At 43.7% G+C, this 143888-nt stretch overlaps 6 protein-coding genes, 1 long non-coding RNA gene and 1 pseudogene across 29 annotated transcripts; 3 read left to right on the top strand and 5 right to left on the bottom strand.

Annotated features, from left to right (window-relative positions):
* The first annotated feature begins 5263 nt into the window (after nucleotides 1-5263).
* LOC139558711 (mitoguardin 1-like) lies at nucleotides 5264-9104 on the top strand. Its single transcript, XM_071374063.1, has 14 exons — nucleotides 5264-6049; nucleotides 6235-6341; nucleotides 6425-6496; nucleotides 6587-6670; nucleotides 6795-6941; nucleotides 7031-7111; nucleotides 7238-7387; nucleotides 7515-7564; nucleotides 7685-7754; nucleotides 7859-7945; nucleotides 8044-8142; nucleotides 8252-8332; nucleotides 8423-8527; nucleotides 8687-9104. Exons 1-14 carry the CDS (start codon nucleotides 5884-5886, stop codon nucleotides 8816-8818), a joined length of 1431 nt encoding a protein of 476 aa, XP_071230164.1. The 5' UTR covers nucleotides 5264-5883; the 3' UTR covers nucleotides 8819-9104.
* Nucleotides 9105-20523: 11419 nt separating this feature from the next.
* LOC139558710 (chromodomain-helicase-DNA-binding protein 4-like) lies at nucleotides 20524-46178 on the bottom strand. Of its 21 annotated transcripts, none has more exons than XM_071374044.1 (42): nucleotides 45984-46178; nucleotides 45347-45494; nucleotides 42784-42890; nucleotides 42241-42495; nucleotides 41767-41885; nucleotides 41235-41625; nucleotides 40447-40594; nucleotides 38343-38512; nucleotides 37790-38020; nucleotides 35156-35359; nucleotides 34702-34910; nucleotides 34228-34359; nucleotides 34016-34115; nucleotides 33578-33769; nucleotides 32824-33024; nucleotides 32486-32623; nucleotides 32066-32187; nucleotides 31732-31905; nucleotides 31353-31494; nucleotides 31042-31173; nucleotides 30682-30799; nucleotides 29342-29466; nucleotides 28970-29062; nucleotides 28601-28754; nucleotides 28463-28486; nucleotides 27059-27234; nucleotides 26206-26395; nucleotides 25151-25240; nucleotides 24934-25025; nucleotides 24587-24720; nucleotides 24345-24489; nucleotides 24026-24194; nucleotides 23773-23832; nucleotides 23485-23588; nucleotides 23036-23267; nucleotides 22851-22916; nucleotides 22536-22691; nucleotides 22256-22364; nucleotides 21819-21951; nucleotides 21369-21564; nucleotides 20888-21057; nucleotides 20524-20792 (listed from the first exon to the last, which is right to left on the bottom strand). In XM_071374044.1, exons 2-42 carry the CDS (start codon nucleotides 45408-45410, stop codon nucleotides 20778-20780), a joined length of 5982 nt encoding a protein of 1993 aa, XP_071230145.1. In that variant the 5' UTR covers nucleotides 45411-45494; nucleotides 45984-46178; the 3' UTR covers nucleotides 20524-20777. The 21 variants fall into 21 exon arrangements, with proteins under 21 accessions (XP_071230145.1, XP_071230147.1, XP_071230141.1 ...); XM_071374046.1 differs by having other exon boundaries at nucleotides 23485-23585; XM_071374040.1 differs by having other exon boundaries at nucleotides 24934-25035; nucleotides 25152-25240.
* A 10657-nt stretch (nucleotides 46179-56835) lies between these two features.
* Nucleotides 56836-72911, bottom strand: LOC139558708 (cell division control protein 42 homolog). The gene is made up of 6 exons (XM_071374038.1): nucleotides 72778-72911; nucleotides 67218-67322; nucleotides 59348-59420; nucleotides 58823-58932; nucleotides 58292-58489; nucleotides 56836-57961 (listed from the first exon to the last, which is right to left on the bottom strand). Exons 1-6 carry the CDS (start codon nucleotides 72850-72852, stop codon nucleotides 57872-57874), a joined length of 651 nt encoding a protein of 216 aa, XP_071230139.1. The 5' UTR covers nucleotides 72853-72911; the 3' UTR covers nucleotides 56836-57871.
* Nucleotides 71156-80706, top strand: LOC139558709 (uncharacterized). Its single transcript, XR_011671630.1, has 2 exons — nucleotides 71156-71570; nucleotides 80255-80706. It is a non-coding gene; the product is annotated as an uncharacterized lncRNA (long non-coding RNA).
* A 1946-nt stretch (nucleotides 80707-82652) lies between these two features.
* On the top strand, nucleotides 82653-99920 carry LOC139558707 (gamma-enolase-like). Of its 2 annotated transcripts, XR_011671629.1 has the most exons (13): nucleotides 82653-82765; nucleotides 84821-84906; nucleotides 85037-85132; nucleotides 85250-85308; nucleotides 86072-86141; nucleotides 86301-86434; nucleotides 86648-86870; nucleotides 89308-89505; nucleotides 89668-89869; nucleotides 91779-91887; nucleotides 92019-92077; nucleotides 99157-99311; nucleotides 99695-99920. XR_011671629.1 is itself a non-coding variant. In XM_071374037.1 (12 exons), exons 2-12 carry the CDS (start codon nucleotides 84822-84824, stop codon nucleotides 99224-99226), a joined length of 1305 nt encoding a protein of 434 aa, XP_071230138.1. In that variant the 5' UTR covers nucleotides 82653-82765; nucleotide 84821; the 3' UTR covers nucleotides 99227-99920. The 2 variants fall into 2 exon arrangements, 1 of the variants encoding a protein (XP_071230138.1); XM_071374037.1 differs by having other exon boundaries at nucleotides 99157-99920.
* Nucleotides 99921-102652: 2732 nt separating this feature from the next.
* LOC139558706 (triosephosphate isomerase A-like) lies at nucleotides 102653-112315 on the bottom strand. Its single transcript, XM_071374036.1, has 6 exons — nucleotides 112061-112315; nucleotides 109982-110105; nucleotides 106323-106540; nucleotides 105639-105724; nucleotides 103598-103685; nucleotides 102653-103315 (listed from the first exon to the last, which is right to left on the bottom strand). Exons 1-6 carry the CDS (start codon nucleotides 112170-112172, stop codon nucleotides 103197-103199), a joined length of 747 nt encoding a protein of 248 aa, XP_071230137.1. The 5' UTR covers nucleotides 112173-112315; the 3' UTR covers nucleotides 102653-103196.
* A 3722-nt stretch (nucleotides 112316-116037) lies between these two features.
* On the bottom strand, nucleotides 116038-119152 carry LOC139558705 (guanine nucleotide-binding protein G(I)/G(S)/G(T) subunit beta-3-like). 2 transcript variants are annotated; one of them, XM_071374034.1, is made up of 7 exons: nucleotides 119096-119152; nucleotides 118555-118703; nucleotides 118077-118146; nucleotides 117610-117766; nucleotides 117131-117399; nucleotides 116599-116815; nucleotides 116038-116153 (listed from the first exon to the last, which is right to left on the bottom strand). In XM_071374034.1, exons 1-7 carry the CDS (start codon nucleotides 119150-119152, stop codon nucleotides 116047-116049), a joined length of 1026 nt encoding a protein of 341 aa, XP_071230135.1. In that variant the 3' UTR covers nucleotides 116038-116046. The 2 variants fall into 2 exon arrangements, with proteins under 2 accessions (XP_071230135.1, XP_071230136.1); XM_071374035.1 differs by having other exon boundaries at nucleotides 118077-118140; nucleotides 118558-118703.
* A 15678-nt stretch (nucleotides 119153-134830) lies between these two features.
* Nucleotides 134831-140901, bottom strand: LOC139558906 (hepatic lectin-like; annotated as a pseudogene).
* Nucleotides 140902-143888: the final 2987 nt, after the last annotated feature.

The raw sequence follows: 143888 nt of genomic DNA, 5'->3' as shown, positions 1-143888 counted from the left end.
TTCCTTAAGTCCACGATCATCTCCTTTGTTTTGTTGACGTTGAGTGTGAGGTTATTTTCCTGACACCACACTCCGAGGGCCCACTCCTCCTCCCTGTAGGCCGTCTCGTCGTTGTTGGTTATCAAGCCCACTACTGTTGTGTCATCTGCAAACTTGATGATTGAGTTGGAGGCGTGCGTAGCCACGCAGTCGTGGGTGAACAGGGAGTACAGGAGAGGGCTGAGAACGCACCCTTGTGGGGCCCCAGTGTTGAAGGTCAGCAAAGTGGAGATGTTGTTTCCTACCTTCTTATCGGCCCGTCAGAAAGTCCAGGACCCAGTTGCACAGGGAGGGGTTGAGACCAGGGCCTCCAGCTTGATGATGAGCTTGGAGGGTACTATGGTGTTGAATGCTGAGCTGTAGTCAATGAACAGCATTCTTACATAGGTATTATTTTTGTCCAGATGGGATAGGGCATTATGCAGTGTGATGGCGATTGCGTCATCTGTGGACCTGTTGGGGCGGTATGCAAACTGAAGTGGGTCTAGGGTGGGCGTTAAGGTGGCGGTGATATGATCCTTGACTAGCCTCTCAAAGCACTTCATGATGACAGAAGTGAGTGCTATGGGGCGGTAGTCATTTAGTTCAGTTATCTTTGCCTTCTTGGGTACAGGAACAATGGCAGCCATCTTGAAGCAACAGACTGGGATAGGGAGCAATTAAATATGTCTGTAAACACACCAGCCAGCTGGTCTGCGCATGCTCTGAAGACACGGCTAGGGATACCGTCTGGGCCAGCAGCCTTGCGATGGTTAACACATTTCAATGTTTTACTCACTTCAGCCACTAAGAAGGAAAGGGAGGGGCCGCAGACTTTGTTAGCGAGCCGAGACGGTGGCACTGTATTATCCTCAAAGTGGGCAAAAAGGTGTTTCGTTTGTCTGGAACCGTGACATCGGTATCCGTGACGTGGCTGTTTTTGTTTTTGTAGTCCGTGATTTCCTGTAGACCCTGCCACATATGTCTCCTGTCTGAGACATTGAATTGTGACTCAACCTTGTCCCTGTACCGGCATTTCGCTTGTTTGATTGCCTTGCGGAGGGAATAACTATACTGTTTATATTCAGCCATATCTCCAGACCTCTTTACATGGTTAAATGCGGTGGTTCGCACTTTCAGTTTTACACGAATACTGCCATCCATCCATGGTTTCTGGATAGGGTAGGTTTTAATGGTCACAGTCGGTACGACGTCTCCAATGCACTTATTTATAAACGCACTCACCGAGTCAGAGTATAGGTCAATATTGTTCTCTGAGGCTGATCGGAACATATTCCAGTCCGCGTGATCAAAACAATCTTTGAGCGTGGCTTCCGATTCGTCAGACCAGCGTTGAATGGTTCTCGTCACTGGTACATCCTGTTTGAGTTTCTGCCTATAAGCCAGGACGAGCAAGATGGCGTCGTGGTCGGATTTGCCGAAGGGAGTGCGGGGGAGGGCTTTGTATGCATCACGGAAGTTAGAGTAGCAGTGGTCGAGAGTATTAGCCCTATGTGTCGTGCAATCAATATGCTGATCAAATTTAGATAGCATTGTTCTCAAATTTGCTTTGTTAAAATCCCCAGCTACAATAAATGCAGCCTCCGGATATATAGTTTCCAGTTTACATAGAGTCCAGTGAAGTTCCTTGAGGGCCGTCTTGGTGTTCCCTTGAGGGGGGGGGAGGGGTGTACACAGCTGTGCCGAGAATTCTCTTGGTAGGTAGAATGGCCAACATTTGATTGTAAGGAATTCTAGGTCGGGTGAACAGAAGGACTTGAGTACATGTATGTTGTTATGATTACACCAAGAGTTGTTAATCATAAAGCATACACCCCAGCCCTTCCTCTTCCCAGAGAGGTGTTTATCTCTGTCGGCGCGATGCATGGAGAAGCCAGGTGGCTGAACCGATTCTGACAACATAGATTCTGACAGCCATGTTTCCGTGAAACAGAAAATGTTACAATCTCTGATTACCTTGTTGTCAAGAGACTGGACATTGGCGAGTAGTATACTCGGGAGCTGGGAGGGATACGTTTACGAAGCCTGACCAGAAGACCGCTCCGTCTGCCCCTTCTCCGACTCCGTTGTTTTCGGTCAGCTGCTGGGATTAGGTCCATTGTCCTGGGTGGTGGTCCGAAGAGAGGATCTGCTTCGGGAAAGTCGTATTCCTGATTGTAATGTTGGTAAGTTGACGTTGCTCTTATATCCAATAGTTCTTTCTGGCTGTATGTAATAAGACTTAAGATTTCCTGGGGTAGTAGTAACATTAACGCTATGCCATCTAATTGCAGTCCCTGTACTCATAATACAACCTTACAGGATTACTATCGCCTTATGGTGAGGATAGCCGTGTTGCAAGCACAGCTTCAGATGCAATCGTTAGGGAAGTGCAATTTAAGTGTAGGAAAGGATGAAACAGCGTCTGTACCACCAGTAAGTACAGATAGTAGTATAAATCCCCCATGTGGGTATATGATCCTAAAAACAGTCCACGTAGCCGGACAATTTTCTCAAGGCTTCTGGAATGAAATGCTGTCGACATGCTCAACTGGTGTCGCTCATTCAGCCGACAGAAACTTTCAACCGGTTCTCCCCATTAAGCAACGAGTCGGATTCAGAGGCCGAGCCTTCTCACGTTTCTCCTCCAACCAACTTGGGTCAAACATTTTGGGTAGCCTTCCACAAGCTTCCCACAATAAGTTGGGTGAATTTTTTTGTGTGAGGAAAGCACTTCTAAAGAATAACCAGGCATCCGCTACTGACGGAATGAGGTCAATATCCTTCCAGGATACCCGGGCCAGGTCGATTAGAAAGGCCTGCTTGCTGAAGTGTTTTAGGGAGCGTTTGACAGTGATGAGGGGTGGTCATTTGACCGCAGACCCATTACGGATGCAGGCAATGAGGCAGTGATCGCTGAGATCCTGGTTGAAGACAGCAGAGGTGTATTTAGAGGGCAAGTTGGTCAGGATGACATCTATGAGGGTGCCTGTGTTTACAGATTTGGGGTTGTACCTGATAGGTTCATTGATCATTTGTGTGAGATTGAGGGCACCTAGCTTAGATTGTAGGATGGCCGGGGTGTTAAGCATGTCCCAGTTTAGGTCACCTAACAGTACGAGCTCTGAAGATAGATGGGGTCAATCAATTCACATATGGTGTCCAGGGCACAGCTGGGGGCAGAAGGTGGTCTATAACAAGCGGCAACGGTGAGAGACTTGTTTCTGGAAAGGTGAATTTTTAGAAGTACTGTAGAAGCTCGAATTGTTTGGGCACAGACCTGGATAGTATGACAGAACTCTGCAGGCTGTATCTGCAGTAGATCGCAACTCCGCCCCCTTTGGCAGTTTTATCTTGTCGGAAAATGTTATAGTTAGGGATGGAAATTTCTGGATTTTTGGTGGCCTTCCTAAGCCAGGATTCAGACACGGCTAGGACATCCGGGTGGGCAGAGTGTGCTAAAGCAGTGAGTAAAACAAACTTAGGGAGGAGGCATCTAATGTTAACATGCATGAAACCAAGGGTTTTACGGTTACAGAAGTCAACAAATGAGAGCCCCTGGGGAATGGGAGCTAGGCGCTGCAGGGCCTGGATTAACCTCTACATCACCAGAGGAACAGAGGAGAAGTAGGATAAGGGTACAGCTAAAGGCTATAAGAACTGGTCGTCTACTGCGTTTGGAAAAGAGAGTAAAAGGAACAGGTTTCTGGGTGTGGAAGAATAGATGCTTCAAACTACAGATTTAATGGTGGTAAACACAATGGCATAAAAAGGCCAAAAGCTTTAAAGATAAAAAAAAAAAAAAAAACGTTTTACAATTGTTCTCTGTATTAGTATTACCCACATCAGCCCATTAAAACACATTGGTAGAGCAGAGATGACTTAGAGCCTTCAAAATGAACTCTGGACCTCGAAGCCAGTTCGACTGCATTTTTTCCATTGTTCCCCTCTAATCAGGGACTGATTTAGACCTGGGACACCAAGTGTGTGCAATTCATTATCAGGTAGAACAGAAAACCAGCAGTCTCCGGACCTCGTAGGGTAAGAGTTGAATACCCCTGACTTAGAGCATGTGACTTTGCAACACACAGGTGTTTCATCTCCCCACTGGGATGATTTTAACAGTGAAACGCCACACATGCCTCATTCCGCTCAGGTAGGAGGGTACCAGAAATACATTAAAAACAAAACGAATGAAAGAGAACACAGGGCCACGGTACTTCAGGAGCACACAGACCAAAAATATCCCTGGCATCAATATTTTCAACTAGCTCGGCTCGGTATTATAGCACCACCAAAAAGCTCCAGTACTGTTTGGTAAAGTAAAAATCAGGATACACCGTATTTGTTTGAGCTCCTCTGAAAAAACCTGTTACAGTCTAGCCTTGCGTAGTATGCCACTGTCGTTGCGTAGTGTGCCACTGTCGTTGAGGAAGAATATGAACACCATGATCATGGTCAAGTAGAGGATGGTAGTGGTGGTGATCTGTAGCTTGGAGAAGAAGTAGTGCCCATCGAAGACTCACAAGACATCTCACCCATTGAGCATGATTGGGATGCTCGGGACCGACGTGCACGACAGTGGGTTCGAGTTCCCGCCAATATCCAACAACTTCGCAAAACCATCGAAGAGGAGCAGGACAACATTCCACAGGCCTCAATCAACAACCTGATCAACTCTATGCTAAGAAGATGTGTCCCTCTGTATGAGGCAAATGGTGGTCACACCAGATACTGACTGGTTTTCTTATCCACACCCCTATCTTTATTTAAAAAGGTATCTGTGATCAACAGATGCATATCTGTATTCCCAGTCATGTGAAATCCATAGATTAGGGTCTAAAGAACATATTTTAATTGACTGATTTCCTTATATGAACTATTAACTCGTTGAAATTGTTGCATGTTGCATTTATATTTTTGTTCAGTGTAAATACATACTATTTCTCAGCATATTGCCAGATTATTGCTATCAACTGCTGGTTGCAAGGTATATCACCCTGTTTGTATCTTTTGGAACAATGGTAGTGAAGTTTATTAAAATGATGTAGAATAGATGGGCCACCACAGATGTCACAGGCATCCACAGGTCTTGACCACCATGTTGCGATGCTTCTTTAGGATCACATTGTTGTTGTCGTCGTAGAAGAGTACAGAGATGGGACTGAGCTTGGTGCGCAGCACGCTTTTGGAACCTCATCTGGCTTCAAAAGGTGAACCTGCCATGAAAAAGGTCAGACTGACTTATTCATACATACACTTTGATATAATCAATGATAATATCCTGTTTATAAAAGAGATATGGATTATTATTATGCAGATGCTTCAGTGCTCTCCTATCTCAGTGGGCTGTGGCTTCGCCCCCCTTGTCTGAATGTGGTCAATATGTTTTAACCCAGGTTGTCTGTGCTTCACAAGACTTTATAGCCCACTGAGGCATAGCCTAGACTTTCAGAGGTTCAACAACTTCCATGAAACAAGCTAAAACATTTAAAAATGGGCCATTGACCTAGCTAGTGACTTAAAAAAACAAAATTTGGTCTTTTTATTTTATATTATACACACACATAGGAAAGCCTCTGCTGACAAAATAGGGTCAATAGAATTAGAATGATGACCAGGAATTGTATAGGATTCTAATGGTAACCATATAGTTCCAAACTCATTTCTATGGCAACACAGCTGTCAATTTTGTAAACAACAATTTTCAAATATATGTGTTGCCATGAGACATCTAACCGTTAGAACATATCGGCGTTCTATTGAACGTTTTCTGTTCGAAAACAAGAACAACTTCAATTTGCTGTTCAACAACAACAAATTTGACTGATTTGTGAGATCTGGGATTGAAACATCGACTGGAAAATGCCTCGGTGCTTTTCAAGATTGACGGAGAGAATGCGAGGACGTCGGCAGCCTTCTGCGTCGACAGGTTGTTCAAATTCATTTGTGGGTTGTTTTTGTTGTCTTTTTCCGTTTTGCAGGGTTCGCGATCGTCGGGAGGTGGACAGCGACAGCGACTTCGAAGAGGGTATGTGGAGTTTTAAACTTCTTATTTTACCACATTCAACATTGACAATGTAATTTGTGAAATGTTGTGTATTTCTGTAATCCTGACGTAATTGTTGCTAAGCGATGCACTTTTGCTAGTAGTACTAGCTAGCGTGCTACGTTTTACGTCCTAATAATTGGTTGTTTTCCTTTTCCTAATTTTAGAATCAACTGTACTGGATGAGGTCCAGTTGGATGTGCCACTGCTGCCAGTTATCCTTCATGTCCAGGATGCTGCTATCATCCTTGAGGATGTGCCGACTATCCTTGAGGTACACTTTTCAGAAAGTTTTTGGTTTTATGTTTGAAAAGTATCCCACATATTCATTCTGAAAATCTTTGTTGTCTGCTTTAGGAGGCCACTGGTAATTGGCAGCTGATACCGATTAGGTTCAGCCCCCTGTACTGTGGGCCTGTTGTGATCAGGGTAAGAGAACCACACAGAGTCACATCACCGTTACGATGTTTGCTGTTTCTAACCTGAATGTATTGTAATGTCCCCCCACCTCTTGTGCAGAACAATGCCGGTCCGGTGGCTAAAGCTTGGAGAACTTTCCAGTTCATCAGCCCCATTATCACCTACATGCGTGGGGGATCCCAGGTATGTGTCTTTGTAACTACCTAGTCCTAATCTACATTGTCAGAGTCATGTGATCTTGATGGAAATGTGTTACAGCGATGGCTGATGTTGTTTTGTTGATGTTACTTGTTGTTTCTCTCCACAGCAGGTGGTGGTGAGGATGCACCATGTGAGTAGGGTTCGAGGCCTGGAGACTCAACTGGTGTGGGCCATCTCCAAGGAGACCGCCAGGCTTAGTCCAGAGGGCATCCCCTACTGTGTCACCAAGGTGCAGTCCGTCACTTGGATCCAGGTAAGATGTAAATACTACTGAAATAGTATTAGATTAGGCTTTTCTTCACTTATTCCATTTGGCCTTAACATGTCGTCTCTCTCTGTCAGTATGTGGCTGGCAGGGTGACCCAGTATGCATCTCACCTCCGCCACGAGACGTCTGTGGACGTGACGCTTGGCTGCTACCAGGTAAATAAAAGGTTTTTCTATGAATATAGAATACCAATTACTATGCATTTTTCCATTAGATATGCTCTGTTTTCTAATAACGTGTGTGTGTGGTAAACAGGTGTGTTGTGTGTGTTTTTGGAGCAGCAGACTGATGTCTCGGTTGTGTACGCCACTCTCCACATGGGGCTGGACGGGCTGCTCTCCTCCTCGGCGTGGTCGGAGGCTGCCTCCGTCTCTACGCCCACCAATCAGCAGTTCACTGAGCCAGAGCGTGAGGGCCACAACTGCTATGAGGTCAGATGTTAGACACACAGCTACACATTCTATTGACTTAAGTAGCATTAAGATCCTTCCATTGACCCATTGTTTGTCATGTCATTGCATTGGTCACTGATGTTGAATGTTTGTTCTGTTGTTGTAGGGCTGGGAGGAGGACCTGCTGCCTGAGGAGAGGGAGGTTCCTCTGCTAAAGTGAGTTCCTCTAAATGTCTGTGTAGTCTGGGCTTGTCAGATGCTGAAGGATAGTGGTCACCATGCTGTTATCTCCATTGACTCTAATGGTTGACATGCTCCATTCCCTCCCTCCCACAGCCTCTACCTTACCACCAAGAGAGTGGAGGACATCGCCCTGAGGCTCGTCTCCCTGCGCCAGGCTTTCACTGTGAGTGGACCCACTTTTTAATTTTTTACTCTCTGTATCTTCTTGTTCTGTCTGTCTCTTAGAGGAAGATGGGTGTCTCACCCTAACTCTTCCCTCTTCTCTAGACACTGCTTGGTTCCACCCTGAGCAGGAACCATCTGTTTGTGGCGGGAAAGGTCATAATGGGCGCACTGGTTCAGGCCCACCACATGGTAGCTCACTAACTCATTATTCATTCAAGGGAAAGAGAGCGTCCTCAGTGGGAAATGTGTTCTGTTCACTAACATCAATGCTCTTTGCTTTGTGATAGGACGACGCCGAATTCATCCGTGCCTATAACGACTTTGTGGACTACCTGAGTGACCCCTCCAAGAAGATTGACATTGAGAGGGAGCTGGCTGAGGCAAAGGTGAGTTCATTAACTCTTTCATGTCTCACTTTGAGTTCTTCCACATGTATGTATTTTATACATCACAGTATCTGATCTTTTTGAAATCATTCCTGTTTTCTTGTCCTAGATCCATCATGTTAACCTGATAGATGTCCTCTTTGAACTGGTGATGTTTGGGATGATGACAGCTCAGAAGTCCCTGATGGTGGTAAGTAGCATCTCACTGGTACATGTTTCGATGTCTCTCTCTTGGCAATTTCACTTCAATTTCTCTTCTCTCCTCCTCTGTTTCCTTTAGCACCCTGGTGGGTTCATGGAGCGTCTGTACGCTCTCCTGTACTCCTTCCTGCCCGCTGCTGCCAGCATTGAGCCAAAGGCTGAGAGATACCTGCTGCTGCTCAATGTAAGAGTCAAGAGTTTACTTCCTTATTCCTAGTTTACTTTTTCCTGATTAACAGGGTTTCAATGACGTTTTACAGGGAGTAACTCTCATTGTGTCTTTCCTCTTGATAAGCTAGTAACTCAGAGCCATTATCTATGTGTTGTGTGGTGTTCTCTTCAGGGTGGGCTGATGGCTCTGCTAGATGACATGTTTGGGCAGCAGCTGGCCTGGTACTTTAACCCAGTGTCTCTGGTCACTGAGCTCTCCAGACTCCTGGAGTACCACCTGGAGAACCTCATGGCCAGCATGTAGTCCTACTGCAGAGATCTGAAAGGCCACTCTCTCTATCTCTCTCTCTCCATCCATCTCTCTCTCTGTCTATCTCTCTTTCTCTTTCTCTCTCTCGCTCTCAGGATTTGAGGACTTGAAGTGCTTCGTTGAACCTTGATTAGTTAACACCCATTAAATTAATGTTTTCTCTTGTTTTCTCTCCCCACGGGATACTTGTGACGCTTTGCCACCTAACAGGGATCTAGACACTAATGCACTACATTACTTTGCACTGAATTTTACATTTTTAAATAAAATAACTAGTAGTTCAAAAGCATTTGTCTCTGTCTTTTCATTTACTTGATTATTTCATCACTATTTCCTCTTCCTGGAGTTACGAGGCTAATATTACATGAACAATTATGCTTTATTCTTTGCATATGGAAATAAACAACAAAGTTTAGTTGATTTACAGGTACTACAGGCCCACACTTTATGCCATTGTGATGTGTGATACTTCTCACTATCTGTACTCTACTTTAAGAGTCTGCCATTGTAGACTCAGTTAAGATGGGTATTTTACTTTAAATCTGCCATGTTTCCCATTAATGTCTGAGCCAATTACTGTCTTTCCCACTGAAACCAATGTTATCGTTCATGTGAGAGAGGGTGTAGTAGTGCATACTGACCACTAGTTGGATCATAGCGTGGTTGGTGGCGTTCATACAGGAACCCAGAGGGTATAATAATGTTTACATCACTGTTTAGAGGACAATTTGTAAGAGACAGCTCGCTAGTCCTACGTTTTGAATTGTTGCATTATGTTTTAAGTGGGTCGCCACGCGGTAAGTGTAATGCAATACTTTTTTGTTAAAAACTTCAATCAATCAAATGTATTTATAAAGACCTCCTTTTACATCAGCCGACTTCATCAATAGAAATCAATAGAATGGGGGTTAAATGTTTGTGGTGTAGCGCTGTTTGACGTAACACTATTCACACTTGGAATAAACTATACACGGTTGGTTAGATGAACTTGTAGCGGAATTACATTTTTATCTTGGAATGTCAGGTGTTGATTTCGGTAGGAAACACCACTTTTTTGTTAGTTAACTTTAAACGAAATACTTAGGATATCAACAGTGATAACGGTTGGCTGCTATTTAAGTGACAGTTTGACTGTCAAAACCATGTATGGTGTGTGGCCATCGACTTTTATAGAGAGACAGCGTTTAATTTTCTGTGCCATTTCATTAATTTATGTGGCATTTCTAAATCCTGCATAACCCAGCGCGTGTGACAAAATCATCGGTACAAAACCAAAGATATTGATCTGTTTTAAGCAATCAATCATATGTCATCTTGAAAATTATACACTTTTATACTAGCATCAACAATCTGAGGTAAAATGGATGTGTAATTCCACAAGATTTTATGGGGTGAAAATGCAGGCTTGTGGGAAATTAGTGTAATATATAATTTACTATGGCAAAATAATTTAACATGTAAATTTAAGATGATAGTATGTTGCCCACTCACAAACTATTGCAACAATGACATCTCTTTCTCACTCATTTAACCATTTAGAGAGTAAAATGCTCTCAAACCCAATTTAACTGGGCGCTCTAGACTAGAGCCTCCATAGTCTGTACAGCAGCCTGAACGTTTGACATCCCTACCTTTTAGATTTCTCTTCGTGTCTAGACCATTGTACTGGCCTGTTATGTGGAGTAGTTTGATACATCTTATTGCTTTGTTATCGTTTGTCACCAGTCAGTCTCAGTCAACAATTGTTGATATCCTCCATTCCTTAGTCATTCATGCAGCACTTTGAGAGCACGGAAACTGTACTGTTACACTGGCAATACTAAAGTGCCTATAAGAACGTCCAATAGTCAAAGGTATATGAAATACAAATGGTATAGAGAGAAATAGTCCTATAATAACTACAACCAAAAACTTCTTACCTGGGAATATTGAAGACTCATGTTAAAAGTAACCACCAGCTTTCATATGGTCTCATGTTCTAAGCAAGGAACTTAAACGTTAGCTTTTTTACATGGCACATATTGCACTTTTACTTTCTTCTCCAACACTTTGTTTTTGCATTATTTAAACCAAATTGAACATGTTTCATTATTTATTTGAGGCTAAATTGATTTTATTGATGTATTATATTAACTTAAAATTAAAGTGTTCATTCAGTATTGTTTGTAATTGTCATTATTACAAATAAAAATAAAAATCGGCCGATTTAATCGGTATTGGGGTTTTTTGTCCTCCAATAATTGGTATCGGTATCGGCGTTGAAAAATCATAATCGGTTGACATCTAATCTGGACAAGAGGAATACCTATGTAAGAATGCTGTTCATCGACTACAGCTCAGCATTTAACACCATAGTACCCTCCAAACTCGTTATTAAGCTCGAGACCCTGGGTCTCAACCCCGCCCTGTGCAACTGGGTCCTGGACTTCCTGACAGGCCGCCTCCAGGTGGTGAGGGTAGGTAACATCTCCATCCCGCGGATCCTCAACACTGGGGCCCCACAAGGGTGCGTTCTCAGCCCTCTCCTGTACTCCCTGTTCACCCATGACTGCGTGGCCATGCACGCCTCCAACTCAATCATCAAGTTTGCAGACAGTGGTAGGCTTGATAACCAACAACGACGAGACGGCCTACAGGGAGGAGGTGAGGGCCCTCAGGGTGTGTCAGGAAAATAACCTCACACTCAATGTCAACAAAACAAAGGAGATGATCGTGGACTTAAGGAAACAGCAGAGGGAGCAACCCCCTATCCACATCGACGGGACAGTAGTGGAGAAGGTGGAACGTTTTAAGTTCCTCGGCGTACACATCATGGACAAGCCACACAGACAGCGTGGTGAAGAAGGCGCAGCAGCGCCTCTTCGACCGAAATTCGGCTTGTAACCAAAAACACTCACAAACTTTTACAGATGCACAATTGAGAGCATCCTATCGGGCTGTATCACAACCTGGTACGGCAACTGCTCCGCCCATAACCGTAAGGCTCTCCAGAGGGTAGTGAGGTCTGCACAACACATCACCGGGGGCAAACTACCTGCCCTTCAGGACACCTACACCACCCGATGTCACAGGAAGGCCAAAAAGATCATCAAGGAAAACAACCACCTGAGCCACTGCCTGTTTACCCCGCTATCATCCAGAATGGCGAGGTCAGTACAGGTGCATCAAGCGGGTACCGAGAGACTGAAAAACAGCTTCTATCGCAAGGCCGTCAGACTGTTAAACAGCCATCACTAACATTGAGTGGCTGCTGCCAACATACTGACTCATCTCTAGCCACTTTAATAATGAAAACAATTATGTAATAAATGTATCACTAGCCACTTTAAACAATGCCACTTTATATGATGTTTACATACCCTACATTACTCATCTCATATGTATATACTGTACTCTATACCATCTACTGCATCTTGCCTATGCCGTTCGGCCATCGCTCATTCATATATTTTTATGTACATATTGTTATTCATTCCTTTACACTTATGTGTATAAGGTAGTTGTTGTGAAATTGTTATATTACTTGTTAGATATTACTGCATGGTCGGAACTAGAAGCACAAGCATTTCGCTACACTCGCATTAACATCTGCTAACCATGTGTATGTGACAAATAAAGTTTGATTTGATTTGATCATGTTGTGGGGGGCTTTGCTGCAGGAGGGACTGGTGCACTTCACAAAATAGATGGCATCATGAGGAACGAAAAGGATGTGGATATTTTGAAGCAACATCTCAAGACATCAGTCAGGAAGTTAAAGCTTGGTCGCAAATGACCCCAAGCATACTTCCAAAGTTGTGGCAAAATGGCTTTAGGACAACAAAGTTAAGGTATTGGAGTGGCCTTCACAAAGCACTGACCTCAATCTTATAGAACATTTGTGGGCAGAACTGAAAAAGCGTGTGTGAGCAAGGAGGCCTACAAACCTGACTCAGTTACACCAGCTCTGTCAGTAGGAATGGGCCAAGATTCACCCAACTTATTGTGGAAAGCTTGTGGAAGGCTACCCGAAACGTTTGACCCAAGTTAAACAATTTAAAGGCAATGCTACCAAATACTAATTGAGTGTATGTAAACTTCTGACCCACTGGGAATGTGATGAAAGAAATAAAAGCTGAAATAAATCATTCTCTCTACTATTATTCTGACATTTCACATTCTTAAAATAAAGTGGTGATCCTAACTGACCTAAGACAGGGAGTTTTTACTAGGATTAAATGTCAGGAATTGTGAAAAACTGAGTTTAAATGTAGTTGGCTACGGTGTATGTAAACTTCCAACTTCAACTGTATGTATGTTAGTTTGTATGTATGTATGGCTCCACCCACCTCTGCACATAAGTAGAAGTAGTACAGCAGGATGGTGGTCTTGGAGCAGGTGATGAGGAAAATTATGAACACCAGGAACAGGAACCCAAACATGTAGTAACATGTTTTAAAATAACAAAATGTTGAGAAAATACTCAACAATCAATCAAAATCAATCAAAATCAGTCTCCTTACTTAGAGGCTGAGTTTATATTAGTTCAAAGCAATGATTAGGTATTTACTTATTAGTTAGATTGTAAATGTTAGTTACACATTAATAATCAATTAATTACTTGTTTGTTTCTTTAGGAAACATTATGCAAGCACCACTAGGCAAATTCAGGCTCATGTTTGAGTGGCAGACATGACCCTTGTTCTTACCAGATGCTGTTGAGGATGAAGAAGAGCTGGATGAAGATGGACCAAGGGGCAGGATACCCCCCCCCCCCCCCCCCATGACGATTCCGGGCATGGGCTTGGTGAAGAAGGAATGTTTATGGATCCGCTGAGTGATATGGTGGGTTCGCACTGACTGATCAATTGCCTGGAGCACAGAGAGTAGCATAGAAACTCATCAATACATTGTTAGACCCTTGTTAGTGTGCTATTTGCTCTGATAGTTTTGCCAGTGTGAAATAAATTGCAAACACGAGGGAAATGCACATGATGTAAGATCCCCTGAAAGAGTTATTCATTCAGACAGTGTTATTAGTAGGTGAGACTCACTCCTCTTGAAGCCGAAGTAGGCTAGCCGCCCATGAAGGTAAAGGGCTCGGAGATGCCAAACCACAAAGCCAAGATGGCCACCACCGTGCAGAAGGGGATGGCTGCCAAGAAACCATCCACCCACAGGATCAGGTTAACCAGGAAGAAGTCTGCAAACAAGATCCTAAGAGGGAGGGAGAAAAAATGGGTAGGGGAGGCGTGGGACAGTGAATATCTCTGGAAAAATTGGCAACAGCATCACCCTAATAAAATCTAGACATGTTTAAATATTTTTCAGTCAAGTATGTTGCCATGATGTGTAGAATCTGTTATTGACAAAAGGGAATATTGATCATAAATACATAGTGGTGATTAGCATGACAGTTGTAAGTAACAGAAAACTTTCCAGGACATAGACATGTCTTATATGGGCAGAAAGCTTAGATTAACACGAATTTAACTGCACTGTCCAAGCTATTACAGTGAAAAAATGCCATGCTATTGTTTGAGGAGAGTGCACAACAAAAAATTTAAATAATGTACTTACATTCAATAATCTTGCTCTGATTTGTCATCCTGAGGGTCCCAGATAAAATGTAGCATAGTTTTGTTTGATAAAATCAATTTTTATATTCAAATGTAGGAACTGGATTCTACAGTTTGAACCCCTGCTGTCTTTGGTTCCACACCCACCCTGTCCAGCCATCTAGATGTGTGAAAGTTAGTGTATAAGCTAATGATCCATCATTTATGACATTCCTGGGAGTGTGTAAACTTAAATTTTGTATTACCATACAATTGTTGTATGATCTCTATAGTTATGTACTTGATAATTTGTCATTTGACCAATTCGGCACATTTGGGCAAACTTGATACAAAATATTGTCCAGTATTGCCATGCTTCACTGGCTCAATCTGAAACTTTATACACACACTGCTGCCATCTAGTGGCCAAAATCTAAATTGCACCTAAACTGAAATAATACATTTAATTAATTAATTTTTTATTTCACCTTTATTTAACCAGGTAGGCTAGTTGAGAACAAGTTCTCATTTACAACTGCGACCTGGCCAAGATAAAGCAAAGCAGTGCGACACAAACAACACAGAGTTACACATGGAATAAACAAGCGTACAGTCAATAACACAATAGAAAAAAAAGAAAGTATATATACAGTGTGTGCAAATGGCGTGAGGAGGTAAGGCAATAAATAGGCCATAGTAGCAGAGTAATTACAATTTAGCAAATTAACACTGGAGTGATAGATGAGCAGACGAAGATGTGCAAGTAGAAATACTGGTGTGCAAAAGAGCAGAAAAGTAAATAAAAACAATATGGGGATGAGGTAGGTAGATTGGGTGGGCTGTTTACAGATGGGCTATGTACAGCTGCAGCAATTGGTTAGCTGCTCAGATAGCTGATGTTTAAAGTTAGTGAGGGAAATATAAGTCTCCAGCTTCAACGATTTTTGCAATTCGTTCCAGTCAGTGGCAGCAGAGAACTGGAAGGAAAGGCGGCCAAAGGAGGTGTTGGCTTTGGGGATGACCAGTCAGATATACCTGCTGGAGCTCGTGCTACGGGTGGGTGTTGTTATCGTGACCAGTAAGCTGAGATAAGACGGAGCTTTACCTAGCCTAGACTTATAGATGACCTGGAGCCAGTGGGTCTGGCGACAAACATGTAGCGAGGTCCAGCCGACACAGGTCGCAGTGGTGGGTGGTATAAGGGGCTTTGGTGACAAAACGTTTGGCACTGTGATAGACTGCATTCTGTTTGCTGAGTAGAGTATTGGAAGCTATTTTGTAAATGACATCGCCGAAGTCGAGGATCGGTAGGATAGTCAGTTTTACGAGGGTATGTTTGGCGGCATGAGTAAAGGAGGCTTTGTTGTGAAATAGGAAGCCGATTCTAGATTTAATTTTGGATTGGAGATGTTTAATATGAGTCTGGAAGGAGAGTTTACAGTCTAGCCAGACACCTAGGTATTTGTAGTTGTCCACATATTCTAAGTCAGAACCGTCCAGAGTAGTGATGCTAGTCGGGCGGGCGGGTGTGGGCAGCGAACGGTTGAAAAGCATGCATTTGGTTTTACTAGCGTTTAAGAGCAGTTGGAGGCCACAGAAGGATTATTGTATGGCATTGAAGCTCGTTTGGAGGTTAGTTAACACAGTGTCCAAAGAACGGCCAGATGTATACAGAATGGTGTCGTCTGCGTAGAGGTGGATCAGGGAATCACCCGCAGCAACATTATGGCCTTTCTCTTGCATTTCAAAGATGATGGAACAAAAACAAACCAAAAAATGTGGTTTGTATTACATTTCACCAGATCTAATGTGTTATATTCTCCTACATTAATTTCACATTTCCACAAACGTCAAAGTGTTTCCTTTCAAATGTTATCAAGAATATGTATATCCTTGCTTCAGGTCCTGAGCTACAGGAAGTTAGATTTGGTGTCATTTTAGGCGAAAATTGAATAAAAGGGTACGATCCTTAAGAGTTAAGAGGTCCGTGTCCCAAACCCAGTGGCGGATTTAGGTATAGGCGACATGGGCAGCCGCCCAAGGCAACAACTTGCCGGTTGACATTTGCGCAATCAGTTTTCTGTATTGAAAATATGTTACAAACAGAGTAGACTAAGTTTTTTAGACTTTACCCTTTCTCAAAGTAAAAAAAAAGAAGCATTCTTTAGAAAGAGTGCAAGGGCGCATTGAGTTACTGCACAAGCGCACTTCACAGAGTAGGGTTTCCCTATGCAAATATATGATAGAACGCGCCAATATGATCTCGCTTACTCGTGCTTGGCTCTGCCCACCTCCTTGCTTGTTCTGGCCACTATTACTAATTTGCGCCCATTGGGAACGACAGGCTGTGGTCTATCTTGGGTTAGTTATAAAAATCTTTGCTGTTGCCAGTGTAACAGTATAACTTTACGTCCGTCCCCCCGACCCGGGCGCGAACCAGCGACCCTCTGCACACATCAACAACTGACACCCACAAAGCATCGTTACCCCTCGCTCCACAAAAGCCGCGGCCCTTGCAGAGCAAGGGGAACCACTACTTCAAGGTCTCAAAGCGAGTGACGTAACCGATTGAAACGCTATTAGCGCGCACCACCGCTAACTAGCTAGCCATTTCACATCCGTTACACCAGTGACAACAGTTTCAAAAGTAAAATTAATCGCCTGCAACTTCCTTATGTTCGCGATCCAAATCGTCTTCTTTGCAGTCGTGCCGCGTATCTGAATATTACTATCGAAAGATTTTTTAAATAGAGTGTGTACGAAGTACGTCTGTGCAACACATGGGAATTTGGAATATATTCAGTGTGCCTCCGCCTGGTTCATGCGAATTTGAATTGGATCTTGCCTGGTAATTATGTATACTATTTGAGACTTAATAATCCAAAGTGATATACAAGGAGAATGAGAACGTCTAGCAAAGATGGATTCGGGTGGATGTATAACTCTGCCAGTTCAAATCTCATCATGGACAACCTTTGCTTTTTTTAGCAACTTTTCAAATATTTACTACTTTTCAGATACTTTGCACGTTAGCTAACCCTTCCCCTAACGCTTTAACCTAACCGTAGCCTAGCTACAATTGGTAACATATTGTAATGAAAAAGCAGGGAGCAGGTCTCGAACCCTCGACCTTCTAGCCCGAAGTCCAGCGCGCTATCGACTGTGCCGCAAAAGCATGCTCAAGCGGCAGAGTCGATTTCCGCGCTTATAAACCCAGGGCCGTTACACTATAATATGAATTTTAATTTGTAACATAACATACGAAATGGGTGATGGACATCCACAAATTAATACATAACATACGAAACGGATGGAGCGTCTCGGATGGATTCACGTAAATAATTATACGAAAGGCCCTGACACCAGGTTGGCGCAAAGTGTGTCATGGCCTTTAATGTGATTCTTGAGTCGTTGAACACTTATGGTAAAAAAAAAACTGTTTTATACTACATTGTGTAATCACCAACAAACTATCATGGTCCAAACACACCAAGAAAGCCCCTCAATAGACTGAAAACCTTTTGCATGGGTCCCCAGATCCTCAAAAAGTTCTACAGCTGCACCATCGAGAGAATCCTGACCGGTTGCATCACCGCCTGGTATGGCAACTGCTCGGCATCCGACCGTAAGGCGCTACAGAGTAGTGCTTACGGCCCAGTACATCACTCCGGCCAAGCTTCCTGCCATCCAGGACCTACAGTACCAGTCAAAAGTTCCTTCCAAGGTTTTTCTTTATTTGTACTATTTTATACATTGTAGAATAATAGTGGAAACATCAAAACTATGAAATAACACATGTAGTAACCAAAAAAGTGTTAAACAAATCAAAATGTATTTTATATTTGAGATTCTTCAAAGTAACCACCCTTTGCCTTGATGACAGCTTTGCACACTCTTGAAATTCTCTCAACCAGCTTCATGAGGTAGTCACCTGGAATGCATTTCAATTAACAGATTAACAGTCAATCCGTACATTTTCAAGAACTTTGAAAGTTTCTTTAAATGCAGCCACAAAAACCATCAAGCGCTATGATGAAACTGGGTCTCATGAGGACTGCCACAGGAGAGGAAGACCCAGAGTTACCTCTGCTGCAGAGGATAAATTCATTAGAGTTAACTGCACCTCAGATTGCAGCCCAAATAAATGCTTTGGAGTTCAAGTAACAGACACATCTCAACATCAACTGTTCAGAGTAGACTGTGAATCAGGCCTTCATGGTCAATTTCTGGAAAGAAACCACTACTAAAGGACACCAATTGGCTCCTGAGTGGCACAGCGGTCTAAGGCACTGCATCTCAGTGCAAGAGGCGTCACTACAGTCCCCAGTTCGATTCCAGGCTGTATCACATTCGGCCGTGATTGGGAGTCCCATAGGGCGGCTCACAATTGGCCCAGCGTCGTACGGGTTAGGCCGCGGTATGCCGTCATTGTCAATAAGAATTTGTTCTTAACTGAATTGCCTAGTCAAAGGTTACATTTGTATTTATTTTTTGTCAAAAAGAAGAGACGTGCTTGGGCCAAGAAACACGAGCAATGGACATCAGACCGGTGGAAATTTGTCCTTTGGTCTGACGAGTCGAAATTTGAGATTTTTGGTTCCAACCACTGTGTCTTTGTGAGACGCAGAGTAGGTGAACGGATGATCTCCGCATGTGTTGTTCCAACCGTGAAGCACAGAGGTGTGATGGTGCTTTGCTGGTGACACTGTGATTTATTTAGAATTCAATACACACTTAACCAGCATGGCTACCACAGAATTCTGCAGCGATACGCCATCCCATCTGGTTTGCGCTTAGTGGGCCCATTATTTTCAAAAGGACAATGATCCAACACACCTCCAGGCTGTTGTAAGGGCTATTTGACCAAGGAGAGTGATGGAGTGCTGCATCAGATGACCTCACCCCATTTGAGATGGTTTGGGATGAGTTGGCCCACAGAGTGAAGGAAAAGCAGCCAACAAGTCCTCAGCATATGTGGGAACTCCTTTAAGACTGTTGGAAAAGTATTCCAAGTAATGCCGAGAGTGTGCAAAGCTGTCATCAAGGCAAAGGGTGGCTACTTTGAAGAATCTAAAATATTTTTCAATTTGTTTAAACCTCTTAAGGATTGTACCCTTTTTTCCATTTTCACCTAAAATGACATACCCAAATCTAACTGCCTGTAGCTCAGGACCTAAAGCAAGGATATGCATATTCTTGATACCATTTGAAAGGAAACACTTTGAATTTTGTGGAAATGTGAAATGAATGTAGGAGAATTTTAACACAGATCTGGTAAAAGATAATACAAAGGGGAAAAAAGTGTTTCCTTTTTTTGTACCATCATCTTTGAAATGCAAGAGAAATATTTCCAGCCCAGGCGCAATAAAGATTGGCCACTAGATGGCAGCAGTATGTGCAAAGTTTTAGACTGATTCAATGAACCATTGCATTTCTGTTCAAAATGTTGTAACACTACCTAAATGTGCCCAAATTGGTTTATTAAAAACTTAAATGTTCATAACTGTGCACTCTCAAACAATAGCATGTTATTTTTTTACATTTTAATAGCTACTTTAATTTGGACAATTAAGTTAGATTAACAAGAATTTAAGCTTTCTGCCAATATCAGATATGTCTATGTCCTGGGAAATGTTCTTGTTACTTACAACCTCTTGCTAATCACGTTAGCTCAACCGTCCCGAGCCCAATACTATAGAGGTTAACACTTTTATTGGTTACTACATGATTCCATGTGTTATTTCATAGTTGTGAAGTATTCACTATTATTCTACAATGTAGAAAATAGTAAAAAATAAAAACCATGCAATGAGTAGTTATGTCCAAACTTGACTGGTACTGTATGTATGTATGTATATATATATATATAATATACACACACACACACTGTTCACTATCTATGCTGTCACTTTACCCCTACCTACATGTACAAATTACCTTGACTGTACCCCTGCACATTGACGTGGTACTGGTACCCCCTGTATATAGCCTCGTTATTGTGTTACATTAGTTTATTTCGTAAATATGTTCTTAAAACTGCATTTTTAGTTAAGGGCTTTTAAGTAAGCATTTCACAGTAAGGTCTACTACACCTGTTGTATTTGGGGCACATGTGACAAATACAATTGACCCCCCCCAATCTCACAATAAAAATAAACAATACTTTATTACATTTTTATTTAGGTCCCAAAAAAACATATCAATAATATTAAGTCAAAAAACAAAAAAAATAAAATAGCTATCATTTCCACAGTGTCCAGGGGTCAGCCTGTAGAAACGCTGCAAGTCCATATATATATATATATGTATGTATGTATATATATGTAAAGAGCCGTGGTTTCAAGCTTGGGCCTGCTGTGCCGATCAGGAATGTAGAGGTGGTGGGGTTCAGGGGGGGGGGGCAAGCCTAAGCCAGGCTACTGCTGCGACATCTGTAGAAAGAGAAATGAACAATCCACATTACAAAGCGTGACAAGATTCGTGAACAAAACACACACACACACACCTCTTTGGGCTGAGCGCTTACCTGCTGTTGTTGAGGCTGTGGTTCGGGGCCTCTGCTGGCCAGGCGGCTCAGGATGTTCCTCTCGGACATCTGGAGTCTCACTGCGACGGGGGGTATCCGGGCGATGGTTGCCGGGAGACGGGTGACATCTGCCTTCATGTCACTGAGAAGCTCCTCCAGCTGTTTTAGCACTGAGAGTGAAAAGAGTGAGAACCTGGAAGTGCTTGCCAACTTAAATCTTCAACTAAGCCTCAAGGTACTTTAGGTTAGGTTGATAACGTATTATGGTCTGTTGTCAGCAAAGAGATTATCCTTCACATTCCTTTGCACAGGGTCACGTTCAGTAGGCACAAAATGGCCGGGAAAAAACTCAGAAACAAAATGTAAAAAATGGGAAGGTATCACCCAGAACAACTTAATTTAAATTTTCCTTTGCCCCAAACATTTCTAGTGTGCCCTAACGAACTCAGACGTACTAGGCGAATGCAAGCTGGCTAGCTACCTTTGTGCAGGACGGCGTTGGCGGGCTTGTTCCCCGACATGGACTCCTTGCTGAGGTGTTGGTGGGACTCGGCCAGACACTCCACCTCGCTGAAGCGCGTGTTGAGGGCCATGGAGGGGTGGGAAGGGTCCTCCGACATGTTGAGGTAGGCCGCCCGGCGCAGCTGCTCCTCGATCACCAAGGCCTGCTCCAGCAGCTAGTGGGAGGGAAGGAGGAGATGGGGAAGGAGGAGAGGGGGAAGGAAAGGAGGAGAGGAAAGGGGGAGAGGAGATGGGGAAGGAAAGGGGTGGTTGAAAATACATGAATACAAAACGCGCGGCGTGTACACGGAGCAGAACAAACCTGTATATTATAAGAGTGAAAATGAGAACTGCTGACAAACTGTTCTAGAAGAGTTGGCTTAGAAATGACACTCATAAAAGGATAAATGGCTAATAAAGGACTTTGTACCTTAAACCTCCTGGCCAGGAACTTGTTTTTGATCTCCAGGAAATTGCCTCGGTTCATCTCAGCCTTGAAGGGCTCGTTGAGGATGGCGTACTTCACATCGTTCTGGATGTCCTGCCAACGCGCGTAGCCGTGTCTAGGGGGCGCCAGAGTCAAGGGGAAAAACAAAACAAGCCCCACTGTTTGTGTTATGACCAATACTGGCCTAATGTATGTGACCTTTATACTTGAAGCTGTTCATAGAAATGTTCAGATCATGCTACAGGCAGTCCACCCTGGAGGCAACAATCCAATGATGGTGTTGTACCGGTCAAACGTTTAAGAGAAAGACTTGACAGTAAATCATTGAGTTCTGTCAGTTGGAATGCGCCGCCCTAATGTTTGTTTGCAAAGAGCCACAGTGGGCAGCCTAGTAAGTCAACACTGGTATAAAAGGATACTGTATTATGCCAGCAAGCAGCCAGTAGTCGTGGCGACGGTGCCAGATCTCGTTGGTCTTCTTGGTGACGGTGGCGGCCCTCTCCTCGTTCTGCCACAAGGAGTGCAGCTCTGTATCAGAGAGAAGAGATTGTTAGTGATTCCCTGTAACAATTGAGACTATTGAAAATGCAGTTTAGTCCAAGAGTAGCGCTTAACCATGTTTGAAACCAACCAAAACTCAGTTGAGACGGAGTTGAGATCTGGGCATGAGTGTCCCTCGACACTCTCCAGTCCTCTTACCTGTGAATCCTCCGTCGGCGATGTTAAACATGAATCTTGTCTTAGCTTTCTTCTTCTCCTCACTGACTCCGGCCGCCGCTCCCTCCTTCACACTGTCCCCGTTCTGCAGCTTGGCCGGCTCCTCCACCTTCACTCCATCCTTCTCCTCCTTTTGCTCTGCAGACAGAACAAATAAAAAAATGGGGCCAAAGAGAGAATGGCGTGAAGCAGAAACGTTGACCAAATATCGACCAAGGCACCGAACCTACAGTATGTTCTTACTGCAGTTTGTTGATCGACAAGGGACAAAACGAGAGCGAATGATGGACGAGCTACCTTTCTTTTCCTCTGAGGCAGGAGTGGTGTCCATCTTTTCGATCTTCTCTTCTTTCTTATCTTCTGCTGCAAATCCATGAAGAGAAAGAGGGGGAGACATTAGCAAACAAGTGTAATAGAAATGGTACTATGGGGAAAAATAGTACTGAGCCATATTCTATTATGACATTGACAGAAAAGTTCACCTTTGGCCTCAGAGTCTTCAGATTTGACCTCCGACACGTCCGTCTTTTCCTCCGCTGCTGGAGACTTGGTCCCCTCTCCTACCTCAGCACTCTTCTCCGCAGTCTCTCCATCCTTCTTTTCCGCCTCTCCGTTGGTAGGCTCGTCTGTTTCCATGGGCTCCTCTTCCTCTTTTTCCTTTGCTTTCTCTTCAGGGGAAGGGGTCTTCTCATCCTCATCAGGGATCGCAATTATCTGAAAGAGAGGGGAAAGAGCTAGATTCATTAGAGCCTGAAGCACAGAGAACTAACTAAGTATAACCATTCTGGAAAAGGAGTTCCATCTCCGACTTCACAACAATGATATACTGTAGTATCAATACCCAATGTACAGGTATGATACATTGGGTGGCTTTGGTTGTTATCCATTGCCCTATTCTAGTCTATTGACCAATGTAGATCAAATTCTTTACCTCTGGGTCTTCCGTCTTTCCGGACTCCTTCTCCCCCTCACTGTCTTTCTTCGCTTCTTTCTCACCATCCTTCACGGCGTCCTCAGTCCTTGAAGGGTCGTCTGCTAAACCGACAGATCATCCTCTTTAATCCACCTTCCACATCTCTAAGCGTTGATTGACAGTTACACATTTTACACACCAAGCACTCTTAATCTAGGGTGGTTTCACTAAAACCAGCATAGCAGCAGCGCATGGGTCAGAGTCCTGGAACAGTGAGAGGGTGTGGAGGTGGGGCAGTTGGTTTACCTGGGGCGGGCGTGTTGGGTTGCGTGTCTGCGGGTGTGCCTGTGGAGGGAGTTTTGGGGGCTGGGGAGGGTCGAGCACACAGAGGAGAACAGGGGTTAAAAGCATTATCGCAGGAGAGGGTCTACTTGCAGAAATGGGGGGGGGGGGGGGTTGCAGCTGCAGCGGCAGCAGAGAAAGACAGATTGACCATAAGGAATGCAGAAAGAGCAGGGATCAGGGAGAGGGTTGTGGAAGAGGGCGTAGCGGTCTGTACCTGTGGCGGGTGTGTTGGGCTGTGTGTCTGCAGGCGTGCCCGTGGATGGGGTCTTCCCTGGGGAGTCGGGGTGGGCTCCAGCTGCAGCGGCCGCAGCCTTTTTACTCTCCTCCAGCTCCATCATCCAGGGCATGGACCACTGGCCGTTGACGTGCTCAAACTCCTGGACCTGGTCCAAAACATGGTCAGAACGCAGCCAGGACAGATAATGAAACACAGGGTCGTACATGATCATGAGCCCAGTATACCGTTAAGACTTTGACTTAAAAAGTATGACAGTTGAATTGATCGACTATCCCAAACAGGAACTGGGCTTCACCTTCTTACGGATCAGTGACATCACGCCGATGCGGGTGAGGACGTGTTGCCGCGACAACCCTTCGCGTGGGACGCCGTCGGCGAAGGTCTCGGCTCCATCTGCGCCGGGTTCGCACAGGTGCCTCATGAAGAGCGAGACATACGCCCTGAGAGAGACCAAGAAGGAAGAGAGATGAGTGGATCTGACAACTTCAACAAATATCAGGGCATTACCATTTATACTATAACATGTTAGTTACTCACTTGAACTCTTTCTCAGCTTTCCCGCGCAGGTCTCTGACCAGCCACTGGGTGGTGAATGCATCCTGGGGAGGCATCCCGTAACGCATCACTGCATTCAGGAAGGCCTTCCTCTGGCGAACGTTGAAGCCCAACACCTGAACACCAGAGAGGCAGTGTTAGTGTCGAGTTAGGTACAGGTAGTCTTACAGATCGACCCCCAACCTCTAACTATTTCTATACAAGCCAATTGAATGTCAGAGACAAGTGGTGGGTAGGCCCATCTGTAGATAACCTAAATTGAAAACACATTCAGAATCATGCAGAGCATTGGTTCAGAGTGCAGTGATTGATGGACATTGACAGCTGACCTCAATGTTGCCTCCCACTCTGGCCAGCAAGGGGGGCAGTGGCTTGTCCCTGTCGCCCCGCATGCCTTTCCTGTTGGGTCTGCGAGAGTTGGCTGCACCGCCAGAAAAAAGGAAAACATGAAAAGTTATTCTCTTAAGCTTCACAAACCACACACGCGCGCGCTCTTGTAAACCCCACTGACAGGGACACAATCTCTGTCCACACACTCTCGCTTACCTTCTGCCCGCTCATCAAAGTCCTCGTCACCCTCCTCGGAGGCCACAGAGTAGTCAGAGTTGTTGTCCGATTGGTCATCCTGCCAATCTGCTTCGAGACAGAAAAAGACACGGGGAGCAATTTCAGTACACAGTCCAGAAAAGTCTTTGAACTTCTTAAAAAATATATTAACATTCAAAGAGGGGGGGAGATTCTACAAGGAAATAGACTGAGTGAAAGGTTGACAAACAGACCAAGTACAGAGATCTAGCAGGAAACCACCGTCACAGATATGGGGTGATGTCTCAACTTGCCTACACACAATACACGCAGTGCCCGAGTGGGAGTAGCTGACAAACCACACGTGGGACTTTGGTTAATCTAGTATGTCTACAGTTAGCAGGCAGGGAAAAAGGCACCGGTTCCCAACTCAAAAGAGGGAAGGGGTACAATAAACACAAACCAAGTAAGCACAACACACACACTCCAACTATCTCTTAGGAGAATAAAAGAGTACAGTTTGTGGGGCGGGTGCCGGCATTTGCTTCCTCTTGGCGAGGAGCCTGAGATCATGGTGCCTTTACAATGCATTGTGGGTAGAGTAGTCCACACCATTGCAATGCATTGTATTCAGGTGTCAAAAGTTAATTAAGGAAAGCGGTCATTCCAACATAAAAGGACTTGAACATATCTGCTCATCATATGTAATCCTGAATAGTTTGGATTGTTGTTGGGGATAGAATATCACATATGTGAAGATTTACCAGGCTTTCTGAGGTTTGACACAGAGCCTTGCTGAAATGGTGAGGTAATGCAAATTGGATTAAAATTCAACATTTCCAACACAACTGTGACAGAGAGGCATGCCTCATGCAGGAGGTAAAGAATATTCAAACCAGCCCCGGACACCACTTTGTTACTAAGGTTTCACCGGTGACGCTCACACAGGTACATACCTCCATGCTCCTACACACTGCATACCTCCATGCCTTCCCTTGCACACATCCACAAAGGGACACACACACACAAAAACATGTAAGTAAGTAAATAATGGCGTTGGCGCTTGTTGTCGTTACCCCGTCTACTACCTCGGTCCTCCTGGGAGCCGTCGTTGTAGTTGACCTGCTTGCGGATGCGCTTGCCCTTGCCCAGGTTGCGGGCCAGGTCCTCCTGCTGCTGCTCATAGTGGTGCCTGAGAAGCTTCTCCCAGTAGTCTGGGTCGACACTCTCCTCCTGCTTGATGATCTCCCTCTGTACTTCCTCCTCCTGAGGGGAGCCAATAGCGAAGGAATATGAGTGAGTGAGTGAGACAAAAGGTGATTCATCGATCAAATCTAAAATTATATTTGTCACATGCGCCGAATACGATAGGTGTAGACCCTACTGTGAAATGCTTACCTACAAGCCCTTAACTTAAAATGGAGTTCAAGAAGAGTTCAGAAAATATTTACCAAATAAACTAAAGTAAAACATTTCATAAAAGTAACAATAAGAATAAATAACGAGGCTATTACAGGGGGGTACCGGTACTGGGTCAGTGTGCGGGGGGGGGGGGGGGGGGTACAGGTTGGTCAAGGTCATTTGTAAATGTAGGTAGTGGTAAAGTGACTATGCATAGATAATAAACAGAAATTAGCAGCAGTATAAAAACAAAGGGGGGGGGAGGTCAATGTAAATAGTCCGGGTGGCCATTTGATGAATTGTTCAGCAGTCTTATGGCTCGGTGGTAGAAGCTGTTAAGGAGCCTTTTTTTAAAACCTTGACTTGGTGCTCCGGTACTGCTTGGGTGACTGTGTCAAATTAGACACACACACACACACACACACGTCTGGGCTACAACAAAGCCACATAGGAGTCGACTTCCTAAAAATTTAAAATTGGATCTAAATCGCCTGCTAAGTGGCATATATGTCCAACAAACACGCTTACCGCCTCCTCCTCGTCCTTGACCACGTACTGGGCCACCTTGAAGGAGCCGAGGTACTCATTCATGCTCCCGATCTCCGTTTCCTCCGGGGTTTCGGACTCCTGGTTCCTGTCCAGCAGTCTGTCCACCGCCATGTCATCGTAGTGGATCACCTGGCTGTCCTCCTCCTTGTTCTCACCTGGGGGACATCACATTTACATTATGGACATGCTCCATCTAAAAACATCAGCACACGTTCTAAACATCATCATGTACGGCAGGGTTTCGCCAACCCCTGTCCTGCCCCCCCCTCCTCGGTGCACGTTTTGGTTTTAGCCCTAGCAAATACACAGCTGATTCAAATAAACAACTCATTAAGCTTTGATCATTTGAAGCAGCTGTGTAGTACTAGCACAAAAACCAAAAACGTGCACCCAGTAGGGGCCCCCGGGACAGAGTTTGGGAAAACCCAGATGTAAGGGATAATCAACGTTCTAGGGAAAATAATGAACGACGCATAGAGCCCCGGGTTGAAGATCCCTTTTATACCATGGCTATAATTGAACACATTTGCAGGTAGAAATGTGTTCAACATCTACTGAAGTAGCTAGCAAGTTTACTAGATAGCTACTGTAGTTGCCGTGGTTATCAAACAGACTTGCTAGTTTAGCTAACCAAACCATCAGTCCTAGCTTGTCATTATGAAAATCGAATTCAACAATGCCAATGTTTTCAATTCAACTTTTACTTTCAAAAGCAGCTCAAACATAGTTCATTCTTACATGTTCTATTGCCATTGAATTCAACCATGCGTTATTGGTCAAATATGCATGCTCAAGAATGCCCTTCAAGCCAATCAGAAACAATTATTTAACAATGCCATGATATAATTAAGCAAAAGCCAGAGGAGGTGTGATATATGGCCAATATACCATGGCTAAGGGCTGTTCTTACGCAAGACGCAACGCAGAGTGCCTGGACACAGCCCTTAGCCGTGGTATATTGGCCATATATCACAAACCTCCGAGGTGCCTTATTGCTATTATAAAACTTCTTACCAACGCAATTAGAGCAGTAAAAATAAATGTTTTGTCATAACCATGGTATGCGGTCTGATATACCACGGCTGTCAGCCAATCCGCATTCAGGGTTCGAACCACCCAGTTAATAAAATGTCATAAACTTAATCTTGAACCAAATCTGTTATATACATCATTATGATGTTTTTAATCTCGGTTTACCCAGAACTAAAACCATGTGTAATTTGGTTAGATGCTCCATTCATTTCTAGGGGGGGTGGGGGGGAGTGGGAGACATGATAGAAATGTTGAACATTTCACCTAATAAGCACTAATAAGTAATAAACAACAAACTATCAGCTTATTTGACTGTTCGTATCTGCTGGCCTTTGCTCGTTTTCTGTTCACCTGCAACACGCTTCCAGTAACCTGCTGTGGGCAGGTAAAAAAGAAGAAGACATTTTGTTTGCTCACTTGCAAGCCAAATGACTGGTGATCTGACAGATGAACAACTATCCACTCCATCCATCATCCCTCCATGTTTACCTTCTTTGTCCCCCTTTCCAAGCTCGTCCTTGAACAGCTCCTCCGTGCCGAACTTGAGGATGTCGTCCAGCTCCTGTTTGGACATGGAGCCCGTCTTGGAGCCCAGACCAGGACGCACCACCAGGTGGGTCAACATCATCTTCTTCTTGGCAACCTGGTGAGGGAGGGAACATTTCAATGCCTGCACTTTCTTTCAGCCCATTTAGGCCATAGAAATTAAATGAGTAGAGCTGACAGACACGGCTCTGTTTCACACACACAACATTCATTGGATCCATCAAGAAAATATGATTTCTATGATACAGATTTGTTGTGTTACGTTGTGAAGAGGTCATTGTGATGTTGCGGGAGAGGGGACAGGCTCTTTACCTGAGTGATCCTCTCCTCCACAGAGGCCTTCGTGACGAAGCGGTAGATCATCACCTTCTTGTTCTGGCCGATACGGTGAGCTCTGCTGAACGCCTGAGATGAGGCAGAGGCAGAGAAACTGTATGAACCTTTCATCCTTGCAACCACCTTAATAAAGTTGATATGGAGGACAAGGAAACGGTAATGGCCCAATCCCAAATCGACCGCTAAACACGTGTGGAGATCTGATTGGATAGGCGTAAGCAATATGGTAATAGCTCCACTTGCCCTGATAGGCTAGGTGGAAGTTCCACCATATTGCTTAAACAAATCAAATTCTCTAAGTCCTTAGGACTTGATTTGGCCTATGTGTGATGGTTCCAAGTGTGATACCTGGATGTCGTTGTGAGGGTTCCAGTCTGAGTCGTAGATGATGACTGTGTCGGCGGTGGCCAGGTTGATACCCAGACCTCCAGCTCTTGTCGACAGCAGGAAGGCAAACTGGAGCGCCCCCGGGGCTAAGGAACAAGACAGATCAACCACTCAGACGAAAATCACTAAACATATACACAAACATGGATACAAAAGTATGTGGACACCCCTTCAAATTAGAGAATTCGGCTATTTGCTGACAGGTGTATAAAAACGTGCACACAGCCATGCAATCTCCATAGACAAACATTTGCAGCAGAATGGCCTTACTGAAGAGCTCAGTGACTTTCAACATGGCACCGTCATAGGATGTCACCTTTCCAACAAGTCAGTTCGTCAAATTTCTGCTCTGCTAGAACTGCCCCGGTCAACTGTAAGTGCTTTTATTCACAGGCCTGGGCAACTCCAGTCCTCGGGGCCCTGATTGGTGTCACACTTTTACCCCAACCCCAGCTAACACACCTAACCCCAACTAATCATGATCTTCAGTTAAAAATGCTATTAGTTTAAAATCAGGTGTGTTTGCTTGGGATGGGGGGAAAGTGTGACACCAATCAGGCCCCCGAGGACTGGAATTGCACAGGCCTGTGTTACTGTGAAGTGGAAACGTCTAGGAGAAACAACGGCTCAGCCGTGAAATGGTAGCCCACACAAGCTCACAGAACAAAAGCGTGTAAAAGTTGTCTGTTCTAGGTTGCCACACTCACTACCGAGTTCCAAACTACCTCTGGAAGAAATGTCAGCACAAGAACTGTTTGTCGGGCCATGGCGATAATCTAGTGGCCGTCCATGGTTGCAATAGGCCCAATGAATTCAGGAGTATTGATTTTGGAATTATGTTTGAGCATAAAAACACAGCATTAGCCATGGCAAAATGCATTGAATTGCAGGAAATGTGCTTTAAAAAACCAACGTTTTCTCTCAGCACATTGGAAAAATATATAGAATTGCAGCAAATTAGCTTCAAAACAGCAACAACAAAAAATGTCAGCTTCATGGAGAAACATGTAGAATTGCAGTAATGGAAACATTTTTTTTATCTGCACCACCAAGATGGGGCTGTTTCTTGCCCGGGGACCGGAACAAATTCAGCTGCACCGACCACCACCACAGCCCCCGTTTGATCCAGAAAAAACCCAGCTTTCTACATCAGCTATTATCTATATCAATCACTTTCAATATCAAACAACGATAGGACATATACCTCTAAAGACTCAACTATATAATACTCACTCTGAAACTGCAGTATACACAGTGATATAGTCGAGTGTGAATGACGAAGTCTGTGGGGTGAGCCTCACCGTTGAATCTGTCGATGGCCTCCTGTCTCATGCCCCCGGTGATGCTTCCGTCGATACGCTCGTACTTGTAGCCCTCGTTCTCCAGGAAGTCCTCCAGCAGGTCAAGCATCTTGGTCATCTAATACAGAGGGAGTGAATGGGCGGTGAGTAAACAAATGAAATTGATGCACGAGAGGCAAAATAAACGACAATCTATAAAATAATCTACAAGGGTAAGCAGTGTCCATGTGTATGTCTGTGTGCTTTTTGTGTCTTTAAGTGTCTGTCTCCAAGATCTTTGAAATGGTTGAATTCTTCAAGATGTAATGCGATTTGTGAATTCAAATAAAGTATTTAAAATGTGAGTGTTGGGTAACTAACTTGAGAGAAGATGAGTACTCTGTGCCCTCCGTCTTTCAGCTTCCTCATCATCTTCTGCAATAGAGTCAGTTTCCCGGCAGACTTAGTGAGGGCGCTGCCGTCGTACATTCCATTGGGCATCTTTGGGGCTTCCTGTTTGGGGGAACCAATCAAGAGTCAGAGCCTCAGTTATATAGAGCTTCACAGCAAAAGACTAAAGTTATAATGCATATTATATCTAAAACTGCAAATACAACCCCCCCTCACACACACTTATCCATCACAATAGCATGGTCCATTCTCAGTCAACAACATTGGTATGTGGGTCGTACCATGGCTGCCACAGGGAAGAGGTAGGGGTGATTGCAGCACTTCTTGAGGTCCATCACCACATTGAGAAGGGATACTTGGTTCCCACCACTTCGTGTGTTCAGGGCCTCAAAGTTACGGGTGAGGATGAATTTGTAGTACTTCCTAAAAAGATGAGGAAATAAGAAACACTTAATACCACTTCCCCAGTCCAATTTTATTGTAAAGTTCTCATGAGTATCCCAAGGGAAGACTGTGTTTAATTAAGTAGTCTTGGGAAGATAACTAATCATTCTAACTATATATTTGATCACATCACCTTTTAGCCAATAAATGTGGGTTACCACTATTCAATTTACCCTCTTCACTACATCCTATCCCTCCTTTCCCACGTTCACTCACTTCTGCATGGGGCTGAGCTCCACCCTGACGATGAGCTCCGTCTTGGAAGGCATGTGTTTGAAGACGTCAGCCTTCAGTCTCCTGAGCATGTGGGGTCCCAGCATGTCATGCAGCTTCTTAATCTGGTCCTCTTTGGCGATGTCAGCAAACTCTTCCAGGAAACCCTCCAGGTTACTACACGGAGAGAGGAAGATGCAGGGAAGTAAGTAACGGTTAACTCTATAATAGCTGGTCTAAGATGCGCGTGGTGTGATACAGGTGACGTGAAGTGGTCGTTGGGATTGAGTGGGGAGTAATGTTTGGAGAGTAGTGGGGTCAGAATGTGTACACACACCTGAATCGCTCTGGCGTGAGGAAGTTGAGGAGGTGGAACAACTCTTCCAGGTTGTTCTGTAGAGGTGTACCGGTCAGTAGCAGCTTGTGCTGGAGAGGATAGTTGTTCAGCACCCTAAAGAACTGGACCGGAGAGAGAGAAACCTGTTACTAAACTAAAAAAGGCACACATGAATTTCTCAATGGTACCTTCAGCCATACCAGTTTAGGTGGAGTTTCATTGCACTTAATACAAATCAGGATATCCAAATAACAAGACATTTAAATTTGAGATGCCTCAATACCCTTATACTTCCAAATTGATATTTTTCCTGAATAAAGGGAATATGTTGCACATAACAGGTAAACTACCTCCCTAGCACAAGCTCTTTAAGCCCTCACCGTAGACAGGTTATAGGAGTCGTCAACTCTAATCTCTCACCTTGGACTGGTTGTTTTTGAGCCTGTGGGCCTCATCGACCACCAGACAGGCCCAATCTATGGAACCTAGGATGGCCATGTCGATGGTGATCAACTCATACGACGTCAGCAGCACATGGAACTTCACCGATGAGTCTTTCTACAAGGCCACGGGGACGGTTAAAAACGTGACACACACACACCAGCATATCATTGAAGGAGTGAGCTTATCGTGACATATTGACAAAGCAAGTACTTCCTTACTTCAACAGAACACTAACTTTAGAACTGTCGTTTAAAATCAACAAAGTACATTTGATCAGTTTTCATTTTAACACACTTTCCCACTTTCATTCTCACCTTCATCTTAGAAGCTCTCTTGCCTCCGCGGATGGCGTTGTTCTCGAAGGAGAACTCGTTCTCTCTGATGACGGCTCTGCTGTCCTTGTCTCCTACATAGGTCACCACGTACATGTCCGGGGCCCACATCTCAAACTCTCGCTCCCAGTTAATGATGGTGGACAGGGGGGCGCTCACCAGGAACGGGCCCTTGGAGTGACCCTGCGAGGGGGGAAAGAAAAAAAGTTCCATACAAATGATCTTCTTTTTAATGTGTGGCCCCAGCGGGAATCTAGCCCACTACCCTTGGTGTTGCAAATGCCATGCTTCACCAACTGAGCAACAGCTAATTTAATAAAGAAATATCATTTTTCATGTAACATTCAAACATCTATAATTCTAATGTAAATACATGGTGTTGTCAAAGGCGTTGCAATCTACACTCCGACCAATAGGTGGCAGTAGTCTCCATGTGATCACCCCCCAAGAGGGTTGACACAAAGCTCAAGCTTAATGTCGTCAGATTTCACCTGATTTATACAAAATGGCTGGGCTGGTATTGGTTTATACGGCTGCCAAGGGAACTATGCCAAGTTAGCATTTCGTTTCTCTCAAACTAATGGCTACCACTTCAAATTTTGGCCTTGATTTTATTTACTTTTTTTTTTTAAACAATGACATTAAATCAATAAATAAAAAGCTAGAAGCTATAGTTAACATTTGAAAATTCAAACTGAAAGTTATCATCTCTAATACATGCACATTCACCCCATACCTCTTTGTAGAGTGAGTAGAGGAATACGGCAGTCTGCACAGTCTTGCCCAGACCCATCTCGTCAGCCAGGATAGTGTCTGTGCCCTGTGCCCAGGAGAAACGCAGCCAGTTGAGACCCTCCAGCTGGTAGGGGTGCAGGTTGCCCCCCGTACTGTCTATGTAATCAGGCTGCCGCTCAAACTTGATGGTGGGCTGAAGAGGGGGGGGGGGGGGTGAGAAGTTAATTACCGTTGAAGCCAAGACACACTATACAGTAAATATGCACCATACGGGATTTATGTGATTGGCACAACTTAGAGCTGCAGAAGAAGCTAAACGACCATTTTAACAGTAATATACAGAAACAATTTATGATAATCAGGAATATCTTCTAAATCAAGAGAAACCATCTCTCATAAAAAGACATAAGACTCCAATAACAGTTACAACTCCACCTACGTCAACGACAGGGTTCTCAGGAGGCCGGTCCAACCTCTTCGTCTTGCCTTTCACCTTCATCTTCTTCCCTGGTTTACCCTCATCGCCCATCATTAGCTCCCTGAAACAAACCGATAGAGAATACTGTTACCCTCGTAAAACAGACAAAGTGAGAAAGAAGTTCCAGTTCATCTACGCAATATAGAGAAGGTGTGCAATCATGCATTAGTGACCTGTGGTTCCAGTACTGCTGTCTGAAGACGTCGAACTCGGGGATGTCCATGTCCTCGGCCTCCCAGGTGGCCTGGTCGTAGGGGAGGTCTTTCCACTTGATGAGGTAGTGGATGTTGTTCTTCTTGTCCTGACTGCAGCGCACAAACAGGCAAAACTTGGTTAGCAACATTGAAAATTACATCCGGTAGGTATTCGCAACAGATTGGTTTAAATTATCGCTTTGACCAATGTCAGAATTGCACCATGTTGGGAAACCCTTCACCTGACAAACACATGCAGAGGTAATCATGGGTGCGTGCGGGAGTTCTCCTTTCCATTGAAGGGAAACTCCCGACTAGACACTATTTACAAAGTGCACGACTATATTGGCCTGGCAGCTAAAAATCTGCTGCTATTTTGGAAATGTTAACTCTCAATGAGACTAAAACACATTTCAATCACATTTAGGAGCCAGTCCTTGAGTCTCGTCTGACCTGTGGTTAAGGATGCGGTGAATCATCATCCAGGCGATCTTGATGCCGAAGCGGTAGTACTTCTCCTCCATCTTGGCGTAGAGCGGGTCCTTGGCCTTCCTCTTTGTGCTCTTTTCCTCATCGCCCTCGCCAAAGTCTATTGAAGGAGGCTCGTCCATGTCGTTCTTCCTCTGGTAGTTCCTGAACATCACCTGACAGTGCAGCTCCAACTGGGGAGATGGGAAAGAGTGGGTGAAAGGGGGAAGTGTGTGTTCCCAAACGTGGTTGTGACATTAAAGCTCTTCTCTAATCAATTTGAGTGAGAAAGAAGAGAGTCTTTGTTTGAACGCTTTTGTTTCAGTGTGCGACAGAAACGAAAAAGCTGTGCAATAAACCAACTGAGGGTAGCTGTGTATGAGTGCGATTGCCTGTAAAGTATTTTTTCCCCCATGCCCGTGTGTATGTGCGTACATACCTGCAGCTCAGACACCCAGGAGCAGTGCCAGTAGGACATGTTGCTCCACTTGGCGAAAAACTCCCTGTCAGGGCGCCCGGCCAGAGGGGCGGGGTCGGGCTGATCAGCCGGGAGATCTGGGGGGCGGGGGATGGCCGTGGGCGGAGGGGGGTCGCCCCAGCGCCACGTCAGAATCTTCTGCACCTTGCCCTTCATTGGTGGACACTGAGGAGAAGAGGGGAGATCCAATGAATAGGTCAAAAGAATTTAAGAAAACATTCACTTTTCATGACCAACTGATCATAATGACATGGTGAAAACTCCTTGCCTACAGATAGGTATTGTTACATGGCATTCAACCATTTAGTCGTTTTGTTTTCCCATTCACTACCTAAGACCGTAGGGGCTAGGTATCAATTTGGGAAGTCAAATGTGACCCGTATGTCACACTTCACAGGGGTGGCATTTGAATGTAAAAAAACAACAACATTCTCATCAAAATGCGTATATCTTCTGCAGAAATGCCTTCTTGAACATCTGAACTTTCATGTGCCTTAATAACAAACCAGTACGTAATCTGTAAAAAAGAATCAATAAAATATGAAATCACAAAGCTGTTTAGACACACAAAAAATGCAGAATCTTGCCTAGCCATGATTGGTTGATATAACGAGGGGCTGGGACATTCACGAGAAAAGGTCAATTTTGTCACTCAAGTCTTCTCTGTCAAATGGCACATCCTGCTCTCTCTCTGCTACCGCGGATATTTGAAATATCCATTGGATTTACTTATGGACTACATGCAAAGTGTAGCTACAACTTTCAATACCAGTCTTGTCCTGAATAGAGCTGCTGGTATTCACACAGCTCTGTCTTCTGTGATTCAGTCTGCCGTGAATCAGTCGCCAGACACCAATAAAGAGTCTACAGTTAAAATGCCAAAATATAGCTACATGTACATGCGTTACTGTCTCAACTGTAGCAAAAAGTTGCTTATTGCTAGCTATTGTACTAGCTAGCTAAACAGTTGCATACATGTACCGGTATAGCTTACTTCGTTCCGCAACGAGCCATTGTTTACAGATGGCTCATTGCGGGACGAAGCAACATTAAGACAGTTAGCTCAGCAGTTGCATTCTGCTGTTACAGTAATATTGATTGCTGATGTGTTAAGGCATGTACGATTTCATCTTTTTCATGTATGCAAGTTTGATGTTTAACTAGCTAGCTACCAAAAATAGCCACTGTGGTACGAATGCTAAACGATTAGCAAGCTAATCAAACCCCCAAGGTACGTTATTGGGACAAATGTTAAGTTGGATGAAACGATAGCTAAATAACTAGCTAGCTATTGGATTATAGATTGAGGTAATTTTTTGCATGTTCAACTAACTGGCTTGCTTAACGAATACCATTTATATCTAGCCAACTGGTAATTATGCTAACTAATTAAGCTAATTACCATTGTTGGCTGGAAGCCGGTTAAGCGTGTACTGGGCATTGGTAGTACAGTTGTAGCAGTCAACAACAAGCTATAGGACATGAATTCCCATTTTAACTTATTTTTCTGGAATTTGACTTCCAGCATAAACCTGCTCTCCGCCACCAGTACAAGGAGATGATGACGGGTGACAAAGCAACACTTCAGCTATTTTGTCTTTGCACTTTGAGCTTATTGCTTGTCCTTGGGGGTCAATGAATGTTAGTATGCAAGCTTTTAATGTCTACTTTTGTCTGCTTTCCTCCTTTACAGCTTGAATTGTCTGGAGCCTGGTGTTGCAGCCAAGGAGCTTTCACTCAGATGGAACCAGGTTTCAGCTGCTGTGCAATGTTGACGTCCTTCCTCCCGGAAATGTGAAAGCGTCCCCCGGACTGGACACAAACCGGCAAACATATTTTTGAGAACGTCAGGACTTTTGCAATGAAAAGGCCATGGACATTACATATCCTGTTCCAAAAGGCAGGACAGAAATATGCTCTCAGGCTAGATTCCTTTGTTCACATCATAACATTACCCGAACCAAAGTTACTCAAAAGGATCTGATGATATAGGCCTAGGTCTAGATAGTTTTCACCTAAGCCTTATGCGTTACTTAAATGGTAGGCTACTACCTTTACCACTTGAAGTTAAAGTAGCACTAAGTCACTGATTTTGCACATGGCCACATTCGCGTGTTCTAATGTGAATTCGTCAAGAGACGGATAGGTCGATCTGAGGCTTTAGAGGGTGTGAACGATGCTACATGGGTGTAGACCATAACAGATAACCTTTTTTATTTATTTTACAACAATAGGCAATGTAATACTGTAAATGGTTTCCTAAGTTTGGTGAGATAATGTTCAGAGAATCCATTTTGGCAACCTGATTAAAGTATTCCTTTTCTAAATATGTTTGCAAAGGATTAATGTAGAGCAAGTGTGAAAATCACAATGGGACTATATGTTCATTAACTTTTAAAGCAGCTTTACTTCCCCATGTTTCCTCTAACTACAGTATATGATATGCCATTTCGAAGCTCAGTGTCTGTACTCCATTTCTAATTCTGCTACACAGGACTGAAAAGAGACGGTGGGTCAAAAATTCACTTCACCCTCTGTAACTGTCTGTGCCCCATGTCAATCACCCTCTGGGTCCCACTCTATTGGTTCACTCACAGTGCAGCGGGGGCAGATCCACTCTCCGTTGGGGATCTCAGGCAGGGGCGGATTGAGACAGTGGATGTGGTAGGAAGAGGGACAGGAGTCGCAGCAGAGCAGCTCGCCACCGTCCTTACACACCCTGCAGAACTCCATGTGGTGGTCGTCCTCCTCCGGCTCGGGCTCCACCTCCTCCTCTTCTTCTTCTGAGCCATCCTCCCGCGCCTCCCACTGTTTGCCCTCCTTCTCCTGTGGATGAGGGAGGAAAGGGGTTCACGTGAATGGTAGTAGTGCAAAGGGAAAGGGTTAACTGGTTGAATGGTAAGGGAGCAAAGACAATTATTCACTGGAGAAATTTGAGTTCAAATAGTACCAGCATATACCATAGTACTACTCGCTAGTAGATTATGATCATTGACCAATGCTGGTCAATATGAATAGTTCATTGTTACCCTCTGCAATTTCCTCCGATTTTTTTCAGCACTCCAATTGGCCAGACATTCTCGTTGACTAACCAGTACCATTTTTCCCTGGTCACGTACTCCACAGAGCTTAGGAAGGTGTCACTCACACAGTGTGGGCAGCTCCAGATGCCCTCTGGGGCGTTCTCCATGTCGGGGTCCAGACACACCATGTGGTAGGCCCTGGGACAGGTGTCGCACAGAATGATCTCCCCTCCTTGCTGGCACACCTCACAGTAGTCCTGGTGGTCCGTCTCATAGCCGTCACCGTCCTCCTCGACTGGAGAGAGGGAATAAGAGAAAAGTGCGTGAGAGCAATTCAAACTAAACCAAAATATAAAAACGCAACACTGTCAAAGATTTTACTGACTTACAGTTCATATAAGGAAATCAGTCAATTGAAATAAATTCATTAGGCCCTAATCTACGAAATTCCCATGACTGGGAATACAGATATGCATCTGTTGGTCACAGAAAACAAGTTAGTATCTGGTGTGACCACCATTTGCCTCATGCAGTGCGACATCTCATTCTCATAGAGTTGATCAGGCTGTTGACTGTGGCCTGTGCAATGCTATCCCACTCGTCAATGGCTGTGCGAAGTTGCTGGATATTGGCGGGAACTGGAACACGCTGTCGTACACGTCAATCCAGAGCATCCCAAACATGCTCAATGGGTGACATGTCTGGTGAGTAGGCAGGCCATGGAAGAATTGGGACATTTTCAGTTTCCAGTAATTGTGTACAGTTCCTTGCGACATGGGACCGTGCATTATCATACAACAATGGGCCTCAGGATCGTCACAGTAGCTCTGTGCATTCCGTAGCTTATGCCTGCCCATACGATTACCCCATTGTGCCGGTGGGGTTCTCTGTTCAGAAAGTTGACATCAGCAACCCACTCACACGCCATACACTCTGTATACCATCTGTCCGGTACAGTTGAAACCAGGATTCATTCGTGATGAGCATACTTTTGCAGCGTGCCAGCTGCCATCAAAGGTGAGCATTTACCCACTGAGTTGGTTACTACACCGAGCTGCAGTCAGGTCAAGATCCTGGTGAAGACAATGAGCACGCAGACGAGCTTCCCCGAGACTGTTTGACAGTTTGTGCATAAACTCTTAGGTTGTGCAAACCCAGTTTCATCAGCTGTCCGGGTGGCTGGTCTCAGACGATCCGAAGAAGCCGGATGTGGAGGTTCTGGGCTGACGAGGTTACGCGGTTGAATGTACTGCCAAATCTCTAAAACGACGTTGGAGGCGGCTTATGGTATAGAAATGAACATAAAATTCTCTGGCAACAGCTCTGATGGACATTCCTGCAGTCAACATGTCAATTGCGTGCTCCTTCAAAACTTGAGACATCTGTGGCATTGTGTTGTGTGACAAAACCGCACATTTTAGAGTGACCTGTAATTGTTCCCAGCACAAGGTGCACCTGCGTAATGATCATGCTGTTTAATCAGCTTCTTGATATGACACCTGTCAGGTGAATGGATTATCTTGGTAAAGGAGAAATGCTCACTAACAGGGATGTAAACAAATTTGTGCACAAAATTTGATATACAAGCTATTTGTACATATGGAACATTTCTGGGATCTTTTATTTCAGCTCATCAAACATGGGACCAACACTTTACATGTTGCGTTTATATTTTTGTTCAGTATAGATAGAAATTTCTCCAAAAGAGGAATGCCTCTTCAACATTTGTTGTTGTTTGACAAGCACCCTTAAAGAAATACCAGGAACACTAACACTTTAGCTGTTACATATTGTAAGGAATGCACAGCAGGAACGCATATTTTTATCAGAATGTATGACCAAAATGAATAATGTTTATTAAGTGCTGTAGAATGAAACATTATGGAATTGCGCATATTTTTTTGTCTCTCCCTTTTACTGTGTAGTTGGATAGTACTTCATATGCAATTGAAATTAGGAAGCATCTCAATCTCATAGCCGATATGTATCAATGCTCTGACGGAAGAGCTTGTCTACTGAATGTGTCAGCGGGTGTCAAACTATTTAAAGGAAGAAGATGCTGGATACTGCCCTACTGAAAATAATCTTCTAGTGACTCAGTGGTACTGACTAAGTCATGGCCAATTGGACATGCACAAACTACAGCTATGGAGTCTAGAAACTCAAGACCACTTTTTTATTGGGCTTGAGACATACTGTATCACAGCCATGGAAGAGAGACACACACACCTGCAGAGTACTGACCCTTCTTCTTCTTGGGCTTGCTCTTGGGCTTCTTGGAGCGGCTGCTGCGGCTGTTGGAGCCGTCCGACACGGACACGCTGTTCATGCTGGCGTCGTCAAAGTCACTCTCCACGTCGGGCTCATCTTCCTCACTCTAATAGGAACACAGAGGGAGTGAGAGAGAAGGGTTAGAAACATATTTTTCAGGAGAAATTATTCTCTAGGTTGAACGCCTCTGCCAAATGACAACCGAAGAAACTCAAAATGAGCGAGAAAGAGGTGATTAAACAGTAATGCTGGGAATTGCCAGGGACCTCACAATACAATATTATCACGATACATATCGTATCGGCACCGAAGTATTGCGATTCTCACGATTCTATGTATTGAGACTCGATACTGTGATTTTATTGCGATACGATGTTCCAAACATATTGCTCACCATATGTCTGCTGCAGAGGGACAAGAGAGCCATGTGAAGATGAGTTATGGTCAGTCATGGACATGAAAGTACTGAAAAATTGGCTCTCTATTTAAAGAGAAAATAGGGAACAAGCTATGAAGGGAAAACACTGGCGTTTTGGTGCAGGTAAAGCCAACAATTGCAAAAATAATACTGCAATATTGTCAAAAAATACATCGTCAAAAATAATGACCTTAACTACCGATTTCCCCCCCCCTCCATCACTACTAAGCAGGTGCAAGGAGAGAAAATGAGGAAGAAATGGTTGCAAATGTGGGACATGTAGAGAGAGCAAGAAAGGAGAAGAGAAAAAGAAAGTGAAAACACTTACTGAGGAGCGTTTCCTCTTGCTGTTGAAGCCTCCTAGCTTGATCTTGAGCGGGGCCACCTTCTTTGTAGCCACCTTCTTCTTCTCTACGGGCTTGGGGGTCGGCTTGGACTTCTTACGAGCATTTGGACCTTTGCCCTCTTTGGTCTTGGCCTTTTTCAGAGGCGGGGCGGGCGGTAGCTGGGGCTCGGCAACTGGGGTGGGTGCGGGAGGGGGCGCGACCTCCGCCACCATGCTGTCCACGGCGGCAGACACGTTGGCGGCGGCCAGTGCAGCGTTGGCGGCGGCGGAGCCTCTCAGGGGGTTGTTGGTGCTGAACTCACGCCACTTGGCGCCCAGCACCATCATCATCTTGGACACTGCAATCTTGGGGTTCTTGGCCGCGATGAGGGGTCTGGGGGAGATGGGGAAGATGGTGAGTAATGAGGACAAAAAAATTCAAATATTTGAGTGAGCAAAAGTTTAAAGGGGTAAAGAAAGAGAAAGCTTAACATACTATTTAAGCCGCAAGCATCGATAAGGACAATCTCGTTACCGGACATATTGGCTGAAGGCCTTGTAGTTGGTGAGGGAGCGGTAGTCCTCTTCGCTGAAGACGTGGTCAATGTCCTCCATTCCCCAGTCATCCAGGAGCTGGGACGATGTCTTAGGCTCCTAGATGGAAAAAAAATAAATATGAACGTTTCCGTAAAAGCTACTAGGTGTATATATATATATATATATATTTAAGTTTACTCTCGCACAGCTTTGGACAAAGCACTTTCCTGCCAGCATTGGCGACTAACGGTTATTTGATGCCGCATACAGTTATACCATGTGCCAAGTGTTTGTCTTGACAAAGGATCAATGGCAGGTAGTTTTATGCTGCCACAGTGATAGTATGTCATTACATAAGTGCAAATACCTCTACCAGGCACCCTAATGGTAGTCTACTCTCAACATAGTAGTATTGTCAACTTTAATACCGTACCCCCTCCAAAACGCTCTCCATCCTCAAACTAAATCTTACCGAGCTATCGTCATCATCGTCCTCATCCTCCTCTTCCTCGGGTTCAGGGTCCTTCCTCTTGTCCTTTCCTCCACCGTTTCTGTCAGTGCTGGTGCTGCTCCTCTTCTTCTCCTTGGAAGTGCCCCCCCTGTTTTTCTTCTTCTTCTTCCCCGGGTTGTAGTCGCTGCCCTCGCTGTCCGAGTGGGGCACCGCTCGCTCTTCGTCTCGGTCTACCTCGGGGGTCTCCATGGGCTCGGGGGAGCTCATAGGCACATCCTGGAGGGGACACAGGGGGGGTTAGGAGTAAGCCCACTGTCTTCTGACAGGTGGTGTGTCCCTTCAATGAAAGACTAACAATGCACTAACTGACCGGAGATAATGGGGGTCCCTGAACAATTCCTCTGGAAAGGATGTAAAAATATACAGTATAGTATTTTACCTGCCTTCTTGGTCTAGAAGCTAATGTTTGAAATTTTGGGCCAATTGACCGACAGCAAACAAGACATGGTGCATCCTAACAATGTACAAATATGACAGAGACATGGACATATCACAGTAGCCTACCTCTCTGCGAGAGGTTCGCCTCTTGCTGCTTTTGTTCTCCCGGCTCTTTTTGGCCTTCTTCTTTTTCTTCACCTTCGGGGCCTCATTCTCTGACATCTCTTCCTCATCTGCAATGGAGGTCAGAGACAAAGCTAACCACATGACCCTGGATATTGACGTGTGTATGTCTGTTTTTCTCTCTCAAATTCTAAGACAAACTTTGATTGCTTTTTTTCTTCCCATACTATTGCCTAAAACTCAAATGACAAAATAGCAATTTCTTTTGGATTGCATCTTTGCAAAGTGAAAACTTCACTGCAAATTAGCCCATAAACATGTGCATTAATGGGGGCAGCAGGTAGGAGCGTTGGGCCAGTAACCGAAAGGTTGCTGGATCGAATCCCCGAGCTTACAGGGTAAAAATATGTCATTCTCCCCCGGAGAGATACAGTTAACCCACTGTTCCCCAGAGGCTGAAGACATGGATGTCGATTAATGCAGTCCTCCGGACCTCTCTGATTCAGAGGGGTTGGGTTAAATGTGGAGGACACATTTCAGTTGTACAACTGAGTAGGTATCCCCCTTTCCCTCATACAATAGAGAGAAATCGCAAAGGCGTCTTTTGGAAGGCACCAATTTTGCCATGGTTTGTTGCACAAAGCCTGTGGGGGAATGATGTTTTTGTAGGGTTTTTGGATAAACACCAAAAACAAGGTCTGTGTTAAACACAGGCTTAGGAGATCTTATATGTTTTGTTCTATGAGAATCCTCATTAGCTTTTATGTCATTTTTTAAAAACACAAATGCTTCATAATTCATAAAGGTCATGTTATCTGACTGATATTATACCATTGAACAAAATGTACAAGACCCCGTAAGCATGTGCTAACTTCAGACATTTTCGGCATTTATCCCAAAATCCCATTCTTTCCCAATAGGAATGGCCGAACGAAGCAAAGGTAACTCATTTCCGGGTTAGAACTACAAGCTGGGGAGCTCTATTATGGTTTCGGAGAATAGAACCGAGCCGCCACCATGTCACTTAGCTGGCTAGATTTCAAATAGGCTGCAACTACTACCTACCCCCCATAACTGTAATGAAAATTCAATATCCTAGGTATCCTCCGTTCCTTGCAATCCGGGTAGCTGCAAAGTCATATGGAATGGAGTTCAAAGCCTATTATGTAATTACTCATGGTACATTTAAGCAAATAGACTTTGGCATTGAAATCAAGACAAAGTGGCAACGGTCTGACATGTGATAAGCTGTCTGTAGGTCAAAATGAGCTGGGCTGGATGACCAATTATATGCCATCTGATTGCCATGTCATCATTATCTCGATTAAGTTCAATTCCAGTTAGCTCAATTCCATAATGTGATTTCCCACAAACAAATTGGAAAAGATGCCCCTTCCAAGTAATTATTCTTATTTGAGTAAGGTTATGGTCAATGATTTCCACATGTGAGAGGTTTGAAAGCAAAGAAAATAAAAATCACTAGCTATGCTAATAGAATTTACCAAAATAAATCATCCATGCATTTTAATGTGATCATTTCTATAAATGAATGCAAGTGGTTTAATAATTATATTAGTTAGCTACTATCTAAAAGGAGGCCTGGCGACGCATATTGTTTAAAATCAGAAAATTCCATCGCCTTAACTTCCCCCCCTCAAAGATTCTAATGGAATATGCATTGCCTTCATATCCGAATCCGTTGTTGTTGTGTAAACAAAGTTATTGTACTTCCAACTATTGTACGATAGTTAGCTAGCTATATGTCAAATTCCGTTAACATTTTCCAGAACTGTATACACAGCATTTATTTCTACCACGCAAAGCGGCGCTACCAACCACTCGATAGAGGAGGAGAAAGCCACCGTCGTCATCTGCCATCTTTCAAGCTAACTGGCTGGCTCCATCTTGTCATCCGCACGTAAAAATACCGGTAATATTTGCTAGGCCGCAAGAATATGCCGGTGGGTCGGCATGATTTTAGTAGCTCAAAGTTTAAGTTGTGCCAGTTGCCTAGGTATGGAAAAACACTTGGCGAAATTAAATTTAAGCAATCCAACAACTGAAACCAAAACGTTAACTAACGTTAGCATTGTTAGCACACGCAAGCTAGGCTAAGTTAGCTTCGGCCAGCTAGCTTGCCAGGCTAGCCTCTGGCCAACTAGTTAGTTAACCAGCTAGTCACTCCGTTAACCAGCTAACATCTAGCTTAGACTGATGTCCATTGTTTCAGAAACTTACTTTAATTGGCTAAAACACTTTTCCACAACTAGTTGGCCAGCTACATAAGAAATTGTGATAATGCTGCTAGCTAACTAGAGCCAAGTTTGCTAACCATAATAACCAGCCAAGTTAGCTAACCATAACCAGCATCAACTAGCTTAACGTTACCAGTTAGATACAATAGCTATTCATAAAATGTTAGTTGTTGACAGTACACAGCCATAAATTGTATATTTGGCCTAGTTATACGATTTACCCCGTATTATTTACATAAAGTACAGCAAATGTTGATAAATCAATTTCGTTGCAATGAATATGTAACGTTAATTTGTAGAAGTGGTCCTACCTTGCATTAAAGACCGATCCTCCGGGGCTCCAAAATCATCCCTATCTTCTTCGCTTCCAGACATACTGTTAGCTAACTTTAAATGTAGTTAGCTAACTAGCTAAATAAAGTTTTTAAATCCGTTTTGCCTCCCGAGTCCTGTCCGAGTCTTCAGTCCGTCCAGGTCGAGCATGAAGTCAAGGAGGACAGGTCGGCAAGGAGGTGGAAATAAGAGACAAAAAGAAAACAGAAGTGAATATTCTTGACTGGTTTCGTTTATTGAACAATGTAAATACATGGAATGCCTCAGTAGGTAAAATACAATTTCTGGTGCCAATTGTTTCAACCAGCACTAGGCTACTCAAGATTATCAGCATTTCAATCTATGCGTAGTCTCGCTAGCTACATATAGCTAGCTAGCCATTTGACATGCCATCATCGTGCGGCTAGCTTGCTACTAGTTTTCCGTCCCACACTTGGTTAGTTAGCCCGCTAACGTTAGCGCACACAGGCTAGGTTCAGAAGCACGATTCACCTAATCATCCCAAAATATAACTCTCAATAAATGACTAACTTAAATTTGTTTAATTTCGATAATAAAAGGTCTGACACAAATACATTTAGAAACAATGCAACAAACTACAGTAACGTTACTCACAAGTTGAATGATTCCACTGTTTGAAACCAGAAACAACGAAACGGTATGTTTTTCTTTTTAGGTTACAATAACTAGCTAGTTACAATAATTAAAATGCAGTCTTTTTTCTTATGTTGCACACGACGTCTCCCTCTCGCACTAAACACCCGCGCACGCACACACACAAAGAGATCAGGGGGCAGACATCCCATAATAACCCCACACACGTTCACCCCTCCCCCACTCTGCATAGTTACCTTGCAATGTACAGACCATAATAATCCACCCCCCCCCTCCTCCTCACATGCAGTCTCTTCCCCATTCCTCCATTCCCCCCTAGCAACCAACGTTACTATGGAAACACTCACCCCCCCACACCCCTACCCAACATCCCATAATAATAATGAGCACAGTCACTGACATCCCACAATAAGCATAACTCCAAAAAGAGAGAGAGGGATGAAAAAAATACGTCACATGGCAACTGTGCACCACATGACTGCATTTAACTTCAGTCTCACAATCTACATGTATGTTGAGACACTGTACTGTACAGCCTAAGAGTATATTTCATCATGGACTGACACAAAATATTACACACGCATATTATATATAGAAGCCTTATGAACACTTATAAACCATACATTCCTTGTGGAGGTTCACCACAGGGCACACTCAGGTAAACACTGTACTGTGAACTTGGGCAGGCCCACCCATTTGAAAACCATTGATTGATTCCAATGATTTGCTCAATCCTCCATGATTTGTCTACACACAACCAAACGACCATGACTCAAATAAAACATGTTGTTTCCAGTCAAAGCAGACACAAAGACAAAACAGAAGTGCCATTTAACTCAGGGAGACCATGGTTATAGGTTCAAAAGTCACCATGCATCATAGACACAGACTAATGAGGCCTTATTCAAAGCCATGTCTCATTTAGGCCTCTGTATCATCCTAGTGACTAGTCACATTTAGTTTATACAGCGTAACCAACAGCTGAGACCCAGGGTCCGCAAAGGAGACCTTGTGATAGGCCAATACTGTATTGCACTCAATGGTGAGAAAATGGTTTGAATCCTAACATGATTCCGATATGCTATATCCTGACTGGATATTAGAGTGCAAAAGAACTGCATATGAAGCTAAGCCAAAGCATTGATAATGTACAATGTGGATATTAAATGTAGGCTTACGCAATTATCTCATAAGTGATGCAATCAGCATTTTTCAGTACTGGCAAAAAAGGCACAATCTACCAGTTAGGGATCATTTGTGTTGTACTGTGGCAAATGTAGTGTTTGTGTGAAACCCCACATTTAGCACAGCGAAATGATAGACCCTTACAGAAATCCATCCACAAATGTATTATGAATTAAAGGGGTTATGGTTTTATTAATGACTGATATAGTCAGGGTTCAAGCCATTCTAATCTTGCTGCTGTGGTGGCACACTGTGGTATTTCACCTAATAGATATGGGAGTTTATCAAGATTGGATTTGTTTTCAAATTCTTCGTGGGTCTGTGTAATCCGAGGGAAATGTGTGTCTCTGATATGGTCATACAGTTGGCAGAAGGTTAGGAGGTGCAGCTCGGTTTCCACCTAAATTTGTGGGCAGTGGGCACATAGCCTGTCTTCTCTTGACAGCCAGGTCTGCCGATGGCGGCCTCTCTCAATAGCAAGGCTATGCTCACTGAGTCTGTATATAGTCAAGGCTTTTCTTAATTTGGGGTCAGTCACAGTGGTCAGGTATTCTGCTGCTGTGTACTCTCTGTTTAGGGCCAAATAACATTACAGTTTGCTCTGTTTTTTTGTTGATTCTTTCCAATGTGTCAAGTAATTATCTTTTTGTTTTGTCATAATTTGTTTGCTGTCCTGGGGCTCTGTGGGGTCTGTTTGTGTTTGTGAGTAGAGTCCCCATACCAGCTGGCAGAAGGGACTCTTCTCCAGGTTCATCTCCCTGTAGGCGAGGGCTTTGTTATGGAAGGTTTGAGAATCACTTCTTTTTAGGTGGTTGTAGAATTTAATTGCTCTGGATGTTGATCTCTCTCTCTCTCTCTCTCGTCTCCTCCCTTTGTCCCACTCACACTAGCCTCTTCCTGGTTTCTCTCTCTCTCTCTCTCTCTCGTCTCCTCCCTTTGTCCCACTCACACACTAGCCTCTTCCTGGTTTTTCTCTCTCTCTCAAGGTGAGGTAGAGTGCCGGCACAAAGAACAGCGGAAATGAAGCACATGCACACTCCTAAATTCTCTCTCTCTTCTCACTCCCTCTATTTCCTCCCCTCCCCCCTACCTCTTCTTCACTGTGGACACAGTGTTCATGTGTGCATTTGGAGGGGGAAGGGGGGTTGTGTAACATCCCATAATCACCAATCAGAAGGATATGTGGTGGTTGTCATGGATACCCGCACGCAGCCCGCCCCTCCCCCACACCGGCGGACGCACCACTAAACATCCCATAATGTAATTTCTGAGTAAAAAGAAAGTACAGACCATAATATTCCTTCTTGTCCTGGTTGTCGCTATGGAGATAAACACTCGCGAGGGGGTGGGGGTTACAGGCGGGGTCAGATTACCATGTAAGCCAAAATGCAGACCATAATACTCCTTCACCCCCCCACCCACACCAGTCCCCCCTCCCTCCACACCCCCACACCCTCTCCATTCCAGACATCCTTTAATGTTTCACTGTTACTAGGCAAAGGAGTGCATATGGACATGATCATGCACACCCACTGATATAAGCAGAAAGCTCACCGACAGAGAGATAAGAAAGCAACTACTTGACGGACAGTTGGACAGGTAGACACACGTGATGGTGTGTATTTAGGAGGTATTGACTTGATAACCAGACAATGCACATACTGCATTGTGAAAAGAGTACAATGTGCCATATTTCTGTCATGGACAAAAATAGGTATAGCCTACCTATTTGCACAGCCATTATGATCATTCATTACCACCATCCTGAGCAGTAGGTGTCTTCAAAAATAGGATGCATGTAATTCATCTGAATGAATCTATGGGAGACTGCAGGAGACAAGACAATAAGCTGAGACAGATAGCCAAGGAATAGAATACAGTTGATTCTATTTCACCTGTGGTCCAAGAAAACCAGATGATGACTCTGTTTTGGTCAATATTACTTCTGGAATTCAGTGTCAAGGTTTCACCCTGCTGTTGTACACTGCATTTCATTGGCTTGTTGAAAAGGAGCCTTTGTTCTTATCAATGGGGCCAATGTATGAGTATATACATTCTGGTTTCATAGTGCAAAGATCTCCAACCCTTCATCAAGGTCTATTTGAAGAATAGTGATAAGGTATGAACAGAAAACATACTTTGGCAGATTTCTTCCCACAAGCCTAGCCTGAGTTTCCCAGACAGAGTCTCTCTCTGTCTCTCAGGTCTGTCTCCTTTTTTATTCAATTCACACCTGAGGATAAACATCCCATAATACTCAACATGTCGTAGAGCCTTGATCTCGATCCGTACGCAGGGCTCCCTTGGTAACACAGGCGCATTCTCAGGCAGGGAGGACGGAGGGAGGGCCACGGTACAGCACTCAAAAACAGGCCTAGGCCAGACCATAATATTCCACCAGCCACCCCCTCCCTCCCTAATCCCCCCTTCCCTCCCTCCTCCCTTTCACATCACCCCTCCTCCCCTCCCTCTCACCCCCCCTTAATTTCCACCCCTCCCCCACATAACAACACCCGGCATCCCATAATATGCAGAGCTGCTGCCCACCATCTCTCCCTCCCCCACACCACTGCCACTCCATAATAATCAGAGTGCTAATTCGCCCTCCCCAGCTCTGTCTCTACTGTCTTATAAGCACTCCTTACAGAGTACAGTGCGTCTTTAAAAAAAATTAAGCTGGGGGCACACAGGAGCCCCAGAGCTCAAAATACACTTTATGACGTCTGCAACGGACTTCATCATGCACAAGGGTTCTTCTCTCGCTTTTTCTTTTTTCTCTCTTTCACTTTTTCAGGCAGCCTTTATAAAACCACAGTATGGTTTAAATGTTTGCGCACACCATTCGCGGATATAGGCTACATCGGGCCCCATTTTCAAGTGTTGGCATGTCACAATCTGTGTGGTTTCCTTAGATTGTTTGTGCTATCTGGGTGCTGTTGAAACCTGACTGTCTTGAGAGTCACCTAAGGGAGATGGCCAATGGCAATACAGGCTGAATGGATAAATGGTGTAATGTACTCTATCATGAGAATGCCATGCAGATCTGTCTAAGTCCTTACATCCAGAGAAAGGTTGCTTTCTCTCTGCTCCCAGGTCCACTCAAGAGGCCTAACACACACGTCAACATGAATTTCTACCCACCCCGGCCCCCCCTCCCATACCAGGACAAGTCATGACAAAACAAAGAACATCCCATAATATCACAGTTGGCTGCCTCACCGTCACTGTATACATGGTAACCGGTTATGTCAGAGATAGAGGGACTGTGACGCTTGACTGTACTTCGACATACATACCAACGCATGAGCCTTTAAGCAGTTCACATACAATTATAATTTCCCCATAGATGCAATGTACATGCCATTGTTAACCGTGTATGTCTAGATGTCTCCATGTATGTTTTTATGAACATGTACATGCTATATATCACCAATGTAAACAGGTACTGTCCTTTGGATGCAGAAGTTAATTCAAGAGCGATATGCCTTTTCTATTTTCAAATCTGTTGTTGACGTATCTTTGTTTAGGCAAACCGTATGTCCTCTGAGAGAAAAAAGAATGAGAATGAGAGGTCAGGTTTCTATCCCATAATTCCTCTCTTCTGTCCCCCCCCCACACACACACACACTGTTGCCCATGACAACACTCTTATAATGAGGTCAAATTGGCATCCCATAATATGCACTAACCACTCTGACTCAGGCAATGTGGAACATACAGCAGTCAATGTGTCACTGGCAAACACCAACCACTTGACGACGCAAGAAAGCTAACTTGTGTCTAATTTCTCTGTGGATAACGAAGGACCCCCTTACTCCATGAGACCTTTCTTGGCTACTTAACATCAAGCTCATCAGCTTAGTTCTAAAAGAGAGCTGACATCTGTACTGTTCGGGATTATATTTGACAGGTAGTTTGTTGTCCTACACAAGTTACAGAAAGGCAACTATCAATACATGTTATTTTAGGCGGAGTAGCCTAAGGGAGCATTCACTAACGTGGGCTAGACTCCACAGTAAAAAGGGTCTCTAAGACTATGTCAATGAACAGATCATATCCGGACACTTGTGGTGAGTGATTCTCCGGACCGTGGTATTTGGATAACAGGGCCACAGTAATCATGATCGACGCATTAAAAATGCACCATGAAGATACAGGGTTAGTAAGAGTATAGGGTCTACACTCACTGATGGCAGGATGGGATTATATTGAACACATTGCATTCCCAACGATTCACACATAGGCCTACACTATCCTTGGGTACAGGCTGTTAAGAGGGTGAGGTTGGGACGGAGATCTTGAATGTAGCCTCACTTGTGAGAACAGAGGCTTTACCTTCAATGACCGTATTGTGATGTTGAAAGATGCTAAATTCATAAAAGATAAGAACATGTATGATAAAAGTGCAGTGGCTATAGTTTAGCTTTGTAATGGAGGGAAATCCGTCTGTAGGAGAGGTGTGGTGACAGAGAATTTAGAGACTAGTATGTCAGACTGATACACCTTTACTGTGACATAAGATGTGATGTAGCACTAAACATCATTCTGTTAAAAAATAGAGGTGAACTTGGACCTCCATTTGTCTGTGAAGAACCTTTGTGGCTGTTTGCTTAATCAATCAATTATCTGTAGAGTGGAGTTCCCCAGTGTATTTGCTGTCCAGGGTTTCGACAAAAACCTAAAGATCATCTACACATACCAATAAGATCATTCCATTGGTATGCACTATGCAATGGACGAGCAGTCCTCTTAATGCTAAGGATTATCTTTGTTATGGTTAAACTCGCCCGAGAGCTATCTTTTTCACTTAATCAAATCACACAAACCAACACACTGCTCTGCTTAAATGTCTCCACTACGTTTCCCTCATGGAGACTAAAGCCAATGGTTCTTCATTTCATTGAATCACTTCATTTAATTGGAATGAGATCCATTTTAGATCACCAATCAAAATGGGACTTGAGCAATGAGCTTGACTCAAAACAAATGGCATACCTCCCCCTAGTGGCCATAAGATTTAACAAGTTAACCCTCAACTCTTCCACCCCTGAGGGGTTACTAGTGTACATGACTATTCTCTTTGTCCATCCACTTCAAATACTGGTTGCACTGGTTTCATCAACGTGTTTCAGCGCTATTAACCTCTGGGAAAAGGATACTTTTATTGCGGTTGTTTCCATTTAGAATGAATGAAAAAGCATGCATTAATTGCATACAGAAAAGCCTACTGAATTTGCTACAAACCCTTATGGACTGAATCCCTCATGATGAGCAGGGTTGAGCAGCCCAGGGATAGATAAACTTACTGAAGGAAGGACATTGCATGTTTGTTTTTCTATACATCTTATTTTTCTCGGAACTGTTTGCATTGCTTGCATTGGATTCAGAGAATGTTAAATAAATAGTATGGGACATGACATTAAGAAAACTAGGAACATCACCCATCTCTAATCATGTAGTTATATTTAGTATTTTCACTATACCATGAGATAGCGTGGATAAACACTATTTCCTCAAAAAGTGGACAGTAGTTTCTAAGCAGCTGCTTTGTTCTTTCACCACTTTTATCAACTTTGGTATTGCATCTATTCTGAACAAAAATATAAATGCAACAATATCAATGATTTTACTGAGTTACAGTTCATATAAGGAAATAAGTCAATTTAAATAAATTCATCAGGCCGTAATCTATGGATATCACATGACTGGACAGGGGCGCTGCCATGGGTAGGCCTGGGAGGGCATAAGCCCACCCAACTTGATTGCCAAGCACACACACTGGGGAGCCAGACCCAGCCAATCAGAATGAGTTATCCCCTCACAAAAGGGCTTTATTACAGACAGAAATACTCCTTCGTTTCATCAGCTGTCCAGGTGGCTGATGAAGAAGTCAGATGTGGAGGTCCTGGGCTGGCGTGGTTACACGTTGTTTGCGGTTGACGCCGGTTGGACGTACAGCCTTTTGTCTCCAGCACAAGGTGCACCTGTGTAATGATCATTCTGTTTAATCGGCATCTTGATATGTCACATCTGTCAGGTGGATCGATTATCTTGGCAAAGGAGAAATGCTCACTAACAGGGATGCAAACAAATTTGTGCACAAAATTAGAGAGAAAAAAGCTTTTTGTGCAAATTGAACATTTCTGGGATCTTTTATTTCAGCTCATGAAACAAAAACTTTGTGTTTTTACTTTTGTTCAGAATAGTTTTGATATTCCTCCCTAGACATGTTTTCAGAGAAGCCCAACCGTTTCAATAGAAGAGACTTACCGGAAAATATATACAGTGTATTCGGAAAGTATTCAGACCCCTTGCCTTTTTCCACATTGTTACGTTACAGCCTTATTATGAAATTGATTAAATCATTTCCCCCCCCCTCATCAACCTACACACAATACCCCATAATGACAAAGCAAAAACAGGTTTGAAACATCACATTTACATAAGTGTTATGTAGCACCTTTAGCAGCGATTACAGCCTCAAGTCTTCTTGGGTATGATGCTACAAGCTTGACCCACCTGTATTTGGGGAGTTTCTCCCATTATTCTCCGCAGATCCTCAAGCTCGGTCAGGTTGGATGGGGAGCATCGCTGCACAGCTATTTTCAGGTCTCTCCAGAGATGGTCGACCGGGTTCAAGTCCAGGCTCTGGCTGGGCCACTCAAGGACATTCAGAGACTTGTCCCGAAGCCACTCCTGCTTTGTCTTGGCTGTGTGCTTAGGGTCGATGTCTTGTTGGAAGGTAAACCTTCGCCCCAGTCTGAGGTCCTGAGCACTCTGAAGCAGGTTTTCATCAAGGATCTCTCTGTACTTTGCTCTGTTCATCTTTCCCTCGATTCTGACTAGTCTTCCAGTTCCTGCCACTGAAAAACATCCCCACAACATGTTGCCACCACTATGCTTCACCATAGGTATGGTGCCAGGTTTCCTCCAGACGTGATGCTTGGCATTCAGGCCAAAGAGTTCAATCTTGGTTTCATCTGACCAGAGAATTTTGTTTCTCATGGTCTGAAAGTCTTTAGGTGGCTTTTGGCAAACTCCAAGTGGGTTGTCATGTGCCTTTTACTGAGGAGTTGCTTCCGTCTGGCCACTCTATCATAAAGGCCTGAATGGCGGAGTGCTGCAGAGATGGTTGTCCTTCTGGAAGGTTCTCCCATCTCCACAGAGGAACTTTGGAGCTCTGTCAGTGTGACCATCAAGTTCTTGGTCAGCTCCCTTCTCCCCCGATTGCTCAGTTTGGCCAGGCAGCCAGCTCTAGGAAGTCTTGGTGGTTCCAAACTTCTTCCATTTAAGAATGATGGAGGCCACTGTCTTCTTTTGGACCTTCAATGCTGCAGAAACTTTTTGGTACCCTTCCCCATTTCTGTGCCTCGACACAATCCTGTCTCGGAGCTCTACGGACAATTCCTTTGACCCCATGGCTTGGTTTTTGCTCTGACATGCACTGCCAACTGTGGGACCTTATATAGACAGGTGTGTGCCTTTCCAAATCATGTCCAATCATTTTAATTTACCACAGTTGGACTCCAGTCAAGTTGTAGAAACATCTCAAGGATGATCAATGGAAACAGGATGCACCTGAGCTCAATTTCGAGTCTCATAGCAAAGGGTCTGAATACTTATGTGAATAAGGAATCTGTTTTTAATACATTTGAAAAAATGTCTAAACCTGTTTTCACTGTCATTATGGGGTGTAGATTGATGAGGACATTTTTTCTATTTAATCCATTTTAGAATAAGGCTCCTTGTGAAGTTTTATAGCTGTCATACACACACAGTACCAGTTAAAAGCTACACCTACTCATTCAAGGGTTTTTCTTTATTTTTACTATTTTCTACATTGTAGAATAGTAGTGAAGATATCACAACTATGACATAACACATATGGAGTCATGTCGTACCCAAAACAGTGTTAAACAAATTGAGATTCTTCAAAGTTGTCACCCTTTGCCTTGATGACAGCTTTGCACACTCTTGGCATTCTCTCAACCAGCTTCATGAGGTAGTCACCTGGAATGCATTTCAATTAACACGCATGCCTTGTTAAATTAATTTGTGAAATTTCTTTCCATCTTAATAAGTTTGAGCCAATCAGTTGTGACAAGGTGGGGTTGGTATACAGAAGATGGTCATTTACCAAAAAGGGCAAAGTCCATATTATGGCAAGATCAGCTCAAATAAGCAAAGAGAAACGACAGTTCATCATTACTTTAAGACATGAAGGTTAGTCAATGCGGAACATTTCAAGAACTTTTAAAGTTTCAAGTGAAGTTGCAAAAACCGCAAAGCACTATGATGAAACTGGCTCTCATGAGGACTGCCACAGGAAAGGGAAGACCCACAGTTACCTCTGCTGCAGATGATACACTCATTAGAGTTAACTGCACCTCAGATTACCGCCCAAATAAATGCTTCACAGAGTTCAAGTAACAGACACATCTCAACATCAACTGTTCAGACTATGAATCAGGCCTTCATGGTCGAATTGCTGCAAAGAAACCACTACTAAAGCACACCAATAAGAAGAGACTTGCTTGGGCCAAGAAACATGAGTAATGGACATTAGACTGGAGGAAATCTGTCCTTTGGTCTGATGAGTCCAATTTGGTTCCAACCACCATGTCTTTGTGAGACACAGAGTAGGTGAAGGGATGATCTCTGCATGTGTGGTTCCCACCGTGAAGCATGGAGGTGTGATGGTGTGGGGGTGCTTTGCTGGTGTCTGATTTATTTGGAATTCAAGGCACACTAAACCAGCATGGCTACCACAGCATTCTGCAGCGATACGCAATCCCATCTGGTTTGCGCTTTAATTATTAGTATTATTAGTATTTTTTAAATATAACCTTTATTTAACAAGGCAAGTCAGTTAAGAACAAATTGTTATTTAGAATGGCGGCCTACACCGGCCAAACCCGGACGACGCTGGGCCAATTGTGCGCCGCCATATGGGACTCCCAATCACGGACGGTTGTGATACAGCCTGGATTTGAACCAGGGTATCTATAGTGATGCCTCTAGCACTGAGATGCAGTGTATTAGAACGCAGCGCCATTCGGGAGCACTTAGTGGGACTATCATTTGTTTTTCAACAGAACAATGACCCAACACACCTCCAGGCTGTGTAAGGATTATTTGACCAAGGAGAGCGATGGAGTGCTGCATCAGATGACTTGGCCTCTACAATCACCTGACCTCAACCCAATTGAGATGGTTTGGGATGAGTTGGACCGCAGAGTGAAGGAAAAGCAGCCAGCATTTGTGGGAACACCTTCAAGACAGTTGGAAAAGCATTCCAGGTGAAGCTGGTTGAGAGAATGCCAAGCGTGTGTAAAGCTGTCATCAAGGCAAAGGGTGTCTACTTTGAAGAATCTAGAATATATTTTGATTTGTTTAACTCTTTTTTGGATACTACATGATTCCATGTGTTATTTCATAGTTTTGATGTCTTCACTATTATTCTACAATGTAGAAAATTGTAAAATAAAGAAAAACCCTTGAATGAGTAGGTGTAACTTTTGACTGCTACTATATATATATATACACATATATACACACACACACACAAATATAATATACATAAAAATAATAGTATAGTATGCTTTACCTTCACTCTGCCTAGTTAAATAAAGGTTAAATAAAAATAAAATGGGGAAATTGACTAGAGTTTAAGTTCAAGTATTTTTATTTATTTCAAACAACCAGATGAGGATGCTTCAAAAGAGCTATTATTGTTACTCATAACCATTATTGCTTTTTGCTGTTATTACTACTGACATCACATCCAGCTACGTAGTCATTAGAGGCATATTATGATTGTTATGTCAAATGAAACCAGTGACACTCAACACATTGGCACACAACCATCAAATTAATAATAAAAATATATATAAAAAAACAACAAGAGTCCAAACCACTAACCACTAGGGGTATCCCAGAAATAAAGAGCCAAAAAATATATAATACTCTTATTACCATCAATAATACACCATCATCTCTAAAACAATAAATGGCAACAAAAAAGCGAGTGGGAATTCAGTTCCTGTTATTGCCTTTAGGGAGCAGTGAAAACCAAGAGGAAGTAAGAAGCGCTTGTAGTTCCCATTGGAGCGGTGACGACAGATAGCGAGTGAAGCAGAATAGTTCATGTTTGAAGACGCAGGATTTTCAAAACAATGGCGGGCAGTTTGAAAGAGAGAAGCCGTTTTGGGTTGAAGGGAGTAAAGCAGGTGTGTGTGAATGTCAAGATTGCGCGCCTTTAGCAAATTTTTCCAGTCAGTTTTTAGTATCATCAAACACAAAATAAACTCCACACAGTCTACCTCTTTTTGTCAAACCCATTTCATTTGTCCTGTAACTATAAGGCAATAGAGGTTTCAAAACCTTGTCTCTTCCCTATATTGCTCAGTCGGTCTCCTTTTAAGAAGGACTATACTGGTTAGGAAGAGAATTGATCAGCTTGTTACATTCTATTACACATTGTGATTTATTTCTGTCTGTTTGTTACCCATCCACCCAACATCGCCCCTCCCCACCTCTATCGCTGAAGGCACTGTTAAACGAATGTCTCACTTGTCCTCTCTTGCTCCCTCCCTCTACACCCCTCCCAGCGTTACACCCCTCCCTGTCTGTTCCTGTGTCCGCCTGTCTGTCTTTTAAATTCGGTCTTTCCCCTGGCTCTTTGGCCCCATTTAAAAAACATTTTATAAGAGTGCACAGCGTTTCTTGGGCTTGGTCTCTGGCGGCTCCAGCGCCGCCAGGATGGCCTCATCAAACACGTTCTTCAGACCTCGCTGAGAGAGAGAGAGAGAGAGAGAGAGAGAGAGAGAGAGAAAAAAAAGAGAGGAATAAGTAAGTAAATTTACTTATTGACCCACTAGCCTAGTTTCACAATGGCCACAGTTGCACAAGATGGCACTATGAAATGCTGTCAACAGTAGCCATCATCCGGTAGTAGTTTGAAGTGAGTAAGTATGGCATCTATCAACACAAAGGAGAACAGTGAGAGGAAGTTACTTTTCAGAAACCACACAAGCCACTCACACCCACCATTTCCTGTTTCCCTGAATCAGGGCCAGACTTAGGAGATAGAGATTGTGTCTCTCACACACACAGACACGCACCTGGGTGAGGGCGGAGCACTCCACATATTTGACGGCCCGGAGGTCCCGGGCCAGCTTGTCTCCGCTCTCGGGGGCCAGGGGCCGCTGCTTGTTCTTAGCCAGCTTCTCCACTGTGTTGCTGTCGTCCCTCAGGTCCATCTGGGTGCCCACCAGCAGGAAGGGTGTACGCGGACAATGGTGGGAGATCTCTGGGACCCACTGTGGGAGAGGAAGGGGGGGGCATATTAGGTTCTGATCCTGCAGTATATTATGTCCATAGAGTATGGGAGGGTTTCATGTTGTAAATCATTTTATGCAGGTGTGAATAATGGAGAGAAAGAGGGAGGGGAGAGAAAGAACACTAACCCCAACTCACAAAACACCCAAACCAAAGAAGAACATAATGCTATGTTTATAGAGAAACACAGGTGTAAAGACATGGGCTAGAAAACACTAGTCCCACGTGTGTGTGGGTGTATCTGGGGGTGTTGTGAAAGGCAGATGACTCAAACGTTCTAACCAATGGACACTAAAGTTATATTCCACACGCACCTTCTCGCGGACGTTCTCAAAGGAGGAGGGCGATACGACAGAGAAACACACAAGGAAGACGTCTGTCTGGGGGTAGCTGAGTGGTCGCAGTCTGTCATAGTCCTCCTGACCTGGGGAGGGCGACAGAGAGAGACAGCAAACATTTGAGGAGTTTACATCAAGGCTACCTTTCATATGCAAGAACAAGCCTAAATAAGACAACTACACAACGGACTACATTATCTAGTGAATAATTGAGCTCAGTGAACTAACACACCAGTTGACTAACTCACAAACACAAAAACACATTTAGACACCATGGTAAATCCTATCACTACATAGGCTAGTGCACAAGGCGAGTTACCCATGCAACGTTCAAACGCTTAGATGGCTGGAGAGAAACACAATCCATAATCCCAATGTAAGCACCATGTGAAAGTAATACAGGCAGACCATGGTGAGTGAGAAGAAGGTATTGCAAGTCGATGCTCAAGACACTGTAGTTAATAAGAGCTCATGTAGCGGGGAGCGGCCATTTTGTTTTACCTGCTGTATCGAACAGCCCCAGAGTGTAGGGCTCCCCTCCGATCATCACGGTCACCGCATAGTTATCAAACACCTGAGAAAGAGGCAGATAGGAGAGAAATATAATAAATCATTAGGGATTTCAATGTAAAATGTTGAGTTTTGATTGATTTTATTTGACAGTTACTTACTTATTTGACAGTTACATAAGAATGAGTGTGAGTTTTTGTCACAACCCGGCACATGGGAAGTAACAAAGAGCTCTTATAGATCCAGGGCACAAATAACAATAATTTTGCTCTTTATTTAGCCATTTTACATATAAAACCTTATTTGTTCGTCAAAAATTGTGAATAACTCACCACAGGTTAATGAGAAGGGTGTGCTTGAAAGGATGCACATAACTCTGCAATGTTGGGTTGTATTGGAGAGAGTCTCAGTCTTAAATCATTTCCCACATACAGTCTGTGCCTGTATTTAGTGTTCATGCTAGTGAGGGCCGAGAATCCATTCTCACATAGGTACGTGGTTGCAAAGGGCATCAGTGTTTTAACAGCGCGATTTGCCAAGGCAAGAAACTCTGAGCGCAGCCCTATCCAGAAATCTGGCAGTGGCTTCTGATTAAATAAAATTTTCACAGAACCGCTTGTTGCAACTTCGATGAGGCGCTCTTGTTCAGATATCGGTAAGTGGACTGGAGGCAGGGCATGTAAGGGATAACGAATCCAATTGTTTGTGTCGTCCATTTCGGGAAAGTACCTGTGTAATTGTGCACCCAGCTCACTCAGGTGCTTCGCTATATCACATTTGACATTGTCCGTAAGCTTGAGTTCATTTGCACACAAAAAATTATACAATGATGGAAAGACCTGTGTATTGTCCTTGTTAATGCAGACAGAAAAGAGCTCCAACTTCTTAATCATAGCCGCAGTTTTGTCCCACACATTGAATATAGTTGAGGAGAGTCCCTGTAATTGTAGAATCAGATCATTCAGGCGAGAAAAAACACCACCCAGATAGGCCAGTCGTGTGAGAAACTCGTCATCTTGCAAGCGGTCAGACAAGTGAAAATTATGCTCAGTAAAGAACATTTTAAGCTCGTCTCTCAATTCAAAAAAACGTGTCAATACTATGATAACCAGCACACTTCTGTATGTTGTAAAAGCGTTACATGGTCGCTGCCCACATCCTTGTATAAGGCAGAAAATACATGAGAGTTCAGGGGCCTTGCTTTAACAAAGATAACCATTTTCAAAGTGATGTCCAAAACATCTTTCAAGCCGTCAGGCATTCCCTTGGCAGCAAGAGCCTCTCAGTGGATGCTGCAGTGTACCCAAGTGGCATCGGGAGCAACTGCTTGCACGCACGTTACCACTCCACTATGTCTCCCTGTCATGGCTTTTGCGCCATCAGTACAGATACCAACACATCTTGACCACCAAAGTCCATTTGATGTCACAAAGCTGTCCAGTACTTTAAAAAATATCCTGTCATGATATCCTGGTTTCCACTGGTTTTCAGAAGACGTTGTCTTCCTTAATTGACCCCCCATAAGAGTAACGGACATATACCAGGAGCTGTGCCAGGCCCGCCACGTCTGTTGACTCATCCAGCTGTAACGCATATAATTCACTGGCTTGTATGCGAAGCAGTAATTGTTTCAAAACATCTCCTGCCATGTCACTGATGTGTCGTGAAACAGTGTTGTTTGATGGAGGCATTGTCTGTTTAGTTTTTTTGGCCTTTTCCTCCAGCCATATCCACGGCATCAGGAAGAATTAAGTCCTCCACAATAGTATGGGGCTTGCCTGTGCTAGTCACTCGGTAGCTCACCATATAAGACGCTTCTAGCCCCTTCTTATTAATGGTATCGGTTGCTTTTATACATGTCTTACTACCCGAAAGTAGTCTTTATTCTCGCTCAAAACACTCCTGCGGCTTATTTTTCAAATGGTCATGTTTCATTTCTAAATGTCTGCGCAAGAGTAACAGTTAATGTGATTGGATGTTAATTATTTGACTAGGCTACCTGTATTTGACATTGTGTTGCTATTTCGCTGAACACTAGATGGTTTAATTTTATTTTTGGCAGTGAAACGAGGCTACTCAGACGAGAAATAAACCTCACCCAAATGTATAGCCCTGTTGGAAAATATAAATGTACTGTTTGAAAATGTGTTTATTTTTTATACAAAAATTATATATTTAAAAAAAAAAATGTTTATCACATTTTTACTTGGTGTACCCCCGACAGTATTGCGCATACCATATCACTGATATTTTGATGTGCAACCTGGCAAAATTGGATCCAGAATGATCAGATTTATTGTGGGCTATTCAGAGAATTTTCCGGCATCGTTGTGCACATTGGCCTATATTATTCACCACCTGAGGAAGTGGACACTCTTCGCTAGATTGCTAACTCTAAATATGATATTGTTGCTAGATAGATTAATCAATTAGCCTACATGGCTATCAGTAAATGTAGGCTAATGTCCTACAAAAACTTCCCAGCGCTAGGCTAGCCTATTCATTGCAAATTTCACACTCCGCGGGCAAATCAAAACGAACTATAGACTATAGTCATGGACCCAATATTAAGAGGTGAGAAATACATGATCTACTCTCAGATATCTGAGACTCTCCTCTACAGAACTAGAAAAACAGTCGTTGCTTTGAAAACGGTCTTTTCCCCGCAATAGCATTTTCTTTATAGCAACTTTCATATGCTTGTGCTTCTCAGAAGGCATCGCTCTCTCCTCCGTGCGCACAGTGGGGAGAGGGAATAAGAGTCAGCACCCGACAGTGAAACAGGGAAAGGCAGATACTTTCATCGCAGGAATCAAAATAATGCATAGGCTATTATTGTTGGCCAAATAATGGTTTTAGAACAATTGAAATGAACTGGACTCTTTTGGAGTCTTTCCACAGAGCGAGTTTACAGTTGGCCTACATCATACCTGGTACACGTATGGATACAGGAATATAGGTCGTGCTGTGGTTCAGTTTCATAACCTAGGCCGATATCCCACCATATTGAACACATGGAAATCCCTATATTTTTTTGTTCCCTCCACAGAACGGTCTATGACACAGAGTGGTAGTTGGTCAAAGGGATCCATGTTGTCAACTAAGCCTTGATTTAAAACATATGTGCGCGTGGAAGACGTACAAGTAGCTACGTATTGTGTAGGGACACTACATAGACGTGTGGCGCCCCGCCATTCATAACTTGATACAAGTTCTTGTGTTGTGTACGCAGGGTATCGTTTAGGTCGGAGACCGAATGTTTCACAGTGATCTTGTTCCTCTTTAAGGTGCCTCCCACTAAAGGCAATGAAACAACCGACTGTTCAGTAAGAATGAGAAACAGTCTGACTCAGCTCATTTATATGTGCTGAAGAAACCACTATGCCTTGTCCCAAATGCTGCTGAATGGCAACGCCATTTCTCATGTTTCGTCTCCGTCGCACAATGCTGCGTGACTCCCATAGGGCAGGTTCATGGGCAGTATAATTTCCAAGCTTATCTTTAGGTCAGCAAACTGAAGGACAATTCTAATCCTGTGCTCCAAACACACTCTCTTTAGCCCAACCAGTGTTTCTCCGACCATTACTACCATTGGGGCTCCCGAGTGGCGCGGCGGTCTAAGGCACTGCATCTCAGTGCTAGAGTCGTCCCTACAGACACCCTGGTTTGAATCCAGGCTGTATCACAACCGGCTGTAATTGGGCGGCGCACAATTGGACCGGCGTCGTCCGGGTTTGGCCGGTGTAGGCAGTCATTGTAAATAAAAATATGTTCTTAACTGACTTGCCTAGTTACATACAATTTTAAAAAATTACTTAGGTGGGGTGCGAACAAGTGACTGAAAATGGTGTATCCAGTTCTTGACGTTGCTTTGGAAAATATTGATTCGTGTTAAACACTAGGTATTCTATTTCAAAAGGAGTCTTATCGCTGTCACCTGGAAATGAGTAACAGTGTTAACTTCTATTACTTTAGTGGACATGTTTGTCTTTGTAATGTGGAACATGAGGGACGTTCCTTCAATTTGGGTGTGAGATTCCGGACAACATTCCAGCCTTGTGCAGTCACTAAACCACCAATTTACCTTCTTCCCTGGCTGTCCACTACCTGTTTAATCTCAGGCCTCATCCTAGTCCATTCTTACACTTTAGTTTGAGTCGACTGCAATCTTTTTTTGTTAGGGATCTCACCGGGCGACAAGGAGAGGAAGCCATTTCAGACTATTGAGATGCTTGCTAGAGTTGGGGTGCATCTCAATGGTCTAAAATGTCTTCCTCTCCTTGTCGCCTTTCCTTTAACTGCACTGAATATTATAGAATACTAGTGTTGCATGGTACTTTTTCAATACTAGAACATGAAAAAAAGTTTGGTACTAGAAGGTGTTACTTTCGGTCCTTCTATCAATATCAAATGTGTCTCTCTGCTAGCTCTAGCCGGTCCTGAGAAACCACTGTACTCACTGAGTCTGGGTTGTATCATGTTAGCTCCCCACTCATGCTGCACAGAAGTTAACACACTTGAGTAATGCAACACGGCATGTAGAAATGTTGCAACTGTTAATTACTGTTCGCGAAACAATGTCCATTACAGGCTAGAACACTTTACAATGCAAGAAGCTACCGATAGCTTCCAGCTTTGTAGGCTAACTTTCCTTGCTAGTTTATCAATTCACAACCCTAGCATTTTGTTTGTTATAATACGCAAACCATAAAGCAAAATATGCTGATTTCAAAGCTTATTGTCACCATTCACCAAAAACCATACAATCATTGCCAACACTGCTGATCACCGTCTGAATATGAAAGAACTGGAGAGGTGATAGCAATTTCCCAGGAGGTAGTCTGCCTATCATAGGCCTATTTCTTTCATCGCTCATACGCGTTTACACATCAGTGCAGAAAGATGAAAGCGAGGAGACGAGGTAGACACTTTCAACTATTAAGATGCAACCATGCACTTCAGTCTTGTACACACCGTTGGTCAGCTAATCTGTTCTCTGATCCAGAGGGAGAACAGTCTGCCTCTATTGGGTTGAGAAACCATGGGAGGCAGGGCTTCTTAGGGCACTTCAAGTTCAGACATAAAAAGAGTGAGGCGTTGGGGCACGTAGCGGAAAGGCGAGGCCCGGCAGACCGAACACAAAGTCAAAAACACATCTCTGACCGTCATGACAATAATGTGTTTGGACAGAGCTAGGCCTAATAGCACAGAGAATGGTGGGTAAAAAAAATTAAAAAAAACCTGCCTCTACAACTGTGACTGTACACACTACACCAATATTCAGATGTTTCAACTCCCAAATGCAGTAGTACAAGGACTGTATTCACCAATTAATGAAATGTTATAAGAATGCACTACATACATCTAATATAAGAATAGACTAGGCTGTTGTAGGTTCTCAGCCTACTTCTGTACATGTATGACCTGTAAGAGTATTTCAATACCCACCAAATCAACCAGTAGCATTGTTTCTGAGGATTTTGAGAGTAATCTGCTTAGAATCAAAAATCTTAAATTGCCACGTGATTCTTATGAGAAGAGTGCACTGTTGAACTGCACAGACAGACAGAGAAACGTCATGGAGAAAGTTGGGTCTGTTTTTAATGGGCCAACCACATGAACACACCCAGTTGGGCCTGACTGGGCAGAGGACAGAGAGGGCTGAGTCGACACACTCTCTCTGTCAGTCTCTGGTACAGCACTGTGCTGATTACTGCCAGAGAGAGAGACGGGACTGATAGAAACAGCTACTCATCACACACCATCTGCAGCACCCCATTGCTGTGCTGAGTTCCAATGCTACCTCAGGGATGTGCAACTGGATAATCCCCCCCCCCCCCACCCCAGGGGGATCTCAGTCAGGGTCTCAACTTGGTAGAATACACAAGGTGCCATTTCTAAATGTGGTAGCGCATCAGCAGTTTTTCTCCTGTTATGTCAGTTAATTAGCCTATGTCAGCTAAACATTTTTAGATTGCTAAGTTAGCTGGCAGTTAAACTACCTAAACGTGTTAGCATCCATTTATCTCATCCACTTATATGTAGATGATACAGTTTTATACTCCCCTGGATTGGCCAATCCCTGGATCTTGTGTTAAACGCTATACAACAAAGCTTTCTTAGTGTCCAACAAGCTTTCTCTGCCCTTAACCTTGTTCTGAACACCTCCAAAACAAGGGTCATGTGGTTTGGAAAGAAGAAAGCCCCTCTCCCCCCAGGTGTGATTACTACCTCTGAGGGGTTCGAGCTTGAGGTAGTCACCTCATACAAGTACTTGGGAGTATGGCTAGATGGTACACTGTCCTTATCTCAGCACATATCAAAGCTGCAGGCTAAGGTTAAATCTAGACTTGGTTTCCTCTATCGTAATCGCTCCTCTTTCACCCCAGCTGCCAAACTAACCCTGATTCAGAAGACCCTCCTACCCATGCTAGATTACGGAGATGTAATAAATAGATCGGCAGGTAAGGGTGCTCTCGAGCGGCTAGATGTTCTTTACCATTTGGCCATCAGATTTGCCACCAATGCTCCTTATAGGACACATCACTGCACTCTATACTCCTCTGTATACCTGTCACAAGACCCACTGGTTGATGCTTATTTATAAAATTCTTAGGCCTCACTCCCCCCTATCTGATATCTACTGCAGCACTTATCCTCCACATACAACACCCGTTCTGCCAGTCACATTCTGTTAAAGGTCCCCAAAGCACACACATCCCTGGATCACTACTCTTTTCAGTTCGCTGCAGCTAGCGACTGGAACGAGCTTTCTCCATCTCTTTATTCAAAGACTCATTCATGGACACTCTTACTGACAGTCGTGGCTGCTTTGCGTGATGTATTGTTGTCTCTACCTTCTTGCCCTTTGTGCTGTTGTCTGTGCGCAATAATATTTGTACCATGTGTTGTGCTGCTACCATGTTGTGTTGCTACCATGCTGTGTTGTCATGTGTTGCTGCCATGCTGTTGTTGTCGTCTTAGGTCTCTCTTTATGTAGTGTTGTGTTGTCTCTTGTCGTGATGTGTGTTTTGTCCTATAATTTAATTTATGATTATTTTTAAACCCAGCCCCCAGGAGGCCTTTTGCCTTTTGGTAGGCCGTCATTGTAAATAAGAATTTGTGCTTAACAGACTAGCCTAGTTAAAAAAAGGTTAAATAAAAAGCATGGTCGTATTACCGTCCGGTGGGGGCATTGATTTTGTTAGTCAGTTTCACTCAGATATATTAAAAACGGCAAACATTCCTCTCCACCCTAAGACAAATTAGCTATAAAATGTTATGGCTGTGTGTACGCAGACCCGTGATCAAATGCGGTCCCTCATGATGAGTTCACATTTTTGTGGCCCCCACCCCCATCAAAGTTGCCCATCCCTGGTCTACCAACTGTATTGATTTATTTCAGTTGGACTGAGTTGTCTGTTTTCATCCCTATTTGTCAAATAGTATGAAACGGTGTGTAGCCTGACTCATGCTTTTTGGTCCATAACCACTTCCAAGCGAGTCTGGCTCTTCCTCAAGGGGTTCCTCTTTTCAGTTCGAAAACAAACACCTTCTCTCAAAACCCATTCTATATTTGAGATTCTACACGAGCCAATGATTGGTAACTCCAGCCATAAAGAATTACAGATGGTGTGTGGAGGCTTTTGCTCATGCCCAGCACTAAACACACCTAATTCATCCAATGGTTGTTTCAAATGGATGAGTTGAATCAGAGATGTGATAGAAATGGTCTGGAACAAAGGGCACAAAGTACGGCGGCTCCTGTTGCATACCCCCTAGCCTAGACACTTGGCAAACCCGGACACTCCGCCAAGTCCCGTCCCAGACCATTCTCGAACAGCACTCCAGTGCCACTCACCGTGGGGACGTATTCCGACGGGAACTTGTTGGTGGTGTAGGAGATCAACAGGCAAGTCTTTCCCACCGCACCGTCACCCACCACCACACACTTTATGGTCTGCATCTGGAGGGAAGGAGGGAGACAGACAGACAGAAACACGGTTGAATACGCTGACGCTAGTGAATCTGCAATCTTTTGGCAGCTGTTGTCATAACTTAGACACCTCTTGTCGATCCTCATCGGTTTATCACACTAGGGATGAAAGATATATATATTTTTTTTAAACACATCACGAGAGGGTAGGCACGAGAGTGAGAGCAGACACCACCCTTGTATGACTCCTTGGCCACAGCTCTGACAGTGTGTATGTGAATAACAAGTGATAAGAATGCCACACATCTTAATAGCTCAAGTGCACACAATAGGAGGTCAGACAGTCCAAACACGGGTGGCTGGGTAATACACTGTTCACAGCACAAGGCCCCGTGAACAGTATGTTGCTCAGCAATACACATTCCTGCTCATTTGGTAAATTTAAAAAAAGGACAATAGCAATGACAGGAAGAGGCTAAGCGAGAGGCTCCACTCCCGTCAAAATCTGTCCACGCGAGATACAGCGATAAGCAGACAAAGTGGAGACTTTTTGTTTGGAGGTCTGTAGCTAGGTTTCCATCCAATTGACGACAGATGTGTGAATATCCAAGTACCGTAAATAACATTTTAAAAAGCGCATTTTCCCACCAGGGATGTGTTTCCATCAAGTTGACCTGTTACGGATAAAAGGCTGTGCGTGATGACGTAGTGCACATAAAAATTACTTTTGCAGTTAAATTCCCATGTACCTGAATAAACAAAATACAAGTTAAATGGGTTTCCATCTTATTTTCAACTCTGCTGATGGTTTTGTCACAACAAATGTTGCAATATATAGCAAATGTGCCCACTCTGGTCTTGGCACATGCGCGTTAGCCAACAACTCGCAGCTACAGTAAAAGTAGGCTACCTACACGATAAGAACTTCCAACACCATTTCTCGCATTACTAATTAAAAAAACACAAAAAAGATCCCACCTTGTCTAGTGTATTTTATCGACATTTGAAAAGTGTACCGACAAATTTGCTGTTTCCATCACGCATTTTTTATTCAACATGTACTTTACTTGCATAAAAAGGTTGGATGGAAACCTGCTTTATGAGAGTGTCAGATTTGGTCAACAAAACATGTATTGCTAATTTACTAAGTGCGATTTATTTGATCTACACTAAACAAAAATATGAACACAACATGCAATAATTTCAAAGATTTTACTGAGTTAAAGTTCATATAAGGAAATCAGTCAATTGAAATACCACCCAAGAGCATACCACCCTGCACCCTACTGCTGACTTGTCTCTGAAGTTAAGCAGGGTTGGTCCTGGATGGGAGACCAGATGCTGCTGGAAGTGGTGTTTGAGGGCCAGTAGGAGGCACTATTTTCTCTGGTCTAAAAAAATATCCCAAAGCCCCAGGGAAGTGATTGGGGACATTGCTGTCTTTCAGATGGGATGTTAAACAGGTGTCCTGACTCCCTGTAGTCCCATGGCACTTCTTGTAACTGTAGGGGTGTTAATCCTGGTGTTGTGGCCAAATTACCAATCTAGTCCTCATACCATCATGGCCACCTAATTATCCCCTGTTTACAATTAGCTCATTCATCCCCCCTCCTCTCCCCAGGGCATTGCTGAGTGTGTTCTCTACTTAACTTACAAAAAACTAACTTATTAGGCCCTAATCTATGGATTTCACATGACTGGAAATACAGATATGAATCTGTTGAGCACAGATACCTTACAATGAAAAAAAAAAGGTAGGGGCATGGATCAGAAAACCAGTCAGTATCTGGTGTGACCTGCATTTGCCTCACACAGCACGACATCTCCGTTGCATAGAGTTGATCAGGCTGTTGATTGTGGAATGTTGTCCCACTAGTCTTCAATGGCTGTGCCACGTTGCGGGAACTGGAACAAGCTGTTGTACACGTCAATCCAGAGCATCCCTAACATGCTCAACGGGTGACATGTCTGGTGAGTATGCAGGCCATGAAAGAACTGGGAAATGTTCAGCTTCCAGGAATTGCATACAGAACCTTGTGACATGGGGCAGTGCATTATCATGCTGAAACATGAGGTGATGGTGACAGATGAACAGGCCTCAGGATCTTGTCACGGTAGCTCTGCGCATTTAAATCGCCATCGATAAAATGCAATTGTGTTCGTTTTCCGTAGCTTATGCCTGCCCATACCATAACCCCACCGCCACCTTGGGGCACTCTGTTCACAACGTTGACATCAGCAAACTGCTCACCCACACAACGCAATCTGCCTGGTTACAGTTGAAACCGGAATTCATCTGTGAAGAGCACACTTCTCCAACGTGCCAGTGGCCATCGAAGGTGAGCATTTGCTACGCTGAACTGCAGTCAGGTCAAAACCCTGTTGAGGAAGATGAGCACGCAGATGGGCTTCCCTGAGACAGTTTCTGACAGTTGGTGCAGAAATTATTCAGTTATGCAAACCCACAGTTTCATCAGCTGTCTGGGTGGTTGGTCTCAGACGAACCAGCAAGTGAAGAAGCCGGATGAGGAGGCACTGGGCTGGCATGGTTACACGTAGTCTGTGGTTCTGAGGCCAGTTGTACGTACTGCCAAATTATCTAAAATTACACGAGGTGGCTTATGGTAGAGAAAGTAACATTACATTTTCTTGAAACAGCTCTGGTGGACATTCCTGCAGTCAGCATGCCAATTGCACGCTCCCTCTAAACTTGAGACATCTGTGGCATTGTGTTACAAAACTGCATATTTTAGAGTGGCCTTTTACTGTCCACAGCACAAATTGCACCTGTGTAATGATCATGCTGTTCAATCAGCTTCGAAAAATGCCACACCTGTCAGGTGGATGGATTATTTTGGAAAAATGCTCACCACCAGGGATGTAAACAAATGTGTGCACAACATTTGAAAGAAATAAGCTTTTTTTGCATATGGAAAATTTCTGGAATATTTTAGTTCAACATGGGACCAACACTTTACATATTGCATTTATATTCTTGTTCAGTGTAATGGTAGTTTCGTAAGTAGTTTTTGTTGTTATGAATGTACTGAAATAAGTGGACGCCCACGCAACTTTGAGGAAAAACCTTCATTTCGGAGTTGTTGGATGTTTACATGCGTATCTTCCCTCTCATTGGCTAGAATGTTCCCAACTCATCTTGCCTCATCCGAGTGCCTTTCTGCCTAAATAGGGCACCGACGAGAGGTTACAGAAGTGGATTATCAATCCTCGTAACCAGTGGTGATATGAAATATTAGCGATATTACTGTGCAATTTAGGGCGTTTTTTCTCTCTCCAGAGATAGCAACAACAACAAAAAATCCTGGTTTCAAACAGCAACAAAACGGCAATAACCATGAGCCTTAGCGTTTCACCGCCATAGAAGCATATCCTGGACCTGTTCTAACACAACTCATCTCGTTTAACCAAAAGGTAAAATCTTGCATAATTTGGTCAGATGCTCAAACTGCCCACAAAATAACACGACCAACAATTTCAGTTTGCAATTGGGACAGTGCTATCATGAGTTCGCGCTATCATGAGTTCGCTAACAGATCAAGGTTCATTTTGGGACTGTGTATGGTGGCTTAGCTAACTAACATAAATTGGTAACGCAACACCTCGCCCAACCAACAACCGGTATGTTTCTCAATTTCCAAGGAAAGATTCAAGGGGTCACGTCATTTTTACCTGCTCTGTGATTGGACGATACAGACCGTAGTGCTGTATGGGATGAGTAGTTTGTTTGCCCCCCCAACTCTGGTTCGCCCAGCAACGAGCAATTGTGTACAGATAGATGGCTAGTTGCGGAAGCTTCCGTACCCTGGCGTCCTTGATCAACCAAATCTAAACTATTCGGTTTCACCAAACATTTCCAGTCAACATTGGCATATCCAATATCTCGAGGAACAATACTTACGACTCACCAGGTTGAATGTGTCCTTCGCTAACAATTATGAATTTAAAACGTTTATGTCCAGGGTTTTCCGCCTGTGGGCTGCCACTGTAGTACATTCTAGATCACGTATTTTTTTTATATATTTTTTTAGATCACTTATACAGGCGGAAATGGGAGACCCTGGATATAAATCTGTTTTAAAAATGCTTATTTGATAGGCAAGGCCACATCCTAAGCATTGCTACTAGAGATATTGGATGCCTCTGACTTAACTTTATTTTAGTGAAACCAAATAGTTTCGATTTGATTGATCAAGGATGCCAGGCTACGGAAGATTCCGCAACAAGCCTGTAAACAATGGCTCGTTCCGGACGAAACAAGTATGTTCAGAGTATTGTATATCACAGCTTAATGCAATTTTGTATTTTTTTTTTAATTAATGGTTCACCCCGGAAATGTGTGTACCTATTTTACGTTAGAGAACTACACGACCAGCATGTTTTTAAAATTGTATTCTTAACATTTGTGGGTGTGTCAGTTCTGGAGACATAACCGCGGAAAGACGGGCCGCTTGGAGCCTTGTTTCGACAACGACTCCCATTGTTAGGGCAGAGACAATACCATCTAGTCATTATAGAGTATGTCTGGTTTACATCACAATTTCGTCAATGAGGGTCTTATGATTTTTTTAAGTGGTTGTGGGCTGGGATAGGAGTAAGACAAAGATAAGTAATTAGCAATGCCAGTTCGAAATGCTGTTCAATAAAAACAGAACACATTCTGGCTTGCTGAGGTGCTCTGTGAGACCTGTTCCCCCAAAAATTACAAGGCATTTTATCACACTGAATAGCGCTATCACAGTAGTATTACAGGCTAGCCAACCACTAAAAGAAGACATTTTCCTAAGAATTGTCATTCCCTATAACATCCCGGCATGAATTGTATGGACACAATTAGAACTTGCTAGCTAATTAAATTGTTAGCACTTCCCAACCTTGCTAGTTGCTACATTGTTCCTTACTAGTTAGCCAACTACTGGCTGTCACTTCCGCATACAACGCGCGAGGTAATTGCCGTAACAAGCTAAAATAAAGAAGCAAAAAAAAAACACATGGAAAGTTAACCGTACCAAATTTCAACTAGAGCTTGCCAAACCGACTAAAAATAGCGTTTTATATATTGGCTATATCTCGTTAGGCTAACGTTACCTTGCTAGCTACATTCCAGACACGGCCTGTAAAATCATTTCGGTACAATCATTTCAGTGTCATGTCATTTTTTTTCTATATATAACTAAGCAAACAAAACAAAAACGAATACAATTTCCCCAATTTTCTATGACATTCTTAGCACTTAGCTAGTTAAAAACAACAAGCTAGCTACCTAGCTAACGTTCTTAGCAGCTTGCTAGGGTTAGCTAGCTGTCAACTGCTAAAGCGGATGTTTTAAAATAAATACACTTAAGTTCTTCCAAATGTAAAACTTAATGTAAAGCGTAAATGTGTACTCTTTCTACATAACATACATTTAACGATTTATTTAATATGAATCACAGACTTAAGATTGCAAAAGCTTAACATTAGCTACCTTATCAGTCCACCACCAGGCGTTGTTAGATCTGGGGTTCGCTCGCGAGAGCTCACTGTAAAGTAGGCGTGTCATACAACCCAGCCCTCAGTATTCTTGATGTCCATCCAGCTGTGGCTGAACAATGGCATGTAGTTAGTATATACTACCTTTTTATCTACCCTCCCTCTTAGTTATATAACAAAATCTAGAGCGTAAAAGAGAGACATCCTCCATGAAGACTACCTACATTGTCCTTGGCAAGTGGTGAGACCTTTGAATAGCTTTTAATAGAGCAGGCAGGTAATCTTCAAATCAAATCAAATCAAATCAAATTTTATTAGTCACATACACATGGTTAGCAGATGTTAATGCGAGTGTAGCGAAATGCTTGTGCTTCTAGTTCCGACAATGCAGTAATAACCAACAAGTAATCTAACCTAACAATTCCACAACTACTACCTTACACACACACACAAGTGTAAAGGGATAAAGAATATGTACATAAAGATATATGAATGAGTGGTGGTACAGAACGGCATGGCAGATGCAGTAGATGGTATAGAGTACGGTATATACATATGAGATGAGTACTGTAGGGTATGTAAACATAAAGTGGCATAGTTTAAAGTGGCTAGTGGTACATGTATTACATAAAGATGGCAAGATGCAGTAGATGATATAGAGTACAGTATATACATATGAGATGGGTAATGTAGGGTATGTAAACATTATATTAAGTGGCATTGTTTAAAGTGGCTAGTGGTACATTTTTACATAATTTCCATCAATTCCCATTTTTAAAGTGGCTGGAGTTGAGTCAGTATGTTGGCAGCGGCCGCTAAATGTTAGTGGTGGCTGTTTAACAGTCTGATGGCCTTGAGATAGAAGCTGTTTTTCAGTCTCTCGGTCCCTGCTTTGATGCACCTGTACTGACCTCGCCTTCTGGATGATAGCGGGGTGAACAGGCAGTGGCTTGGGTGGTTGTTGTCCTTGATGATCTTTATGGCCTTCCTGTGACATCGGGTGGTGTAGGTGTCCTGGAGGGCAGGTAGTTTGCCCCCGGTGATGCGTTCTGCAGACCTCACTACCCTCTGGAGAGCCTTACGGTTGTGGGCGGAGCAGTTGCCGTACCAGGCGGTGATACAGCCCGACAGGATGCTCTCGATTGTGCATCTGTAGAAGTTTGTGAGTGCTTTTGGTGACAAGCCGAATTTCTTCAGCCTCCTGAGGTTGAAGAGGCGCTGCTGCGCCTTCTTCACAACGCTGTCTGTGTGGGTGGACCAATTCAGTTTGTCCGTGATGTGTACACCGAGGAACTTAAAACTTTCCACCTTCTCCACTACTGACCCGTCGATGTGGATAGGGGGGTGCTCCCTCTGCTGTTTCCTGAAGTCCACAATCATCTCCTTTGTTTTGTTGACGTTGAGCGTGAGGTTATTTTCCTGACACCACACTCCGAGGGCCCTCACCTCCTCCCTGTAGGCCGTCTCGTCGTTGTTGGTAATCAAGCCTACCACTGTAGTGTCATCCGCAAACTTGATGATTGAGTTGGAGGCGTGCATGGCCACGCAGTCGTGGGTGAACAGGGAGTACAGGAGAGGGCTCAGAACGCACCCTTGTGGGGCCCCAGTGTTGAGGATCAGCGGGGTGGAGATGTTGTTACCTACCCTCACCACCTGGGGGCGGCCCGTCAGGAAGTCCAGGACCCAGTTGCACAGGGCGGGGTCGAGACCCAGGGTCTCGAGCTTGATGACGAGTTTGGAGGGTACTATGGTGTTGAATGCTGAGCTGTAATCGATGAACAGCATTCTCACATGGGTATTCCTCTTGTCCAGATGGGTTAGGGCAGTGTGCAGTGTGGTTGCGATTGCGTCGTCTGTGGACCTATTGGGTCGGTAAGCAAATTGGAGTGGGTCTAGGGTGTCCGGTAGGGTGGAGGTGATATGGTCCTTGACTAGTCTCTCAAAGCACTTCATGATGACGGAAGTGAGTGCTACGGGGCGGTAGTCGTTTAGCTCAGTTACCTTAGCTTTCTTGGAAACAGGAACAATGGTGGCCCTCTTGAAGCATGTGGGAACAGCAGACTGGGATAAGGATTGATTGAATATGTCCGTAAACACACCAGCCAGCTGGTCTGCGCATGCTCTGAGGACGCGGCTGGGAATGCCGTCTGGGCCTGCAGCCTTGCGAGGGTTAACACGTTTAAATGTTTTACTCACCTCGGCTGCAGTGAAGGAGAGCCCGCAGGTTTTGGTAGGGGGCCGTGTCAGTGGCACTGTATTGTCCTCAAAGCGGGCAAAAAAGTTGTTTAGCCTGTCTGGGAGCAAGACATCCTGGTCCGCGACGGGGCTGGTTTTCTTTTTGTAATCCGTGATTGACTGTAGACCCTGCCACATACCTCTTGTGTCTGAGCTGTTGAATTGCGACTCGATTTTGTCTCTGTACTGGGACTTAGCCTGTTTGATTGCCTTGCGGAGAGAATAGCTACACTGTTTGTATTCGGTCATGCTTCCGGTCACCTTGCCCTGGTTAAAAGCAGTGGTTCGCGCTTTCAGTTTCACGCGAATGCTGCCGTCAATCCACGGTTTCTGGTTTGGGAATGTTTTAATCGTTGCTGTGGGTACGACATCATCAATGCACTTCCTAATGAACTCGCTCACCGAATCAGCATATTCGTCAATATTGTTGTTGGACGCGATGCGGAACATATTCCAATCCGCGTGATCGAAGCAGTCTTGAAGCGTGGATTCAGATTGGTCGGACCAGCGTTGAACAGACCTGAGCGCGGGAGCTTGTTGTTTGAGTTTCTGTTTGTAGGCTGGAATCAACAAAATGGAGTCGTGGTCAGCTTTTCCGAAAGGGGGGCGGGGGAGGGCCTTATATGCGTCGCGGAAATTAGTATAACAATGATCTAGGGTTTTTCCAGCCCTGGTAGCACAATCGATATGCTGATAGAATTTAGGGAGTTTTGTTTTTAGATTAGCCTTGTTAAAATCCCCAGCTACGATGAATGCAGCCTCAGGGTGTGTGGTTTCCAGTTTACAAAGAGTCAGATAAAGTTCGTTCAGGGCCATCGATCGATCCATTCAGTGGAGAGGGGTTGACATTGGTAACATGGCAACACCACGTTTTTCACTAAAATAATATCAATCTGCAGTATTGCTTTACTGATCAGTGCACAGTGAGTCTGTACATGTTTAAGTTCAGAGCAAGCCTGGACCTGCCTGGTGGTGAGGCATGCCACAGGAGAGTTGAGTTAGGTGAAGTGGGTACTGAATGCTATTCTAGCAGGAGTAAGTAACACATTTTTACCAGTGGGCTACTTTGTGAGCATAGTGAATTACGGAGAGGATAGCTTGCCTGGCTACACAGACACCTTGTTCCTGCCAAACGCTACGCCACGCTCACAGACATTAGTTATCTCTCCACTATAGAGTACCACAGTATGAGTCATAATACCATAAAACCTAACGGTGAAACAAGGAAATGGTTCCAATCGTTTTTCCACCATTCATTTTTTCTATCGGGTTTTTAGAAACACTTAAAATAAGGTCTGTGTTCCATGTAGGCTTACCCTGGTGTGACATTTTGATAACTGTAAATCTCTCTCGGACAAGGTGACTTATCAATATATTCACATGTATCCCCCCCCCCCCCAAAAAAAACAAAATGAAATGCTAATTAGCTGCTAATGTGGCTATCATAAAGAACTACAAATGCCTTGACAATCTGGACGAAACTGCCGAATCGAGGCAAAGGTACGAATCTCTGGATGAGCTATCTAATGTTAGTTAAATTTAGTAATGAATAAGTTGGCTACATTTCTTTAAATTGACAATTCTGTGAACTGTCTTGTGCAACTTTTAATTGACACAATACCTAATTAGCAAAGGTGTCAGCTAGAGATGAGGTGCAGGGATTTGTAGTCTTTCATGATGCCCACTTTGATGCCAATTAGCATTTTCGAATCTAAGATTAAATAGAGACGAATATATTGATAAAAGTCACCTTGTCCGAGAGAGATTTTGAGAAAAAAAAACTACTTTATATCGGAGTGCCTGTTGTTCAGTCGCATATCTGCCCTCTCATTGGCTAGAATGGTCCCACCTGATTTTGCCTCCTCCCGACTGCCTTCCAGTTTTGAAGACATTTCAATTCATTGTTAGAGCGGCCATCTAGTCAATTTAATGGATAATCTGTGCCTTCAATGAACATGAACACATTCGGGGCCGTCTGATTGGTCCAGAAACCAATGGGTTGGGCCACAGCCAGAACATACCTGGGTGAAGTGGTCATCACTAGTTACCACAGCCACAAAGTCATAAACCACGCCTATTTCTACAATTTCTCTTCTTAAAGGTGCAATATGCAGAAATCGCTTTTCCATTTCCTGGTTGCATAAATTGTAATAGTTCCCCAAATTTCAGTTCATGTGACAAAACAAGCAATGTGTGGAGAATCATTGTACCATCTAAACCGCTGTGAAATATATTTTCAGTAACCAAAAATATTGTATTTTTAGCTGTTTGAAGCTGGTGTAAAATACGCAAAAACTTAAGAACTGGAAGCATAGAAATAGCGCACAAGAACAGCTCTCACGGTTCTTAAACTTGCTTTCAATGAGAATGACAGATCTATAACTCACAGTTCTATGCTAATTTGGACAGGCCATCCAAAAAGTTACATATTGCAGCTTTAAAATGTGATTTTAAACCTTACCTTACCCCTAACCTTAACCACACTGCTAACCTTTTGCCTAACTCCAACCTTAAATTAAGACCAAAAAGCATTTTTCCCCCATGAATATTTCAGATATAGCCCATTTTGAGACTGTGGCTGTGCTATCTAGTGGAAACCGGGTAAAGCGGAGGTTTGAAAATTCGTCATTGGCTTTGATACTGTGAGTGGTTAGAGATTATTCAATATCTGATGACTTTGTTTTGTACAACACCCATTGTGCCCCTCCTCACCACAAACAACTTCAATGATGGCATTCTCCGACTAAAGGATGTAGCGAGCAGCGGAAAGAATTTAGTGTGAGTCGTCAAGCTAGAGGATAGCAGGGCTGTGGCATGAACCTCCATCTACAAGACAAGCCTGATACCTGTCCTGTACGTACCATAACATTCAGACCTTTTGATGGCAGATCACAGTATAGAATAGATCTTTATGGGCCTTCAGAGTGGCGCAGCTGTCTAAGGCACTGCATCACAGTGCTAGAGGCAGCACTACAGACCCGGGTTCGATCCCAGGATGGGATCCATGAGACAGCGCAGAATTGCACGCTGACTTCGGTCGCCAGTTGTACGGCATTTCCTCTGACACATTGATGTGGCTGGCTTCCGGGTTAAGCAAGCAGTGTTTCAAGAAGCAGTGCGGCTTGGCAAGGTCGTGTTTCAGAGGACCCATAGCTCTTGATCTTCGCCTCTCCCAAAGCCGTACGGGAGTTGCAGCGATGGGAAAAGACTGTAACTTCCAATTGGGGAGAAAGAAGGGTAAAAAGTACAAAAAATAATAGATCTTTATTGTCCATCATCTAAAGGGCACGACAGCAGGAAATGGCATCTGAAGTGTTAATGCTATCATTATTGAAAACAAAACAACAGCCAATAGCTCATAGACCACATCCACCATATTGCTATTGTCTACTCAATTTCCAGATCAAAATGAAGGACACAGAGACAGGAGGAGCAGGAAGCTGCTTCACCACTGATATGAAGACACAGTTCATTATAATAAGACCGTTGGGTTTTGAACTGTAGTAGCGAGGGAGAAAACAAACAAGAAGGACATAAGACATCTGGACAATGTGGCGCTAGTATAGTGTATCTGGTAAATTAAGTAGTATAGGAATTCTGCAGTCTTTCGATACACCTGCAAACTGAGCTACCCGTGCTTAGCCTACACACTGAACAGCTGTTGGCACACTCCCCTCATCATCCAGAATCCACCTATGGAAAGTAATGTGTCCACGATTCTGGAGTCTGAAACAATAGAGGATCATTAGAATCTAGTGCGTTATATCACATCAAATCAAATTTATTTATATAGCCCTTCTTACATCAGCTGATATCTCAAAGTGCTGTACAGAAACCCAGCCTAAAACCCCAAACAGCAAGCAATGCAGGTGTAGAAGCACGGTGGCTAGGAAAAACTCCCTAGAAAGGCCAACACCTAGGAAGAAACCTAGAGAGGAACCAGGCTATGAGGGGTGGCCAGTCCTCTTCTGGCTGTGCCGGGTGGAGATTATAACAGAACATGGCCACGATGTTCAAATGTTCATAAATGACCAGCATGGTCAAATAATAATAATCACAGTAGTTGTCGAGGGTGCAGCAAGTCAGCACCTCAGGAGTAAATGTCAGTTGGCTTTTCATAGCCGACCATTGAGAGTATCTCAACCGCTCCTGCGGTCTCTAGAGAGTTGAAAACAGCAGGTCTGGGACAGGTAGCACGTCCGGTGAACAGGTCAGGGTTCCATAGCCGCAGGCAGAACAGTTGAAACTGGAGCAGCAGCACGGCCAGGTGGACTGGGGACAGCAAGGAGACATCATGCCAGGTAGTCCTGAGGCATGGTCCTAGGCTGAGACAAGAGGGGTCAGGAGACACTGTGGCCCCATCCGATGATACCCCCGGACAGGGCCAAACAGGAAGGATATAACCCCACCCACTTTGCCAAAGCACAGCCCCCACACCACTAGAGGGATATCTTCAACCACCAACTTACCATCCTGAGACAAGGCCGAGTATAGCCCACAAAGATCTCCGCCACGGCACAACCCAAGGGGGGGCGCCAACCCAGACAGGAAGATCACGTCAGTGACTCAACCCACTCAAGTGACGCACCCCTCCTAGGGACGGCATGAAAGAGCACCAGTAAGCCAGTGACTCAGCCCCTGTAATAGGGTTAGAGGCAGAGAATCCCAGTGGAGAGAGGGGAACCGGCCAGGCAGAGACAGCAAGGGCGGTTCGTTGCTCCAGAGCCTTTCCGTTCACCTTCACACTCCTGGGCCAGATTACACTCAATCATATGACCCACTGAAGAAATTAGTCTTCAGTAAAGACTTAAAAGTTGAGACCAAGTCTGCGTCTCTCACATGGGTAGGCAGACCATTCCATAAAAATGGAGATCTATAGGAGAAAGACCTGCCTCCAGCTGTTTGCTTAGAAATTCTAGGGATAATTAGGAGGCCTGCGTATTGTGACCGTAGCGTACGTGTAGGTATGTACGGCAGGACCAAATCGTAAAGATGAGTAGGAGCAAGCCCATGTAATGCTTTGTAGGTTAGCAGTAAAACCTTGAAATCAGCCCTTGCCTTAACAGGAAGCCAGTGTAAGGAGGCTAGCACTGGAGTAATGTGATAATAATTTTTTTATACCAATGCATTATTTCAAATAATGGCTATGAATACAATTTGTATTTATTTGCAAATCTCTCTCTCTCCTTTGCTTTCTCTCTCCATCCATTGACACGGACGCACGCACGCTGCCCTAGGAGAGGAGTCCATGCAGACTCCCCTAGCTGTCACACTGGCTCTCTGTCCACTGGCCTCTCATATACCACTGTGCCTCCCCTGACATCTGCACCTCCTCTGGCTCCCTCTGTCCTCACAAATAACATAGATGCACACAGACACACACAAACATTCCAAAAGGAAAAGAGGAAATGAGAGGAAGAAGGATGGGACAGAAGCAGCTGCGTGGACTGAAACAGAGGTTGGAGAACCAGACGTGTGACCAGAGGGCGGACAAACTGTCAATCAACCATGATTAAAATAGCAGTTGGATAGAAGCACTTTCCCTGTATACCTCTCTCACTCCCTCTGCTCTTTGCCTCTCTCTCTCTCTCTCTCTCTCTCCCTCTGTGTGTCTGTGAGATGGGTGTCAAGGACATTGTTGTTGTATTCCAAAGATAATCCCATTAAACTTGGCCATTTAATTATAGAATTTTAGATCTCTAACTCTCCTCTGTCTACACTATCCCTGACACACACACACGCATGCATATGCATCCACAGGAATGCACACACAGAAACACACACACACAAACACACACACACACATGCATGCATGCTCAGGAATGAAACTTTCACTGGCACACACACGAATGCACATACACACACAGGAATTCGCACACATGTGTGTGCACAAACGCGCACAGACACACACACACACACACACACACACACTATTTCACCCTCACCTCCTGTCTATCTGTATAACCGTCAAGCGGTCCTAAAACACCCTCCAGTAATCAACAACTTGCCATTTTTAAGGGCATGACATTTCGTGGATGGTTTTGCATATGAGCAAATTTTAAAGCAAAAATACATTTGAAATGTTTTAGTATTTACGTGTAATTGTTCTCTTACAGCTTATAAACATATTTTTCAAACAAGGTAATAGTAGTAATTTGATGTATGTTATTCAATGGGGCATACATTCAATGTTTCCAAATCCACTTTGATGCTCTAACAGTGCAGCAATGCTGTTCACGGTGCTTAGTGCCGACACAGTAAGTCATATCCACTCGGTGGCCAGTTTAGTAGGTACACCCATCTAGTACTGAGTTGGACCCCCTTTGCCTCCAGAACAGACTGAATTCTTTGGGGTGGAAACATTGCTCATTTGGTATCAAAGGGCCTAACATGTGCCAGGAAAACATACCCACACCATTACACCACTGCCACCAGCCTGTACCGTTGACACCAGGCACGATGAGTCAAATAGACTCATGCTGTTTACGCCAAATCCTGACTCTCCCATGATGCAAAAGGAACTGGGATTTGTTGGACCAGGCAATGTTTTTCCACTCCTCAATTGTCCAGTATTGATGATCGCGTCGCCACTGGAGCAGCTTCTTATTGTTTTAGGCTGATAGGAGGGGAACCCAGTGTGGTCATACCCCATCCGTGACAAGGATCGACGCGTTCCAAGATGTGCATCCGAGATGCGCCGTTATTTGCCTGTTAGCTTGCATGATTCTTGCCATTGTCATTTGACCTCTCAACAACGAGCTGTTTTCGCCCACAGGGCTGCCGCTGACTGGATGTTTTTTGTTTGTCGCACCATTCTCGGTAAACACACTGTTGTGTGTGAAAATCCCGTCCGTTTCTGAGATACTGGAAGAGGCGCGCCTGGCACCGGCGATCATACCATGCTCAAAGTCTCATAGGTCACTCGTTTTGCCCATGCTAACGTTCAATCGAACAGTAACTGAATGCCTCGATGCCCATCTGCCTGCTTTTATGTCTGTAGGAGCGATCCATTTTCGTGAACGGGTTGGTGTACGTAATAAACTGGCCACTGAGTGTATAAGAAATGGTATACACTGTAGGTGCATCATTGCTGTGCCTGTGTTTAGTATAGATTATGTAATAGTGTATATAGATGGTGCCTTATATACCGACTACACTGCCTTTGCAGGATCATGAAAGAAAGAAGGAGATGACAGAGAGATGAGAGAGATGAAGCGAGAGGAACGAAAGAGATGAAGCTAGATGAGAGATGAGTGAGATGAAGCTAGATGAGAGAGGGAAAAAAGAGATGAAATGAAGCTAGATGAGAGATGAAGCTAGATAAGAGAGAGAGATGAAGCTAGATGAGAGATGAAGCTAGATAAGAGAGAGAAGGGGGTAGACAGACCCTTTCCACTTCTTCCTTCCCCTCTCTATTTTTACAGCTGATTTGCAGTTCCAAATGCAGTACCCTGTCTTTTTCTCTCCGATCCACCTCTCCTTCGTCCCTCTTTCCGTCTAATTAGTCAATCCCCTTGACCTCCCCCTCCTCTCTCTTCCCTCTCTCCTCTTTTCTCAGCATCTTATTGTGAGTCATCCCGTCATCCCCTCCCCCTTCTGTCACAGATTTTACCCCCTCCCTGTTTTCCTCCTTTGCTCTCCCTCTCTCTCTCCGTTTCTCCCCCTCCCTCTCTGTTTCTCTCCCTCTCGCTCCCTCTCTCTCCAGTATTTTCTGGCTATCCCTATTAGGCGGAACATACAGACGTCAGGTAACAATGGAAAATCCTCATTCTCTTCTCTTCCTCTCTCTATTTTCATTCTCCAGACTTTCTGTCATCCCCTGTTTTATTCCTGCATCTGGTATTGATTGCATCCCAGTAGCAGAGATGTTCTGTGTTGGAGTGGGTTGGGGTGATGCTGCTGCTTGCCTAGTTCTGTATGTGAGGTGTTACGGTTGTGTATGCTAACTAATGTGTCAGCCCTGGCACTGAGTTCTAGGTGTTTTATTGGTTCACTGTGAGTGTGTGTGTGTCTACTGTGTATACATGTGTGTCAGTTTCTATAAGAGCATTTTTGTAGTGTCTGGGTTCTTTGACGGTGCCTCTCTGTGTGTGTGGAGAAAATGTGATTGTGTTTGAGCTAGCATATGTGTCTATGAGGCAGGTAGAGGAAGGGAGAGCTCTATACGTCTCTTGAGTGTGTGTGCGTGCGCGCATGTTTGTGTGTTTTGAGAGACAGTGAAGGGGATGAAGAGAGCCTTGAATGTCTGTATCACTATGTGTACGGATGCGTGTGTGTGTACAGTGAATGTGTGAGAGAGAAGAGGGATAGTGTCAGCGTCTGCAAAAGTGTGTGTGTGTGTGTGTGTGCCGTGCGTTTGACTGCTCTCCATGCGTCTGTGTCAGTGTGTGTCCAATCGGTGCCAATCCTGCGAAAATAAGCCTTCTGCTTCTCTCTCTCTCCCCCTGCTCTCCTTTTTACCCAACCAACCCTCTCCTCCATCTCTGAATCTCCTCTGTTCTTCAGCCAAAAGGAGGGATTTAATTATTTATCTATTTTTCTCCCCATCGCCCCAACCCCTTCTCCCTCCTCCCTCTCTCTATCTTGCTCTCTCTGGGTATTTGTGCTGAGTGCTGCAATCTACAGTAGGTTTGGTGTGGACATGGGTGTCCTCATACGGCAAACTGCTGGGGGGGGGGGGGGGTTATATAACTTACGGCTGCATTCATTTGAGTCCCGATAATGGGGCTGATTGATGATGGGCTGAAAGTGGATTTATGCATATTGTGGCACCATTAAATTACAAGCATTTACATGAACAACATATGGTTAAGTACATTGATAGTGACTGAAAACATAGGGGCTGAAAGGAATGTATGATATATTTGTCCACCACAAAAATGTCAGTGAAAAACATACAGCGACGCACATACGTTTATAGACAGCAATGTTCAGCTGCTGCAGCATTTCAGTCTTTTTGTGAAAACAGGAGATCACATAGCTGTGCAGTTCTGTAGGGAATCCTTGTTATTTGGTTGATCAAAATAAACGACTATTAGGGGCTAATTACTATTAATAAGGAAAATGATAATGACATCATATGGGACACCATAGGGCAGGGATGGGCAACTTTGATGGTGGTGGAGGTCACAAAATAATCTGAGCTCATCTTGAGGGGCCGCAGTGGCTGGCGGGTCTGCGTACCCACATCCGTACCCACATCCGTACCCACATCCATACCCACACATGCAGTCAGAGCCCGGCCCTGCATATTTTTCTCTCCGCCCCATGGCAAAATGAGTAGAATTTAATGAAATGATTTCTAAAATTGCAAAACCTTCCTAACTGTGGATTTCTGGATAATGCTTGTGATGGTGGGCTAGGCGCTGATGGTCCAATCTTGACCAATGGCAGTGACGGATTCCCTGTGTCTCATGGAGTCGTGAGCCAGGCGACTAGGAACGATGTCGTCATTTAGCTTGAGTCACTCACCACAGATTCCACAACTCTCAGTCCTGATAGCGGAATAGTGTCTTGAGTGAGCAATGTCTTTTAGCATCATGGACTCCATCTAACCTTCTGGTACACGACACATTGTAAAATCAATTCAATTCCTACTGTTGGATGTCTTGCGACTTTACATGTTGGAATGCTCTCATAAATCATGACGGGTTTATAGCAATCGTAATGTCCCTCTCTGCACACTTCATTTACACTTTCATTATTCATTTCCTTACTGTATGTGCAAATGTAATGGTAAAAATAGATATCTTCCCCCCTCTCTCTCTTTCTTTCTCTCCTTCCTTTCGCTCTCTCTTTCACAGGATGTCAATTGTGAGCATCATTGCGAGGGAGATCCTGGACTCCCGAGGAAACCCCACTGTGGAGGTGGACCTGTGCACAGAGAAAGGTGACCTCTCTCATGCCTGTCTGCAAAGCTGAGCATCACACCACACAAAGAGAGCTAAGACTTGCCAAAAGCCATGATAAATTCTAAAGAGGACCTCCCTCGCCTCTCTCTCTCTCTCTGTCTCTCTCAGGTCTTTTCAGGGCTGCAGTGCCCAGTGGAGCGTCCACAGGTATCTATGAGGCTCTAGAGCTGAGGGATGGAGACAAGAGCCGCTACAAGGGCAAAGGTTTGTTTGTGTTCGTGCGCTCGCGAGTGCATGTATATCAAATGCTTGAGTAAACAGAATGATGTTTGTCCCTCCTTCACCATCTTCTCTCCTATCTGCCTTCTTTCTCTGCTCTAGGTGTACTCAAGGCAGTGGGCCACATCAATGACACTCTGGCTCCTGCCCTCATAGCATCGGTGAGTTGGGGACTGTGTTTTGCCAGCTAGGTGACAGTGATCATGTTTTAGTGTGAGTACATATTGATCTGCAGATAACCATCACCTCCGGATGGACTTTCAGGAAGCTGAGTGGATGTGATTGACCTATCCAGACAGGCGTAGATAAAGGAATGTGTGAAGATGGACCAAGGACAGTGGAAGAAAAAAAGAACATGTGTTTTATGGTCACAAACACCAGATAGGTGCAGTGAAATGGGGATGTGTTGGTATGAGTGATTTAAGAGTATGGAGTAATTGTTGTGTGTGTGTCTTATTGTTTGTGTGTGTATTTATGATTCAGACAGCTGAGCCACAGACAGAGAGAGAAATTTATGCTGAGGAAGATTTGAGTGGAAAATAAATATTGGGATGCAGTTAGCCAGTAAAAACGCATTGATGCAACGTACGAAAATCACATTGCCATTGTGCTGCACTTATAGAATGTAGGTATAGAATGTAGGTATAGAATGCATATAGAAATGAGATGAACATCTTACAACTTAATGTTGTTGTACTCTGATTCTATACAAGCAAATCTGTTATATCTATGATATGTGCAAGAGGTAATACTTTTGAGGGTTTGGCTCATAGTTCAAAGGTGGCTGCAAATATGAGATCTTTCTTGTATGCAGTCGCCATATGTTGCGGGTTATCCATCCATTTGTTGAAGAAGAGAATTGGGCCTCGATGACATATCAATTTAAATAACGTTTTAATACGCTTATAAATATATGTCCCATAGGGTATCAGTGTTGTGGAGCAGGAACAACTGGACAACACGATGATTGAAATGGACGGCACAGAGAACAAGTGTGAGTCTCCAGGTTCCTACCAGAGAAACAGATCAAATGTGTCAAGCTGTATCCCCTGATCAATTCAGGTCCACCATTAACTGAGAGAATGGGCTTTTGTCTGAACCTAGATTTTGGTAGCCCTTTTGGAATTGATCACATTTCCTTCATCGTCGACAGCTCAGTTTGGTGCTAATGCTATCCTGGGAATCTCCCTGGCCATTTGCAAGGCTGGTGCAGCAGAGAAAGAGGTCCCCCTGTACCGTCACATTGCGGACCTGGCGGGAAACACAGAGCTGGTGCTGCCAGTTCCAGTGAGAGACTCTACTTATATAACTGTCATATCAGAGGAGGAGGTGGTGTAGTATAATAACAATAATTAACACTGAAACATAATGGTATGTATGATAAAAGTAACATATACTGTATATGAAAAAAGTACGGGAAATGTACTGCACCGTACCTGCTGAACATGGGTATTGGCCTAACTGCTAATTCCCTTCTGTCTCCTCTCATCTCCTTTCCAGGCGTTCAACGTGATCAACGGCGGCTCCCACGCGGGCAACAAGCTAGCCATGCAGGAGTTCATGGTACTTCCTGTGGGGGCGGAGTCTTTCAAGGATGCGCTACGGGTGGGCTCGGAGCTGTACCACACGCTCAGGGGGGTGATCCAGGAGAAGTACGGCCAGGATGCTACCAACGTGGGTGACGAAGGGGGGTTCGCCCCCAATATCCTGGAGAACAGTGAGGGTAAGTGTAGCAGAGTTGATTTAGAGAATCACAGTCCTGTGAGGGGCAGACCTGCCTGAGCCCGATAAGCCCAATTGTCACCATTGGACTACAGGGATTTTAATGATAAACTCAGCAAAAAAACAAACGTCCTCTCACTGTCAACTGCGTTTATTTTCAGCAAACGTAACGTGTAAATATTTGTATGAACATAACAAGATTCAACAACTGAGGCATAAACTGAACAAGTTCCACAGACATGTGACTAACAGAAATTGAATAATGTGTCCCTGAACAAAGGGGTGGTCAAAATCAAAAGTAACAGTCAGTATCTGGTGTGGCCACCAGCTGCATTAAGTACTGCAGTGCATCTCCTCCTCATGGACTACATCAGATTTGCCAGTTCTTGCTGTGAGATATTACCCCACTCTTCCACCAAGGCACCTGCAAGTTCCCTGACATTTCTGGGGGGAATGGCCCTAGCCCTCACCCTTCGATCCAACAGGTCCCAGACGTGCTCAATGGGATTGAGATCCAGGCTCTTCTCTGGCCATGGCAGAACATTGGCATTCCTGTCTTGCAGGAAATCACGCACAGAACGAGCAGTATGGCTGGTGGCATTGTCATGCTGGAGGGTCATGTCAGGATGAGCATGCAGGGAGGGTACCACATGAGGGAGGAGGATGTCTTCCTTGTAATGCACAGCGTTGAGATTGCCTGCAATGACAACAAGCTCAGTCCGATGATGCTGTGACACACCGCCCCAGACCATGATGGACCCTCCACCTCCAAATCGATCCCGCTCCAGAGTACAGGCCTCAGTGTAACGCTCATTCCTTCGACGATAAGCGCAAATCCGTCTATCACCCCTGGTGAGACAAAACCGCGACTCGTCAGTGAAGAGCACCTTTTGCCAGCGACAGTGGGTTTGTGCCCATAGGCAACGTTGTTGCCGGTGATGTCTGGTGAGGACCTGTCTTACATCAGGCCTACAAGCCCTCAGTCCAGCCTCTCTCAGCCTATTGTGGACAGTCTGAGCACTGATGGAGGGATTGTGCGTTCCTGGTGTAACTTGGGCAGTTGTTGTTGCCATCATGTACCTGTCCCGCAGGTATGATGTTCGGATGTACCGACCCTGTGCAGGTGTTGTTACACGTGGTCTGCCACTGCGAGGACGATCAGCTGTCCGTCCTGTCTCCTGTAGCGCTGTCTTAGGCGTCTCACAGTACGGACATTGCAATTTATTGCCCTGGCCACATCTGCAGTCCTCATGTCTCCTTGCAGCATGCCTAAGGCACGTTCACACAGATGAGCAGGGACCCTGGGCATCTTTATTTTGGTGTTTTTCAGAGTCAGTAGAAAGGCCTCTTCAGTGTCTTTAGTTTTCATAACTGTGACCTTAATTGCCTACCGTCTGTAAGCTGTTAGTGTCTTAACGACCGTTCCACAGGTGCATGTTCATTAATTGTTTATGGTTCATTGAACAAGCATGGGAAACGGTGTTTAAACCCTTTACAATGAAGATCTGTGAAGTTATTTGGATCTTTACGAATTATCTTTGAAAGACAGGGTCCTGAAAAAGGGACGTTTCTTTTTTTGCTGAGTTTATAATGGTTAAGCCGTTAGATTCCCGAGCGAGACATCCGCGGTACAAATCTGTTTAAAAACATTTTGCTATGTGCTCAACTGAACACGACTCTGGTAACCCTTTGACCAGAGTTCAAATTATACATTCTCTTGGGGGCAGTTTGAAAATAGTGGACTGTGCCAATGTTAATATTCTGTATGTGCATAATACCACTAGACAAAATCTTCTCACCCACAAACTATTCTACGCTGCAGAAATTAAATCATAAATCCTAAGATGGCAATGAGTTTGCAACCTGCCTCTGTGACAGTGTCTGCCCATCTGTATGTTTGTCACGATGTGTTCTCACATTTCCCAATAGCCAAGGCAATGTGTATCAGATGATCTTTGGACTAACTGTGTGTGTGTGTGAGCGCTTAAGCTTGTACTTGAGCTTGCATTGGTGTATGTGTGTGATAACCCTGGGCCTTGGGCTAAGAATGATGCCGCTATCCCACTATTGAATAAGTAGCTAGGTGTGACAGGAAGTCAGAACCCTGGCAAGATCAAAAATAAGTGTGAAAAGCCTAAAGCAGTGTCAGCTGTAGCCTCTTAGAATAGATTTTGGTCTGTAGTATCTCTCAAGCATCTAGAACAGAATCGGCGTGTATTCTTGCAACCTTTCTGCCTCACTCTCAACCCCACCCCAGCGTGGATACTTTACTATTTCTGCTTTCAGCAACACAGCAGCATCATCTCACCAAACAAACGACAAGACAAGTTTGCTAAAGCAGAAACGGAGTGGTTCAGATGCTAGGTAGAGTCTACCCTTACACCCTTCCTCTCTCGTTCTTTCTTTCCTTCCCTCCTTCTTTCTGTTTCTCCCTTCAGCTTTGGAGCTGATAAAGACAGCCATCGAGAAAGCGGGCTTCACGGATAAGGTGGTGATCGGGATGGATGTGGCGGCGTCCGAGTTTTACCGCGAGGGGAAGTACGACCTGGACTTCAAGTCTCCTCCGGACGCTGACAGACACATCAGTGGAGAGGAGCTGTCAGACATCTACCAAGGCTTCGTTAACGACTACCCAGGTAGGTAGAAGGTTATCTGACACCTATTAGATTCTTAATTCAATCGAACATGAATTTAATTTATTAATTTATTTTATTTGAGAGTTTAAAAAAAGACACACACAGTGCATAATCTTTAAAAAACTAGACAGAGATAACACAAGAACTTTGTCCCCTTTGTAGTGGTGTCCATCGAGGACCCATTTGACCAGGACGACTGGGCCGCCTGGTCCCGCCTAACCGCTTCCGTGGGCATCCAGGTTGTTGGGGACGACCTGACGGTGACCAATCCCAAGAGGATAGAGAAGGCTGCCGAGGAGCGGGCCTGCAACTGCCTACTGCTCAAAGTCAACCAGATTGGCTCTGTCACTGAAGCCATCCAGGCGTAAGTGACCCCACGTCACATGACCAGTCAATCCATCACGTTGATATACAATGGGGCAAAAAAGTATTTATTCAGCCACCAATTGTGCAAATTTGTTTTCTCATTTTGTCTGTCATAGTTGAAGTGTACCTATGATGAAAATTACAGGCCTCTCTCATCTTTTTAAGTGGGAGAACTTGCACAATTGGTGGCTGACTAAATACTTTTTTGCCCCACTGTACTTGTATATAGATGTCAATCTCTGTCACTTGGCCAGGCTAGGTTGTCCTTGAAAAAGAGATGAATTACTTAGTAATATATAGGAGGAACACTATGATGCTCTATAACAAGGTTATGTAGCTCTAATGACGTCGGTCCGTGGTTCCTAATTCTGGTCCTTGAGTAACCCCAACAGTAGCATTTTTATTGTAGCCCAGGACAAGCAGCTGATTCAACTTGTCAACTAATTATCAGGCCCTTTAATGAGTTGAATCAGATATGTTTGTTCAGGGCTACAACATAAATGTGTGCTGTTGAGGGTACTGGAGGACCAGAGTTTGGGACCGCTGAGGTAGGTAATTCTGCTAAAATGTCACGGTCTTGGTCGGATCTGATATGATTGTCACGGGTCTTGGTTATGTGTAATTTTAACTGACTTGTCCGGAAGGAACCATACAGATCTGAACGCGACTGCTGCGGTAGTGAGAACTAGAACTGTTGTAATTTATGCTGCTGCTCTTGTTGGCCAATCATGAGTCGTCAAAGCGGCAATAGTCTACAGTCATATAGAGCCTTGCTATGTGTAGCAAAAGTTAGACATCTAATCAATGGAAGATGGACGGAATGAAAAGTTAAAGGAGAAGGATAGACTACAATGACCAAGAGCCAACAGGTAGGCTGCTACTTAATATTCTATATAGAGTTGTTGTTATTTGTAACTAGGATTATAAAGTGTATGCAATGCAGCTAACGTTAGCTAGCTTAACTAGCTTCTCCCGGTTTGATGCAGTCAAGACAGGTACAACGTAATCATATTTGATGATAAATAACCTAGATTTGGCAGCTATTAGTCTACTATAGCGCGAGTCGGCTTGGTTGCTGTCTCTCGTCTCTCGCTCCCTCCTCCCTGTGTCACTCGCTCAGGGTACGGCCCCTCCCAGCTCCGGTTAATAAAGTAGCTTAAAAAATTACTTTACTACTGCTTCCCTCACTTGGATCGGACCGGGTCTGGATCCGACTAGGTCTATACGGAACAGGTCTAGTCGGTTCAGAACGTGTCTCTATATTTACAGTTGTTATTTATGCATATTTGGCCCGAGTGGGAAAGCCCCAGGTCCATTTAGGAACGGGTCCAAAATACCTCTAGTAGGTAGGGTTCAAGTTAAGTGTGATGTCATTCATACACATTTATGTAGCGTCAATCATCACGTCTGTCTCTTGGTCAGGTTGGAAGTCCTTGAGAAAGAGATGTCAATGGTGATTACCTGCTCAAATAAAATATAATTTAATTAAGAAAATAATGAGCTTTTTTACATTCACATGATCATCAATCAGTCATATTTATATAGCCAATACTTCCATCTATATACCTGTCAAATGTTACAACACTCATAGCCATCAATCATTGACATTTTACAGCTATCCATCATCTATAACTGTTGTCATCAATCCTGACCGTAAGTACAGCCAACGGTCATTGAAAGTTGTTCAATTAAAATATATTAATATAGACATTAATCACTTAGAATCCTACGTTCATTTAACTATCCTTTTGGTACCCTCTCTGATAGTGTATCGCCCACACCCCACCTATCCTCGTTGTCTCACGCTTATTCTACTCTCCATCTCTCTCTATCCCTCTCTCTTTGTCTCTTGCTTACTCTCTGTTTCTCTATATATATCTGCCTGACGCCTTCTCTCTCCCTCTCAGGTGTAAGCTAGCCCAAGCCAATGGCTGGGGAGTGATGGTCAGTCACCGTTCGGGAGAGACAGAGGACACTTTCATCGCTGACCTGGTGGTGGGGCTCTGCACTGGACAGGTACACACTCACTCACAGAGACATGCGGAGCATTCCACACAGACACAGAAGTCCCTGATCATTATACAAATCTGACCACAAAAGTGTATCGCTTTCACTAAATCTGTTCTAATTCTCTCTCTCTCTCTCAGATTAAGACAGGAGCCCCGTGTAGATCTGAGAGGCTGGCCAAGTACAACCAGCTCATGAGGTCAGTGGTCAAACATGATCGTCTTTAGCTATCCTGCCAAATGCTATTCAGTGGCTTATATTGCTTCTTGATGGAATTTGCACCTCAAAACCATAAATCATTATACACTGTGTGTACAAATGCTATGATCCCTTATTGATGTCACCTGTTAAATCTACAGGTTAAATAAGGATTTGTAAGCCTTGAGACATGAGATTGTGTATTTGTGCCATTCAGAGGGTGAATGGATAAGACAAAATACACTGAACAAAACTATAAACGCAACATGTAAAGTGTTGGTCCCATGTTTCATAAACTGAAATAAAAAAATCCCAGAAATGTTTCTTACGCACAAAAAGCGTATTTCTCTGAAATGTTGTGCACAAATTTGTTTATATCTCTGTTAGTGAGCATTTCTCCTTTGCTAAAATAATCCATCCACCTGACAGGTGTGGCATATCTGTAAAGGCAGTCATTGTTGTTCTCCTCCTCAGACGAGGAGGAGCATGGATCGGACCAAGATGCGGATTGGTGATTAATCATACTTTTAATGAAAACAGCAAACAAGACACTACAAAACTACAAAACAACAAACGTGACTAACCTTCAACCGTCCTGTGTGGCCCAAACACTGACACAGGAACAAACACCCACAAAACCCCAGTGAAACCCTGGCTGCCTTAGTATGACTCTCAATCAGAGACAAACGATACACACCTGTCTCTAATTGAGAATCATACCAGGCCGAACACAAAACCCAACATAGAAATACAAAACATAGACTACCCACCCAACACTCACGCCCTGACCAATAAAGACATACAAAACAAGAGAAAACAGGTCAGGAACGTGACAGAACCCCCCCCTTAAGGTGCGAACTCCGGGCGCACCAGCACAAAGTCTAGGGGAGGGTCTGGGTGGGCGTCTGTCCACGGTGGCGGCTCTGGCGGTGGACGAGGTCCCCACCCCACCATAGTCACTCCCCGCTTCTGTATCCCCCTCCCAATGACCACCCTCCAACTAAAACCACCTAAATGAAGGGGCAGCACCGGGATAAGGGCCAGCACCGGGATAAGGGCCAGCACCGGGATAAGGGGCAGCACCGGGATAAGGGGCAGCACCGGGCTGAGGGACTCTGGCAGGTCCTGGCTGAGGGACTCTGGCAGGTCCTGGCTGAGGGACTCTGGCAGGTCCTGGCTGAGGGACTCTGGCAGGTCCTGGCTGAGGGACTCTGGCAGGTCCTGGCTGAGGGACTCTGGCAGGTCCTGGCTGAGGGACTCTGGCAGGTCCTGGCTGGACGGCTCTGGCAGGTCCTGGCTGGACGGCTCTGGCAGGTCCTGGCTGGACGGCTCTGGCAGGTCCTGGCTGGACGGCTCTGGCTGATCCGGTCTGGCGGAAGGCTCTGGCTGATCCGGTCTGGCGGAAGGCTCTGGCTGATCCGGTCTGGCGGAAGGCTCTGGCTGATCCGGTCTGGCGGAAGGCTCTGGCTGATCCGGTCTGGCGGAAGGCTCTGGCTGATCCGGTCTGGCGGAAGGCTCTGGCTGATCCGGTCTGGCGGAAGGCTCTGGCTGATCCGGTCTGGCGGAAGGCTCTGGCTGATCCGGTCTGGCGGAAGGCTCTGGCTGATCCGGTCTGGCGGAAGGCTCTGGCTGATCCGGTCTGGCGGAAGGCTCTGGCTGATCCGGTCTGGCGGAAGGCTCTGTAGGCTCTTGGCAGACGGGCAGCTTTGCAGGCTCATGGCAGACGGGCAGCTTTGCAGGCTCATGGCAGACGGGCAGTTCAGGCGCCGTTGGGCAGACGGGCAGTTCAGGCGCCGCTGGGCAGACGGGCAGTTCAGGCGCCGCTGGGCAGACGGGCAGTTCAGGCGCCGCTGGGCAGACGGGCAGTTCAGGCGCCGCTGGGCAGACGGGCAGTTCAGGCGCCGCTGGGCAGACGGGCTCAGACGGCGCTGGGCAGACAGATGGCTCCGACGGCGCTGGGCAGACAGATGGCTCCGACGGCGCTGGGCAGACAGATGGCTCCGACGGCGCTGGGCAGACAGATGGCTCAGACGGCGCTGGGCAGACAGGCAGTGCAGAAGGCGTTGGGCAGACGGCCGACTCTGCCCTGCTGAGGCGCACAGTAGGCCTGGTGCGTGGTATAGGCACTGGCTGCGCTGGAGAGGAGGAAAGCTCTGACAGCGCTGGACAGGTGGGAGCAGCTGGAGAGAGAACCCGGAGAGACAGCCTGGTGCGGGGGGCTGCCACCGGTGGACTGGTACTTGGAGGTGGCACCGGGTATACCGGACCGTGAAGGAGGACACGTGCTCTTGGGCACCGAGCCTGCCCAACCTTACCAGGTTGAATGGTGCCCGTAGCCCTGCCAGTGCGGCGAGGTGGAATAGCCCGCACTGGGCTATGCTGGCGAACCGGGGACACCATTCGTAAGGCTGGTGCCATGTATGCCGGCCCGAGGAGACGTACTGGAGACCAGATACGTTGGGCCGGCTTCATGACATCTGGCTCGATGCCCAACCTAGCCCTCCCAGTGCGGCAAGGTGGAATAGCCCGCACTGGGCTAAGCACGCGTACTGGGGACACCGTGCGCTTTACCGCATAACACGGTGTCTGACCAGTACGACGCTCTCTCACTCCACGGTAAGCACGGGGAGTTGGCTCAGGTATCCTACCCGGCTTTGCCACACTCCTCGTGTGCCCCCCCCCAAGAAATTTTTGGGTCTGACTCTCGGGCTTCCAGCCTCTCATACGTGCTGCCTCCTCAATCCACCGCTCCTGGGCTGTGGCTGCCTTCTTCTCCTCCCGCGAGCGGCGATTCCCACCAACCTTAGCCCAGGGTCCTTCTCCGTTGAATATTTGTTCCCAACTCCATTCCTCTTCTCTCCATTGCTTTAGTTCCTTTCCTCCGGCTCCAATCCGCTTGGTCCTGTTGTGGTGGGTGTTTCTGTAAAGGCAGTCATTGTTGTTCTCCTCCTCAGACGAGGAGGAGCATGGATCGGACCAAGATGCGGATTGGTGATTAATCATACTTTTAATGAAAACAGCAAACAAGACACTACAAAACTACAAAACAACAAACGTGACTAACCTTCAACCGTCCTGTGTGGCCCAAACACTGACACAGGAACAAACACCCACAAAACCCCAGTGAAACCCTGGCTGCCTTAGTATGACTCTCAATCAGAGACAAACGATACACACCTGTCTCTAATTGAGAATCATACCAGGCCGAACACAAAACCCAACATAGAAATACAAAACATAGACTACCCACCCAACACTCACGCCCTGACCAATAAAGACATACAAAACAAGAGAAAACAGGTCAGGAACGTGACAATATCAAGTTGCTGATTAAACCGCATGATCATTACACAGGTGCACCTTGCACTGTAGCCACTTTAAAATGTGCAGTTGTGTCACACAACACAATGCCACAGATTTTTGGAGAGTGTGCATTTGGCATGCTGACTGCAGGAATATCCACCAGAGCTGTTTCCAGAGAATTTAATGTTCATTTCTGTCTGTAATACAGCCCTTTTGTGGGGGAAAACTCAACTCATTCTGATTGGCTGGGCCTGGCTCCACAGTGGGTGGGGCCTATGCCCTCCCAGCCTACCCATGGCTGCACCCCTGCCCAATCATGTGAAATCCATAGATTAGGGCCTAATGAATTTATTTCAATTGACTGATTTCCTTACATGAACTGTAACTCAGTAAAATCGTTGAAATTGTTTCATGTTGCGTTTATATTTGATATTTTAGTTCAGTATATTTAAGTGCTTTTGAACGGGGTATGGTAGTAGGTACCAGGCGCAACGGTTTGAGTGTGTCAAGAACTGCCAAGCTGCTGGGTTTTTCCACGCTCAACAGTTTCCTGCGTGTATCAAGAATGGTCCACCACCCAATGGACATCCGGGCCAACGGCAGGACAGTGGTCGAAAACGGCTCATTGATGAAAGAGGACAAAGGACACTGACACGAATTGTGCAGCATAACAGACGGGCCACAGTTTGTCAACTGACAGTCCAGTACAATGTTGGTGCCCAAAGACCAATAAAAGAATGCACAACTCGTCGTACCTTGACACGAATGGGGTATGGCAGCCAACGATGTACAGAGTTCAACTTCTTTCCTCAAAAAACAAGAAAACTGTGGTTGCTAAGGAACGAAAACACTGGACACTGGAGAATTGGAAAAATATTACTTGGTCTGATGAATCTCGGTTCCTGCTGGCAGGACTAAGGTATGGCGAAAACCACATAAGTACATGCATCCATCATGCCATGTGTCAACATTGCATGCTGGTGGTGGTGGTGTGGAGCATTTTCATCCTTGATAAAAGTGGAGCAACGTTTGAATGCCACAGGATATCTGAACATCATTGCCAATCAGGTGCATCCCTTCATGGTGTATCCATCTGCAAATAGATTTTTTCAGCAGGGTAATGCCCCATGCCACAAGGCTAGGATTGTCCAGGAATGGTTCCAATAACATGACAGTGAATTCAGCTTACTGCAGTGGCTTGCCCAGTCACCAGATCTCAATCCAATTGAGCATCTGTGGGATGAGATGGAACAAGCTATTCGGAGTAGAGATCCACTCTCAGCCAACTTGACACAACTGTGGGAAGCATTGGAGTCAACATGAGCCAGCATCCCTGTGGAACGCCTTCGACACCTTGTAGAGTCCACACCCCAGTGAATTGAGGCTGTTCTGAGGGCGCAACGCAATATTAGGAAGGCGTTCCTAATGTTTTATACACTCTAGTGTATTTCCATAATAAACACTGCATCTCAAAGGAATAATAATACGCTTCTATTATTGCATGTAAGCATATACTAACATATACTGTGTAGAGACCAACAAGCTACTGTTACAGGTCAACCATCCCTAAAAGTAAGAATAGGAGTAGGACCACGTTGCCCCTAGACACTGATCGAACGTCCGTTTTACTTTCCACCTTGAATGGTTTACGGTCAGGTTAGTACTATTCAGTTACTGTAAACTGAATCTAGACTTGTACCTGCATATAAGGCCAGCTTCCACCTTGAGTGTGACGGAGCGTAGCCCAGGAGCGTATTAATACACATCCCACTCTAAACAAGCGTCACTGAGCTAATTGCTGTGACACTCATGCTAACACGCCAATGTCACCTGGGATCCGCTCAGGGTAATCCCATTGGGCTCTTAGCAGGGCAGGGAGGGCCTCTTATCCAATCATAGCAGCATTAACCGATAACAGCCACTATAACACCCTGATCACTGGGTTAATGGTCCAGGTAGAAGTTACAAGTTGCACAGATCTAGAATCCGATTGCATGACTCCTAATAACAGCTCCTATAACCCCTGATGATCACTGGGTTAATAGTTGCAGGTGGAGGTGTACAGTGCATTCAGACCCCTTGACTTTTTCCACGTTGTTATGCTACAGCCTTATTCTAACATTTTATTAAATAGTTTTTTCCCCCTCATCAATCTACACATAATACCCCATAATGACAAAGCAAAAACTGGTTTTGAGAAATGTTTGCAAATATATATATTTTTTACTGAAATATGACTTTTACATAAGTATTCAGACCCTTTACTGAGTACTTTGTTTAAGCACCTTTGGCAGTGATTACAGCCTTGAGTCTTTTAGGAGAGGACGCTACAAGCTTGGAACACCTGTATTTGGGGAGTTTCTCCCATTCTTCTCTGCAGTTCCTCTCAAGCTCTGTCAGGTTGGATTGGGAGCGTCGCTGCACAGCTATTTTCAGGTCTCTCCAGAGATGTTTGATCGGGTTCAAGTCTGGGCTCTGGCTGGACCACTCAAGGACATTCAGAGACTTGTCCCGAAGCCGCTCCTGCATTGTCTTGGCTGTGTGTTTAGGGTCGTTGTCCTGTTGGAAGGTGAACCTTTGCCCCAGTCTGAGGTCCTGAGCACTCTGCAACAGGTTTTCATCAAGGATCTTTCTGTACGTTGCTCCGTTCATCTTTCCCTCAATTCTGACTAGTCTCCCAGTCCCTCCCGCTGAAAAACATCCCCCCAGCATGATGCTGCCACCACCATGCTTCACCGTAGGGATGGTGCCAGGTTTCCTCCAGACGTGGCGCTTGGCATTCAGGCCAAAGAGTTCAATCTTGGTTTCATCAGACCAAATCATTTAGTTTTTCATGGTCTGAGAGTCCTTTAGGTCCTTTTGGCAAACTCCAAGTGGGCTGTCATGTGCCTTTTACTGAGGAGTGGCTTCTGTCGGGCCACTCTACCATAAAGGCCTGATTGGTGGAGTGCTGCAGAGATGGTTGTCCTTCTGGAAGGTTCTCCCTGACCCTTCTCCCCCAATTGCTCAGTTTGGCCAGGCGGCCAGCTCTAGGAAGAGTCTTGGTGGTTCCAAACTTCTTCCTTTTAAGAATGATGGAGGCCACTGTGTTCTTGGTGACCTTCAATGCTGCAGACATTTTTTGGTATCCTTTCCCAGAATCGTGCCTCGACACAATCCTGTATCGAAGCTCCACAGACAATTCTTTTGACCTCATGGCTTGGTTTTTGCTCTGACATGCACTGTCAACTGTGGGACCTTATATAGACAGGTGTGTGCCTTTTCAAATCATGTCCAATCAATTGAATTTACCACAGGTGGACTCTAATCAAGTTGTAGAAACATCTCAAGGATGATCAATGGAAACAGGATACACCTGAGCTCAATTACAAGTCTCATAGCAAAGGGTCTGTAAAGAAGGTATTTCTGTTTCCTGGGCTTGTGTGTAGACTGAGGATTGTTTAAACATTTTTTTTTTTTTTTAATTTTTTTAATAAGGCTGTAATGTAACAAAATGTGGAAAAAGTCAAGGGGTCTGAATACTTTCCAAATGCACTGTATGTAACCCCAGATCTAGGATCTGATTGCCCAATTACAGCAGCATTAACCAATAATGGCTACTGTATTTCCCTGATCACTGGGTTAATAGCTGCAGGTAGAAGTCGCCCCCTAGCCTAACCACAGATCTAAGTTCAGATTGCCTGGGCTTTTACCTAGAGCATATGGATGTCGGATGCATTTACCTGTTGTATCACTGTTTTCTCGTTCTCTCTTTGTCCATTCTGTTGGTCTCTTTAGGATCGAGGAGGAGTTGGGGGATCAAGCTCGCTTTGCAGGCTATAACTTCAGAAACCCCACTGCCCTGTGAGACCAGACAGACTGACAGACAGACCGACACATCACCGCCAACTATACTCAGAGCCTCTAAACTACATGTACAGAAGAACTACAGGGTAACATGAAATATGCACAGTTACTCTGATTTTGAGACACATAGACTGATAGACAAAGATTTAAAGAGACCGACTGACTGACCGACAGACACAAACATGCAAATAGAGACACACAAGGTCAGAAATTACACCTAAGCAAGACTGAGATGAGTGTCAAAGAGAAAATGAAATACACACAAATAATTTGTTTAAAAAAAAAAAAGAAATACACACCGCTGTATACAACAACAAAAAACACTAACCGATGGCCGACAAGGACAGACTAACTAGGCTGATTGAGAGAAAAAAAGAATACATATTGTATTGCACAGTTTGCTTTTTCACCCACGATGACAAAACTGAACTCTCCCTCCTCCATCCCCCTCTCTTTTCTGGCTCTGCAGTCGTCCCTCGTTCTTGTTGTTGTTTCTTGGTTACCTCCACACTCCCTCTCCTGGTGTTGCTATGATTGCAGAAATGGGCCTGTTCCTCCATGCTTGAAGTCCCAATTTCCCCTTTCCCTACTTTCCATTGATTGCTCTGTCAAAATAATTGCTGTTGAAAGACAAAACTACTGTCATGAAAAAAAATATATATGTGAAATAAAATTATTGTAATTTACAGTTTGAACCACATTGGTGTGTTTTTTTATTTTATTAATATCAGTGTTGTACAAATCTAGATCAGTTTATCCTCCCCTAATCTTAATGTTACACAAAAATAACCCTAGATCAGCATATGGGGGCAATTTCTTCCTACATCATGTGAATGGAAAGGTTTGAAAAGTGAGAAAATTAAAGTAAATTACTGAAATGTTCAAACCTTTTCTGGTACAACAACCAATGCACATCGCTGTGCTTTACTTGTAGTTCTCAATGTAAGACACTGGAGGGCAACAGAATGCTCCCACTGTCACACACAACTTTCCATGTAGTAGTCAAATAAATACACAGCAGATGACAAACACTTGATGTAACACTATTTTATGTTTGGCAAGTGAATTGATTATATCACATTTGTTAACTGCTTGTAAATCCAATGTTTAGTTTCAGCAGCAGACGGTGGCAGAGTCCGGGATATTTTTTGTTGTTGAACGACCATGAGGTCACTTCTACACCAAAAAAGACTGAGGTAAATTTTTCTTAAAGGACATTCGATTCCAAAATGCATGAATATTTTAATATGTTCTACTCCTTTGAAACTCGAGGAAAGGTATAATTGTTGATCTCAATGGCATTGATCACAATGGGATCACCAGACAATTCTATACTAACCTAAAAAAAGGATTTAGCTAGTGTATCTTAGCTAACTATTATACACTGAGTGTCAAAACATTATGAATACCTGCTCTTTCCATGACGGACTGACCAGGTGAATTCCCGAGGGAGAATGGGGAAGAAAAAAGATTTAAGGGACTTTAAACGGGTTAGTGTAGAAGTTCCCAGGCGCACCGGTTTGTGTCAACAACTGCAATGCTGCTGGGTTTTCCCATGTGTATCAAGAATGGTCCACCACCTAAAGAACATCCAGCCAACTTGACACAAGTCAACATGGTCCAGCATCCCTGTGGAATGCTTTCGACACCTTGTACAGTCCATGCCCATACGAATTGTGGCTGTTCTGAGGGCAAAAGGTTGGTGCAATGCAATATTAGGAAGGTGCTCTTAATGTTTTGTTCAGTCAGTGTATATCTATTGTAGGTATACTTCAGGATTTCGGCAATGAGTGTATGACTACTCCCCTAGAGTAGTCAAAAGATCAATTAGTTAAATATCAGACTTGCACTCTTTGCATTCTCTCAACCAGCTTCACCTTGAATGCTTTTCCAAGTCTTGAAGTTTCCACATATGCTGAGCACTTGTTGGCTGCTTTTCCTTCACTCTGCAGTCCAACTCATCCCAAACCATCTCAATTGGGTTGAGGTCGGGTGATTGTGGAGGCCAGGTCATCTGATGCAGCTTTCCATCACTCTCTCTTGGTCAAATAGCCCTTACACAGGTGTGAGGTGTGTTGAGTCATTGTCCTGTTGAAAAACAAATGATAGTCCCACTAAGTGCAAACCAGATGGGATGGCGTATCGCTGCAGAATGCTGTGGTAGCCATTCTGGTTAAGTGTGCCTTGAATTCTAAATAAATCAGTCTCACCAGCAAAGCACCTCCACGCTTCACGGTTGGAACCACACATGCGGAGATCATCTGTTCACCTACTCCGCGTCTCACAAAGACACGGTGGTTGGAATCAAAGATCTCAAATTCAGACTCATCAGACCAAAGGACAGATTTCCTTCGGTTTAATGTCCATCGCTCATGTTTCTTGGCCCTATAAAGTCTCTTCTTATTGGTGTCCGTTAATGGTTGAATTGCTGCAAAGAAACAACTAAGGCCTGATTCTGAACAAATGTTGAAATGTGTCTGTTACTAGAATTCTGTGAAGCACTTACTTGGTCTGCAATTTCTGAGGCTGGTAACTCTAAAGAACTTATCCTTTGCAGCAGGGTCTTCCTTTCCTGTGGCGGTCCTCATGAGAGCCTATTTCATCATAGCACTTGATGGTTTTTGCACCTGCCCTTGAAGACATTTTCCAAAGTTCTTAAATCTTCCAGATTGACTGCCCTTGTCAAAGTAATGGACTGTTTTTCTTTGCTTATTTGAGCTGTTCTTGCCATAATATGGACTTGGTATTTTACCAAATAGGGCTATCTTCTGTATACCACATCTACCTTGTCACAACACACGTGATTGGCTCAAATGGTTTGAGGAAAGAAATTCCACAAATGAACTTAAGGCACACCTGTTAATTGAAATGCATTTCAGGTGACTACCTCAAGCTGGTTGAGAGAATGACAAGCATGTGCAAAGCTGTCTAAGGCAAAGGGTGGCTACTTTGAAGAATCTCAAATATTTTGATTTAATACTTTTGCTTACTACATGACGCCATGTGTTATTATATAGTTTTGATGTCTATTATTCTACAATATAGAAAATAGTAACAAAGAAACCCTTTGCGGTGTGTCCAAACTTGACTATAACGTGTAACTGAGTTTAAAAGCTTTGCGTCGCCGCTAAATGAATAGGGAAAACACTGAAATCATTATGTTTATAATGGAAAGTGGAGGGTGCATACAATAAGTGATACTTGAAAAGGTTCTGATGAACGCCATTGATGAAGGTTGCAACATCAAGTTAATAGTTTAAACAGATGTTTTTAAATCGTTGAGCCTTTTCAATCATTTTGAAAAGTTTTATCCAGCCTACTTTGGGTGGATGGAAGGAGCCATATTTCTGCTAGAGTCATGCAGTAACCAGAGACTTGCCGACTTTTAGAACCAACAACAGAAAGCCATAGAACGGGAAGACACAAGTTCACAGCAGACTAAACCATTTATTCAAGTGGTCTTCAGCCTTGTGGGTCTGTCTTTACAGTAATTTGCTGGAAAATGTTACTGACGTGATTCAACCAATAGGAGAGAAAGGAAGGACTAAACCAAGCGTGTGCATGACTGCTTCTAGTGACAATGGAACTTGGTCACTAGCAATACACAAAGTACTGGTCCCCTTACAGTAATGAGTGAGCACATATCCTATATGGAACATCATTAAGTGCAGTGCTTATTAATATATCAGGAATGTACATTTTAGAATGTATATAGTAGTTAAGAACTTCCATCCAAAGAGACATTCCATAATAAAAGTCCCACCCTCACACAGAATACATCAAACAATGGAGACTGACATGTATTATCAATGTGGGACTTTTACTGTGGCCGGCCCCTAAACTATAGTGCATTTCAAAATGAGTTAAATCGTCCCTTGTTGACAAACAGGTCATTCATTGTCACACAGAAACTCGGGGAAGAGATGCAGTCACAGGACACTACTAGCAGCAGGTTAGGTTGCTTGTGCACTCTAGGCACGTGCATTGATGATGTCAACAAACTCGGGCTTGAGGGAGGCTCCGCCCACCAGGAAGCCATCCACATCGTTTTGGGAGCCCAGCTCTTTGCAGTTGGCCCCCGTCACGGAGCCTGGAGAAGGGAGGGACTTTGGTAAAAACACTCAAGTGCGCATGTAACACATACATACAAGAATTTTATCAAAGGTTGAGGAACACATTCATATTCTTCGAACAGACACCAAAGTAATGTTAATCATGCTGTAAGCTCCATTTGATGTCAGTAACGTGTGTTTTTGACCCCCCAACTCTATTCAGCCCAATACATATTTGTTAAGATTTCCATTAGAAACAGTGGCTCTGGGGATTGTCTCGTTGCTATTAGCAGCCTGGGTTCAGTGTGGTCCCTACTGACCTCCGTAGATAATGCGGACGGAGTCGGCCACGGCCTCAGAGACGTTGGCCCTCATCCACTCCCTCAGCTTCTCATGCACCTCCTGGGCCTGGGGCGAGACAAGTTCACACACAGCGTCTTGTACAGCCAACTTTGTGGGGACACACAATTCAGTTCCACCAACCCATACTCTTACCCTAATTCTAACCTTAACCCCCTAGAAATCACACTTGACCTTGTGGGGACAAAAAAAATGTCCCCAGTTGGTCAAATTTGTGTTTGATTTGAATTAAAATGGTCAAAAATAAACAAAACAAAATTCTTAGCAAGAGCAATTTCTCAAGCAATAATTTTGCTAGGACTGTCTGGGAGACGTCCGAGAGGGGAGGGAAAAACTGAAAACTAGCCGTTATTGGCAGGGAGGTTTGGAACTCTTATCTGTCTATCACCTAATTTACCACCTGGTGACATCACCAGGCAGGCCAAAACTCCATCCTACCATAAAGGGCTGAAATTTCAAACCACTCTTACACTAAAAGGGATTTATCAATTTCACAGTATAATTCCAACCTCCATCTGTAAATATATATAAAAAAAACAGGGGGGGGGAAATATATATATTTTTTAAATCACATTTGACTGCACATTCAAATAAATAAAAATACTCTTGCAGCAGAAACAAACTAGTGCTTAATATAACCATATTTAGCATAAACTACTAAGCTGTTTATGTCAATAGAAAAAAAAACTAAAACAATGGAACTATTGTTGAAGATTTACTTGAAACATACAGCGAGCTACAAAACTATTGGCACAGACATGTTGTTTTGGCTCTGTACTCCAGGACTTTGGATTGGAAATCAATGACAATGAAGTTAAAGTGCAGACTGTCAGCTTTAATTTGAGGGTGATTTCAACCACATCAGGTGAACCGTTTAGACATTACAGCACTTTTTGTACATGGTGCCCCTTTTTAGGGGACCAAAAGTATAGGGACAAATTCACTGAAGTGTATTAAAGTAGTCAAAAGTTCAGTATTTAGTCCCATATTCATAGCATGCGTTGACTACATCAAGCTTGTGACTACAAACTTGTTGGATGCATTTGCTGTTTGTTTTGGTTGTGTTTCAGGTTATTTTGTTCCCAATAGATATGAATGGTAAATAATGTAGTGTCATTTTGGAGTCACTTTCGTTGTAAATAAGAATAGAATGTTTCTAAACACTTGTACATTAATGTGGATTCTACCATGATTACGTATAGTCCTGAATGAATCTTGAATGATGAGTGAGAAAGTTAGACGCACAAATACCGTAATACAGCTCATAATAAATGGCTAGAATGGAGTCAATGGAGTGGTATCAACCACATGGAAACCACGTTTTGATGTGTCTGATACCACTCCATTGACTCCATTCCAGACATCATTATGAGCCGTCCTCCCTCAGCAGCCTCCACTGGTGTCCACATACTTGCGTACATCCAACAAGTTTCTAGTCACAAGCTTGATGCAAATCATTGTGTGCTAGGAATATGGGACAAATACAACAAAAAAAGTTTGACTCATAATACACAAGTGACTTTGTCCCAGTACTTTTGCTCCCCTAAAACTGGGGGGACTACCTACAAAGTGCCATAATTTCTAAACAGTCACATGATATGGATGAAAATACCCTCAAGCTAAAGCTGGCAGTCTGCACTTTAACCTCGGTCATTATATCACCTCCCTAACAATGATAACCGTATGTGTGAATGCACAGTGCTTGTTTCTAGTGAGTGTACTGCAGGCCTAAACATGCGGTGGTCTATAAAGATTGATGGAAGTGGGCCATTCCGAGAAGCAAACTGGCGCCTTTCACGTAACAGAATCCCGCTCACTGCAGTCATGTACAGACAACTCTTGCTAACTTAAATTTTTATTTAATTTTTTTTTAAATGCATGTGATTAAGAAAACCAATATCCATTTCCCACAGATCGGCGTGTAACTTACAAAAATATAGTAAAGTCTGCATGTTGTAGGTAACTAAGTAAATATTGTTATGAAATGGCGATGAGTCGTACCTGTTCGGGTGAGGCTGTCTTGCCGGTACCGATGGCCCACACGGGCTCGTAAGCCAGCACCACTTTGCTCCAGTCCTTCACGCTGTCTACAACAATAACTTTCTATTAATATAATGGACGGCACTGTATGTAGATCATGATAAGTTATGTTTGGCCTACCACTAATTGCCTTAAGATGTATAATACAACATGTGGTACGTAGACTAATGGGATGGACCCCAGAGTTAGTTTTTTAGGTCTCAGGCAAGGTTTTCTGAGAAAGTGTGATGTCATTGTTTGTTGAAATGTATGTAAATCTTAAGTTGTCTATTGTTTTGTCTATGTATGTTTTTGTCAAAAAAATACAAAACAAAATGTCACATTTTCAACTTATACCAAAATAATGGCTAAAATATTTTTGGAAGGAGTGCAACAGAGCAGGTAGAATATATAAAATGAAGATTATGGACATTTTTAGTCAACTTCCCCAAAGAGTTATTCAGTTAGAGAAAATAATGGATCTAAACGTTTACACTGGTCATTTAGTAGAGACTCTTATCCAAAGCAACTTATTCCCTGTGGGAATCGAACCACAACCCTGGTGTTGCAAGGGTTCAACGCTTGCATGATGAGAACGCTTTAGATGAGCGGACTCATACGTTCCTGTGACACACAGCGAACATGGGGTTTGAACCCAGCGGTTACCTGCGATGGCCTGGGTCTGGGCGTACACCACGTCCTCTGTGGTTCCAGCCTCCCTCTCCTCCAGCTTCTCTCCGATGCAGGCGATCACCCCCAGGTCACTCTCCAGGGCGTGGGCCACCTTCTGACCAATCAGCTCGTTGCTCTCCCCGAACACGTGGCGCCTCTCCGAGTGGCCCAGAATCACCCACTCCACGCCACAGTCCTTGATCATCACAGGGCTGAGGGAGAGAGAAAGAGGGAGAGGGATTCACAATACATCCACAAAATAGTAGAATAGTAGATTTAATTGAAGATGGAAATATTTTTAGTATGTCAGATTATTCTGGCATTTCTCACAGAAACTTCATTAGGAGGAAAGATGTTTAAAATCCTTTTTTACATTTGTATCAAACTTCCAGAGTGGGTTCTGCTAATTCTGAAGGTATGATACATTTTATGAGCACCACCAACTCAGTGAATGGGAAAATGGATTCAAAGGGAACTCCCCCTGCTGGTGACTTGCTGAATGTGCAATCCTAAAGGAGGGCTTGATCAGTGTTCTCACAAGTATCTGGATAACCATACAAATAGGAAAGTAGCCAGCCAGGCCTCCCCGGCCACAACCTATATTTCGATGGCCTCTGGTACAGTCTAATGTTTTGATTCCACCCGAAATACACAAAATGATGACCATACGTACATACCCCAACCAAAAGCCATGGATTACAGGCAGCATCCGCACTGAGCTAAAGGCTAGAGCTGCCGCTTTCAAGGAACGGGACTCTAACCCGGAAGCTTATAAGAAATCCCGCTATGTCCTCTGATGAACCATCAACCAGGCAAAGCGTCACAGGACTAAGACCGAATAGTACTATACCGGCTCTGACGCTCGTCGGATGTGGCAGGGCTTGCAAACCATTAGACTACAAGGGGAAGCACAGCCGAGAGCTGCACAGTAACACGAGTCTACCAGACGAGCTAAACTACTCCTATGCTCACGTCGAGGCAAATAACACTAAAACATGCATGAGAGCACCAGCTGTTACGGAAGACTGAGCATGCTCTCTGCAGCCAAAGTGAGTAAGCCCTTTAAAACAGGTCAACAGTCACAAGGCCAGATCGATTATCAGGACGTGTACTGCGAGCATGCGCTGACCAACTGGCAAGTGTCTCCACTGACATTTTCAACCTCTCCCTGTCCGAGTCTGTAATTCCAACATGTTTTAAGCAGACCACCATAGTCCCTGTGCCCAAGAACACTAAGGTAACCTGCCTAAACGACTACCAACCCGTAGCACTCACGTCTGTAGCCATGAAGTGCTTTGAAAGGCTGGTCATGGCTCACATCAACACCATCATCCCAGAAACCCTAGACCCACTCCAATTTGCATACCACACCAACAGATCCACAGATGATGCACTCTCCATTGCACTCCACACTTCCCTTTCTCACCTGGACAAAAAGGAATGCTATTCATTGACTACAGCTCAGCATTCAACATGATAGTGCCCTCAAAGCTCATCAGTAAGATAAGGACCCTGGGACTAAACACCTCCCTCTGCAACAGGATCCTGGACTTCCTGACGAGCCGCCCCCAGGTGGTAATGGTAGGTAAAAACACATTCGCCACGCTGATTCTCAACACAGGGGCCCGTGCTCAGTCCCCTCCTCTACTCCCTGTTCACTCACGACTGCACGGCCAGGCACAACTCCAACACCATCATTACATTTGCAGATAAGTGGTAGGCCTGATCACCGACAACAATGAGACAGCCTATAGGGAGGAGGTCCGAGACCTGGTCGTGTGGTGCCAGGACAACAACCTCTCAACGTGATCAAGACAAAGGAGAGGATTGTGGACTACAGGAAAAAGAGGACCGAGCACACCCCCATTCTCATCGACGGGGCTGCAGTGGAGCAGGCTGAGAGCGTCAAGTTCCTTGGTGTTCACATCACCAACAAACTAACATGGTCCAAGCACACCAAGACAGTCATGAAGAGGGCACGACAAAACCTCAGGAGATTGAAAAGATTTGGCAGGTGACTAATATAATTTGATTTGAATACTTATTAAATTTACCTCCCAAATTGTAAAAATTTGTTTTTTGGTATTATGACTTTACAATTTAAATGACTGAAAATGTTTGAAGAATTCAGTGTATTGTTAGTTGTTTTGGATATCGTCTAGTCCTAGGCCTACACTGAGTGTATAAAACATTATGAACAAATTATGTCAAATCCACTTCAAATCAGTGTAGATCAAGGGGAGGAGACAGGTTAAATAAGGAATTTTTAAGCCTTGAGAAAATTGAGACTGTGCCATTCAGAGGGTGAATAGGCAAGACAAAAGATTTAAGTGCTTTTGAACAGGGTATGGTAGTAGGTGCCAGGTGCACCAGTTTGTCTCAAGAACTAGAAGGTTGCTGGGGTTTTCCACACTCAGTTTCCCCGTGTGTAACAACCAAAGAACATCCAGCCAACTTTACACAACTGTGGGAAGCATTGGAGACAACATGGGTCAGCATCCCTGTGGAACGCTTTCAACACCTTGTAGAGTTCATGCCCGACAAATTGATGCTGTTCTGAGGGCGAAAGGGGGGACAACATTAGGACGGTGTTCTTAATGTTTTGTACACTCAGAACATAATCCTGATCTTATACACTAAGTGAAAGAACATTAATTAAACTCGTCTTCTTTAGCGATTAACGTAATTCAGTTTTACTGCAAGATATGAACTGCCACAATGTTCAAATTGCGCATTTTATTAAAACAGAAATAGCCCACATCTTGGAAAAATGAATCGAAGTTGACTACTATATGAAAGTCAAAAGAAAATAAATGAATGTGCCAGAAAACAAAAGGCTAAGTGGATTTTGACTCATCGTTACAACTTAAGTTAAAACATGGGACATGCAAATTCAGGGCTCTACGCTGACATTTTTTACAAGGAGCACACAAAACTGTAGGAGTATAATGAAATTAAGAAATGACAAAGTTATTTGGATTGTTCCATGCTCAATAAAGTGCAAATGTACACGCAAATATTTTTGTGTAGGAATACCCACATTCAGGAACGCCCCGTTCAACAATGGTGGGATTCACATGTCAGAGATGATATTCTCCAACATTCCTTTGCTAGCAGCAGTTGAGCAAACTCAAACAAAAATCTAAACAACCTGGTGTAATCGGCTGTTCACCCGACGCTAGTGGAAAACACTGTGCTGTGAATGGTTTATGACCTGTAATATTACATTTCTATGTATAAAATGTGTCAAATCAGAGCCCACTATTGACATTTGACGTGTTTGAATGGTATATTGTGAAACAATGTCTAAAAATAAGCCAAGTAAAAAAGGGTCGTTTTGAGATAAACATTTTCACTACTTAATTCAGAATCTAGACATGCTACATATTTGAGAACACTATAAAGAACATTATGACACCAAGATGTCCGTATTATGTACAGTTTAGACCTATGCCTATGGTCTGTGAAAAGGGCCTAACATTACCAATTTCATCATGTTTTTTTCAAAAATGGTTTGATACACAAATGTAAAAAAGAATGTTAAACATCCATCCTCCCAATGAAGTCCCTAAATCGCCCAATAAGGAGTCCATCTTAAACAAGTTCACAGATTCCGTCTCAAGGTGGAAGACGTGTCGTCATATGAGCCTTACCTGATCTCGCCAGTGAAGGCCCCCTTGGCAACTTTGTAGCAGTTCTGTGCGGCGACGCCGATCCTGGCATCCAGGTTCGAGCGGGCAAAGTCAAGGTAGACGGTGGGAGCACCACACACCACCTCTGTGTGAGTGTAAGAGAGGGAGGTAGAGAGAGGAGACACGAGGGAGACAGGAGGAGGAGTTTAAAGCGTCCTCATGCTTCCCATGTGAAACAGTTCGGAACGGTTTGTGCATATTAGGTGGACATTTAGATCTTCGGCAAGGGTTTTCAGTTGTTCGTGCACACTATATTTTGTCCTCCAGGCAAGCCGAAGTCAGAAGTTTACACCCCTTCGGCTGGTGGATAGGCTGTTGGTAGACCGAGACATTAGTTGAGCAGTGGCAAATATATATATATATATATTTTTTTTTAAATATGGCACAAGAGACCTGTCTGATTCACACCTGTCTGAGTGGACTAATCCATTGAGAAGGCCTCGGAGATGGCACACCAGTAGTTCATTGACCATTTCTAATCTACAATGTTTGTTTGGTTACAGTAACTTCTGTCAATGCATTCAATATATTATTGCAGTCTTACTGTTTTCATTGTGGGAGTGGACGCGTTGTTTACAGAGCCCACAACCTAGGCTAAACTTGCAAGGAAAAAGTTTATTTCATTCAACTGACGAGTTGTCAATATAATCATAGTCTTTTGTTTGGAGCACTATTGTCAATCTTGAGTAAGGACACACACCTGATTACGCATATAACTAAGCCTAGACTACCTGGCCTGCATGCAAATGTAGGCTTATACATGTGCCCATTTGGGGATCAGTTAGTGAATTAATACAATCTGAAATACTTTCACTGTGGAGCTTCAACATACTTTTTGAGGCGAAGAAAAAAATAAGCGAAGTCTGTTTTCACATCCATTGAGAATGACAGTTCCTCAACATAGCCGATTTGAAATATTTTTGCAGCGCTATCCCTTTCGATAACCACTCAGCATGAAAGGGGAAAAAATGTCATCCTCTGATCTGGTGGGAGAGTCAAATGCACACTGCAACACTCAGACATAATTTACAAACAAAGCATGTGTTTAGGGAGTCTGCCAGATAAGATGCAGTAGAGATGACCAGGGTTGTTCTCTTGATAAGTGTGTGAAATTGACAATTTTCCTGTCAAAATGTAACAAGTACTTTTGGGTGTCAGGGAAAATGTATGGAGTAAAAAGTACATTATTTTCTTTCGGAATGTAGTGAAGTAAAAGTTGACAAAAATATAAATAAGTAAAGTATAGATACCCCCTTAAGTACTTTACACCACTGATAAAGTTCAGCTTTCCCCAACTTTGGTCCCACCCTGTTCATGCTCCCTCGCCCATGCTTGCATTGTCTAACTGTCCTCCCGTCCACTTCCCGCCATTGAAAATGAATGTGGCTCCATGGTTTCATCCCTCTCATGTTATTTGTGGACTTGCATTGGAAGGCTTCCCCTTTTATCTGTGGTGATAGCCTATCCCATAAGCACTGGCCCAGCATAAGGTTTGTTTGTAAGTGATAGTGGATTAAGACCGTGTGAAAGCTGACTCGGGAGGGACTGGCTAAACACTGGTCCAAGGCAATATGTATGAGCAGGCTTATTATTGGGAATTTAAAGCCCAGGTCTCATCAACGCACGCAGATGTTATGGGAAACTATGCTGAGTCCAATGAGCATAGATCTCATTAACAGCCCAGGTCCGTGCTATCCAGAATCCTTGGGACGTCCCTACCCCATTGAAGTTCAAATTTAAAATGGTTGAGGTAAGGATTCAAATGTAGGGTTAGGTATAGGTTATGGTAAGGATTAAAGACGTCCCAAGTATTCCACATAGCGATCAAAAGATACGTCACGTGACTTCAATGTCATGGCGTTGTTCTCGTGTCGTTTGACGCAATCATCAGCATCATTCTTCTGTTTAGTGATTTTTTAAAAATACATTCACTAGTTTCATGTTAACATGTGTATATAAATATATTGGTATCAATAAGAATGTAGTGTCAACAACGTATTAGGGCACATTTTAGACTGAAGATAGACAAAAATCGAATACCGGTTTCATCGTTGAGGCTTGCAGTGTTCAGGGTCGTTATAAGGTCGCCCAGGCTCTTCTTGTCACCGTTCATCTTCCAGTTTCCTCCTACGAAAAATGTTCTAGAAGACATGATGGCTGGGCGTTAGACGATACCGGAAAACCGACAACACGGGCCTAAGAGGTGATGCGTTCGCAACAAACAGTGGGTAAGCAGAAGCAGTCTTCTCCCCGTTTTTCTTTAAGCTTCTTCTTCTTCGGTGGGGTTTAACGGCATTTGGCAACCAATATACTGTTACATTACCGCCACCAACTGGACCGGAGAACAAATCCATTCTACTTTGTGATAGAAAAAAAATAATTACACTGCCAACCACTGTATTAACCCTACACTCGTAAAAAAACACTCCCCCCATTCCACTAATTTAACCCTATCTAATCCCTTACCAGGCCAATGGCCTGGGAGGAGGGGACAATACCATTCAACACCCCCTGTAACTCTTCTGCATTAAAATCTCCTAATCCCACGTACTTCTCTGCAGCTGCCACCACAACACCTGTTTTCTGTGACTTACGTTCCATACCTGCTGTACAGTTGATAACCATAGCAATGAACACTAAAAAGACAACCTTACTGAAGCACATTTCATTTGTAGACCTATTACTCTGTACTGGCAAAATTCTGCAACTCACCGGGAGCCTCTTAGGATCCCTCACCATTGACCCATCTTCCTCTATTTTCTTCACTGCCGCAGCATATGACATCTTTTCCCCACAACCTTCACCCTGGCAACCTCAACCTGCCTCTCTCGCACCAGACACTTCTGATCCCCAGCAACATGGGCATCCCTACAGTTTACACACACACACACACACACACACACACACACACACACACACACACACACACACACACACACACACACACACACACACACACACACACACACACACACACACACACACACACACACACACACACACACACACACACCACCTTCAATCTAATCTACCACCCCATTGCAGGTAGCCTCGTGGTTAGAGCATTAGGCCAGTAACCAAAAGGTTGCTGGATTGAATCCCAGAGCTGCGGAGGTAAGCATCTGTCATTCTTCCCCTGAGCAAGACAGTTAATCCACTGTTTGGGCGCTGAAGACGTGGATGTCGATTAAGGCAGCCCCCTGCACCTCTCTGGTTCAGAGGGGTTGGGTTAAATGCGGAAGGCACATTTCAGTTGAAGCCATTCAGTTGTACAACTTTCCCTTTCCCATTTGACTCTAGTGAGGGAGGTGTGCCATGCTCAAATCAACCGGTAATCTGCATCCCCTGGTCATCTTGTCAACAATGCAGCATGGTGTGAATCATTCAGAAACAGAAAGTTCCTCTGTCCAGTGTCTGTTCTTTTGCCCATCTTAATCTTTTCTTTTTATTGCCCAGTCTGAGAAATGGCTTTTTCTTTGCAACTCTGCCTAGAAGGCTAGCATCCCGGAGTCGCCTTTTCACTGTTGACGTTGAGACCGGTGTTTTGCGGGTACTATTTAATGAAGCTGCCAGTTGAGGACTTGTGAGGCGTCTGTTTCTCAAACTAGACACTGTAATGTACTTGTCCTCTTGCTCAGTTGTGCACCGGGGCCTCCCACTCCTATTTCTATTCTGGTTAGAGACAGTTTGCGCTTTTCTGTGAAGGGAGTAGTACACAGCGTTGTACGAGATCTTCAGTTTCTTGGCAATTTCTCGCAAGGAATAGCCTTAATTTCTCAGAACAAGAATAGACTGATGAGTTTTAGAAGAAAGGTCTTTGTTTCTGGCCATTTTCAGCCTGTAATCGAACCCACAAATGTTGATGCTCCAGATACTTAACTAGTCTAAAGGCCAGTTTTATTGCTTCTTTAATCAGAACAACAGTTTTCAGCTATGCTAACATAATTGCAAAATGGTTTTCTAATGATCAATTAGCCTTTTAAAATTATAAACTTGGAGTAGCTAACACAATGTGCCTTTGGAACATAGGAGTGATGGTTGCTGATATGGGGCCTCTGTACGCCTAGGTACATATTCCATAAAAAATCTGCAGTTTCCAGCTACAATAGTCATTTACAACATTAACAATGTCTCCACTGTATTTCTGATCAATTTGTTGTTATTTTAATGGACAAAAAAATAGCTTTTCTTTCAAAAACAAGGACATTTCTAAGTTACCCCAAACTTTTGAACAGTAGTGTATGTTCTAATTTTTAAACTAGTTTTCATTGGGAACTCAGATAAAGCGTTTTTATCAAAAGTGATCACTTTTGCACGTCAAAACACAGAATCCTACTCATTACTCAATGTGCTGAACCTACGTCAAACAAAATTATCTTGTGGATGTCATGAGTTGTCAGTCCTTATATCTTTTGAGCCGACTTCAACATTGGCCAGAGCCGCGTAGGAAACTTAGTTCCAAATCAACAGTCAGACAGTGCAAAACACGCCTACACAGGCGCCCAGGCCAGATTAATCGAACCCCCCCACAATGTGGTCTTAATCTACAAAATATTGGACTGGGATCCAATCTGGTAATAGCTTCAAAATATGTTTAACGTTATCTTGTGGATGTCATGAGTTGTCAGTCCTTATGTCTAGAAAGGTGGTTACATTTTCACAGCCCCACTAAACCAAAACGTGGTCGCTTACCAATGTTTCCACATGTTGAGTAGTTATGTTTGCGTTCGGTTTAAATGATGTTTTATTATGAAGCATTGGAGTACAGCATGTGAGCTTCGTTTTAACATGAGACGACAAACACAAGATGAATAAGCAAAACAAAAACCTCACAAAAAGGAAAAGAAAAAAAACTGACGTAAAGACACATAACTAAAACATTTAATAATGTCCTCCAGAAAGAGATCTGTATATGAAATACAACTGTATACATTAGCCTGGTCAAACTTTGTTCTAAATGGTTAACTGTCAAAGCGCAAATACACAGACATGGTGTTAATGCAGAATTCTAGGTTTATTAGAAAGGTTTTTCAACAAACATAGCATGTTTACAGAGATACTGCCGATGTGTAAAAGTGCTACAAAATGCAGTTGGGAGGGAATATATTGTTATCTGATATGTAACACCTCAAGAACCTTTTTCCTGAAGTAGGATTCAGGAATGCTGGACACTCAAAGTAGAGGGATAGACAAACTCGGATGTATGTGATTGAACATGGTTTAATTTTGTTGGTGATAGGTGATGGCAGCCATTTTGGGGCAAAGACAGAGGGTGCTGTTGGTTAGCATGTATCATCGTAGGCCCAAAATGCCAAAATGTCAACAGCCAAATCCTGTGGCACACATACATTGGATTTGTGTGACCAAACCGCACTGTACATCAACTCTGCACTCCAATAAATAATACATTACCTAAATGTAAATAAATGTACATATCAACTTTCAGCTAATAAGTGTGGGCTTTATACATCAAAGATCTCAAAACAATAAAAATAGATCTGTAATACTAAATCTATATTTATGTTCATTATATTTCTGTATTTATTTCACATTTTTATTGTCAAAAATCTATATGTGCAATTGTCACTCTCACCTTAGATACAAGTAGAGCATATTTTCTTCATTAATTCATTTATTATTTCAAATAATCCTATTTTTTTTTAATGTTTGTCATCGTCTCGATATTGATAGTCTGAACAATAACTTTAAAACTCTCACGTGTACACGTAGTGTGGCTGCATCTTGTTCTGCTGTCGATGTCATTTATACAGTATGTTCTATGAAGTCCCATTCACCACCTCTCACATTGCATACATAGATGAAAAGGAGGGAGAGAGAGAAGGGAAGAAATTATGTGAACTGGTACGACAAAAATCCTCCGCCTGATATCTCCCCAATCCCAAAATGAGCATCCTTTTTTTCTCAGGCTTGTGTTTAACCCCTTCTCCTCTCCTCCTCTAGCTCCACCCCCCTCCCCCCCCTGTCTTCCCCTCTCTCTTTCCCAATGTCGCCTCTGGAGGACCAGCTCAGTTCCAGATCTTTAGGAAGCTATCCCAGGATCCTGTGCAGACACCCAATCCATCGTCTGGCACCCCAATGCAGCTCACTCTGTTGTCATGGCCAGACAGAACACCTGAGAGAGAGAGAAAGAGACAGAGGGATGAGAGAAGAAGAAGAAGATAGTCATCCACACTGATGCAAATGATGCAGTTCTAGTTTCTATTCCCTTTTTTACCCGTGTTTCTTTGATTGACTGCCTCTCATCCAGACTTCTTTGACTATACGCTTTCTCCCTTTCATTACCTGTGTTTAAACCACCCACTTATTTACATTTACATTTGAGTCATTTAGCAGATGCTCCTATCAAGAGCAACTTACAGGAGCAATTAGGGTTACGTGCCTTGCTCAAGGGCACATCGGCAGATTTTTCACTCATGCCATCTGTCTCCTCTTCTGCCTCCCTCTCTTTACATTGACTGTTCTCTCTTTGTTTGTCTCTGTCTCTACTCACTCCTTTTCACCCATCCCCTCAGTCCTCTCCCTTCTCTCTCACTGGTTTCCCTCACACTTTTACTCACCAACTTTCTCGGCCTTCAGAGAATCCCAGATGTTGCAGTTGAAGTTGTCGTAGCCGGCGAAGATGAGGCGGCCTGAGCTGGAGAGGGAGACTGACGTGACGCCAGCATTCAATGCAGCGTCCTGGTAGCCATTGACCTCTTGGTCAGCACGGAGGTCGTACATCTTGAGGGTGCAGTCATCGGAACCTGTGATAACTGCAGTGCCGCTAGGGTAGAACTGGGGTATAAAGAAGGCCATTTCAGTATGTATTGTTTTGTTTTGACATGTATTGAACTTGAAGGTTAGTTTGCCCGGTGAGTTGACTGAGTTAGCAAAGTACAGACTAAATTATGTTTCGATTTTGGATCGCACTACCCCCTGACTACTGAAGTCACGGGGTAGTCTCAACCGGAGCCCGAACCCAGAATCTTGTACCTGCAACCCAACATCTTGACAAAGTCGATAGTTGTTGGGTTAAGGTCACTACAATATATAGATCATTCAGAGTCATTCTGACCAGGAAAAACCCTGGGGCGTGTCTTATGTGCTCACCGCAATGGCGTTAATGTCACTCGTGTGGCCGATGAAGGTCTGCTTGCAGCCACCATCTCTTATGTCCCACAGCTTGGCGCTGGAGTCACACGCCCCTGAGATGAAAGTGTTCTGGTCTGGTGACACGGCCAGGCACATACAGTCACCCACGTGGCTCTTGTAGATCACCTTCTGCTTGCCAGTCTCCAGATCCCACAGGCAACAAGTGGTGTCACCGGATGCAGTGAGGATCTCATTGTCGCTCAGGAAGCGGCTATGAGAAAGGTAGCCTGAGATGGAAGGAGAAAGATAGATATGTTATTGTTTGTACTACTTATATCCTACGTATTTGGATCTCATCCAATTTATTGAACACGCTTTTAATGAATTCTCTTGTAGTTGGTCCATAACCCAGTTGGTCACGGAGTTGACCGTAAACCCAGTTGGTATCGGAGTTGACGATAACTCGGATGAAGCAGACATTGTACTACGATACCCACCTTCATGTGCGTCCAGCTCCCTGAGGGTCTTTGGGCTGGCACCCTTGATATTGGCGATGGTGCACATGTTATCCAGACCTCCGCTGGCCACCAGATTGCCAGAAGGGGCCATGGAGCAACTCATTACCCAGGAGGACTTGAGGGGGACGGCATATACCTGGAAGGCAGGGAGAAGAACGCTAGACCACTCACTTTCCAGTTCGCTTTGTCTCAAGATTAGAAGACTTAAGATACCCAACTAGCTGACTTTTACCATATAAATACATTCGTAGAGTGTGTGCTGCGTAGTCAAAGTCAAGACAATCTAAAAGAAAAGTGGGTACTGCTTCTACACGTCGGTGGTTGAAGTAGGGATTTACTCCATACATTTGCAAACCAAGTAGAAAGCGCTCTATATAAATCCTATGCATTAAGAGGAAAATAGTTAGAGACGTGAAGATGATGACTGATCAGTGATCAGTCCTTACCTTGTTGCCGGTGTAGGTGTCCCAAATAAGAAGCTTGCCATCCTGTGAGGCACTGACCATGTGCCTGTGGGAGAGAAAAAGAAAGTTCAACAAGTGGTTAGTCAGTGTATCAAATTCTGTGTGAACAGGGTTTAGGCACGAGGTCCGGTATGAATCTGGCTTAATACTTTGACAATGCAACATTTGAAACAATGAAGGCCTTTCAAAAGCATTTTAATTGAACCCCATGACACCTGCATGTCATCGTGGACACTTTTAAACAATGGGACCTTTTGATATCAGAGTCCATTTGGTTTGAATTGCGCATCAGACAACCCCCTGTATCGACCTCCTCTATCTTGCTCAAGGTAGACCTTCTCTATGTTTTTCAATCGTCCCTATCCCACACTGGCTAGTGGTAGTGGTGGGGTGTCTATGGTGAGCTAAACTGTCCCTGACGCCATCCCCATTCTCAGCTATCTGGACAAGAACACCTTCTCACCTGTTATCAGCGGACCAGTGCAAGCCGTAGATTTTGGCCAAGTGGCCCTTCAATGTCTTTCTGTTTTTCAGCTGGACACGAGGTGCAGCCGCCACACCAGATGCTAGAGTGGCCATGGTGGTGTCATTGACCGCCTTGCGGCCTGCCTAGTGGTGGGAAAGGGATTCACAGGTAGGAGAGGAACAAGTTAAGTGAAGAGTCAAATAGTTGTAGAAAAATAAGCATAAATTGTTTGGAGCAGAATGTTTTCCATACTTCTGTTGTATTTACATTTTTCAGGAACCAGACACTGCTTACAATGTCTTAGTATAACTTTATCTCAATGCCAGTTCTGGTATGTGGAGGAAACTAAATGTAGGCTATATGTTATTAACTCTGTAGGTACTGTACATGACTTCTTGTGCATTATTGGTACTATGATTCCAAGTTATTTATCTGATGATGTCTTTTTTTGACTGGGGTGATATTGAAGATCGTAACAAACAAACCAAAAATTGTCTTGTGGCAACCATTGACATGCTGTGATAACGAGACTCACTTCAATCTGCGCCTTCAGACCATCGGCCTCCTTTTTCAACGTGTCCATTTCACCCATGGCAACGGTTGATAGGGGCTGTCACCGCTGGAGAAAAAAAATGGCAGACTAGAAGAAAGGGAGAAAGAGAAAAGGAAAATAGTTTTATGTTTCAAACTTATTTGATTGCATACATATACAGATCCAGGCTTGGCAAAAATGCTGTCCTCATTGTAAAATGGATGCAATGTAGAACTCAATCATATAACGAAGATCTTAATTAAATAGAACTGAGAATTCATGTTCTCAAATATGTGCAGTAGATATACTGTATACGGTGGCCATCTGTTTGAGGAGAACGTAACTGGACTTATTGCTCCAGTAACCCCCCATGGCCTCTGACCCCCTAAACTAAACCAATCAGGTGCTTTCGTCATTTAGTATGGTGCAAGAGCCTAGATTGGCCTTCTTGAGTACAGTACGAGGTATAATCCCACATCCACTGTGCTAGAAGTCTAATATGCAGAATTAGTGACATATCCAAGATCTACCTTCATGTATCTGAAGAATAAGGCAAATTCCTGGCTGTTTTATCTGTAACACAGACAGCCATTTCGTTTTTTATAGTTCATTACGGAAGTGTTGTCTGTCTTTCGAGAATACTTGCCATTTTTACTTAGAAGGCCTCATTTAACTTTACAACTTACTTATTTTCCTATTTATTACTTAAATTCTTATTCTTTTGTGTTACAATTAAAACAAGTTTAAGACACGATTTAGCATGAACCTTCTTTTCTCCCCCCTAACTCTGACTTTCAATGCCTTTTAAGAGAGAATATTTCATGATCAAGAGGTAATTAGTGGTTAGCTGTGTGTGGCCCTAATACTCTTTAATTGGATGCTGACGTTTTCATAATTGGAGGCACAATTACCAACACACACCACTTTTGTAAACCGTTTAAATGTTAACAACAAATCTCGAAAACGAATCCAACTACTACAGCACACATCCTTGCAAATACAGTATTAACAAAAGGTATTACTTTCACAGAAATAATTGTTCACAGATTGAACAAAGCATTGGCTAAGCAAGTTTAGTAGGTGGTTTGACCTATGAAAAGAGCCATCGGGACAGAGGGCGAGGAGGGGTGGGCACAACTTACTGGGCACAAACTGGTTGAATCAACGTTGTTTGCATGTCATTTCAATGCGAAGACGTTGAATCAATGTGGGAAAAGTCATCAACGTAAAGGAATTTTTGTTTTTTCACCCAACTTTGAACCTAAATCCAATGACACGGTTCAAATTCTTGTTGATTTCATGTTGAATTCACATTAGTTGACAACTCAATCAAATGTAAATCAAAACTAGACGAAATGACGTCTGTGCCGAGTGGGAATAGAGCTTTAAAGCCCCATCAGGGGATCTTAAAGGAGGCTTTTCCAGTCAAATCTCCTGTCATCCGATTACTGACTGCCCTTTACCACTGGATCAGAAAGAGGGAGCAAGAGAGGGGAGAAGAGAGAAAGAGTGGATAGAGGGGACAAGAATAGGCAAGGATATGGGCCTATCAGGTAGAAATGTGAGTTTTTTTTAAGGGAGTCTTCTTCAGTTTCCTGTTTGGTTATTTCCTTTGAAATGATCTTTGCACAAATGCACAGAATGGCCTCTATTCCTGTTTGTCTAGATAGAAGTACTCGAGACGTGCGCCATTCTATTAGCATGGCTGCAGATGTCAGCAAGACTTCAATGCATTAAATCAATACATGTGAGACAATACATGTGCGAAAAATGAGATAGAAAGTTATGCACAAGCTCCGCAGTTTGCTGCTTTCACTCTGGGATTTTTTGGGGTGTTGTTCCTCTTTTACTGGATCTTTAGAATCAATGGGGGAGGATTTGCAACCTTCATGACAATGCTGATAATGTCTTTGCCTGCTGTTGTTACCTAATAAATGAAACGGATTCTGAGACGAAAAGCACTCAATGATGTCACTGTCACTACCTACTGGTGACAGCCATTTCACGGCGACCTACCAGTTCTCTCTCTCTCTCGCTCTCTCTCTCTCTCTCTCTCTCTCTCTCTCTCTCTCTCTCTCTCTCTCTCTCTCACTTGCAAAGACAGCAGTCAACAGTGCACTTGTTGCATGCCATTAGAATTCATCCTCTGGTGGAAATGAGCACCGCTGAGAACTCCATTTATTACTTCTTGTCATTGACCGACCATTGAGTAGTTTATTTCGCTCATATTCAATCCATTGGACCTTACTGCAAGTCAGATGAAGTTCCAGTCTTTCAACTGTGAAATCTTATCATGGATGAGGAATACTGAGCTAGGTAATGGGCTAGTGTCCATGATGATGTGGGTCCGTGTTCGTAATCATCAGAGAAGTCAATGTAGTTCCATGTAGTTCCACGTATGTGCTACCAAAGTGACCCAAAATCACTCACCTTTCCAAACAAAATGCGGTCCTTCCTCTTTTTTGGGCTTTTCTGCCTCAGTAGCCCTTTGTAGCAGCTTTTTATGTTCCACAATACTCAAGTCAGCCCTGCTATCCTTCTCTCGCTCTCTCTTTCCTCTTACGCTTTCACCCACAGACTGGCTGCAGGCAACCTGTGAAAACTCTCTCTTTCTCTCTCCCTTCGCCCTGTGAGGAACAGATGAGGATTGAAGGGGATGAAGGAGATCAGGGATGAAGGGATAAGCCCGAAGATGGAAATAGAGAGAGGGAAGGAGAGAGAGAGAGAGCATGGAGCATGGCAAGAGGAGATGGGTAAACCGATTGGAGGAGAAAATCAGGTGATGAGGTCAAAAGACAAGAGCAGGTAAAGAGAGAAGGAGGGATGAAGGGAGAGAGGTACAGGTGTAGATGTAAATGTGAGAATAAGATTAAGTAGAGAGATGCGGAGGGGTAAAGAGCGGCATTGCCAGTGAGAACACATCATTTGTTACATCACATCAATGGCTATGACATAAAGCTGGTAGAGAATCACATTTGATGTCTTCCACATTCAGTTCCACATCATTCGACAGCATAATAGTGTTAATGTCTACGAGGAGAGGGTATTTGATTTTGCTGACCTGGAGTGGCTCAGAAAACTCTTCCAGCCAATTGCATGGTAGGCCTACCAACTAGAGCAGTCCAACCAGTTAACAAATTGACAACAGAATTTCAGCATGCTTATAGGGAAGGACACTCAACAAGCACAGCACTTACACAAACGACTGATGATTGGCTGAGAGAAATTGATGATAAAATTATTGTGGGGGGCTGTCTTGTTAGACTTCAGTGCAGCTTTTGACATTATCGATCATAGTCTGCTGCTGGAAAAACGTATGTGTTATGGCTTTACACTCCATGCTATAATGTGGATAAAGAGTTACTTGTCTAACAGAACACAGAGGGTGTTCTTTAATGGAAGCCTCTCAAATATAACCATATAATGGTTCTCAATCAGAGGCAGGTGTCAGTCGTTGTCTCTGATTGGGAGCCATATTTAGGTAGCCTGTTTTGTATTGTGGGTTGTGGGTGATTGTTCCTGTTGGTGTGTTTTAGTGTTCACTATTTCAGGACTGTTGCGTCTTCGTCTATTTCGTATGTTTATTGTTTTGTTCTTTATTTAAAGTATTCGAATAAATATGAATACTCACCACGCTGCGTATTGGTCCGACATTTCTTACTCGTCAGATGAGGAGGACGAATTCCGTTACACAGAGTGTCTATGTATGCGGATGACTCAACACTATACACGTCAGCTACTACAGCGACTGAAATGACTGCAACACTCAACAAAGAGCTGCAGTTATTTTCAGAGTGGGTGGCAAGGAATAAGTTAGCCCTAAATATTTCTAAAAATAAAATAATTGTATTTGGAACAAAACACTCACTAAACCCTAAACCTTAACTAAAACTTGGAATAAATCATATGGAAATTGAGTAAGTTGAGGTGACTAAACTGCTTGAAGTAACCCTAGATTGTAAACTGTCATGGTCAAAACATATTGATGCAGTAGTAGCTAAGATGAGGAGCAGTCTGTCTATAATAAAGCGATGCTCTGTCTTCTTAACAACACTATCAATGTCCTACAGGCCCTAGTTTTGTCACACCTTGACTACTGTTCAGTCTTGTGGTCAGGTGCCACAAAAAAGAACTTAGGAAAATTGCAATTGGCTCAGAACAGAGCAGAATGGCTGGCCCTTGGATGTACACGGAAAGCTAATATTAATAATATGCATGTCAATCTCTCCTGGCTGAAAGTGGAGGAGAGATTTACTTAATCACTACTTTTATTTATGAGAGGTATTGACATGTTGATTGCACCAAGCTATCTGTCTTAGCTACTGGCACACATCTCAGACACCCATGCATACCCCACAAGACATGCCACAAGAGGTCTCTTCACAGTCCCCAAGTCCAGAACAGACTATGGGAGGCACACAGTACTACATAGAGCCATGACTACATGGAACTCTATTCCACATCAAGTAACTGACGCAAGCAGTAAAATTTGATTAAAAAAACAGATTAAAAAACACCTTATGGAACAGCGGGGACTGTGAAGCAACACAAACATGGGCACAGACAGACACACACACACACACACACACACACACACACACACACACACACACACACACACACACACACACACACACACACACACACACACACACACACACACACACACACACACACACACACACACACACACACACACACACACACACACACACACACACACACACACATGATAACATGTGTGTGTGCGTGTGGCTCAGTTGGTAGAGCATGGCGCTTGCAACGCCAGGGTTGTGGGTTCATTCCCCACGGGGGGACCAGGATGAATATGTATGAACTTTCCAATTTGTAAGTCGCTCTGGATAAGAGCGTCTGCTAAATGACTTAAATGTAAATGTAAATGTAACATACGCACTATACATACACATGGATTTAGTACTGTAGATATGTGGTAGTGGTGGAGTAGGGGCCTGAAGGCACACAGTGTGTTGTGAAATCTGTGAATGTGTTGTAATGTTTTTACAATTGTATAAACTGCCTTAATTTTGCAGGATCCCAGGAAGAGTAGCTGCGGCTTTGGCAGCAGCTAATGGGGATCCATAATAAATACAACTACAAATACAAATACACATCACTAAAGAGTGGTGTTTGGATTCTTATCAAGTCTATCAATGGCAGGTTTCACTATCAATAGTAATCTGATGCAGCAGTCAGAAATGACCAGACATCAGAGTATTATTGTCTGACTGTACTGGTGGAGCGGTTGAATTTTGTCGGGTTTTCTGAGAGATTGGCAGGGGTTGAGGTTGAGGGGAGTTGAATTTATTTATCAGCGCTAATGAGTTGAGCCCAGTTAATCAGGATCCAATTGGATATCCGGGGAATCTGAAATCTTGTTAAGGAATTAGAGCAGTCCAACCAGAACGTGCGTCACAAGTGACACAGAAAAGACAAGAAGAAAATGGATCAAGAAATCGAGGGATCGATTGAATGGTTAAAATAGAGATTTGGATGTGAAGATGCCAGTGGAGTTGCTGAATGCATTTGGGTATAAATGGCAAGCCTTTATAGTTGTGGAAGATAAAGGGAGAATTCTACTGTACCTTGAGAGTTGATCATCTTTTCTCAGCCACAGGGAATTAGCTGACTTGTGGGTCCGAAGGAGAGATTTCACAGATCCCACAAGATCGGGGTGGGCTTAAAGATCGGACTGAATGGGAACAAGAACTTTGGGGGTGTGCTACTGTAGTAATTCCTGTATTACAGCATTATATAGATTCAGAAGTACTCACAGCAAGATTTGTCTGAGTTCAAGGGGTCTTTGGTGCCTTGATACGAACATGACCGCTCGATGAAGTAACACAAGCTTTGTTGCTTGAGAATGCCAAAAGCAATGCCATCGCCATTTAACAAACACACCTTGTACCTTGATGCACACTCAGCTATGGCCCAATATTGATATTCTAGATGACTCCCATGCAATGATTACTTTATAGGTTGTATTAGACTCTATGTGTGGAGAAATCTTGTGCAAACACGTCTATTCTATGCAATGCAATCTCTGGTATTAACAAGACAATGCACCTTGATCTCCTAGTCAAGAGGGATTACAAGTGAAAACCTAAACGACCAGGTTCCCTGTCACTGTGGCATGTGTCATGGGGTCAGAAATAGTTAAGGGTTGAGGTGATTGTCGGTTTTAAACACCCGTATTTTAAACAGCCGTGTTTTTAAACACCCGCATTGGATTCACCTCTTCACCAGTCAAAAGGCCTTGATTTATAATCCACTGATATTACCGTTTATCCACCACTACCTGGCTACCAACAAGGGGCTGTGGACCATGAGATGCCAATAGATATGTGATAAAGTTGCATGCAACTAGTTTCATGACAGGGATGTGGCACTGATTGACAAATGTAATTCTTTGAATAACCTCTGCATAAAAGACAGATTAACTTCTTTATCTTTTCTTGTAATGCATACAAGTCGATAAAAGTTTCAACAGGCATGAAACCCTTGCACCATGGCCCCCCTAACAGCACATTATACATCTCATAACATTACTATATAAATGTTGTCTGAATATATGGGAACGAGCTGTGATACCTTACAGACCTGTGTAAATGTGTGCGTGTGCTTTATTTAGCTTGGAGTTTGCACTTGTCACAGCGATTATTCTATTCGTTCCATTGTACCAGGCAAACTCAATCGAAAGCAGGTAAAGTATTTGACAAGTTAAGTATTTGGTATTTGATCCAAGTCTTTAAAATACATTTTATAACATTATAACACCTTATAACACAGATTGATGTTCTGTGTTGATTTTATTCTACAGTCAGCACTGAAAAGGTCTGCAAAGCCCCTTCAAAGCAGTGCAAGAGTGAAGCCAACTGATGCTTTCCAGTAATATTGTTAGTTACTATGGTTCTGTGAAACCTAGCAATCTTCTCATTCCTCTTTTTCTCAGTATTAGTTCAGGGCTGTAAGTTAAGACCAATCAGGCCCCAGTAGGACGCTTAGTATTACTCTCTCTCTTTCTCTCTCTCTCTCTCTCTTTCCTTCTTTCACTCTCCCTCTCTCTCTCTATTTCTCTCTCCCTCGCTCATTCTATCCCTTCGCTCTCTCTCCCTCTCTGTTAAACCATGGGGGCTGTTTGCAGTTCAAATAAGCAGGTGTTAAACAATGGAAGTGTTAATGAATTTATCTGCAAAAAAGCAGAGAACCATTCACAGAGCCTGGATACCTGTATTTTGGTTACAGGATCTGTGAAAATGCAGGAATCATGAAATAAATGTAAATGAGTGGGATTTAGTTCTTTGTATGAAAGGGGTAAATGTTTGTGTGCCTCTTTGTCAGTCTACATGTCTCTCTCTGACTCCCTCCCTCCCCTGCTGTAATCCTAGCTAACCCCTAACCAACTATGACAGAAATGGGCTAGCAAACGTCCTCTGTTAGTAACACGCTCAGAAGGTAGATAGGAAGTTAGAGTACAGCACACACACCCCTGTCACCTTTGACACCAGACCCACTAAGAACATGGTCACATGACGGTCAGTGTAAGAGATTATTGTGGATGAATCTAATGTATCGTCGGGCCCGGCATACAATGGCTATAACACCATGACCAAACTAATTAGCCTTTTGTATAATTGGCTAATTCTGGCACGTTGTTGATTCATGTGCATTGTGTCTATCAGATACATTGAATAAAGTAAAGTAAAAAACCCTGGAAGAATAGTCAGTCTTGCATTTATTTTGCCCATACACCCTAAATGGGCATGGCTTAACTTTAAACGTTCCAAATCAGATTGAGCACGCCATGATTTTCTTGTGTGCATCGTCAACAGTTGATATGTGGTGTATGTTCATATATTGTGTGTGGTAACACTTTACTCCAACTGTCTGTCTTAAGCTATCATGACTATTGAGAGGCTGGTGGGAGGAGCTGTAGGAGGACGGGATCATTGTTAAGACTGGAATGGAATGGTATCAAACACATAAAAGTTATGGAAACCACATTTGACTCCATTCCTTGAATTCCATTCCAGACATTACAATGAGCCCATCCTCCTACAGCTCCTCCCAACAGCCTCCAATGCATGTTATATTACTGATGGCAGCCACAGTAATAAGTAGGCCTCAGGACGAAAGGTGAAGATAAAGTGTTAGTTTGCAGGTTGAATCTAACCCAGTATCCCTCCCCATTTCATGACACCTTCCTCCTGGTTGGCTACTGCCCTTTCAAGTTCTGCTACTGAGGCAATTTCCCATTTATCTGGGTGAAAGCTGACAAAGTAGACAACCAGGCTGATGTAGCTTGGTCCAATACTGTCATGGTCCATGTTTTCAGGGCAGCACTTCATGCAGAGCAGTCCAACATTGAGTATTCAGCACAAACATTTACTAGTATTAAATCTATTATTGTTGTAAAATATTTGAAATGTTCAAATTGTCACCTTTTTTTGGTGTCACGTGTTTCAGATGTCAACAAAATGTGTCAATGAGAAAATGATACTTCACAGAAGGTTTAGAATGGAGAAACATGCATGGTGGACATAGTAAATGACTAGACCTGTTTCCATGGAAGACATAGCTTTCACCATTTTCCTGGCTGGTTATTTATTCACCTTGGCGGGCCCGACTGACACCTGTTACGCCCTTTTTCCTGAATAACCTGAGAAAGTCAAGGTTGTGAGTGCAAACAGGTTTGATGCTGTACCAGGGGTGTCAAACTCATTACATGGAGTGCCTAGTGTCCACTGGTTCTGGGTTTTCCCTTTCAATTAAGCCCTAGACAACCAGGTGAGGGGAGTTCCTTACTAATTAGTGACCTTAATTAATCAATCCAGTACAAGGGAGGAGCGAGAAAACCACGAGCCAAAAATAGAAAGAGGGCGGGCAGAAGGGATCTCATGCATGACTCTGTATTGGCTACCATTGGCTACCATGCATGTACTGCTACATGGGAGGAGGCATAGTACTGGAGGTAGCTATTATGTTGGTATAATAGTGATCAGTATACTGTGTGTTACAGTGCTATAGTAACTATATCTGTTTTCGTGAGGACTATTGTAAATGTGTATTACAGGGACTGGACCAGTTCTGTGTCTTACCTTTTGGTCTTTGTAATGGGCCATTTCACACCTGTGACTGACAATACTTCAAAAAATCCTGAATAACGATCCAAATACATGTCATCTGGTGTCATATTAACATTAATAATGTAGAAGGGATAGTATAGAATACTACTTAAAGGGGCAGTGCAGCTAAAAACATGAATTTCCAGGTTTTTTTATGACCCGCTTTAAATTACATTCAGCTTATAAAGGCTTCATAAAGCCTTCATAATGCCTTCATAAGCACTAAATACATGCGTTAAAGTATCTATAACCATATGTCATGCTTTATAAAGGGTTAATAAATGTGGAATAACAGTGTGACAATCAACAATGTCAAATGTGACATAACCCACTATGACGAATATGATATAAACGTGTGCTTTATAAACGGGTGACATGTTGTGCTGAAGGACGGCATACGCTCCAAAGTGAAGTCATGTTAGTCACACTATATCTCGTTCCCAGACACTTCCGCCCAAATGCGCGGAAGGTCTGGTGGACCAACGAATCAAACTTGGCCTTCATTAGTTAGTTAGGTTTCAAATCCAATTTTAAGAAGAGAAATAGTGGAAATGGGTTTAGCCATAATTATGACTTTGTGGCTGTGTTAACTGGTGATGACCAGGGGGAATATTTTTGCTAGCAAAGGACATAGCCTGATGACAAATATTTTACTCAGTAAGGTCACGCCAATAGATTTATATCGTCACTCCCACTAAGGCCAACTTTGAATGGTTGATATCCCAGGGGGGGGGGGGGGAGGCGACATTACACCAAGAAACACTTATCTTGATGAAAGCAACGAACATGAGGAAATTGAAAGTGTCTTTCTTCTGGAACCAAGTTGTTCCTCAGTACACAAATATGCACGCAACAATACAACGAGCCATTCCGTGTGGTGCTGGACCCAGTCAGGTCTTTGACACATTCACCCACTCCCCCACTGAAAGATCAGACACAACATGTTGGCACCATTGTAACAGGTTGCAATCAAGCCCTGGTCTCCAGCATGGGAACAGAAGAGAAGTACCTGGTGTGGTAGTCTGAGGTTGGACTACTCCAAATCATCTTGGCTCTGAAACATACACAAACACAAGCTTTGCAGGTCCATCAACCCATTTAAATACCTCTCACATCCTACAGTAAACTGTGGATCATGACCTATTTATTGACACTTTATGTAGCGTCCTGTAATATTTTGTTTGAAGTGAGACACCTTCGGTCATTCATAACATATTCATAAAGACTCTATATCGCATCACGCTGTACTTACTTTAAAGTCAGACTCTTTTGGTCATTTATAACACATACATAAATGCTTTTGTATCATATGACTCTGTACTTACTATAAAGTCAGACATACAGTGCATTCGGAAAGTATTCAGACCCCTTGACTTTTTCCACATTTTATTACGTTACAGCCTTATTCTGAAGTGGATTAAATTGTTTTCCACCCTCATCAATACACCATAATGACGAAGCAAAAACAGGTTTTTAGATTTTTTTTTACAAATGTATACATTTTTTAAAATGGAAATATCACATTTACAAAAATATTCAGACCATTTACTTAGTACTTTGTTGAAGCAACTTTGGCAGCGATTACAGCCTTGAGTCTTCTTGGGTATGACGCTACAGGCTTGGCACACATGTATTTGGAGAGTTTCTCCCATTCTTCTCTGCAGATCCTCTCAAGCTCTGTCAGGTTGGACGGGGAGCGTCACTGCACAGCTATTTTCAGGTCTCTCCAGAGATGTTCGATCGGGTTCAAGTCCGGGCTCTGGCTGGGCCACTCAACGACATTCAGAGACTTGTCCCGAAGCCACTACTGCGTTGTCTTGGCTGTGTGCTTAGGGTCGTTGTCCTGTTGGAAGGTGAACCTTTGCCCCAGTCTGAGGTTCAGAGCACTCTGGAGCAGGTTTTCATCAAGGATCTCTCTGTACTTTGCTCCGTTCATCTTTCCCTCGATCCTGACTAGTCTCCCAGTCCTTGCCGCTGAAAAACATCTCCACAGCATGATGATGCTACCACAATGCTTCACCGTAGGTATGGTGTCATGTTTCCTTCACACGTGACACTGGGTATTCAGGCCAAATAGTTCAATCTTGGCTTCATCAGACCAGAGAATCTTGTTTCTCATGGTCTGAGAGTCTTTTGGCAAACTCCAAGCAGGCTGTCATGTGCCTTTTACTGAGGAGTGGCTTCCGTGTGGCCGCTCTACCATAAAGGTCTCTACCATAACCTTCTGGAATGTTCTCCCATCTCCACAGAGGAACTCTGGAGCTCTGTCAGAGTGACCATCGGGTTCTTGGTTACCTCTCTGACCAAGGCCCTTCTCCCCTGATTGCTCAGTTTGGCCGGGTGGCCAGCTCTAGGAAGAGTTTTGGTGGTTGCAAACTTTTTCCATTCAAGAATGATGGAGGCCACTGTGTTCTTGGGGACCTTCAATGCTGCAGAATGTTTTTTGCACCCTTCCCCAGATCTGTGCCTCGACACTATCCTGTCTCGGAACTCTACGGATAATTCCTTCGTCCAAACTGGTTGAAATAACACTCTGAAATTGTGAAAATTGTGATAATCATCCTTTTTGTGTAAAATCTGTTTGAAAAAGAATGCATGGAATTTTTGGTCCAGATCATGACATCATAATCTGCTCCGCTAAAACCATTGACAACTGCGTGGCGATTTCAAGAGATTGTTGAATAAATGTTAACTAAACATAATTAGTAAAAATCCAAATAACTTCACAGATCTTCATTGTAAAGGTTTTAAACACTGTTTCCCATGCTTGTTCAATGAACCATAAACAATTAATGAACATGCACCTGTGGAACGGTCATTAAGACACTAACAGCTTACAGATGGTAGGCAATTAAGGTCACAGTTATGAAAACATAGGACACTAAAGAGGCCTTTCTACTGACTCTGAAAAACATGAAAAGCAAGATGCCCAGGGTCCCTGCTCATCTGCGTGAACGTGCCTTAGGCATGCTGCAAGGAGACATGAGGACTGCAGATGTGGCCAGGGCAATACATTGCAATGTCCTTACTGTGAGACGCAAAGCGCTACAGGGAGACAGGACGGACAGCTGATCGTCCTCGCAGTGGCAGACCACGTGTTACAACACCTGCACAGGATCGGTACATCCGAACATTACACCTGCGGGACAGGTACAGGATGGCAACAACAACTGCCCGAGTTACACCAGGAACGCACAATCCCTCCATCAGTGCTCAGACTGTCTGCAATAGGCTGAGAGAGGCTGGACTGAGGCCTGTTGTAAGGCAGGTCCTCACCAGACATAACCGGCAACCGCGTCGCCTATGGGCACAAACCCACCATCGCTGGACCAGACAGGACTGGCAAAAGTGCTCTTCACTGACGAGTCGCGGTTTTGTCTCACCAGGGGTGATGGTCGGATTCGTGTTTATCGTCGAAGGAATGAGCGTTACACCGAGGCCTGTACTCTGGAGCGGGATCGATTTGGAGGTGGAGGGTCCATCATGGTCTGTGGCGGTGTGTCACAGCATCATCGGACTGAGCTTGTTGTCATTGCAGGCAATCTCAACGCTGTGCGTTACAGGGAAGTGGTACCCTTACTGCTCGTTCTGTCCGTGATTTCCTGCAAGACAGGAGTGTCAGTGTTCTGCCATGGCCAGCAAAGAGCCCGGATCTCAATCCCATTGAGCATGTCTGGGACCTGTTGGATCAGAGGGTGAGGGCTAGGGCCATTCCCCCCAGAAATGTTCGGGAACTTGCAGGTGCCTTGGTGGAAAAGTGGGGTAACATCTCACAGCAAGAACTGGCAAATCTGGTGCAGTCCATGAGGAGGAGATGCACTGCAGTACTTAATGCAGCTGGTGCCCACACCAGATACTGACTGTTACTTTTGATTTTGACCCCCCCCTTTGTTCAGGGACACATTTTTCAATTTCTGGTAGTCACATGTCTGTGGGACTTGTTCAGTTTATGTCTCAGTTGTTGAATCTTGTTATGTTCATACAAATATTTACACATGTTAAGTTTGCTGAAAATAAACGCAGTTGACAGTGAGAGGACGTTTCTTTTTTTGCTGAGTTTATTTTGTTGTAATATCATCACCTCTTGAAGAGCATAGTCAGAACTACAAATGTAACTGCATGCTTTTCATGATCAGTAAACATCACTTGATCATGTAATTTCAGATACGTTAGGGTAGCCTCACGATATCACTCAGTATTGGCCACCATTAATTGGATATTTGAGTGATATAAAGTAAGTGAACTATACCTGACAAGTGTGAGGGATTTATGTTCATTTTCAATTCCCATTTTTGTGGGCTCTGCCTGTCAAGCAGCAGATGGGTGTATTTGCCAATGTACTCTTAGCTGATAATGTTTACTTTGCAAGCTACCGGTAGAAACTTTGTACAGTTGACTAAACATAGTGGTAATGTGCTTTTTTTCTCCAACCAACGTAGGCCTACCTAGCGAAGTTAGCTAACATTATCTTCTTTTCAACATTGTTTTTAAGAGTTTTTAATCAGTTTTTTAAGAGTTTTTAATCTGTCTATGCAGACAGGCAGACAATAGGCTACATTGATTGATTGGCTAGCTAGCTAATAAGAGATTACGTAATGACTAGCTAGTCTCCTGAAAGCTAACTTTCAGGGGATAAATTAGATGGCTATATCCAAATATTGTTTGATTTGCTTGCCATCTATAGTGGTGATGACAGTAGTCCGACTGACAACTTTACCAGGACGAGGACTTGCCGATGTGAAGCTCTTTCCAAAAGCCTAAACTCTGATGAAGCAAGCTAAATTATACTTTGTTTTTTTAGCTAGCTACATGCCAAATGGAAAGGCTACCCTCACCTATCTGAAAATATAGGATCAATTGATGTTTACTGATCATGAGAAGCACGAAGTTGGCGCAGTGGTCTAGGGCACTGCATCGCAGCGCTAGCTGCGCCACCAGAGTCTCTGGGTTCGCGCCCAGGCTCTGTCGCAGCCGGCCACGACCGGGAGGTCCGTGGGGCGACGCACAATTGGCCTAGCGTCGTCCGGGTTAGGGAGGGTTTGGGAGGGTTTGGCCGGTAGGGATATCCTTGTCTCATCGCGCTCCAGCGACTCCTGTGGCGGGCCGGGGGCAGTGCGCGCTAACCGAGGGGGCCAAGTGCATGGTGTTTCCTCCGACACATTGGTTCGGCTGGCTTCCGGGTTGGAGGCGCGCTGTGTTAAGAAGCAGTGCAGCTTGGTTGGGTTGTGCTTCGGAGGACGCATGGCTTTCTACCTTCGTCTCTCCCGAGCCCGTACGGGAGTTGTAGCGATGAGACAAGATAGTAATTACTAGCGATTGGATACCATGAAAATTGGGGCGAAAAAAAGTAGTTCCTACTATGGTCTTCAAGAAGTGATGATATTAAAAGCAAATAGTTCTAAGATTTATTGAACAATCCCTTGAAAACGGCATGTAGTTGTCAATGGTTTTAGCGGAGCTGGGGTCTCAAACGTTCTGCACCGTATTATGAGGTTTTATTGATAACGACCTATTCTGACCAATAGTAATCTTTTATTTGCATATGTATCCTCCTACTTTGAAGGGGTAAATGGGTAGGCTCTTGAGTGGGGACGAAACTTTTCCCTAATCATATATTTTGAGTTATATTCATGAAATAAACACACAGTGATTTATTACACATATAAGGATGATTTAAAAATGTAATAAAAAAATATTGCATGTGTGCTTTAATTAGTCCAAGAAAGGTGTATTTTGCTGTTGCAGTACACATCCTACTGTCACACCACGCACACACAGGCTGGATTGGAGCAGAACAGGGACAGAAGCAGAGTTACTGGCTCGCATTGACATATACTGAACTTTGAATGAACCTGCAACTTAGCTCATGTATTGCTAGGTTACGGGAAAAGTGAGGCAAAGTCATGATGACAGCGTTATGTAGTAGGCTTAGTTGAGCATTATGTCTGCGGTGTTGAATTTATTTACAGTGACAATACACACTTTGTCTATCAGTCCAACACTTTGCAATGTGATTTTAGCAAAAGCTTTCACAGCATTTGGAAATTGTCTTATTTGTTCCACATCGATGTTTTTAATCGTAACAGCAAAGTAATTCCGTTTTTGAAGAACCTGTAATAATGCTGAAAAACCAATAAACTAAACTCAACGATGCTTCAAAATCTTGCAAGATTTTCATAAATCTATAGTCATGCTCCTGCACAGTATTCAAATAGCATAACACAACACATCTAAATAGGTGAGGCAATGATTTAGCAAACAAGTTACTTATACTCTAGGTCTACTGTAGGCATATATGTGATTATTTCCTTTGGTGATTGACAGTCCCAAACACCCATCATCACTGCCGCCTAGAGAATGACACTGGAACAGGATATATATAGCTGTGCTGGTCTAGGCAGATGACCTAGAACCATATGACCCTTTCCCAATACTAACCGTAACCACTAGAAGTAAAAGTGTTTGTAGAACATCATTTATAATAGTAAATAGGTTAATGACTATTTTTCAATTTTTATCATTTTTATTTACAAAATCAACATATTCAGAATAAAATGTATTTGCATTGTTATTAATACATCATTTGGTAATCTGTTTCACGAATAACATTTATTTTACTAAATATTTGTTCTTCTTCTATATATCAAAATGACAAGACTATTGATTGACAGATAGTGCTTTAGAAGGATTTTGAACTTTGGCGACCACTTCAATGACACAACAGTAACTAACATGTTCCTTGAGTACATTTTGAGTTGAAAAAGCAAAATACAGTAGACTAGTAAAGTAAAGCATTCCCCTTCAGGCCTGACAATGCTGCAAAAGTCTACCAAAGTGTACTACAGGGGTGGCCAAACATCCTCCTGAAGAGCTACAGGGCTTGCAAGGTTTTGCTCTTGCCCTGCTCTAACACACCTTATTCTACTAATCAGCTGCTCATCCGAACCTTGATTAGCTGAATCATATAAGTTAGAGCAGGGTTAGAGCAAAAACCAGTGCACCCAGGTGAAGGGTTGGTCATCACTGGTCTATCATGATGAACAATGACAATTCCAGCTCAAAGAGGAAGTATTTCTAGATCCAACATGAGCCTGGTAAGTGCTTATCGCTAAGTAGCAGGAACAGAGGACTGCATCTCTATCTCACAGATGACGGGCCAGTACATGGTGCATGGGGTGTCGTACCAGCTGGTCACCGCTTTGCGCTCCAGCTTGCGTGTCTTCACGATGTAGCCACAGTCTTCGTCAATGTGGTTGTTGGGCTCGCCCTCCTCGCAAAAGCTACACAGGGAGACACATGGTTTCCTTAGAAAACACCACAAAGTCAACCAAACATCTCTTGGTATAATGCACAGTACATAATATAAATAAAACATATATAATATATTGTTTTACTAGAATAGCTGTTGGCCATTGGTGTGCACTAATGAACTGTGTTACCTACAGTGCCTCTATAGGTCTCTCTTGCAAAATATATATTTTTCTTTATCTCAGTGAGACAACCCTGTATAAATAAAGGTGTATTTATTCAGCACCCACAAGGGAACCACGCCTGCGAAGCCCATTATGCACCTGCATAAGGTCAGTCTGAATACCAACTACTGAGAAGTGGTAGGAAAGGCGTGCATAGGAAAGGAGCACATTTTCTAAGTCTGAATCGGGCCCATAGAGAACAGGCTACTCTGGCAAATGGTGTTTGTTTAATAAAGTTAGATTAAAGTTGAATCAGTGTCTCCAAGATCACATAATGATACAAAACAGGTATGCTACAGTTTGTTAACACCACCTGCTTGTCACGTTCCTGACCTGTTTTCTGTTGTTTTGTATGTGTGTGATGGTCAGGGCGTGAGTTTTGGGTGGGCATTCTATGTTGTGTGTTTCTATGTTGGTTTAGGGTTGCCTGGTATGGCTCTTAATTAGAGGCAGGTGTTTTGCGTTCCTCTAATTAAGAGTCATATTTAGGTAGGTTGTTTCACTGTGTTCGTTGTGGGTGGTTGTTACCTGTCTCTGTGTTTGTGTTCTGCACCAGATAGGTCTGTATCGGTTTTGCACGTTTGTTATTTTGTAAGTTGTTTGTAGTGTTCACTTGTTCTTATAATTAAACATGTTGAGCACTGGCTACGCTGCATTTTGGTCCTCTCCTTCACCCCAGGAAGAAAACCTTTACAGAACCACCCACCAAACCAGGACCAAGCAGCGTAGCAACGGGGAGCAGCAGCGGCCCAGTACACAGGACTACTGGACACAGGAGGAATGGTCTTGGGAGATCATGGACGGAAAAGGACCCTGGGGAAGGGTTGGAGAGAATCGCCGCTCTCGGGAGGTGAAGGAGGCAGCCACAGCCCAGGAGCGGTGGATTGAGGAGGCAGCACGTAAGAGAGGCTGGAAGCCCGAGAGGCTCACCCAAAAATTTCTTGGGGGGGAGCTAAAGGGGAGTGTGGCGAAGCCGGGTTGGATACCTGAGCCAACTCCCCGGGCTTGCCGTGGAGTGAGAGAGCGTCGTACTGGTCAGACACCGTGTTATGCGGTAAAGCGCACGGTGTCCCCAGTACGCGTGCTTAGCCCAGTGCGGGCTATTCCACCTTGCCGCACTGGGAGGGCTAGGTTGGGCATCGAGCCGAGTGCCATGAAGCCGGCCCAACGTATCTGGTCTCCAGTACGTCTCCTCGGGCCGGCGTACATGGCACCAGCCTTACAGGTGGTGTCCCCGGCTAGAATTCGCCCACTGTACATAATTTGAAACAACACTGTACATCATTTGAAACAACACTGTACATAACAAAGAAGATTGAAATGCATATTCCCATGAAACTGATTGTGATCAAATGGTTGGCATGCAGATGCTGCATGGACGTTTCACCGGTAAAACCTGATGAATTATCATCATTCACGATTGGACAGTGAGAAATGTGAAGGGAGAGGTGACCACAAAAATGTGAGCTTAAAGTAGAGGTAAAGAAACACATGCATGGAATGTGCATGGTCATTGCCATTCAAGTCAATGGATGGACTGGTGGCCATATTGAGTGTACCCATAGGTTTAAAACAGGAAGTAATTGTATTTCTATGGTCCGATCAGTAGTTTGTAATAGCCTACTTATCCTGCATGGAAATCCATTGGGGTACACATTTTTTTATTTTTTTTATTGCGTACACAAAGCAAAGTCACACATTTCACAAGTTGCTTTTAACAAGTTAAAAGATTTGTCACAGAGTAGCCGAAAGCACAATACAGATGGTCAATTTACAGCATTTTAGTAATCTTCATAATGTACTAAACACATTATATGTCATCTATTATTATAGTCCACCGAAAAAGTTAAAGGATGGAGAAACAAATCGGAATATCACACGTCTGGTGTATGAAAAACGCAGTCAAATGTATCATAACGTAATTGCATGTCAGATACAGTTGGAAAATATATGTAGAAATATAATAATATATGCCATTTAGCAGACACCTTCATCCAAAACAACTTAGTCATGCGTGCATACATTTTATGTACGGGTGGTTGCAGGAATCAAACCCACTATCCTAGCGTTGCAAGAGCCATTCTCTACCAAATGAACTACAGAGGAACACATGATAAAAACATTACAAGTAAATAGAGTATAATGACTAATTTGTTAAATATTATAGCCTACTACATTATGGGCCAGTTTCACAGACCCAGTTTAAATAAATCCAGGTGAAGGCTTAATTCTGGTTTATAAAACAAGAACTTTGTTGGTAAACTATTGAATCTTAAATCATTTAGGCTATGTCTATGAAGCCAAATTATTATTAGCATGGATTACATCTATGTATCAATATAGTCCCGGGGTAGATATAGTCCCGGGGTAGATATAGTCCCGGGGTAGACTATAACTCAACACAGCATTACACGTTTAAATAAAACAAAGCATAAGGTTCAATGCCATACACCTGATTGATTCATCCACACAACTTCGACAACCTTACATCCTGTTGAGCTTTATGCCAAACATCAGCTGCCCTCTGTCGGAAAACAGACTGACCAATTCCCAGGTTTACAGTGGTGCCAAACATGTACAGAGAGATGACTGTGTAGAAGACATTCCCATTATTGTCAAAATCTGTAGAGAAAGAATCTTTGAAGATATAAAAGATGAGCCACAAAAAGCAAATGATGTAGAGAATCCCCTGCAGGATCCCAGTAATGGTGACCCTCATCTGACTGTGCAGACGGGGCGAGGAGAAGGGGCTGCCGCTCTCTTTCATGCTCTCCATGTGTCTGTGCAGGTAGCTCACAATGGCACAGCTCGACCAAACTACCACGCAGAGTCCAAAAAAGACGTAGGTTATTTTCAAAGCAACAGGTGCCATCTCAGTGTAACACAGGGCATTTGGAGAGGCAGACACAGTGGTGTTCATTGACATGTAAGTGCCATTAGCATTTCCAGACACGTCGTTGAGGAAATCAACTATTGCGGGAAGACGAAGAGTAATATCAATCAAAAACAAGACTCTGTCAATAAACAGGATCCAGTAAATAATGATTTTGATGTTCCTCTTCACCCAGGTGAAGAGAGCTCGCTGGGAAGGGACAATCTGAGTATAGTAGAAGAAATTCAGCCAAACAGAGGTTGTCATACTAGTGGGGAAAGTGTACCCCACTATCAGATTAGCAGCAAGCCAGAGCTCCAGATGTTCCGTGAAGAGGAAGTATTTCATTGCAATGAGAGAGACCAGGAAAACAGTGGTGCAGCAAACTAACGAGCCCAGTAGTATCTTCACAGGCTGTTTGAGTTGCTCTCGGCCTGGCAGAGGACAGAACAGGCAGAAGGCAAAAAACAGGTTTGCAAATATGCTGATTGCAATGAAAGGCACATTGACGCTGATAAATGCCAGCTTGTCCATCCAAAGTACTGCTCCTGCAGTTCTGATGAGACAAGGTTTATGCTTGCAGTGATACCTTGTCTCTCAATCTCTAGAAGCTCAAATGCAGGCATTTGCATTCAACATGTGGAAACTAGGCCTAATGAGCTAGCAAATTACATAAGCCAATAACGAGATAATGCAAATATAGAACATTGACAACATTGGGTGGGGTGGTGGTGGTGGAGGGGTTGGGCTGCAAGTGTTTGACAAACCCACTAAAACGGCAGCTTTCATCTTGAATGAAAGTGGTGCAGGGGGTTCCATAGGTTCATCCCAACTACATTTCTAAGGCTGTGATCCTTAGGCAGCATGTTGATGATCTCATAACAGTATACAGACTCTCTAGTAATCTTCTGGATGACTCAGAGCATGCAGAAGGCAAAACATGAATTTGTTAGAATGCTATAACAGTGAAAAGTCTCATTTACAGCATACAAAAAGGCAGTGTAATCAATCTTGATCCTGTCCATCAATGCAAAATGGGCAGGTGCTCAACTGAAGAAGTTTAAAGATGGAACAACAAATGGGTAGGGCCTACAGTGTCGCACACGCCTGGCTTGGGGTATGAAAAACACAGTCAAATTAACCATAACCTGTTTGCATCACATGTACCAACTGAGAACACAAGTAAACCAAACAATTTGAAAAACTAAATTAATATACTCATTTGTAAAATAGAAAGCCGGTTCTCACATTAAATGATGGGACTCAGACCCAGATTTAAACAATCCCAGGTGTAGTTGAATTCTGGTATATCAAACAGGAATTTAACCTTGTTTTAAATGGTTAGTCAGATTCAATATTTAAAAAATGCACCACCACAGTCCGGGGATAATTTAGGCCAATGTGTATGAAGCCAATAATTTTAGTGTTGATTGAATCCAATAGTCCTGGGGTAGACTGACTTAATCTGCGTCCACGAAAACACGGCCACATTTTTGTTGTAGCCCGGCAAAGCCAAAAACCTACCCCCCCACCAGTTTGGTTCCATCGACCTAAAGCCAGTCTGCCTCGGCCGTCTCGTCACTGATTCCAAACCAGTAGGCATTCCAGTGGCTCAGAGGTAACTGGTCCCAGAGAAATGTCTACAGCAGGAGACATGATTATATTGAGATGTGACAATGTCTATAACATGAAATATACATTGGGATGTGACCATGTCTATAACAGGAGACATTATTACATTGGAATGTGACAATGTCTATAACAATGTCTATAACAGGAGACATGATTACATTGGGATGTGACAATGTCTATAACAGGAGACATGATTACATTGGAATGTGACAATGTCTATAACAATGTCTATAACAGGAGACATGATTACATTGGGATGTGACAATGTCTATAACAATGTCTATAACAGGAGACATTATTACATTGGAATGTGACAATGTCTATAACAATGTCTATAATAGGAGACATGATTACATTGGAATGTGACAATGTCTATAACAATGTCTATAACAGGAGACATGATTACATTGGGATGTGACAATGTCTATAACCGGAGACATTATTACATTGGAATGTGACAATGTCTATAACAATGTCTATAACAGGAGACATGATTACATTGGGATGTGAATGACGAATATAACAGGATACATTATTATACATTTGGGTGAATGACACATCATTCAAATCGGGCCTGTGGTGTCTGAGATATTGCATGTGCCTAACAGACGTAGAGTTGATTACTATAGCGCCCACCTTGGGCCAATCAGTGTCATTTTGTAAATGCCAGATCTCTATGGCAAGACTCATCATTCACCAAAGTTTCGTCAAAATCGGGCCAGTGGTGTCTGAGATATTGTGTGGGTTAGCTAGACTCATATCCCTGAGTATATGAGACAAACATAATTGGTGAAGCAAAGGGAAATTCTAAATTGATCTGGGAGAATACTTGATTCCAACCTCTCTTTTAAAAAAAGGTCATTCAAATAACCAAATTCAACCTAGCTAATTTACGATTTATACGAAATTGTTTGACTACAGAGGTAGCAAAACTGTACTTCAAATCTATGATACTCCCCCACTTAACATACTGCTTGACTAGTTGGGCCCAAGCTTGCTGTACAACATTTAAACCTATTCAGTCTGTCTACAAACAGGCTCTCAAAGTGCTTGATAGGAAGCCCAATAGCCATCATCACTGTTACATCCTCAGAAAGCATGAGCTCCTGAGTTGGGAAAATCTTGTGCAATACACTGACGCATGTCTTGTATTCAAGATCCTAAATGGCCTGGCTCCCCCTCCACTCAGTATTTTTGTTAAACAGAAAACCCAAACATATGGCAGCAGATCCACAAGGTCTGCCATGAGAGGTGACTGTATAGTTCCCTTAAGGAAAAGCACCTTTAGTAAATCCGCTTTCTCTGTGAGAGCTTCCCATGTCCGGAATACACTGCCATCAGACACACATAACTGCACCACCTATCACACTTTCACAGAAAAACATGAAGACATGGTTAAAGGCCAATCAGATTTGTGAACAGAATCCCTAGCTGTGTATTGCCGCTTTCCATATTGTCTGTTGTCTGTAGCTTGTGAGGTGTGGAAAGACTTTGTTGTTTTTATGGATTTTGTCTTGTTACTTTTTGTTCTATGTTGCTCTGTCTGTATGCTACGTCTTGCTTGTCCTATGTTGCTCTGCGTGTGCTCACTGCTCATTGATTGTCTGTATTGTAATTGTTTTTAATAACCTGCCCAGGGACTGCGGTTGAAAATTAGCCGGCTGGCTAAAACCGGCACTTTACCTGAAACGTTGATTACTGTGCACTGTCACTGTAAAATAAAATAAACTCAAACTCAATTGAGACATGGATTGTGTATGTGTGCCATTCAGAGGGTGAATGGGCAAGACAAAATATTTAAGTGCCTTTGAACAGGGCATGCATAGCGCCACCATCTGGCCAATCTCTACAGCAAGAAGCATCATTCACCCAAGTTGTGTCAATATCTGGCCAAGGCTGCCTGTGTGACTTTCATAGGAACGTACAAACAGATGGAGACGGATTCACAGGGGGAAAATAAAATGAACTCAATGCATTTATCATGAACCCTACAGAACCCTGGCAGAAAGGAAAGGAAATTCGCGTGTCAATGCTATCTTTTTGACATTGGACTTTATCTTCCCTATTGATCAGCTATATCCAGCCTGGCCAGATAATTGAGAAAATCAACAGTGTCTAATCCACAAAGTCAGAGTTCAGTGTGTCAAATCGAAGGGCATGTTGTCCGGACCTCTGGCAGTCTCTATGGGGGTACCACAGGGTTCAATTCTCGGGCCAACTCTTCTCTCTGTATATATCAATGATGTTGCTCTTGCTGTGGGGATTCCCTGATCCACCTCTACGCAGACGACACCATTCTGTATACTTCTGGCCCTTCCTTGGACACTGAGCTAACTAACCTCCAAACGAGCTTCAATGCCATACAACACTCCTTCCGTGGCTTCCAACTGCTCTTAAACGCTAGTAAAACCAAATGCATGCTATTCAACCGTTCGCTGCCCGCACCCACCCGCCCGACTAGCATCACCACCCTGGACGGTTCCGACCTAGAATATGTGGACAACTATAAATACCTAGGTGTCTGGCTAGACTGTAAACTCTCCTTCCAGACTCATATTAAACATCTCCAATCCAAAATCAAATCTAGAATCGGCTTTCTATTTCGCAGCAAAGCATCCTTCACTCACGCCGCCAAACTTACCCTAGTAAAACTGACTATCCTACCGATCCTCGACTTCGGCAATGCCGTCTACAAAATAGCTTCCAACACTCTACTCAGCAAACTGGATGCAGTCTATCACAGTGCCATCCGATTTGTTACCAAATCACCTTATCTTCTTATGGCTGCAATCCCGTCACCGGGATCGATATGACAGCAGCCAGTGACAGTGCAGGGCGCCAAATTCAAAAAACAGAAATCTCATAATTAGAATTCCTCAGACATTCATGTGTCTTATATCATTTTAAAGGTAATCTTGTTGTTAATCCCACCAAAGTGTCCGATTTCAAATAGGCTTTTCAGCGAAAGCACTACAAACGATTATGTTAGGTCACCACAAAACCACAATAAGCACAGCCATTTTTCCAGCGAAAGATAGCTTTCACAAAAAACAGAAATAGAGATCAAATTAATCACTAACCTTTGATTATCTTCATCAGATGACACTCATAGGACTTAATGTTACACAATACATGCATGTTTTGTTTGATAAAGTTCATATTTATATAAAACAATCTGAGTTTACATTGGCGCGTTAGATTCACTAGTTGCAAAAACATCAAGTTATTTTGCATAGCCACATCGTTTCAACAGAAATACTCATCATAAATGTAGATGGTTGTCACGTTCCTGACCTGTTTTTCCTTGTTTTGTATTTATTTAGTATGGTCAGGGCGTGAGTTGGGTGGGTTGTCTATGTGTTGTTTTCTATGTTGGGGTTTTGTGTGTTCGGCCTGGTATGATTCTCAATCAGAGGCAGCTGTCAATCGTTGTCCCTGATTGAGAATCATACTTAGGCAGCCGGGGTTTCACGTGTGTTTTGTGGGTGTTTGTTCCTTGTTAGTGTTTCGCCACACGGGACTGTAACGGTAGTTTCATTTTGTTATTTTGTATCGCATATTGTTTTCGTGTTATTAAATTACCATGGAAACTAACCACTCTGCATATTGGTCCGATCCTTCTCGCCTCTCCTTGTCCGATGAGGAGGACGACATAGACTATCGTTACAATGATAATA

This window comes from Salvelinus alpinus, chromosome 29 (assembly GCF_045679555.1).
Source record: "Salvelinus alpinus chromosome 29, SLU_Salpinus.1, whole genome shotgun sequence".
In the NCBI taxonomy this organism is placed as follows: Eukaryota; Metazoa; Chordata; class Actinopteri; order Salmoniformes; family Salmonidae; genus Salvelinus; species Salvelinus alpinus.
Note: the sequence above shows the minus strand (reverse complement) of the source record. Positions and strands in the feature narration are given on the sequence as shown.

Coding starts and splice junctions, on each gene's coding strand:
- LOC139558711 (XM_071374063.1), top strand. CDS start 5,884: ATGCCTCGGTGCTTTTCAAGATTGACGGAGAGAATGCGAGGACGTCGG. Junction 6,497..6,586: donor GTGGGCCTGTTGTGATCAGG/GTAAGAGAACCA, acceptor CCTCTTGTGCAG/AACAATGCCGGTCCGGTGGC. Junction 7,112..7,237: donor TGACGCTTGGCTGCTACCAG/GTAAATAAAAGG, acceptor TTTTTGGAGCAG/CAGACTGATGTCTCGGTTGT.
- LOC139558710 (XM_071374040.1), bottom strand. CDS start 45,410: ATGTCTGGAAGCGAAGAAGATAGGGATGATTTTGGAGCCCCGGAGGAT. Junction 33,770..34,015: donor CTGAGAACCCTGTCGTTGAC/GTAGGTGGAGTT, acceptor CCCCCTCTTCAG/CCCACCATCAAGTTTGAGCG. Junction 21,952..22,255: donor CTGCTTGCTGGCATAATACA/GTATCCTTTTAT, acceptor GGCGCCCCCTAG/ACACGGCTACGCGCGTTGGC.
- LOC139558708 (XM_071374038.1), bottom strand. CDS start 72,852: ATGACACGCCTACTTTACAGTGAGCTCTCGCGAGCGAACCCCAGATCT. Junction 58,933..59,347: donor GGGGCTGTTCGATACAGCAG/GTAAAACAAAAT, acceptor CGCCCTCCCCAG/GTCAGGAGGACTATGACAGA. Junction 57,962..58,291: donor AGTGCTCCGCCCTCACCCAG/GTGCGTGTCTGT, acceptor TCTCTCTCTCAG/CGAGGTCTGAAGAACGTGTT.
- LOC139558707 (XM_071374037.1), top strand. CDS start 84,822: ATGTCAATTGTGAGCATCATTGCGAGGGAGATCCTGGACTCCCGAGGA. Junction 84,907..85,036: donor GGACCTGTGCACAGAGAAAG/GTGACCTCTCTC, acceptor TGTCTCTCTCAG/GTCTTTTCAGGGCTGCAGTG. Junction 85,133..85,249: donor GAGCCGCTACAAGGGCAAAG/GTTTGTTTGTGT, acceptor TCTCTGCTCTAG/GTGTACTCAAGGCAGTGGGC.
- LOC139558706 (XM_071374036.1), bottom strand. CDS start 112,172: ATGTCTTCTAGAACATTTTTCGTAGGAGGAAACTGGAAGATGAACGGT. Junction 110,106..112,060: donor AAGCCTCAACGATGAAACCG/GTATTCGATTTT, acceptor ACACTCACACAG/AGGTGGTGTGTGGTGCTCCC. Junction 103,316..103,597: donor CGTCCGCATTATCTACGGAG/GTCAGTAGGGAC, acceptor TCCCTTCTCCAG/GCTCCGTGACGGGGGCCAAC.
- LOC139558705 (XM_071374034.1), bottom strand. CDS start 119,152: ATGGGTGAAATGGACACGTTGAAAAAGGAGGCCGATGGTCTGAAGGCG. Junction 118,704..119,095: donor GTCTGAAGGCGCAGATTGAA/GTGAGTCTCGTT, acceptor TCCCACCACTAG/GCAGGCCGCAAGGCGGTCAA. Junction 116,154..116,598: donor TCTGAAGGCCGAGAAAGTTG/GTGAGTAAAAGT, acceptor TCTCTCTCTCAG/GTGTTCTGTCTGGCCATGAC.